The sequence below is a fragment of the Accipiter gentilis genome, chromosome 19, assembly GCF_929443795.1.
Source record: "Accipiter gentilis chromosome 19, bAccGen1.1, whole genome shotgun sequence".
NCBI lineage: Eukaryota > Metazoa > Chordata > Aves > Accipitriformes > Accipitridae > Astur > Astur gentilis.
The window spans coordinates 5,237,263-5,381,441 of NC_064898.1; the positions used below are offsets into that span (position 1 = coordinate 5,237,263).

A 144,179-nucleotide genomic window follows, 5' to 3' on the forward strand; every position below is an offset into this window, starting at 1 on the left:
GATGCTGCTGCTTCTTCAGAGAATCTCCACGTCCCCACCCCATCCATCAGAAGCTGGGGATGCTGCCTCCAGCGATGTTCAGCTGAGTGCTCTCTGCTATACAGCATTTTATCATCTCAGGGGAGCTCCAAGCCACACTGCAGATAAACTACACACAAGAGCTGGAAGGAAGCAGAGATGGAAATTTCTCTGGGGAGGCAGAACGTAACGGGATCGCCTACTGCCGCAGGAGTTGTGGAGCTGTTGCTGCACATTACTAAGAAGGAAACTGGAGACCTGGCAAGTACATCAATCGAGCTTACTGCAGCTTATATAATAAAAATCCTAAATCACTGCAATTTAAGGGATAACGACTCCATGTTAAATGTATGCAGGGAGTATTGACAATTTCTCATATATTGCACAAAATTTCACGTTACTTAAGCGCGGTCAGGATTGGATGGCTACAGGAGATTTTACCCCACCAGTATTATCTCATCTTTGCTGGAAAACAATACAGAAGAAAAATTCTGGGAAATGAAGCTGTCAGGACTCCACATGCAAATTCTCAGAGACATTAATATGCTTTGTTATTGGGCCAAAAAGCTCAATAAACATGAAAGTAAGGGTACTTCAACAGAGTGTTCGAAATTAGGGCTCGTCTAGTAAAGCAGACCTGATCTGTCAGAAGCAGATGGGACTTGGGAGATAAGGAAACGTGTATTCGTACGATTCTAGTCAACAACATCTGTAAGTTCTAGGACATCCGATATACTGTAAGTGGCAAGCACTAAATGCACTTTGTGACTCGTGATTGTTTAAACACTGCATTGCAGACAGAGTGAATACAAAAGAAATATGATAGAAAAGAAATACAATTCCAGCACCAAAGTTGAAATGCCCTGTATCCAACTTCAGAACTTGACATTGTCAAAATAAGGCCACATTATTTCTGGTATTCTTTATTAAAAATACTGCTGTACACATGAAGAATGAAAACAGGATTAAAGATGAGTAACACATATTGGGATCATGACATTAGAACTTAACATACTGGTGCTTTTTAGGGGAAGCAGTTGACACCTGAATTACTGAAACAAGGGCAAATCAAAAATACATAGGTACCCTCAACAAAATATTTACAATATAGTAAATACAGCAACAGAATTTAAAACAGGTACAAAAATTAAAATGACCAACATCAGATGATTTCAAAGGTTGTCCCTTCTGTGCTTTTAGCTGTAAAAAAATAGGAAGGTTAGAATTAAATTTCCCATCTGGGAGGGCACATCCTGGTGGCTCTTCTTTTTAAACACAGATACACAATTCTTCCTATGAATGGACCAAACTACAACTTTAGGACAACCTTCTAAATGGAATTAAAATGGGGTAGAAGGGCTCTCCCCAAAAAAACACCCAAGCTGAACTTCAGACTGTTCAAATCATTCCCAAATACGGACCAAATGAAATAAATAGAAAACAAAGCTCAACTTTTTTTTTTTTTATGTATTACCTGACACCAAATATTTTCTGGCTGACATTATGTATGAAAACTTATTAGCTGTCTACCTTTTTATTTTTAAACCAAGTCCTGAGGTTACTAGGGGCTGAAGCAAACTGACATTATGCAAATACACACAGGTTTGCAATTTAGACATGTCTTGCAGAGGGTGGTTTGCTGGTCTAAAAAGGATGAGAATTCAAGCCCTATTTTACCCCTGCCTTACACTTTCACAAAATATTGGTCCACAAATTAAATTTTCAAAGGTTCCCAAACCCCACAACTGAACAGATGATCCCCTTTCATTTTCAAAGAAAACAATACTGGAAAAAACCTCAGCCCGCTTATAAATTAAGCATTTCATATTTCTTCTAGAATACAAGTACTTCTTTTTTGTACAAAAGAATTACAATATGATTTGTCAAAAAACATATAAAAGACAGCTGCTCTTCCTCAAATACATGAGCTAATGATAAAAGACTGTTTTGCATGTTCACTTTTCAAAGTTCCTGTTCCTTTTATATTAAAAAGAACACTCTGGCAACTGTTATCGTTTGAATATTAAACATTATGTTCCTTTTAAAATTCATTCGATCAAATGCAACAATAATCGTTTTTTAAACTCAACAACTGATGCTACCTAATGTGGATTCAACCACATTTTCTAAAATGTGTAAAGCATGTCCCTAGTCTTCAAAGCTTTCGATGTGAAGAGAGTTGCTTTTTTCTCGATGCAAGTCTCAAGGCGGAGAATCATTTTAAAGCTTATAAAAGTGGACAGAGAAATATTAAAAACTTCTCTGAAAACTACAAATATTGAGAATTATTAAAATTGATGTCAGTAACATCAGTTGCAAGTGCTTAGAGTCTGTCCTGACCTTTTGAGTTTCCACATTTTCTTCATGGTGAGCACCCAGTGCTATTAAAACATTCAGTGCTGGGAAAGGATAGATACAGTCTTCACTACTGCTTTAAGAAAGGAAATTCCTACATATTTGGCAGTCTTCAGTATCAAAGTGTAGGTGTTTAACTAGAAATCCCATGAATACCCAAGTTTGGAGACAACTGCATGTCCAAATATTAGAAAGGTAATTGAGGAGGAAAATTCCAGACTTTTGAGACTGAATTACTTCAGGAATATTCATGTGTTGAGTATTATCAAAAGTAATATTACTTTGGGCTAAGCAGTGACTGCAAAGGCACAGCAGATCATTATCCCTCCAGATTCAGGCTGTAAAACTTGAAAAGCTCTTGATGCCAGACAACTGCTGTGTTTAGTTAATCTTCTTTTAACAGTGTCTTTGTATCTGTATCCAGTGTAGCGTACCATAATAAAGCTGTGGTTCAAAGAACAGAACTTTATACAAAAATTATACTGTAAATAACCTAAAGTAATACACTCCTGAAACTTCAGGCATTTAAACAATTTCTTTAAAAAAAAATCTATTAAAAAAATTGCATAAATGTAAATGCTTCTGACTAGCAGGAAAACGTACAAACAGTTTTTAAAAGGCGCTGGTTGTGTTTAGAGCAAGTTTGATATGCTCCTTAAATTATAGATGTTTCCCATTATGCTATTTTCGTCACTTCGCTTAGACAAGGTTTAAATCAAATGACAGGGGACTTTCTTTCCTTTTTTGTCAATTCACCGATACTTCACTTGACTGGTTTTAAAAAGTTTCCTCTTCTCACATTTCTTTGAGCTAACAGTGGGTGGCATACAGAGCGCATACAACACACTTTTACAGAGGTTACGAACTAAACGGTCATTAATAGAACACAATTTCTATTAAATTATTTACCTGGTCCTTTATGCTATTCTGGGTGCAAATAATATCAAAAATGAATAAATTTTGCTATATCCTCAGTGACAAAAATGTATCCCAGAAATGTCCTTGCAAAGAGTTTCCCTTAAGTATACAATGTGGCAAAACTTCAGAGATCAGAAAAGTCTTAAAAAAATTAAAATTAGTGCATATACAAGTGGAAAAAATAAAAGCAGGAACATCATGCACCTGATGTGTTCCTTAATCTAAAATAAATTCTTCACAGATAAAGCCTCCAATGGCAGCCTTAGCTCTAGGATAAGTGAAACATTCTTCCCTTCAAGTAACAGTGTACCTGACTGAAGTGCAAGCAGCTTTGCTCATCTCCTGTTTGTTTCCCAAATGTGAAATGAGATGACAACAACAATTCAGCTGTAGTGCAATTTGCTATTGGTTAAGTTCCTCAGCAATGTCCTGCATGCTTTCAGCAAATACTACAACTGACCATTTGCGGCTGCAATCAGTTCTTGAAAAGTATTTTCAAAGCAGCGTTTTAAATCGCTGTAAGTTACCACAAGTACACTCTTCTCATCTCTGGAAATGAGGCTTATTTTTTCTGGCACACCAGCATCTAACTGTAACAAGAATGCAAAAGATAAAATAAAAGAAGTGTGAAAGAAATGGCAAAACATTTCCCCAATAACAAAAGCAATCAATTTCTTGGCAAGTACGTTGTTGTGATGCAGTTCAAATCTGCTAACATCACAGAAAGGAAGGATCTGAATCGCGCCACAACACTGGACTTGCCAAAAAATCGAGACATTTTGGTCTTAACCTGACGGACTTTCCAGACCTTTGGACTAGGTTACCATTGTTTTCTTCCCTTTCCACAAAGCTAATAATCCTGCAATACTACCTTCCCCTGTGCAGAAAGCCTAGCAAAATTTCCACAGAGCTCCTGACGAACAAAACCACCTTTGACATGACATTTGCACATAAGATCCACAAGCCTCCACATAGGGTAGGTAAATTACTTCTTGCCCACTCTAAAATGAAATAATGGATGGATCAGCCCCAGGTAGTCTGAAAACCAGTAGAAACCCAAACCTCACATTTTTGGCAGTACTGGAAACAAACTAGTTCCTAAGCTGTATGGTACATTTCATCCCTTATGCTAAAGGAAAAAAAAATTTAAAAAAAAAATTACCTAGTTATAATCCATATATAAATAGATAGTTTGGGTTTAAAGATTAAAGTCTGTTCCACATTCGCTTTCATGTTTTGTTCTGACTTCTCCAATTCAATATAAAAAAAAAAATCGTATGTTATGCTATGTATTTTAGAGATGTACCACTAAATCCTAAATTGTAACAGAGGAATATCCTACTTTACAAGCTGAAGTCCCTTCCAACACTGTGTCTTATGTTCTCCTCACTTTGCAAGAAAAGTTCATCAATGAAGAATTGTCAGATTGTCTTATAATGCAAAACTTTTGTAGCTCTGTTTTAGTCGATAGGTATTTAGGTATTATTTAGGTATTTCCAAATACTTGACACTACAAACTTTCTTATTCCAATACAGAAGGTGGGGCAGAGACAAGTGGGTATGACACTACCGAGACAATCTTTGGAAATACAACCCCAGCAGGATTAAATAAATGTATTATAATATTGTGCTGAATAGCAGAAGAACTGTTAAGTTTGTGACTGAGATGTTCCACTAGCTGCTGTCCGGAGCAACACAGCAAGTTAGCAATTTCTTGCATTTGTCTTCTAAAATAATGTTCTGAGTATAACCTTAAAAGACGGAACCTCCCCAATTTAAAGTTCCTGCTTTGTGAATAGTTTCAGAAGGACAAAAGTAAGCCAATTAGCTTTTAATTATTGTAGATTAGGATAAAACCACCAGTCTCTTCCAACATCCATTACAAACTATTATCGCAGTTAAGGCGTTTGTGAAATATTGTCTACTGTTCCCATTAGCATCATACAGGAAATCAGTGAATTACCTTAATGAAGGCAGGATATGGAAGATCTGTATTAAGAAAGCCACACTGCTAACTAGAAACATTAATATTTTTCTCTCCTCCTGTGGAGGCATAAATCAGTATTGCCAGCTGAAAAGATCCCCAAAACGTCACATTCTCCAATCGAGTAATTTTCATTCAAAAGGAATGCTTTTGGAGTGTACCAGGAAAGCCCAAATAACCGCTTCTAGTGGTACACGCTACAGTTTCAGAAGTGTTTTTTAGAGTGTATTTCCAAAGTAGAGCTCTGTAAGCCTTACATTTTTTGTGTGCTGAGCCCCCAACCACAGAAGAGAAGAGTCTCTGTTTAAAAAGGTAAGCCATGAACATTTATAGAACAAGGCATTCTTTGACACCATCTCTTACCTGACCTACGAATTCAGGACTGTCCCCTCTTGCTACAGTACTGTACGGGTCACTGCTTTCAAATCATGATGGCATTTCACTGCCTATTTGAATATCAACATGCTTTCTTTTTGATTTAGCCTCAATCCCTTTAATGTCCTTTTTAAAGTGATTACAGACACCAACCAGAAAGATAAAAAGGAGGTTAAAGAAATGCACAGCAGTGGTCTAATAGGAGATTAAAAGCCTTGACAATTTAGAAAAAGATTTAACTGTAGTTAAGTCAGTTGTTACATGTCCAAGGACCTGTATAAATTCAATTTCTTCTGGAGCAGAAAGTTGGCTATTCTAATCCTAGAAAATAAAATACTAGCCACTGAAACTGTATATTGTCAGTGTCTGCATCACCACCATTCTCTACAGAGTGAGCGGAATGACCCAGCAGCTACAGGGTAAAAAAAAAAAAAAAAAAAGAAAAAAAAAGAAAAAGGAAGAAGTAGCATCTTAGTCTCCTATGAATTACTGAAGTTTGGCAAAACAATGTAAAATAAGTTGAAAGCTGATCTGCCAATAAAAAAAAAAAAATCAGCTCACGCACGTACTTTTTTAATTTATGGAGCAAGACAGGTTCTACAACTACTGAAGATCCTGTGGTCTCTCACACGTCTCCTGCTATTAATCATGAGAGTGCTCAGCTAAAATTTTGCTAGTGGTGCAGCTCTTGGAAAACTGCAAATAGCTTTGTTAAATCAACCTTGGAAAACAAAGGGCTGGAGAGGCTACTATCAGAAGCGGACTTAACTTTTGAAGTCACAGAAATTTTCCAGCACTGTCCTAGATGGTAAGGATTTTGCACAAATTTCTATCGCAGTTTCCCTCCTGTCTCCTACTCTGGTCAGCACAGTTCAGGAACGGATCCTTTTGCCTTACGACCATCCTCTGTGATAACTATATCAGCAGAAACCTCCCCCAGTTAAAGGGGTTTTATGGATCCTTTATGCTGTGTTGAAAGACCAGAGTAGCATAAAGGGACCAGCATTGCTTATCCACAGTATTCAGTGCATTCTAGGATTAAAAGTTAATACTGTATCTCATGCTATGTTACCAAATTCCAAGTTTTAATATTAATGTACTAAGTTTATTTAAAATATCCATAAATGTTTGAATATTAGCTTAGTGAATACATTGTTTTCATCCAAAACAGGGGGAATATAACCATCAGTTAAATTAACAGAATTAACCCGCCAATGCCAACTTGCTTTGAAGTGGAATATTATTTTAAAGAAAGTTAACCCAAACAAATTTTTAAAAGCTAACCCAAGTACAGTGTACCTTGTTAAGACATGAGATAATGTGACTGAGGTCAATCCAAGGAGTACCCGCTTCTGTCACCTGATGGAAAAGGTGATCTCGAAAGAGCTTTAGTAAATACCTGTCTCCAGTTTCAGACCACGTTGGGTCCTTCTGAAACCTGGTGTAAAACAAAGGCTCATATTAAAGCTCAGAAAGTTAAAAAAATCAAAACCCACAGATACACGTGACTCTTCAAACTAAACTGAGTAATCTTACTGGTCTGCTAAGGTACATGCTACAATTTGCAATTAAATTACAGTCTCCTTCCTGCCACAAACAGAAGATAACATATTCCAAGTTTCTCAGCTGCTGAGGCGCCCGAAGCTAATGCCTACCAAGGGCCACAGAAAATTAATGGAAGAAAGCAAGATTTATCTTCAACACGTTTAACATGTAAATGTTAGAAACCAGCATTACAAACAGAACTCAAGTCTGTTGTATAGGATGGAAAACAAACCATGAACACTTCATTTTTATGTAGCAGTCAATCAAAAAAAGCTGAAAATTAACTAGCTTAAAACCAGGATCTACACCATTTGCTACAGTTAAAGCAAGCTACGGATTTCCTCAAAAACTACTGTCACTCACAAGATACTGCTAAGAGAAACCATACTAAAAAAAATGAAGCAACTTTGGCATATCTATTTGTAGACGTCTCTTGTATTTAAAATTTTCGTCAAAGTTGCTTATCTTATTTTTCTCAAGGCTCTTAAATACTCATTTATTCAGGGGCAAGTATGGGGAAAATGTTTAGCTTAAATTTATGAGGGAAGAAACCTGGCATTGCAAACTGGGTTTTATATACTCTACACCATGAAAACAAGCATTTCTTACTCTGGCCTCTCATTGATTGTTCCCAATTTTGCTAGAAGCCTAAACAACCTTCCATTTTGCACCTCCTAGAAAACAAGAAAAGTTATTAAATTTCTGAAACATAAAATTAAGACGCTTATTTGCAAAAGATATACAGTAGTAACGCCAAAGAAGCACTATTCATTACAATTATTTATTTATTCAAAGAAGAGCGTATAATTTTTTCAGAAAGAGATCGAATGCATTATACTGTGTATCGATAACCCAAAGCACATTTTAGCACTTCATATTCAAATTATAATGTGGAGCACTGGATCAGGCAATCTATTTCTTTGTGGAAACATAAGTTTAGTCTCTTGCCAGCCTATACTTACAAGTATGCTAAAATACAGTAAGTTAAACAAGAAGAATGTGTTAATATATATACACACACTTATCAAGACCTGTAGAAGTATATAGTATAATACCTTATTTCAGGTAAAGATGAGAAAGAACATAATCTACCAGATCTGTTTTTCAGAAATGCTTTGTAGGCCATTATTAGTAAATATTTAGCAACAATAAAATCAGACTAACATTCAAATTACAATTTATTCCAAATATAATTTTGAAACGAGTTTTTCCCCAAAAGCTAGAATTTAAGCCTTAAAACAGTATAAATTCTGAGTCCATCAATGACAGCGATAAAGCAATGAGAACGAGCTCACACAAAAGACAGAAAATTAGAATTATAGATGCTTAGAATACATGCAACTGAAAAACTGATTTCATACATTTTTCTACATCACTTAGGATACAGTAAAAAGTTACATCCTAGCTTACATTACACTGTGGATTAATCTTTTAAGTAAAAGCTGCTCAAGGCTGGCAGGAAAAAGATTCTCTCCTGATATTATTCATATTCTCCAATGGCCCAGCTCTCCAACATTATTCATGCTAAGCTGCACCTCATTCCATGCATGATCATATTGATTTCAAATGAATTCAGTCTGGAGTAGATTACTGTGCACAGCTGAGTGCATAAAGTAGGTCAAGGTGATAATAGCTTGACCTCAGACAACCTATGGGTTGCAAGACTTCTATTACCAGTCTAAAAACACACAGCAGAACACCTTGTACCACAACAGTAGCTACACTTCGGAGTCTGACAGGGAACACTTACCTTGTCCAGCTAGCAGAGGTCTATGCAACCTCCAAATAATTTTTTGGTGTGTGGCCAAATACACAAAAGCCAAAACCAAACCTGTGCAAATGTCACTGCCTTGCAGACTCCCAGTCAATGGTGACACAGATGAGCAACACTGGCACTAAGTCTCCAGGTGGCCTCTCTGCAGGCTTGGTAGCCTGTAAGGCAGGGACCTCTTCTACAGAGTGGATTAGAGGACTTAAAAAACTGAGGCTTTGGATGCTGTGGCATATAGATGATGGGAATATTAAAGTGAGGAAGGAAAGGGATATAACGTATTGGGGTCACTGCTATGTGAAACGTGAGCGTTACAGGAGTAACAAAATATTCACGGCTTCAAGAAAACAAAGTTATTAACTACACACAAACCACTTCCAGCATCAGAAGCCCCTAGGCTACAGATGACTGTGTGCTTGGAGAATACAAGGAAAAATATCATATGTGACAGTCTTGTTCTAATACTCTCCCCTAAGCATCTGCTTTGGGGCAATAATGAAGAGAGGGTACAAGGCTAGACTTAAGGGATACTGTAGCTCCGTTGTTACTGAGGATGAGATAGAACAAACAGGTTATACTATAATAGCTAATTAGCAACTGCTGTTTATCGCTGCCAGGTAAACAGCTATTCCAAATTGCGGGCTATGCAACACCTTGGATTTGTAGTGGCTTTGCTCACCTGCCAGTGATAAGCAACTGACACAACCAACCTGACTGAAAATGTGGACTGCTGAATGCTGACTACAGGACAATCTCCCATCTTTGTTATGGGAAAAGGTCCACCTGCCCAAATTTGCGCAGGCACATTGGGCCACCTTAACAAGAAATGATCTTAAACATCCTCAGAGCAGGAGTAGTGGTTGACTCTGATAGAGTGGGCACCCATCATCCAGAGCTCTGCATCCAAAGCAGATACTGCCTTGCTCTTCTACAGCTCTTTGGGTCTGACAGACTTCAGTATCTTTCACTAAGGAGGGGAAAACTGTTATCCAACAAGCCAACGGTGGAGAAATTAAGAGAACCAGTCCATCAGAATCCCAACCATTGGTCTACTGCCTCTTAAAATAAAAAAATCTCTCAATGAGGGCTTATAATGGAAAGGAGTCACGGGACTTGATTAAATCCTTCAAAACTTAATACCCTATCCCACAACTATCTCCAGCATCATGAAAGCCTTCTGTAACGTATCTCAGTCTTGTTAGAACATCCTGTGGTCAGTGGCTTCTGATGGGCAGACACTCACTCTTTCCTGTTGAAGAAATACACGCTAACATGGGACAAAGTATGTATTTCCTTTGTAGCCAGCACTTGATAGCTTGATTGAACTTGATAGACTAACCAGAGCCCCACAGCAAGAGGTGCACGGTTCAGGGAAACTGAGGATGGCAGCCTTTATCTCCACGATCTAGCATTCATTTGGAAAGGAAAACATATGAGATAAGTAAAGGGACACTGGAATCCCAATCTGTCCAAGAATTTAAATGCAACATTTGTTGCTGTATAACCTCTAGCATGAACTACATGATCTAGTGTGTGATGACATACATAGCCTCATTTACTCAGAACACTACTTTTTAACCATTCTATAAAAACCACCTTTTCCCCAAGACAGCTGGTTGGACCTGAAGATGTTACTTCAGTTAAAGCCCAGCTAAGGACATCCTAAAACTAGTGGTTCTTGGAGCTTTTGGACTTTCAATACCTTGAGCTGAGAGTTCTCAAGTCTGCAGGCAGATTACTTAGGTTGCCAAACAAACAAAAGGAAAAAAAAAGCAGTAGAAAACATTCCCTGTTAAGGTACAGCTGTAGGAATACTGACTATAGGTCTTCCTATAGGAATTACTAAATTATTTACCTTTGCAAGATCTTCCTCTATAACATCATTTCGCATTTGAGCAGCATCCAACTGAGTATAGAATCGTGCACCAATCATAGGCATGATATCATTTACACTGCGAAGCCTGTTTTGGTCGGTCAGCAAATACCTGCCAAAATATCCCCACCCCCAAAAAGATTACTTAAACATGCTGCAAATGCCAGAGAGATCATCCTGTTACGATTTTATAACTATTTGACCCTTATGTCTATTTAATACACAAAGTTGACAATTGCAGTGTTTCTTAAAAAAGACATTAACAAAGAAAACACGTGTTTTAACTTGCATGTATACATCCAGTCAGTTATTTATACAAGATAGGAGTGTACTTTTATGGAACTGCGTAGTTCACCCCACTCAAACAGCAAGAACATACTCTAAAAGAGAGAAGATGTGAAGATTCAGACTGTAATGCAATTGTTTTTCAAATGAGGGAGGGGGCAGAGATTTCTACTTTTACCTCTTAGGCTGCAAGAGGAGAAAGGCTGACTGTACTAAAGAACACCACAAAATAATGTGCAGCCGAGAAAAACTAGCACTTAAAACCCTTTGGTCAAAAAGGCAATGTGCCTATTTCTCAATACCTTCTGAAACTGTAAGATAAGGCTAGCATATCGCTATGGTAGATAATAGGCAATGAAGCCCAGTATTGAAGACAACTTAAAATGCTTGTCTTGTTTAAGTTCCTAATTCTTATTATGAGCTTTAACAGCACTTAGTAAAGAAATATCTGATTTCATTAGATATACCATGAAAATACACATTATACAAACAAATTTTAATGTTTAACAATGCATTGACTTGTGCAGACAACTTAATGACAGTAGTTATAGCCATAATCTTACTCGCATCTAAAAATACCATTTGACATTTTCATTTGCATGTTTAAAAAAAGTAGTCATTTCCTTTGAAAGATTTATTAAGCAAACTTACAAAATCAGATTCTTCAAATCAGAGGAATAGTTGATTGTCACCAGTTCCATTGCTTTCTGCAAATTCTCTCTCTGAATTCCTGATAAAGAATTGCAAGCCAAAGCCAACACAACTTTCCCCAGGGAGATCAGATCTGCTTGCTAACAGGGAAAACACACAGAGATAAGATTCTTAGGATAGATAAACATTACCTACGGTACTAGATGGTGTTTAAAAAGAAACAGTTCTTCACTAACCTTAGAAGAATTTGAGTAACTAAAATAAGCACTATCCCAATCACAGTTCAATAGGACTGTCCAAGTTACAGTAGTTAAAATGTACAGAGGAAAATCTGTCCTGATTTTCTGTCCAGAAACCTAGCAATTTCTAAGTACTATGTTTATCTTTGAATGCTTAAAATTTACCTATTTTTAGCTTAAGGATAGTACCAGAGAGAACTCTTGTGTAGTGAGCAGAAGCTCTGCACGGAGGTTGTCCTAACCACCCACCTGCTCACTTCTGACAAGTCAAGGAGCTGGTCGCAAATAGAGCACGTCTTCTCAATACAAGATGCAGAAATACCCGTCAAGGATGATTTGTTAAAACAGAAACAGTATTTGCTGGACTCATATCTCTTCACACTGGCCATCCACACCAGATTCTAGCAAATGATGTTTCTGTTTTAACAAAGACCTCAAAGATTTTCATCTCTGATAGCCAGTGTGAAAAAGAGATGAAGTGCCTGAAATAACTAGACAGGAACAGGCCTGTATGGCCGGCAAACTGAGCAGCATCACGTTTTGTGAAGACGTCCTTAGTGTTACTAATCACCTCCCTTAAAGTAGAACTGCCCTTAAAAGAGGAATGCTGCATACAGGCTGCTTTGCCACAAAAGAAAATTCTGCCAATTTTAACAGACAGCCACCAGAAATCATTTTGAAAAGCTACACCAGATTTTAAAGCCCACTCCTAAAAACAGGAGTCTAATTTAGCAGCAGACAGTGACATCCATAGCAAAAGCCATGCCGATTCTTTCCATAAAAAGGCTTTCAGCTGCACACAACTTGGCCAAACTTGAAACAACTGCAGCTTTTCATGCTGGATGCCTGCTTCAGACTGAATTTAAGAGTCAGCTAGAGATACGAATTTAGTATTTTTGAGTTTTCTTTTGAGACAGTAAGATATTTTTGCAAAAGTAAAAAAGCAAAGCTAGTAATTATCAAGAACGTCAGCTCCATAGTCTAGAGCAAGGCTGTGGTGTTTAGCAAAGAACGCAGTCATACAAGGAATACACCTTCTGTCATTTCTATAAGAAAGGCCAAAAATTTGACAGCACCGCAACATTAAAAGTTCTGTTTAGAATTTGGCAGCTTTAGAAAAGTGCTGTGATGGTGAATGTGCCACAGTCCCCCCCAGCTCTTCCACCCAGAGGGGTGACCACGTCTGCTGCCTCCAGCTGAGCAGAGCTTTGCCCGCAGCCCCATCTCCCAGGTGGTGAGGGACAGAGCAAAGAAAACCTTTCCAGGTCTCTCAATGTCCCTGGTGTTTCCATATCACGTATGATGAAGCGGCACAATTTAAACATGGATACGCAACATGGCAGAAGTTAAAAAGAATGGTACTCTTGTGCTAATGAAGACAGAAACAGGATGTGGAAAAAGGGACAGAAATAAGGACAAAGTGGTGGAGAAGGAGATGGGACTACCATTTGCTAGAGCCCATTTCCTAAGGCACCTGGAATTCCTGAGTATCAGCGTTCCTTTATATTTTGGTAAAGAGAAGTGAAACAGAGCAACAAACCCCATTTTGGTGGGAACCCACCTGCTTCCACTACCAAGTAGTCCATTTGATCAGCAGAGGACACTACTATAGTACTGAACAGAGGAATCTTTCTCATGCAGTATCTATACAGAGACTTGTGTCACCTGGCACAATGGCATTTTTTTTACTGTTTTTTTTTCTCTAATAGACTTAGAAGAAATACATAAGTATTTGTACGAACCACAATCTTTCTTCTTTCTGCAGTCCCCTATTTTACACTTAACACCTTCCAACTTTTAGTAATTCATAGAGATGTATCCTATATAAAGTCTCTATTATCACACAACCCTGAGACACCAAAAATAAACAACTTCAGGCAAAACCCCGTGAAAAAGCAGTCTTCCTTTACGTAGGTGTTTTCATAATACAGATTGCATTAGATTTTAAGAATGGTTGAGAAAGTGTCTTCCTTAGCCAGGAAATTCTAAATTCAGGCTTCTGGTTTCTTGAGCGTTTGACTCGCAACCTTAATTTTTGTTTATTTTGAAAATTACATCTAATAGAAAAACGGGCAGAAATGATACAACACACCAATGCAGCCTCCCACACACACATTTCAAATTAGTCAATGCTTAACTTGTTTTAGTTGCAAAAGTGACTTGGATTCATCCCACTAATTTTAGGAACTTAAACTTCAAGCAATTCAGTTAAGAGTCTGATCAATGTAAGATATCTGTAATTCTGCAAGACAATTCAGATTTTGAGTGAGCCGAATTGCTCTCTGGAAGTGCCTCACTATTCACTGACAGCTTAAAGCCTGAAAAAAATGTTATTACAATGCCCAATGTTTGAAGTTTTACAAGTGCACAAAGACAGGCAGTAATTTTCCTGTGCGACAGGGGAATCACAGAGTATCTCGAGTTGGAAGGGACCCATAAAGATCAGGATTTATGGAAGTCAGATTCCTATTTTGGAAGGGACAAAACTACCATCCACTGACCAACTCTATCAATGCAGACAGGGTACAGAACTTCCCAGAAGTTTGAGTTTTTCTTCCCAATCCTTTCTATAAGGAAGCAATCCACATATGCCTGTTAAGCCCTAACCTCCCGTCTGAAAACATCAACGGATTCAGCTCTTCCTGCTTTTAGACAGAAAAAGGTTAAAGGAGACACACCAGAACTACTAGACCTCCTTGGAGCAGGGACACCAGAAATAAATGCTGTATTCGTGGAGTAGCCTCGACTAGCGCAAGGTACAGATCACCATTAGGTATGATCCTTTCCCTGTTTATACTCCATATCATGGCTTTGCATATATCTATGGATCACACCAGTTCCTTTTGCCACAGACCTGCCGGAAGACTTCTCCTATGGTAACTATCAACAGTGACTATTAAGTCATACTTTCAAAGAAAAACTTTACATCTTTTAAGTAGAGGCTGCGTTTTGTTCAAAAATGTACCTTGCATGCAACTACTGACCATTTAATTAGGAACTCAATTCCTAACTGTAACCTGTACCAACCTATCTTTTTATCTTCTGAAAGCTTTGCTAGCAAAGATTTTCATCACCATCTAGTTCATTGATAGAAATATTAAATAGCATGAGACTAAAACCCAGCCCCTAGGAAATAAACACAGTAACAGCCCCTCTTCATTAATGTCTCCCTGTTATCAAATGAATTTCAACTATGTCAGTGAGCAATTTAAAAGTTAATTGAACAGGTACCCTTTCCCTTCTGCATAATTTCTTTTTTTAAATATTAAAAAGGTATGTGCTACTACGCCAAATGCCCTGGAGATACCTCAGCATTTTATACACTTGGCTTTATCAGCCAGACATGTAAGCTAGTCAAATAAAAGTTATTTTTGACAAGATCCATTTTCCATAAACTCCTTGAAACTGACATTACTCTTTTGTTTATCCTGTTCTACTGCTTTGCTTGGATCAATATCAGCTCATCCACTCTACAATTCTGTGGATTCACTTACCCTTTTAAGTTCTGGAATTGCCCTTAGAAGTGCCTCCAAGTTCCTAGATTTTTTTTATTATTTCTTTTTTCAAAAGTCAACATTAATACTTCAGATGCCTCTTCAGCTAGTTTCTTTAAATTTGGGGAGGTGCATGTGAAAGTTATTTTGGTTTGCTAAATTAAAAATATTTACTTTGAGAAAATGTAACCTTATAGCCCTTTTTAAATCAATAAAACTTATGTTTTCTCTTCATTTCGTATGGAGAGGACTCACTTTCATTTTATTCCAGATACAGAAATATTTATTAAACCTTTTTACTGTTTTCTACATCACCATTTACAGGTTTCCCATCTGTATCTCGTAGTTGGCTGAGACAGGACTTAAGGATTGGGGGGTGGGAAGTGATGTGCTGGAATTTATATAGGTTTAACATCTTGTTTTTAATGCAAGTGGCCATTCATATTTCATTTACTTCTTTTTAGCTTCCCTTATTGTTGCCTTTATTTAATTCTTAAATGATCATATATATTAAGGTGTTTAACACAAATTGTAAAGAACAATTGCATTCCTTTTACATAAACCCTCACTGTTCTGGCCGAACTCTTTCCTATCTATATTAATAATGGGAAATATAGCCAGAAAGTGACAAACACTAACAAAAACACCTTCCTCCATTGAAGACAGCAACAAGGAAATGCTTATTAGCTGGGCAGCTAACCAAGAGATAACCTACATTTTTAACAGTCACAGGAGTCCCAGGGGAATTCAGGAACTGGGTCATGGATCGAGAGGAAAAAGGACAAGCAGCAGCTGTTATTTTGTAATTTTATCTGGCTAGGGCAAACAAAGGTAGAGGATGATAAATCACTCCTGAATTTCAAGGAATGAACTCAGTCCAGAATCTCTGAAGGAACAAAATGGATAGTGAAAGCCTAGCCCTTCTAGAGGAAGTGACAAAAAAGGCAATACTATATTTTCTAACTCTAGTTTAGAACTTCCAAACTATATATTTAAGAGTACCTTCTTTTCTGGTTTAGCTGTGATACCTCAACAATTTGGCTGTTAACAATGTATAAAACATGCATAAATATCCCCCTAAACAAAACTAGGCATTACCAAGTAAGTTAGTTGCCAAGTGTTGGGCTGCTATGGTGGTAAATGCTTTTGACAGATTCATGTACCTGTGAGTATTTTTAGATTTGTACCTCCAAGTGCATTAAACGTTTTGCTTTAAAATTACTTGAATGTCATAATATCTCAGGAGGATCTCTTTCCCAGCTGCAATTAAAATAAATTTAAAGAAGTATTTAGATTAAAAAAAAAAAAAAATCTCATTACATTTTTATGCATGGAATCTCTCACTTGCATGTATTCCTATCTTCTCTCAGCTGTTTTCCACTAAATTATTACCAAAAGCCCATTGATATGTAGCTGGGGGAGGGGAGCAGGGAATCCTTTGATGTACTACTCAAAGTACACTGAAAATTGCTTTACTATATTGCTCAAAAAAAAAAAAAGTTGCTATGTTCTAGGACATGGTCTCCAATAAGCTAGTTTCTGCCTGGCCAAAGTTCAAACATTTCATTTATTACTGGAAGACTCTGAATGAACAATTTTCTCACATTGAATAAGCTCAATTAATGAAAATAAATTAAATCCAACTCCCTGCTGTAACTCCCAGAACGGACAGGGGATGTGATGAGTGCTGAAGCAATGTACTTTACCCTGAGGGGAAGTAAGGGAAAGCAGCACTCCTTTACACAGTGATGCTCCAGATGACTGTGGAACAGATTTTGTTAAATCTAAAGGGATTCTTCTTAATTCAGGAATTATGCAGAGTCCACACTTCAGAGAACACCAGGAGAGCATGGAAAAACTAGGAGCCTAAAATAAAGATACACTAGAACCTTTTAGGAGCGAGGAGAAGGCCTAAGTGCAGTTATTTAAAAGATCTCTTACTCCTCTGTGAACAGGTATTCAACACTTATTTTTGTTAAAATAACAAAAGAGAAAGCAAAGCAAAACCTGTTACTGAACCATTATGTTTTGATCTCTAACACTAAATGTAAGATTTTTCTTCTTCCTTTGGAAATTCGTATTTCTAACCATTTCTGACTTAAGTTTGTTAAATACTAACAGTTCAAGCTGTTTGGTGAGTTTGCTGCAATTTTAGAGCAGAAGATAGCAAAATGAGCATTCATCTTTCTAAATTACAAGCAAATTTGAATAATGCTTGGCAGAACCAAGATAAAATCGGGAATGAAAAAATACAGTCGTTTAGAGATAGGATATGCTGGACTACAGTTTAATTAAAATATTTGCCTTCCAAAAGGAATCACACTGCTTTTCAATACTCCCCATGCCAAGTCACCAACCTAACTCTGGCGCTGTTGTCTTACCTGAAACTGAGCCATTAATGCCAGTGGATTATTTTGACTGTTGTCAAATGTCAAAACATCAAAGATTCCAACACAATTAACTCGTAACCTTTAGGAACAAGACGAGAAAATGAAGAAGTGCCATTAAATTCTGTTGTTACTCAATTTTTCCTCTAGCATTCACTGGATGCTTTGATATGCAAAAAAAGTCATCGGTACTCAGCAAATTACTATGAAGCAGAAAATACTAATTTTACTATTTGATAAAATGCAACAGTCTTCAGTTTACAAATAAACTGTCTAAATTGTCAGCAGTGGATCTGAACAATGCTTTGAGGATCATGCATAAGTCTTCCCAAAATATGTGTAAAAAGAACTTTAAAAACAATTTACAAGTTTAAGCATGTTTCTCATGCTAGTTAAAAGCAACAGAACTTCCTAGTTAGACTTTGTTATTTCTGTAAAAGGTGCACAGTCAGCAGCTACCACGAATACAGATCACAGTAACAGTGAGAAAAACGCTTTCATTACCTTGTTTTGCCTGTTACTAGAATCTTTGTTGGATCCATCACTCGGCACGCCAGTCCTGCCGTATGAATAGTCCGTAACGCAGAGCTGAGCTGCACAATGTATGCCCATATCAAAGACTCTGGAAGCAATCCAGCATGCTGCCGTGGTAGAGGTCCATCATGCTGACCTAAAAGTAAAACATTGTAAGCATCAGTAGAAGGTTACTGTGCAAAATTTTAACTCACACATTCATTTCATTCAACTCTTAACAGTCCTTGAGAGACATATTTATCGTGCTTTAATGGTTGGTTTGGGGTTGAGGATTTTTTTTTTGTTTGGTTTAGTTTAGGGTTTTTTGGAAGGACACCACATTTTAAAATGCTGACAATTCATTAGGCATTATTATTTGCACCCTCATATCTAGGAAAACCATGCTGATTTTTAAAGTTTAGGATGAATAATCACTACAAAAAGAGCACTGGTTAGAAATTGCTGAAAGTGGGTGGTACATCAAATATGCAGATACTTCACAAGTAAAAATGCCAGTATTCTGAAACAACAGCATCTACCACAACAGCTGCAACAGATCCCATTTTACCTCTTTTACTGTAGGAAGGCTTACAAATTAAACATTCTTTATCATCTGATAAGACAAAGAAAAAAAAATAACAAGCTAGTTTCAAATTACATGGGCAAATCAGACTGTAAGATTTAGAGGCTAAACTTCGCTGAACACCACTTCAGAAGTGTATTCTGCTGTGACCCAGCTCCCTGACAAGTCATCACGGCATGACCCCTGTTCAATGGGCCATCTGAAAGCAATGCATCACTCCCCTTCCAAACGGATTTACAGTCCTCCTTTCAAAAGTAAAACTAATTCTTTGCAAACACACACCCAAATTCTACACTGCAAACAGTTTCTGAGTAATACTGAGCCAGAGATGAAAAAATAAAGATATAGATAACAAACGTTTTTTTAGTAAGATGCATGTAATACAAAGAAGTTGCTACTGTTTGCACGGCACAAAGCTGAAGTAGAAGAAAATACATCCAGAGTAAGACAGGGCACCTCAATTTTACAAAACGTGATAGGCATTTCATGAGGTTGCCTCAGTATTGATTTTGCTAATTTTGAGACCAGTAATATCAACAGTATTCAGTAAAATCACGTAAGCATCCAATTCAGTTGTAAACTGACTGCACTCCTCTCCTGCAAACATTTGTTTCTTTGGTTTTTGTTGAGGTTTCTTTTTTTTTTTTTTTACTCTCCGTACAGGAGCTTCTCAACATTTGTGCCCTTGCTCAAAATAAGTTTGTGTGTGTGTGCTTGCATGTGTACACACAAGTATATGCAAGAGTGAAAAAAATGAAACACGTGCTGAAAATTTCTTACTTAGAAATTTTACTGATTTTGGGGTGATGGGCTGGAAATGTTCCCAGCTTTCATTCCTGAGCTTTTGTTTGTTTGTTTTTAAGCTTTAGTTCATTTTTCAGGTTTAAAGTGCTTTAGTTTAGATTATAAAGACCAAGACACTGACTCCTTTAAATAGCAATAAGTCCGTCATGTCCACTGAAGGCTGAATACAATGAGATATTCTTTGTTTTTTTCTGGCCTCCTGATGAATCATTATGCAAATCACTTCCCACAAACCAGCATACCAGAAGTCTCACGTAGCAAACTTTTTTCTCCTCATGATTATCTCTTCTTCAGCATGACAAAAATTATGATGATATAAAACGACTGAGGAGATATAACCTCCTTTATTAGTCGAGGCTTTCTCTAGTTACTACTTGCTATAGAATACACTTTATATTTGGTAAACAGCAATGTGTGTGATATGTTAACAGGAATGTGTATGGACACTGTAAGATTAAGTTACATCTGTGTGAAATAAATACTTCCAGAACACAAATGTTGCCATAATATCCCAAAGAGAGAGAAAAGCCAAAACTTGGGAGTTATTTTTCTGCACACAACTTCAAAACAACAGCACTTGCCCTTTGATTTCCAGATAAAGGCCATGTAACCAAGAGAATATTCAACATACACTAAAAAGCTGAAAGATCAGAGTTCAACACAGCTTCTCCCCCGCTATCAGAAAAATCTCAACCAAGCAACAACATTATTTTACTACTGGAAAGACTTGCTTGAGGCTACAGCCAAACTAGGCTGCTGCTCTCAGACTGGTTGGCTGCACCCCATGTTCCCATACACTAAAGGTACAAGCTAGAACACTGGAAGAATCAGTTTTGAAATGCCTTCTTACATATCTATCTGTTCAAAACAAGGAAGACTAAAAGCAGTTCAGTTTGCTGCAATGCTGACTATGAAGTACGTCCGATGAGGTCCATCAGGCCTGCCACAGATAGCACTTGAGCAAGGACCCAAGGACACGAGACCCAAAAGCTCGCTCTTCAGGCAAAACACGCCATTAAAAACTCTCTAAATGGTGCTGAACACAGGAATATAAGAAAATGTTACAAAATTTATCAGAATTCCTTTACTCCAAAAAGTGGTATTTTAGAGGTTTCATGGTTGATTCGAAAAAGGCTTCCCACCACAGGTTGAATCCACAGCCACAACGTGCAAAATTTCAGATTACATTCTTCCCACCTACTGCAGGGCAGACTGACCTCGCCCACTACTTTCATCTCTCTGAGATGCAGAACATAGATACTAATGGAGAAGATTAAAAATGTAAGAACCGCCATTTCAAAAACACAGGTTATCCATTATTTTTCCTTGACACATTAAGATAAAAATTGTTGTCAGCATTTTTATTTATTTATTTTTAAGTTGTGTGGTATCACGTTCTTAATGGAACAAAAAGTGTACTCTTTGCACTGGTGCACATGTGGATACTTCTTTTTTGTTTGTTAAAAAAGCATTCAAATGAAATTCAGTACCCCAGAGCAAGAATAAAGCCAGGGATAGTGCTGAGTGGAAGAGCTGGGACCACTGGCAGTAGAACCCGTTTTACATCATCAGGAACACTGTCAGAAAGCATGATAACAAACAGCAATTCTCATCAAACAGTTATGAAAAAAAAAAAAAAAAGTCCAATGAAAGATTTAGCTGCTTACTACATTGAACCTCTCAGGCCTGTAAATCAGTCTCTTACATTGAGAACTGTAAATTGTTCAGTGTTTGCTTGGTGTTCCTGCGTTAAAGTACTCAAAGTAAGATAAATGCAGTAGCCTTCATCTCTCCCCCTTCTCCAGGGAAACCTGGGCTTCAATTTTACATTTCCCAATTTTCAATATACAGAAAGGTTCTGAACTACTAGCGCAGCACTACATTTTGTAAAAAATCTGAAGATATCGAAAACTTGGATTTACGTTGAAAAAGTTGCAGCCTTTGGCAAAGGTATTTTAGGATAATTATTAGTCACATATTTTGACCTTAACAACATCACATTGACTTTCGATATTCGTATATTCTTTCTCCTCATCACAGTCTAAGTACACAACTTACTTCTTTTTCAATGGAAAAGGTATGTTATGAAAAAACATTCAGCAACTGGGGATGCAAAAACTGTAAAGTCAGCACTGAAGTCCACTTTTGTGCATTACATACTACTATTATGTGTCCAAAAGAAAACAAGGTCCAGGAAACTTGCCTATCCTCATTAGAAAGTATTTGTTTGCTGAAAAGCAGAATCTGTGGTGCTGCAAACTACTATTAACAGCATGTACACCAATGTTTAATTACTCAGAGTGTTTTTAATAAACAGACCAAAGGACATATCAAAGGCACGCTTATCTCTGCCAACCACAAAAACCCATCAGGACAAAGAAAAAACCTTACTGGCAGCAGTGGATAGTTACTGTTAATTTGCCAGGACTTTCTAGCCGATAGTTGTAAGGTACGTACATTCAGAATGTGGTTTACCATTTAATTACTGGACTGTTAAGAATATTTCAGTACTTTTGGGTTAACTTGCTAATTTAAAGAGAACATCATTTCTGCAGAGATAAAGGTACTAACATGTACTATAATCTGAAGTTGAGCAGTATCAGGAAGGTGGAATAAAACAAACAAGTTCCAGAATAACAGATTTAATGTTTAGACACTTTTGATAGAAATAAGTGTATTGAGGAAATATAACAAATGAGAACCAAACAAAAAAGGAACTTTTCAAATAAATGTACTCCAAGTAACAATTAACTGAAAAGTCAGACTCCTGATTTTAAAACTTGTGTAAATTCAGTAAAATATGACAGAGCAATGTCAGATTATCACACTGTACCATCTGAAGAAAGAGGATATCTCATTGCATAAAGAACACAAGCAATAAATTCTATAGCATTCAGAAGTAACAAAGCCATTAGTTTACAGTATAAAAATAAATGTAAGCTGTTTTCCCCCCACACACACACCCCCCAAATCTCTTCCAAAGTAGTTCTGTAACAGGGTCTGTAAATAACACGGCAAAAAGAAAAAAATGCAAGACTGACCACACTGCCACCAGTGACATGCAAGACAGCTATGTAAACCATAATCCTCATCTTTTAACTGTCAAAGTCTCACGTTGCCAACTGGAGTGTTCAACATAAATAAGGTTGCATACCTGAAATCAAATTCTCTGAGTTCACTGATCAGGTTCACAGTGTTGTGCCTCCTAAAACCTTTAAAAGCAATTGTACTAATCTGGGCCTCATGCTGCAGAGTACCCAACTTCCATCCATTCCCCTGCTTCTCTTGGGAGTCTCCTCTAGGCAGGCAGACGGCCAAGAAACTCTGTGAGGGGATGGAGAAAGGATCCATGAAGGCAGGCAATTCTGAGAAATCAAGTTATAGGTATGCAATCTTATTTTTCTCGCTTAAGTTGCTCCTTCTACTGAGGACCAGACTAGAAAGCAGCAGTTACCAAAAAAAGAAAGGCCAAAGCAAAGATGTGCAGAAAGATTTGGCAAAATTTGGGAATTTCAGGTGACTTTTTTTCCGATTTATCTAATAAAAAGACTGGAAGAGCAGGTAATGAGAAATGCCATAGACAGGAGAGAGTTATCTTCCTTACAGGTCCCTCTAAGTTCTGCTGCAACAGTTCATTTTAATTAAAGAGTACTTTGGTTTGGCCGAACAGAAATTGATGTCTTATTTCCAATTTCAAAGACCATCCCTGCCTACAGAAGGAAGTAGTAGTTGGTCAAATAAATGGTCCAGATAGCCCACTAGCCTGTTCCAAAGACACATAACACTAAAATTAGAACAGTAGCTTGCAATGGATACCTGACCATACAAATATAAATAAATAGAATATTCTACTAGCCTCCAATGATTTGCAGCTCAGAGAACTCCTGAGCTAGAGATAGTGTCTTTGCAGTTAACAGTCTTCAAGTATTTCTCCTCCATGAGTAAGCCCACTTTCCCCTTGAACCCAGGCAAAAGTCCACAATAATCTGTGATAAAGTTCCATGGCTTAATTGTCTTTATGCAGGTTTTGAATTTGCTAGTTGGCTAGTTTCATTTGTCAGTCCCTAGTTTTAGGCTGGAAGAAATAGCAAACTATTGTCGCTTATTCATTTTTTCTTTATCCCTGATGATTTTTCAGGCACCTGCCATATTGCAGTCATTTTTAATCCTATCATACTCCTGCCCATCTGTAAAAGCATGAAAAGTACTATTCTGTTCTTCATACAGAAGCTGTTCCATGCCTTTGATCATCCCTGTCACCTCTTTCAACTTCTTTGCTGCTCTTCTACACCCTTCAAAATGTGTAAGGAGGACCACAAGTACAGATAGGAGTCTATGATGCACCCACATCTTGAATACAACATCTTCTGTTTCATTGTTTACTTTTTTCTTAATAACCTGCAACAATCCATTTCCTATTTACTGCTATTCAGCAAGAGAACAGTATTTTCCTTAATCTACTTAAGTATAGCCCCAGATCTATTACTGAGTGGTAACAGCCACAACAGAGGCCACCATTTTATGTGTTTAAAGCTAGAGTTCTGTTTTCCCTCAATCACATCAGTTTACATTATATCACCTGCTAGATTACTGCCAAGAGTCCCAGTCTTGTAAGATCCTTCTGCAATCCATCACAATTGGCCTTTGTTTTTAACAACCCAAATAATTTGGTATTATCAGCAAACTTTGACAGACCATTGCTTATCTTCAGTGAAAATAAGTGAATGTGTTAAGAAATAAAACTCCCAGCACATATTCTTATGAGACCCCATCAGTGATCTTCCTTCACTGTGACGATCAACTGCTCACTCTCACTCTGTTTCTCATCTTCTAACCAGTTATTAATCTAACTGAGGACTTTCTCTTTTATCTCATGGTCACTTAAGTTTCTTTCATAGACTCTGATGGACTTCATTGAAAACCAAAGATCTCATCTGCTGGATCTTCCTTCAAAGAACTTGGATAGATTAATGAGACAAGACTGCCCTTTATAAGAGCAAATCTTAATTCTTTTCCAGTGTGACAAAAGAATGTGTCCCCAATAATTTTATTGTAACTTCTATTATTTTATCTAGAACAGACATCATTCTTCTGTAATACTCTAGAGAGGTATAAAAACATAACAAGGACTGATTTACATGGAAATTGAAAACCATGGGTGGCAGACACTCGGAAGTCTAGCCTTGCACGTAACAGTCATTAACCTGACAGTAGGTGTTCCAGGTTTATCCTACCAAATTAGTTTCACATCAGGCTCACTGAATTTGTAATTGCATTCTTCGACTTGCCACAGGATATGACAAGTCAAACTAGGGTTTCCTCTGTCTGAGATATTACCACTAAAACCAGTGGTGGAACTCAAGTTCCAATCTCTCTTATACCAGTCAGCTCAGTGCAAAGCCAGGGGGAATTATTAAGTATATAAGGGATCTGCAAGCCTTTGACTGTATTCACCCACTACCAATCCATTATACTCTGATCTACCAGATAGCCAAGTAAAGTTTTCCATGTCAACCTTCGAAACAGATTGAATTCACAGCTAAAGGCTCTAATTTCAAAAGGCACAAGAACGAACAAACCTTAGCTCCTGCTTCTCTTTATACACTGGCAGCCTAAAGACATTTAGGGAACACCTACTCTAATAAAACAAACGAGGCTGGGTCATAGTCCTCTGGCCGTGGATCTCATTTCAGGGTTGGCCCTGCATCGAGCAGGAACTTGGGCCAAACGAGCTCTGAGGGTACCTTCCTATCCTAAGAATTTCTGGGATTCCATTCAGCTTTCTCAGCACGGCACTGGGCTCTACTAACAGCTTTGGCCTGTTGTGTTCCAGACCACACATGGACGGAGTCTGTGGGACTGCATGGGTCACAAACTGGTCCTAACAGGCAGAATGACTGGCGGTATACTGTTTTTGGAGGGGAGGAGGCTTTAGCCATATGGATATGAGCTTTGCTGGGCAACTTGCTGAATCACAGACCATGCTGTGACAGATTTTATTTATGAATGTAGATGTAGCTTTAGTGACTCCTTTGAAGCCATAGTATAAATCTGAAAAAAATCAGACCATGATGTGAAGTCTGTGTCTGAAAAGAATATATGTTACAGGAAATTTTCAATCCATTTCTTGTCTTAACTAGTACTTCACATTTCAAAACATTAAATAAAACACTGTCTAATTAGTCCCCATAATACTCCAAGAGGAAAAAAAAATTAAAAGTGGAGGGCACCTGAATAGCAAAAGCATCAAATTGACATAACACGTGTCTTTTACAATTTTGGAAACATCTCCATTAAGCGTCAGGTGTCACCCAGTGACAGACCTGCAATTAGGACCCCAGAGTTCTTGGCTTTCATTCATCCCATTCAAACTTATTTCCCTGTCAAAGAACTGTAATTCCCTTACAAACTGATGTCAATTTTGCGTATTAGTCGTAAGTCAAATGTGACCAGAAAAGTAAATTGTTCACTGTTAGACTTCTACCTTAGCTTTTAACTCTAGTTATACTTTTCTGTTATGTCAAAAAAAAATTATGTTCAGAAATTTTACAAATAGGAAGTGAAGAAGAGTTCTCTGATCCCAATCAGCTTATGATATGACAGAACTGACTAGGTAAAAAATTAAGTTGAACGACTATTTCTGACCACCTACTTACTGCTTAAGTATTGGAAACAGTTTATAGAAGTATTGTACGATAACGTATTTTCCTTACCCCATTTCCGTTTTGTGAAATAGGCATCAGCACTAGGGTCGTTGAAGTGTCTGCTCATCATAGTCTCTCCTCCAGCATGAAAATCATATGCAAACACAAGAGCTTAAAAATAGAAACATGTGACAATTACTAACTCAAGCATATTTAGAAAAAAGTCTCAACACATCAGTTGTGAAGAAAAACCAAAAAACTTACAATGTTCTCCAAACGCTTTAGTGGTAAACACTTCACGCAAAGTTACTATATTTGAGTGCTGAATTTTTTTCCACATGTCAACCAATACCATGCACTTGGTGTTAACAAGACGAAAACCTAGAAAAGAACAAAAACCATGGCTTAAAATGTAATGTTTTGGGGGAGAATTTTTTACTTTGACATTTCTTCTGAAACTACTGAAAAGCAACCAGATATTAAAATATCACTAGCATGCTTAGGAATGCTAGTCCTATCGAGACAACTCAATTTTTCTCACCATGTATCCTCCGAAGGCAATACGGCAGGTCATCTTTACTATTTACAGCTTTATAGCATGATGTAATGTACCCAAAGTTGCTTGTTTTCTGTATCCGATTGGGTGGTGGCAGTGGTTCCAAAGGAAAGAGACTGTGGTAGCTGTCCACTTCCGCAGGAACTGCTAAAATCAGTTTATACACAGAAACACAGTAGGTGTCAGCTGACTTTGAGAAAGTTATTACAGTAGCAAAGAAGATTAAAACGACTGCAATATATAAATTCTTTGCACCATCTTTTAGATGCATGTAAAGTTAAAATTCACTATTTTAGCTTTAATACCAATATATAGGTTCCTGGAAGAGATTCCACAAAGCTAAAATAACTGTCTTCAGAGAAACAGTTACACCAAGTAAAATCAACAGAATAGATGCACAGTTCCATCTGCCATTTTTTCATTTGCCTTAAAAATTCACCCTTCTGAATGACCATTCTCTGGTGGTTTTTTCCTGCAGATTCAAAAATAACCAGCAACTTCCATAAAGACTTCATACCACTGTAAGAACCCTGTCTTCATCACAAAAAAGCAAATCTGGATCTTATGTGTTTTAACATACTGGTTTAGAAAACAGAAGGAGAGAGGTGCTGAAAGTTTACAAATCAGATTAAGAGATGACCCTTGCAAGACGAGATACACTTGTACTTCATCTGCATTAGTAAACTAAATTGCATTTTTTTACTGTATCATTATCATGTTAAACACACATTTGAGAAGTAAAGATACTGCAACCAAAAAAAGCAATGTGTTTAAATCAAGTTGAACACAGTCAATTGTAAATTCTCCAAAAGCCAAATTACAATGAATAGTATATGCTTCTCTTGCCTTACAACTAGTATGCCAGCCAATTCACTTTAAAATAAATTAATTTTCTAGTTTATATACAGCCTTTGAAAATATATGCATCCTTTAAAGGAATACCCAATATGTACAAAGTAATACACTACTGTTCTTCATGAGGCTTTATTGCCTTCATGATTTTTCTTTTCTCAGCAATTTTAAGTATTCCCAACCATTAAGGGGTTTTAAAACAGAAGAAATCAGAGAAGAAAGAGAAAATAGAAGCAAGAAACAAATTTCCTATTTCTGAAAAACTTTGTATCTGATTATCCACAGCCCAGGCTGATGATTAAGGCTTCATGAAAAATTAAAAACAGGTGGTGTTCTTTGCAGGATGTTGTTAATATTGTTGAATATGCATGGTTGCAGAACAATATGATCACAGTTTACGTTATAAGAAACACTTACTTACCAGGAATATCAGCCTGATCAATCTGGGCCATAGTTATTAAGTGTCTGTTGATCAGTTCCTGAAGAACAAATTCAGTCAGGTTTTGAACGCTATAATTCAGCTCATCATTTTTGGTAAGTTAACAGTACACTGTCTTTGAAGTTCCAGCTACTTGTACTAAAAAAGGGAGTTGATGCAAGTGTCCAGGGTTAGGGGGGAAAGGGGGTGAAGACCACTAGGCTTGAAAACATTAATGACAAAATATATAAATTCTTGAAGGAAGGAACTGCAGAAGACACATTAGCTAGAGCTAGCATTGGCAGAGGCACCTACTACAGTAAAGCTGAAAAAAGTAACAGTCACAGCCAGCTCTCAGAGAAAGGCTCATCAACTAACACCTGCATACACTTTCATTTCAGTGAAAGACTTTAAAACTGGATAGGATTACAGCTTAAAGGAATGCTACATAAATGAACTCATGCATACCAAAACAATACACAATTAGCTGAACAGTAAATCATGGCATGCAGATTAGATTGCAGTCACATATGTTGTAACCTGCCCCCACCCTCTGTGGTACTCCACCCATTACAGAACTTGATTTTTTAAATTCTCCACAGGGAAAATTGACTGCAAGGACTTTGAGTGACTATTTCTCTTCTACTATTAGTGATTTTCTTGTTTTTGCCAAGATATGAGATTTTTTCCCTTTAAATTCTCTATCATCTTACCTGTCTGAGCTCATCTGCCATGAAGAAGGAAGGTGCATTTGCTTTTGGCTGCATGTAAGCAACGTGAGGTGCAGCTGGATGGTAAATGTGGTAGTTTGGAAATACCTGAAAACAAAACATTTTAACAAGCAGTTTAAAACCCTTCACAATAGGAAAAACAAAGAGTTTTGTCACCCTTTTAGTCTGAGCTACTGAACTACAAAGGCTTCATGCACAAGTACGTGTTACGAATCAATTGCAGATATACTACAATTTCCATATGAGATATTTACTATCAATGATTTCAAGGGGGTGTGTGTATGTATGTACGTAGTTTAACATTTTCCCTGTAACTGCCTTTTCCCCTCCACTGTAAATGGAAGTGTTATTTAACCCATCAGAAAAGAAAAAAAAAACAATCTGAATTTTTCATGTTTTCTCCTTATGTACGTATCCACCGAGATACACATAAAATGCTTTCTTTCTATTGCTGTATAAAAAACCCCAAAACTCTCCACAGAGGTAAATGAAAAATACACATAAAATTCTCTGGTCCTTAAATTTCAGTGATTTTGGAGAACAACTACAACAATTAAAAGGCCAAATCCTCATAGAGAATAAGGGTTTCAGAGTATTTAGAATAATCTCTGTAGCATCAACCAATTCAGCACTTGGCAACTCCATATACTTCTGTATGGAAAGCAAACATACCATTCCTGTGAGAGGTGCTGGAGTTGTATCAGTGTAGAAGTATGTTGTTCCACCCACTGTTTCCTTCTGGATCACCTGGCCGGTAGATGGAGGCTGAGAGACAGCATTACCAACAGAAGCAGAGGCACTAGTAGGCACCATATAGTTTGCTGGGTTAGGAGTATGACTTCTTCTTCGAGGAGCAGGAGACGTATGAGGAGTTATTTTGGGGGAATGAAGAGGAGAAGATCCTGCTGACAGTGACATTCCTTCAAGAAACACAAGAAGATTCTTGAACAAATCTTTGTCATCAAAAAAGAAAAAAATTAGCCATTTGAAAAAAACAACCCAGCCTTCACTACCAGTAATATTCTGAGCAGGTGTGATGCTTAAGGACTGCTACATCTATATGAGCGGTAAGAGGTAAAACATTAAGAGCAAGACTGAACAGATACATTTTCCCCCAAAATCATGCTTAGTTCTGAAAGGGCTTGGGAACTTACGATCTACACAGAGAGAACTGGAATGAAAGACACAGAAGTAACAGAAAGGGGGAGACAAATCAAATTAATGCTCTGTCTAGAAGAGAGTTTATTAAACCACAAAACCATAAAATATTAACAACTGCATGGTAAGTGAATGTTTACATAAGTCACACGAGCAGTCAATGGAGTTTGCCGAGCTGAAACTCACTTCACCTCCTTATGTGTGTATCTTTTACCAGAACCAACTCCACAGCTATGAATGAATATTGCAGTTAGATCTCCAGTAACTACAGCATGCAAATAAGTAATACACAATACGCTACTTTTAATAATTTCAGAGGAGAAATTATTTATTTTCCTATAATTATTGTATTCAAAAATTGTCCTCCAGAAGATCTATTTGGTATGCAAAGACAGGTAGCTTCTCAGAATAGGAAGTCTGTTAGGCATTCATGCTGAGATTTTCAAATTTATTTCAAATTATTTTATTGACTGGTGTTCACCCCCAACATTAGACAGGCAACTCAACTGAAACTTCAGAAGCTCAGCTTCGAAACAAAGTGCATCGGGGGGGGGCGGGGGGGGGGGGGGGCGGAAACAAGGGCAACCTCTGCACACACACTTTTTAGTTACCAAAAATTAGTTTAGTTACTTCAAGAGTCATTGTATGCAGAATCCTCAGACACGCTTATTTATAAAAGTTTAGATGTCAAAGACATGAGGAAGGGATTATCCTTCAGAAAACTAGTATTACTACTAGAAGATCCTAGATATCTACGTATTCAGATTAATACAAAGGAGAGCATCTACGAAACGTACTGTTGCTCAGTTCAGACTGGGATGTACTTTCTCTTCCTTAAATCAGAACTACATTAGCCATACTACATTCTTTTTTTTGAAACGACAGAAGATACACAACTTTTATATTTAATGCTCTATGGGCAGCTGAGAATTCTTCTCTAATTAAGAATTCAGTTAGTTGGTACTCAGATATTTCCTTAAATTACTTCCATTTACAACCTTTAGTTACCACAGCTTATAAATGGAAGTAACTTAAGCAAATATCTGAGTAATAAAAAGAACAACTTTTTTTTTCATACACACTTCTTAGTTACCAAAAACTAGTTTAGTTACTTCCGTCAGGGGTTATTGTATGCAGAGTTCTCAATATGCATCATCAGTAATGTGTAGGAGTTTTTCTTTTTTTTTTTTTTTTTTTAACACTCATGTCCTGTCTCTACAGTAGTCGCAACCCTCCTACATCTACTTTTTTCTTTTTTTTTAAACAAACCACAAAGGCAAATAACAATTTTAGTATTAACAGTTTAATCGGTAGGTGGGGAAAAATTATTTTAAGGCTGTATTATCCTAATGATATTAGAGTATTTGTAACCTTTCGTTTAACTCCAATAATTTACTTTATTGACATCTCAGAAACTATGTGTATTCATTCAGCACAATATTTCTTTTGTTCTTGAAAAGTGAATAGTTCCAACAAAACAAACAAGACTTTTTAATGTAAACCAGAAGAAAATCTTACACCTTTCTCTTTAGTTGTGTCTCTTCAGTCATTTATTCTTTTTATAAAACATAAAAATATAAGAATTTAGGAATATAAGAATGATAAAAAGGTCTAGAATTTTCTGGGCCAGAACTTTTCTTTATATTAATATATGTACATGTATGTGTACATACACCTTACAGAGAAGCAATACTGTGGAATAATTGCTTGCTGACTAGTGTATTAACTTAATAAAATGTAAATTATAATAGGCGCTTCGGAATGTTTAAAGTACTTCTGAATGGTAACATAAGTAGTGTCCTAAAAATCTGCTTACAAATCAACTGTATGACCGTAAAACGTTACGCATTGTGATACCACTGGTTTATGCTACAAAAGAAAGTAAGTTTCCATTAAGGTAAAAGTTGCCTTGAGTGGCTAACACTTAAAATACTTCAATAGCTACTGTATAGATGGTTACATTTTTAACAAAAGACTAAAACATGAATGCGTACTTAATCCACTGTGAGAAAAGAGCAATTTCAAAGGAAACAATATATTGCTATTAAAATTTGAAGGATGGCTAATTAAAATGGCCATAAAACTGGAGCAGCTCTACAGTTTGTGCCTATGATGTTCAAGGGATTCTCTTCACCTAGGGAAAGTTATTGACATGTCCTTTTCACTCTATTCCATTAAAATATAGAATTAACTGAAGTCCTTCCAAGCATGTAATTTCTACCCAGACAGAAGTAACTGGCTTCAAGAAACTTTTTTTTCCAATAAAACATTCAACTGTAGGAACCAGGAAAAAAAAACCAGCAGCCTTCATATATACTAATGAAAAATTAACTGAAGACTTCTCTACTTTTAAAAAAAACCACAACCAACAACTGTACGTACAAGACACAGTATACTGTAAATCTTATCTTAAAATGAAAGTGATGACTTGCAACCTTGCTGAAATTATATTGCGACCTTCTACTGAAAGTTTCTCAGGGAAAAAAAAATAAATCTATCACTTGCAGTTCTTACTGATACAATTTCAAACAATTTCCATGGTGAGATTTACTTTTTAAAAAATTTATTCCTGCCAAAGAATACTTACAAATAGAAATCCTTAATGCCTTTGCTTGGATATTAACACAAGCTTGAAAGAAAAGGAAGACAGTTACACAAATCTTTTCAAACGCCCTTCCAGACTCAGTTAGGTCTGATTTTGGAAAAACATTGAGAGTTCAATGAAAATCATCTGATGGGCAGAACATACAGGCTTCTCATTTGCCAATATACATCGTAAGTTCAAGATATGAAAGAAGCTTGACTACAGTTTGGTTTTATACTAGTAGAACAATATACTACAAGTTGCAAGAAAATTGCTGCTAGTGCTGGGGTAGGTACCAACAGGCTGACGCAGCAAATATTCAAGGTGATAGATTCTTCTGGGAGACCTGCATTAAATTCTGCAGAGTCTAAATAAATAAGTATTAATTATGAGAAGTCCAATATCACATAAAAAAAGAAAAAAATAACTTTTAATACAGTGAAACTCACGCATAGCCAAGTACTTATGGAAGCAAATAATTGCATGCACAAACTCAAGCAGGTCTCACCAACTTCATTAGTATTTCAATCAGTTAAAACCTTACCAATATTAATATTTACCCACAACAAAATAGAATTAGAAGAAAATAAAGGAAAATGGCTGTATGAAAAGGTGAACATTTATTCCTACTGACTCATACTGAAGGAAAAAGATGGTACTGAACATGATAGTAACAATGTGGTGAATATGGAACCATGCCTCTCAGAATTAGACATGCTGTTTGCAATAGCACAATTTATATAAATGCCTATTCACCCGAGGGCCTACGAAAAAATGGGGTTTGAATAATCTAATTACGATTTTTAGCTATCTCTCACACCAGTGATCCTGACAAAAAAAACCCCAAACATTTTTAAGCTTTCCCTATGAGACAGTTTAGTGTTCCCCTATAGTATTCCTGTTGGTATTTTAATAAGACAAACACCAAAAAGCATGCTTCAGATTGTCCTTCCTTAGACCTATCTACCAGTAAATGTGGCTCTCCATTCCTGCCTTGGTGAATCTTAATACCCTTCATGAAGAAGCCAAATACTATCTTGAAAGGTAAGCTGCAAAGAGAAAGAGCTTCTTTCACCTCAAAATTATTTACATCCAAAAAACGGTGTCATAGTATCATCTCAACATGGAAAGGGCTGTGGGATTTGAAGGTCTTTTCACAATATTCACAGTGACTGTACAGGCTCCCTACACATACCTGGAGCTCCTGCTGCTATTCTCATTTTAGGTAGAGAAAGAGGTCATATTTACATATCCCTCTTTATTGTTATATTTTTCACTTCTGGTATTGTTTTTTATTTTTGAAGTTTCATTGCGACTGAGGAAAGGGAAGTGGTAGACTTTGCAATTCATTTGAGACAGCGCTCAAAGATATTTTATGAGATTAACACTTCTAATAAAGCTTTGTAGCATGCAATGTATTTGAATTAAAAGCTAGGTTGTATTTTGAATATAAGAATTCATGCAGATGAACAGGATCAAAGAAAGGGCATCAAGCATGAACTCTCATTAAGGACTCAGCGTCTAGTTTTTTGGATTCAATGGAAGTTTACAACTTAATGAAGCAGGATTTCATTAAGCTCATGTATACAAATCAGCTGGTCTACAACATAAACACTTTAAAAACCAGAGGAAACCAATAAATGTTCTGCACATACTTTCTTACCTTTGCCTACAAATTTACTCATCTATAACCATATATCTATGCCTCTAAGGCTCATAACACATTCAGAGGTCAAAAATTAAGCATTTACCATTTTATTACTATAACTTTTTGTACATTAGAGACACTCTAGACTACTAGGTACACTTTTAGGAATGACTAAACGAAGTAAATAATAAAACCAGACTTTTTTTAATAACTTCTTTCAAGCAGCACCCTTATATATAGGATATTATATACGTCCTATATATTTCTTTCAAGCTATCAGGTCATTAGCATTATAGCTGTATCTTTCCAAATTGATTAGATCTGCTTAATACCCTAAACAACTTTAGAGCCATAAGTTGTTTCTCCTCAATTTTAGTTGGGATAAAACTAATTTTACAATCTCTTTGCCTTCTTCCTCGCTTGTATTATTCTGGCATGACTGTGGAACTTTCTCAGCAGAATGGCTGTACCATACCTGACGCAGGAGGCCAAAACAAGCTCTCGGTGCCTTAGGCCACTCAAACCACCTCAGCTGAAAGTGGTCCATTTCCAGCTGAGGTCCTGAGCTCCAAGAACTACACTCTCGTAGCCCATCGTGAACGGAGATGTGTCAACTGGACACAAGCACATCACCTTCATGCTCCTGGCTCCTAAGCCTGCAGGTTCAGGCTGGCAGCAAAAATGGGAACTTTTACATTCTGCATAAGCTCAGAGCATTTCCATCGATGACAAAGGCATCACTCTTTAGCTATAACCTAGCTTAAGCAAATCCAAGCCAGACAAAGCAATTTTCTCTGCTGGGAGCTATACATCTGTTCTCTCTCAAATTTAACACAGCAATGATGTCTTAACACTTCGATGACATTCATTAATTTCTTTCATATGCTTTGTTGCATATTTTAATGGCGCTATTACTCTGTAACTGCTACACAGACCTGCAAAAGATAAGCTTGTTAGCAGAAGTACTATTTGAAGATTGTCAACAACTCACTAAATTTCCCACACAAATGATAAACAGGATGTGTTTGCTAGCAAAGGAATGGGAGGAGCAAAAATAGGGTATTATCCAAGGGAGCTTAAGGAAATAAGGTTTCGAGGGGGTGAAGGAGATCTGTTCAAAGCTCTTCAACAGGACAATTTTCTCCAGCTATTTGTCTAACTCACATTTTACCTCATTATGTTTCTGTATTCTATTAAACGCTACCAAGATGAAGGTTGACTGTGTTGAGATTATGCTAGAAAGCACTTACCGAAGTAAATACACATGAAAGAGTAACCTTCTTCTATGCTACACCCTAATGGATATGTCAGGTGTGGATACAACAAGTTATTTAGTAAAGTACGTTAGGTTTCAGTTGTCTTTTTTTCCAGTATTTCCACAGTAGTGTTGATAAGACAGGCGGAACAAATATTTTCCAGGGACAATTAATTTTGTGAATGGTTATCTGTGAAATACTAGATGTCAAAAGTGGTTTTGATTTACGCCTACCTTTAGCAAAATCTCAGAAATCAGAGATGTGAAAGAACTTCATTTTTTCCCATCCTCAAGAGGGAAATCAAAGGATTTTTCTCATCATTTACCTACTTTCTTACAGGTGAATTAAACTATGGAACTTCTAACAAATTATTCCTACTACATTTCCTTATTTCTTATGAAATATTGATTTCCTCCAGTACCTTGTAAGCTCCTATAAGCAGCCTTAATATCATGCAAATGCTTAAATCTTACACATTTCCTGAAAGTTATTCTACTAGAGAATATACACCATTTAACTGGAAGGAGACTTACCTTTATTTAAAAGAAAATTCTTATAAACTCTTTAATGGGTTTCATTTGAATTTGCTTCCACTTCTTGAAAGCTAACAGATCCCAAGAATAATTTTTAATTACCATTTCATAACACATTTAAATGTTGGTTTTTTTATTCTGTTATCCAGTATGACCTAAATGGTGACGTTTTCCCACACATAAATACTGCTTTCTTATTTAAGAGCCTAATCTTTTAAAAAGAGCACCTCCTAACTCACCTTGAGTAACAGAAGGTTTTTTTGGATGTATACTATTGATAGCTAAACCATTTAAATAAAAATAAACGTCTATGAGTATTATTAACACAGGACGTTTAGGTTCACAAAATTCACTCAGTGTAGAGAAAGAAGCTTCTAGTGAAATTAAGAGCACCCAACCCAGATTCCTACTCTGAACTATTCTCTTTTTAATTATACAGGAAGAGCAGGGAAACAAGGCAACTTTGCCTGAAGTTAGCTCTTGTGAATTCTCCCCTATGCTTCTCATCCATAAACAACAGTATTTGAACCTAGCTAGTTTTCAGCATTGGCATCTCTATTTCTAGGAGCTCAAATTGTTGTACGAACTTCTTTCATCAACAGAGTTATCCTTTCAAGTATTACTTACAGATAGTAAAGAAATTGGACTGTGAAGGATCCCTCTGAGATCCCACTGGACACTTTCCAAAAGTAGATAATTTTACTGTATTCTATTTACTCCTCTATAAACTTTTCAATCCAGGTGACAAGGCTGAGAGGCATATAAACACAACAGTTTTCCAATAAGACTGTACAGCACAATATAGTATGAGAAGCAGACACAGTACTGCAACATGTTAATTTGGTCAGCAGAAGCATCATTCACTTTCCTAGCCTGTTCCAATAGTTATAACATGTGAGCTAAGTGCTGGCTTCTTTCACATTGACACTGAGATTTATCCCCTGGCATCAGGAGAGAGCAAAGGTCTGTTTAAGAGATGGTAAGTGCCAATACTGGTTTAAAAAACACCAAACAATTACAATATTTGCCCCTCTGCCTTTTGGCAGCTCCCTAATGCTTCTTGTCCATTGCAACAGATTGCCAAAGGTTTAAGTAAACATAGAAACTCACTGAAGGATCTGTGATGTGCAATATCCAGATCTGCCGATGGTTATATCTTAAAACTATTTAATTTTATTTAAAAAAAGGAAATATTAGAATGAAGCTAACTTTTTAAGATCAGAAGTCCAAAAGATGCATGAAGAGCTTGAACTTCTGAAGTGTAAAAAAAAAAAAAAAAAAAATAGAATCTTGTCACTCACTCAGAATTGTATGACTGCATGGAACACATTTCAGTAGGAGTTTTAAACGTGGGAAATATAAAATAGGTCTTAAAAGTGAGATTACATATGACAGACACAATAACAATTAACACTGCTTTGCAAGACAAATTATTTTAGAATATGCTTATCTTCTACTTTTTAAGTCCTCATACACACTCATTAACATTGAAAATAATTACTTCTAGATTAGGTACTCTAGAAACAAATCAAAAGAGCAGATCAATGTGTGATAATCAGAGCACACATTCGCTGCAGACTGCAGTGCCTTTCTAGACTAGGGGTAGTTTAAACGATCTTCAGATACTGCTCTGTCAAGAACCCCATAGAGCACAGTACGTGATAGCTCAGCACCCTTTTTCCCCAAAAAGGGCAGGGTAAGTTAGGGTGAGTTCATTTCAGTGCTGCTGCGGCTGAACAAATTTCACAGCCTGCAGTGTGATTTCTATACTACTGGAAGATAAATCCCAAGTTCCTGCACTTTTATATGCTTGAAGGCTGTCTTAAAATTAAAAGCTAAAGTAGGAGGTGGCTACATTTGTACCCAATAAACCTGATCCCTATCTATACAGGGTTATGTCTGCAATTAAGTTAAAAGAAGCAACTGTACTGCAAATCATTACTCTCAACTTACCTGGTGCTAGCCCAGCAGTAGCAGGACTTCCCATGGAGGGGTGAGAGAACAAGGCTTGAGAGAAGGCAGACATACTTGACTGGGATACATTACTCAGCCTGGAGGTTGATCCTCCTTTAGGAATAAACTCACTTGCAGAAGGATTTGGTGTCTGTTTAAAAACAAACGTAAATTAAATGTTTATTTTAAGTGTGAAGTGATGGACAGTGCCTATTTGGTAGAAATACTTTCTAGGCAAGCCTACCAAGGGCAGAGGATATTTTTAAGATACATATAGCTTGCTGACAAGAACAGCAAGTACTGGAAGCTGGTCTGCACAAACTAACTTAAAGGTTTTTCTAGCTTACATCTGAAGTAGCAGCAGCAGTCTTTCCATATGAACAGCTGATGTATGAGCTCATATAAACGCTTTGCAAAAGGCTTTCCATATGCATTACATTATAAAGTTGGAGAACAGACTTGACACCGAGAAAGCCTTACCGCTGCTGCACAGACTGTTCCTACATGACTTTAGAGACTTCATCTCAAACTAAGGAGTGCTTTCAAATTAAAGCAGTAAAAATGATTCCTACTAAAGAAGTCATCCCTGCCTCCATTTCAAATAGGCTTTTTTCCTGAAGTTAGCTTCTGTTTTAATCACCTATTCCACTTACGTAGCACCTTAATAAAGAGGTTTAGTTTGGTACCACAGAAACAATAGCAGCAGAGTGACCATCAAACACTCATTATCTATTAGTACATAAAACATATCACACAATCAACTTTTAATTTCTATTAAAAATCTGTGCACAGGGTTTTGTAGTTTTGGGTTGGATTTTTTATTTGTTTTGGGGTAGAGAGGGTTAGAAAAAGAAAATCCTAATTAGAGCTCAAAAGGCAAAAAGCTTATTACTGGACAGCCAATAATAAAAGACATTAGTAGAAGAAAAAAGAAATTAAGCCAAGAAATAAAACCAATTATTACATGAACACACTGAAAAGCCTGAAGATTATTAACTGTCAAAGTTAAGTTTATTAAGTAATCTTCAGAGTACCTCTTAAAAGCATCTAAACAAAAGTAGTAAAATGAGAAGATATTAACAACTCCCAACAGACAAAGGATACTGTCAAGATAATCCATAATGGTTTTTTAAAGCAAATTATATTGGATCACTTTGGGTTTAGGCAGTTTTAAAATTACCAAATATATCAACTGTTAGTTAAATTACCAATATTGATTTTTACCAATACGAATGAAGTAGCATCACAGAAGTTAACTTAGTGCCAAATTAGAAAAGTGTGATTACAGAAGACTAATTTAGACTACTTTAGAAGAAAATTATTTGAAAAGTATTCTTTTTTGTGTTGATTTGTTTTTAATATCCTTGTTTGAATACTTCAGCCAAATATTATACTACTCATGTATTTCAAAGCACCGGAAAAGAAAGAGGATTCTAAAAGCTGTAAAATTAAAGAGGATGCTCAGGTTTAAAAGCAAATGGTAAGAATATTCCACCTTTAATCACACAGTAAATTTTACCCACTAACCACCTTATGATGTTATATATTAGTCATGTGCACGAGTCTGAATATTCAAAGAACACCTATAACCAAATATGTACACTGGTGAAGTAAAACACTTAGATTTACAAGGGTAAAAAGCTCATAAGGATCATAAAACTCTACAATCACATTTAGTTAAGGAAAACTTGCTAAGGTATACACTAATGCAGCAAAACAAAAGGTAAGTTGCTTTATACAGACTGAAAACAAATAACTGATATATTTAAACTCAAAAGGTAATATTCTGGACTTATCTGAATTTTAGGTACAGGAATAACAAAGAGAATGGTGTTCCTCTAGATAAAATCTGGCATGCAACAATTCAGCCAAATCTGCACTGAAGATGGAGAAAATAAGGTGGTAAAGACCCAAGTATATTTTGTCCAGGTAGGAATACAGCTGAAAAGTCATCATCAACCAAAACAAGAGCAAGGGACAGAACTTGTAGCATCTTGCTAAAAACACAACATTTCAAAGAACTACATGAATCTAAGTTTTCATACTGCTAAAACCAGTCATGACACATGCACAGCCCTACCACACCTAAATATTGTGTCAACTGGGCACCAAGGGCAGGACATGGCAAAAAAACTTGAAGCATGCAAGCGGAGAGAAAGACACCTTCTAGAAGAGAATCTCAGCATTTCCTAGAGCAACTGAGAGTGTTCCCAAAATCCCATCCACACCATTCTGGCTAAACTCTTGCCACTTTCACCAACGGATTCAAACAATGCCTAGAGAACAGGGCTGCTTTGTATTTCTAAATGCATTCTGCAAGTTTTCATAGACCGGTTTTTTGTCTCTAAAAGTTACTTAAATATCCACCACCATTTTAAAATGAAGTTGCTTGAGGGCTCCACTTTAACTGGTAGGTGTTTTAGTTTATCCAAGTAAGAGAGTCAAACCCAGGAAGCTGCTGGAGCAGTTTGGGTTTATGCTGTAGAATTATGAACAGCAGTGGGTCAAGCCCGATGGAAATTCAGTTTTCATTCCATTTTTTGGTGTCACAATTCAGGATCAGAATCAAAGCCTGATAAGATTCAGTTCTTTCTATATAACTTTGATGAAAGCATTTTATACGAGTAAACAGCTTTGATTTGCATAGCTAGACCCTTTACTATAAAAGCTTGTTTTACTTCTCTGTGATGTTACAAACATGAAGTTGTAACCCAAGACTATCCCCATTGGTAAAAAAGTGACTTAAATTTTTGTTCCAATTTTAAAAGATCTTTCCACTTCCAAGCTGTTTTCTACATACAGAAAAATTCCTGAGCTCCACAGCCACCAGCCAGAATGAACTAACCATAAACTAGTACAACAAAATTCAGTAATTTGTAGCCAAAACTAGTTAATACTTTGTCAGAAAATTTGAAGCTTAAGTCTCACACCACATTTAAATACTTTACATCTATGTGAAGTTGCAGTTCTTAATACGTTTCCAAAAGCACAAAAGTTTTCATCTGAAGTGAAACACTAATTTTTCTGTATACGCTTTGCTTCCAACAAAATAATAAAAAAAATATATCCCAAACACTTTCATGGCATGTGGGCTAGAATAAGTGACTAGACTAGACTAAGCAAGGGAATGGAATATCACAACAGTTCTTTAATGTTTAATCTTTTCATTATTTTTCAAACTTTGTAGACAACCTACTCTGCACCAATGAGCATTCAAACATGCCAAAATGAGGAAGCCACATTCTTAATGGCCAATGATTCAAAAAATTATATTCCCGGCCTGGAAAAACATCCAGCTTTCACTCTGGCAACTCAAAACACAAAGTGTAAATCCCAGTGCTAGTTTTACATTTGGAACAATGGTAAGCTTGGAAATCTCTCTAAAAGGGGACTATGCTTTAAAATACTACAGGGCATTTTTACAGTTTTTCTGCTAGAATCTTACCGAACTTCCCCAAATGAAGTTGAGTACAAAAGTCTTTAATTTTTATAAGAATGAAAATAATCTATAACTGATCAGTGAAAAACATCTTCTTCATTCTGTATTATGTTTAAATTTCCTACAAGCACAGCTTTAAAACAAATTTCACTTAATTAGTCATTAATTCCTCACCTCAGAGTAAAGTAATTTATTCATGCTAGACCGGGCTTAAAATTTTAAATCTGAGTAAATCAGGATTGGTAAAAAAAGGTAGAGAAAACAGGTATTGAAGACTTTTATTAGGCCTTGTGAGTAACTAAAAGAATGGAGATGCAAGAAACACTTAGAGGACATGTAATCAATTATGCAATACTGTGATGTTAAAAAAAAAAAAAAAAAAAAAGGCAGCAAATGCATTTTCTAAAGCCCAAACAAGAAATGCAAAACCAGCTAGCACTGTCAGCACTATGCAACAAACTAAAGACTGCGTTTTCAGTTTCAAATGCAAACATCCTATAAAAAGGCACATACAAAATTATTTCAAAACATTAATTAATGTTTTCAACAAACAGCATTAAACAGAAACAAGTACAGCTTTGTCAGCTGTTAGATTTGCCTAGAAACCCACCTAAAGTAACTTCCAACTCACACATTTACTAAAATAACCACCATTCCTTTTTCCTCTCAACCTGGCCAGTTTAAATCTCCTCCCCCTTCTTCCAGTACATTCATAAAAATACTGTCAAACTAAAGCAGGGAAGCAACTTCCCTAGGCATTATGTGAATTAATACTTGCATCATGCATTCTTACCAGAATGATTCCATGAAGAAATTTCACCAAAATACCCTATTTTCAGGTGCTTTATGTCTGTACTCTCTCAAAGAGAGAAGAGCCTCTTTTCAGTCAGCTTTGCAAAGAAACTTCCGAAGACAGACCCAAAACTGAGTCCATCCAGCTCCACGTACAAAAACAATTTCTACACTTCTGTACATCAGAGAATGCAAGGTGTTATAAAACACATACAAATACAGTCCAAATGAAGGCTGAATTTAGTCATGATGCAATTAGTAAGGATGGAACCACAAGAGAAATAAAAAAAAAGCTGGGGAGGACTATAAAAGAACTCATTTGTGTCACCATTCAGCACAGAGTTTATCTGTCTGGTGGCTTTTATGCTTTTAAAGATACAAAAGGAAATACAATTAAAATACAGTGTGGAGGGGAAGAAACAAATATTTCCTGGGTAGCACTGAAAAGCAATTCAAGGCTCCTTAAAGGAAGGTGCAGATGAAAGTAAAGAGCAAGCCAAGGATCTCAGCTGAAGAGCACTGCTGGGAGGACTACACAGCAGCGTGAGGAGTTGCACATATTTCCGTAAGGCAGAAGTAAAATGAAAAAATCCCTGTTTCATCAGCTCTCAATACGTATGATTTGTTTTTATGCTCCTCAGTGATAAGCTCCTGAGACCCCACTGCTGCACTCATTCATAAATGAATCCTTGAAGTGCCATTAAGTACAGAAGTACGCTGCAATACAGGGATGCATGAGTTATAGAGCCTTTGGAAGGTCATGTAGGGACCCCACAGTAGTATTGGAAACCACCCTTTTCTCTCTCTCTCTCTCATTTCCAGCACCTCACACACCCCCCTGAGAGCTGTACAGCAGCAGCAGAGCCACCACCTCAGTTTGGTGGCTGTACCACTACTTCGTTAGCTCAGTTCTCGTCCCACGTTCGACCAAAGCCAGCTACCTAAAGCAAAAGGTAGGCCAATTTCATTTTATTTTGGAAGAATGTGCTACGTACTTACCATTCTAAGAACTGGATACAAGTCTTTTTGTTCTCTTTTTATGTTCTCCTTCACCTCCAAATTCATGCTGATCTGTTCTGACATCCCAAATTGCATAATCTTGTAATGGTTACAGAAAAGCACTACTAAACTATGCCCATGCTATAAAGCGGGGCAGTCTTCTACCGGTCTATTTTTGGCTCAGTTTTCAGAGTATGTCTTAGGAATCCAAAACCATGCAAAAGCGTTGCTTGGTTTTTTATGTGTAGTTATTTTGTTGTTGGTTTTGGGGGGTTCTTTTTAAATTGACAGATGTCCTATACAGGGAGCTTCATTTTACATAGAGAGCATCGTTGCAACCCCTCCGTTTCCAGGATTCCTTGTTAACTATGACATCAGGGAAGGACACGTTCTGTGATGTCAGAGCAGCCCAGCAGACACTGGAGGTCACCAAGGGCATCAAAGCAAGTCTCTTTCCCTCCCACTACTGAATTTGTGCAACATGCTACCTTCTCACAATTACTGTGACAAGTCATCAACATCACCCGTACAATAATCCCCAACAAATTTCAATTAATCAACATCATTAGCCATATTGTTCCACGGCTCTTGCAGAAGAGTTGGCGACAATTTCATTACAACTCGGTAAAATTTGTTGGCTAAAGATTTATTTCTTTTCAAACCAGAACATAGGCTCAGACAAATAAAACTACTAGCAAAGTTTGTTACATTTGGCAAGCAGAACTCACTAAAAAGTAAACTTTTAAATATTTGGAATATTTCCACATTTTTTATCAAAAATCCTTCAAGGAATTGTAAAAACTCTAAAGTTTTAAAAGTCCATGTTCTTGATGCAAAATATTTGAAAAATTCATTTCCATGTGGTTTTTTTGTTCAAGAAACAAACAAAAAAATTAGTTATTCATGGTGCTTAAGAACTGATCTGTATAACTAAAAGTGTATCTATTCCTACTATTTTAAGGAGAATTACCATTCGCTATTATAGTATGTATCACGTGGTGGTGTAGTAGCTTAGGACATTTCCTAATATAGGGTAGGACATCACTGTAGAACAAACTTTGGTTTGTTTTGTTAGGGTTTTTTTGGTTGGGTTTTTTTCGCTTTTTTAATGTGCAACCCAGAATACAATTCACTCTGTAGACTTAACTTTTAATCATGTAACACAGTATTTAAAGAAAATAGATCTGGATTATAAATTCATAGTCATGCATGAGAAACAGTTGTACTGTTTTAAAGAGCATGTTGTAAACTACCTTGCTTTTTAAAAAAAGCCACTTCTTGGACAAAAATCTCTAAACATTGCACCATGAAATAGTGTATTCCCACATCTTAAAATCGTATATTTGGAAGAGGGGACATTCAAAGAGACACATGAGCTTCCATACCTGCCCAGCACTGCAAGCCCTCAGCAATTCTGAGATGTAATTCTGCTTTCTCATCTTCAAACACAAACAAAAAACCCATACCCTCCAACAGATGTACCTCCATCATAATTTAACCTTTCTACTTTTTGCTTTGCACTCACCATTGGCCAAAATTTAGTTTGTATAACCTATATTCACACCTGCAAAAATTTCTAAACAGCCTGTATTTCAAAATACGGAAGAGCAACGCTATTTGTGGCTCACATACATAATCAAGTAGGAAAAAAAAAGGTCAATCTGAAATCTCAGTATTAAACTACGCATTTTTACGTAGTTTCATGTTCCAAACTTTGCCAGCCATTTTTTGTGCATTTATGATTAACATTTCCTATTTTTAACAATTCTCAAGTTTTGTTTTAATGGTAACTTAGAAAATGTTCACACTACAATATAAAGATTTACAATGATCAGAATGGAAACATCAAGACAACATTTGGTTTCTCATCTGTGTAGAGCTTTATATATCCTCATAACCTCCCCTGCAGCCTGTTTTTACACTTTTCCCCATTCAGTCTTGCCAGACTCGTGTTTCTCTGCAATCCCTCCTTTTTCTCCTCCAATTCTATTTCCAATAGCTGGAACATGCTTCTGTTCTTATTTCCACCACATATGCGCATACATGCTTTCCTTAAGTCCCACATCTCCATGAGAAGCTATGTAATTGTACCATATAATAGAAAATATTACGCTGTACGTACTTTAAATCAATTACATAGCTGAGATTCTGGCACAATAAAGGAGCCTGGAATTGCGCCCTTGAAAAGCCACGTGCTCTGCACCCAATCCCAAGCTATTCCCACTAATCTCAGAAAACCAGGGGACCTTGAGCTTCCCTTTGCCACGCTTCCAACACAACTTTGGAGGGCACAGGTACTGAGAAGACAATTGCTCCTGGCCAGAAGCTCCAAGTCTCAGACTACTGGCTCTCCAGCCTCCAGAAACATTAAGTTGTTCTGCTCTACTCTAAGTGGAGTAGATCAATGACAAACCTTGCAGGGACACTGAACAGCAGAGAAAACAATGCAGGGCATGAGTACAAACGAGGCTTCTCCTGCCCTTTAACATCCACCTGAACTTCAAAGACCAATTCCCTGATTCTCTCTTCTCAGAGCAACTGTCTACTAATTATGGTTTACACTCCCGTTAGATACACATGATAAAGTCAATCTGTCAATCTTCTCTCCCTTGAGAAAAGTAATGCTTCACAGGCTCCAACCACGCCTCTGCAACCTTACCTGGTCCTTCTGCCAATGTTTCTTTTATGCTTCATCTTTTCTCCACCATTGGCTGCGCTGCTGCCCCAGCAGCAAAGGGGCCAAGACAGACTTGAGCCCAAATGCCCCTACACAACGGAGCATCAGTTTGCCTGCATCATGCTGCCCATGACTCCCAATTCCAGTAACACAAAGATGTCCAAATATCAAGTAATCAATACTGGTTTTGCATTTGGCAGGGCTCCCATATTAACTTCATGTTGGCCCCCTTACATGGCAGAAATTTAGCGAACTCAAAGAAACTCTTACGGTGCCACAAATTCTAGTGGTAAGTCCATTGTCAATTTACCCACCTTACTCAGAAAACATCAAAAAGAACACAAACCTTATAGAAAGACTAAAATAATGATCTCTGGAGAATCAAAAGCACTGCACGAGTGCAAAACAGTATGAGCAGCAGTGCTGCAGTTCCCACCACTATAATAATTTCAATCTATACCCCATTTTAAGGGACATGGAGCAGATTCCTCCTAGACTAGAATTATCCTTCATTATCATCCCAGGGATAACCTGCTACCTCTGTACAGAGATTCTCAAATCCAGCTGTACCTCCCCCCCTCTTAAGGAGCTGAAGAAAATTCAGGAATAAAGTAACAATAAAGTTTAACAAACAAGTTGAGCAATATAAACTATCCCAACATAAAAATCAAGAATTTGCACTTTCTGATCATGGTAGCGACATCTTCAAATTCTGTGCTGAGTGAACTTATTTGCAATAAGTGTCAATCATTTTAACAAAGATTACTCATTTTGCCAGTAGAAACTTTCCTCATGTGATAATTAAAATAAAAGGTTGTGTTTGTTTGCTTTTAGAATACATTTAGTGATTACTTTTGCTCCTTCTCTGGAGATTATAACATAATCAAGCAAAGTACATAGCACAGCAATGGGTGAAGAGAATAAAACATCTCCGAGTCACTCTCCTGGAGGACCATTATGCCTACTTTGTGAAATAAATATTTGATCTGATCTCAACCCGTATTTGGAGTAACTGCTTCTAACATTGTCCAAAAATTAAAATAAAGCATCCAAAATACTGAAAAAGTGACTAGTAAAAAATAATTTTACCTGTAAATTGTTTTCTGTGACTCTGTTCCACCAAACCATATTGATGGGTACTCCTGTTTTACACCTGTCAGCCAGACAGCCGATAGGGTTCTTTGATTTTCTTGCTTTTGATCCCACCGGAACTATCCTCTCATCCAGCATCCCCAGTCGATACTTCCTGGGCTACGAAAAAGAAGGAGAGAAACCAGGCCACTCCTAACAACCCTCGTCTAAAGCTACACTAAAATAGGTATTACACTGTGATATGATTTTTGGATTGGTGGAATAGGAAACAATTTGCAAGTAAAATTTATCTGAGACTGTTTCCTTTCAATCCTGACTATTTGGTTATTATAAACAATACTTAAAAAAAATAGAAAATAACCTTCAGGGACTAATTACTTGTAAGCGAAACTGTCCATCACAAGTCAGCCACTGAAATAGGAGTATAAATTGGAGAATTCTGTAAAAAGGAGGAATTGTTTAAAAAAATCCATATTTCTCAAATCGATACCTTCAATCACATCATAATAATGAACACTTCCCTTGAGATTTCTATCAAACAAGAAATTAACATTGGCTTTTGTATGCTTCTTTTTAAATTCAAATTCGCCAAGACTCATATCCTGAAGACTTGCTTTTAAAAATCAGGTAGAACAGAGTAGCCAATTGCAGCAGAACTCAATGAGAAAAACATTTCTGCTCAAGTTAATATTCAAAAGACTAATGTCAGCTACTGTCTTAAGTGAAAACAGACAACAATTACCATGATAAATGCACTGGAAACCGACTTAAAATTGAGAAAATAAAAGATGCTTGAGGAAGTGAACATGCGTGAGGTACTTGCACCTCAATAGAAGTGACATTTCTATTACATTGGCAATGATCTCTACAAATGAAACTATTTATAAAACATGATATGAACATTAAATTTAAAAAGCACACTGTAAAAAAAAAAACCAACCAAACCACAACAATCCGTTAAAGGCTTTCAAACAGCTAAAGTACAGAAGTTCCCCAGGTTGCTCTATGCTTTCAAACCTATGTTTATCTACCTAGATAGCAAATACCACCAAAAGAAATATTTCAGTATCTATGCATATATAGACCATCAACAATTGGACAAAATTGTAGGGGTTGGTCTGTTTTTCTTTTGCTGTGGGGTGGGTTTTTTTGGTTTTGTGGGGTTTTTATTGTGAAAATGCAACTATCATCATCCGGATATAGACCACTTTTTAAGTAATCAAAACTTAACTTACCTTTATTCAGATATCTACTTCATCTGGCACCTTAGAAATCTTAGCAATGTGTACCTTGATATGCATTTTAAAAATTGTTCCTCAGGAAACAAGGTGAGAATCTAATTGGAGAAGATTCCCCACTCACACACAATTGGTAAAACACAGGACAAAGCTACCATAAAATGGCTGCAAAACCAAAACCTAAACAAATTCCCTCCTCTACTTCTAAAAATGAGCAGAGTCACTAGTACCTCATTTGCAAAAAAAAAAAAAAAAAAAAAAAAAAAAGCCAACCCCCACAAACCACCCTAAAACAAAAAAAAATCCCCACACAACAAAAAGTCTCCAAGGATACCAACATTGACTATGAACAACAAAGGCAATAAACTACACAAAGATCAAGTTAACCAACGTTAATAACAACAAACAAGACTGAATTTTGCCATACCAATACGCAAACTGTGTGATCAGTAGTACAAAGTCCTGCTATAGTTCGAATGCAAACCTGATCATGGAAAATCTAAATATTGGTTGTTTATTGGAAGAATCACTCAACTATTGAGCAACTTACCATCTTAGTAATTCAGAAGGACTACTAATATCGTAACTCCAAAGCTGTAAGGTCTGAGAAGCCAGACATACAAATAATGCTGGACCTTAGGGCAGAGTTTGAATGCAGTATGAGTTTTCCTTAGCCTGGCTATTGGAAATAATAACATAATGAAGAGTAATAGTTTCCCTGGCAGCTTCCCCACCTCTCTCCATGTTCTACCAAGTGCAGGGGCACAGAATGCCTCAGACTACTGGACTACAACACAGTATCCAAACACAATTCTATTCATAAAGGGTTCTTTTAATCCTCCATAATAAATGGTGATCTATAAATATTTTGAAAAGGAGAACCAAAACAAAAGAGGAACTGAGCCAATGTGGAGGGAGGCTATTTCGGTTACAATGGGATTCAGATTCCGGGCAACAGAATGAAACTGTATTTTAGGCTTTATGAAGGACCATACTGGGGGGCTGGGGGCGCAAACAATGGTCAATTCTATGCCATAAAGCAACACAGAGACAATATGAGTTCACATACCAATAGTTCTTGGCCTACCCGTATGAAAAATTTAAACTACGAAGTGGGTGAGACTAAATTAAAATTTTACTTTCACTATCTACTATAAAACATCACCAGGGGATTATTAGGCCAGAATTTTACTGTTCAGACAGACATTAGAAGATGGAATACACAATATTAACATTTGGAAATAAACGTCAGCCTATTTGCATCAAAGTAATTCTAAATTACACTTGTTTTCAATGAGCAAAATGGCATCTGATTCAGAAATCCAATCTGAGTTTAGAGGAGACCAGAAAACACAGAAAAAAGTGTCTGCCAAGAAGAGAGGTTCAACAGAAGGGTTTGAAAGATCAAATAGATTGAACAGTTTGAATAAGCATTATCGACTTTGCTACATCCCTGCCCTCTACACAGAGCAGCAAATAAAGCCACAGAAACAGAACAGTTCATCTTGAAACAAGCAGGAACTCCTCAACAACTGATTGTTTCTGAACTAAACTAATACATCTACCTAAAACACAGAGGCATGACAATCCGGACAAACCAACCCAACTTCTTGGCAAGGGGACAATTTCTCTTGGACGATTACTAAAGCAATTGCACTTTTGCCTTCCCTGAAGTCTTTCTATGAGGTAAAAAAAACCTGTTCAGCCATACAGATGAAGGGATACTTCAACATACTGAACTTTTCTTTTGAGGTGAGGGGAAGGTGGCTAAAGCATTTAAATACTTCATAATCCTTTAGCAAGTTATTTCTCAAACTAGGTTGCAACTCCCAATATGGTTACAAGTTCCAAATGAGTTGTGGAAGGTCAAAAACATCACAATTATTTTTAAAAGGAAAAATAAGGTTAAACTACGATAATTAAAATGAAATCTAAGAGAAAGAAAAAAACCCAACAAAACCAAATTATTACAAAGCATTACTGGAAGAGTTCAGTTCCTTCAGGGCAAAGAAGTGTGAAGCAGTAGCAATTACTGGCTGCAAATGTTTACATGAGGCAGGGAACAGCTAACTACCTTTAATTGCTAGTAACAGCTTGGATCCCCAGGGTGAGAAGGGTAAGCATTTTCAACCATAGCTAATAATTATAAGCCTTGCCCTGTAGAACCAAGCTGCTGCCAGCAATTAATGGTAGGAAGCCATTGGTTGGCATGATTAGAGGGAAGGTGTTATATTAGGAAAGATAAACCCCCAAAGTTGAAGAAACATTACACTTGAACGAAAGAAATCCACTCTAAAACCAAACAGGTCCTTCCTGAGTAGCATCTTCACAACAGAACACTACCACAGATGAGTAACTTAATTAGCCCACACTAGAAACTATTCCTCAAGTCAGCTTAATTATTTGCTTCCCCTTCATTCAACAAGTCGTCTGGGAACATGTTTAGCAAGTCTATTTTCTTGCTACTGTTTGCTCTAACAGTGTCTTTGCCCCTAGCTCCTCCTGTTCCATGGACAGTGGGCAATTCCTCCTTCTAATTCAGGGTTGGACCTACTACTGGCAGAAGACATTATAAGGCTATTGGAGAGGAATACATCCAAACAAGAAAAGGTTTACCAAGATTCAAACTGTATAGACTCCTCCTGTGTAATAACTTCCATGTAATATTTAAGTCTGGATAAGCTGGCAAATCAAACTACACAATTCCAAAGTTTTTTTTCCACTGAAGACCTGCAATTGGATTTTTTCAGGACCATCTGTATCCCAAATTACATTTCTGTTCCTTAAAATGCACTTACCTCTGGGGGGGCTTTGAATTTTAGATTTACAAGATATTTTGTGTTCCAAAAAATGCACAATTAAGTTTGACATACAAACACACGAGCAGGCTATTTTGTTTCAAAGTATTGTGAATAATCTGAGCTACGGTAATGCTGTCTATGTACATATACTACTGAAGCAAATAGAAATGATCTTAAGCCTTCCCCATGGCAGGCTAAATTAAGCAGCATTACCTTAAATTGCCATAGCTAAAAGGTATCACAGTAGCATTAGCTAGGGCTCATCTGTTGTACAGTGAGTTGACTGTATCTGCAATGTACAATCAGATTATAATAAATATTACATTGTCAGACAGGAAAGATCAGGTATACAATATCATATCTTCCTTGTACTACTTGCAACAAAATTAAGCAATAGATGCAATTTAAGTTTCAACATTGATTTGTTTTGCAAGACTTCAGTTTTTCAACAGAAGTTAGTGGCAAAGAAACCATTAGAAAAAGGGGTTAAACACTCAGCTAGGATGCTAGTCTACTGAAAAAGAACCAAGTTTTGTTGTATTATGTCTTGAAAACTAAAAGTTAACTACAAGCCGTTGGTATCATCATTGCTATTTTCACCCAACAGCCATAACCGATTAGCTGGAGTAAGACAGTACTTGAAACACGCAGCTAAGCTATGGATATGAACTTCAATACGTTATTGAGGAAAAGCACAGAAGTCCGGGCAGAATCCCTATACAGGCACAATCAGCTAAGAAGCATCTTAATTGTGATTGCAACTGTGTAACTGGATTTAGTAGTGAGTTCTACAAGGTGTTACACCTGAACATTAGGTATAGTCGCCAGGAATATCCTAACAGATTTGCAAGCTGGTAAAATGAAAACGAGAAGTTGTCTTGTTGTTACTTTTTAAGTTTTATGGCCAATAGAGGTACAAATCCCCTTCCTGTGGTTTGGGTCTGTTGCCAACCAAGATACTCTCTCCTCTTCCATTACAACCTCTCACTGGTAGAGAGGCAGACAATACTCGTTTTCTGTATCTCAACTTCTGAGGGTTGAAACCAATTTTTTTACTTTGATGTCCACAAAAAAAGGAATAGGAGCCTGGTCAACAGGGCTTTTGGTGTTTGTTGGTGGGTGGGTTTTTTTTTTTTCTTTTTTATGAAGAAAGGAAGAGTATTGCTAACATTTATAATGTTTATAATTTTTAAGTTTATAATGTTATACACTGAAAATACATGAACTTACAGACTAGCCACCCTTCCATCTAGAACCCTTTTTTTAAATGGTTCATGAAACCCTGGGTTGGGCTGGGGATAAAACTTTCACTAGTTGAAAAGTATCATACAGACACAAACAAAAAAAGATTCTTCTACCCAAAGAAAACTAAAATGTGCAATTTGGCATGGAAATAGGTCTTATTCCAGAGCAACATACATGATCACTGCAAAAAAACCCCACACCCAACCATACATTCTCAATTGAATCAAATTTTAGAACAAAATCTGCAACAGATCAGGCATTACACTATGCATTTTAAACCATAGCTAAGGAAAACATTTCAGGTGTACACACTAAAAGGTGTATTTCATGAGTATGTATGCTGAAGACATGAAAATCTTGAAGGGTTCAGAAGGAGCTAAGGAAAACTGTCATATCTAAGTCAAATCTTTTCTCACCAATTCTGCAGCCTAGCAAGGTTGGATGAGGTATAAATTACCACAACAGCTAAAACCTAGCACAGATGTAGTTATACCAAGTTCTTTACTAAGAAACTAATACCACCTGCTGAACTGAAATAAGCTGGTGAAAAAGCAGGCTTTTTTCCACCATCATTAGAGCAGATCTAACTATGTAGTGAAGACTTGCCAGAGTACCACCACCGCAAGATATACTTTCAAAAACTCCATTGCTAAAGGGGCACCCAGTGAGAAAACTACAGGTTTTTTATGTTTAAAAGTCTCTTTTCTAATAGGCCAGAAGTTTTTATATTACTTATGAAAATAGTGGAACAGTAATGCACAGTTAAGAACCAAAAATACAGGTAAAAGAGGACTAAAGACTGATGCAACTTTTACTCTGGTCCGTACTAAACACATGATTTCTAAAAATTGGTATTATTTTCTACCTGCTTTAAATATTTGCACAGTGTCTTCAACAAGCGTGTGCACAAGCTTAAAAAAAATCTTTCAATTATTTTACTGCAAATCACTCTTAAAGACTACATACACTTTGGCATACAAAGAATCAAATAAAGCTTGTAAATGTAAGCAAAAGCATCTTACACATTGAAGTTACACTTGTAGTTAACTGTTTCAGCTTGTAAGCTGCACCTGACAAAGTATAGGTGGCTAACTGTAAAGTTATGCTTTAAAAATGGGGAGGGAAGGTAGCGTTTAAAGTTTTAGATTTCTGTAGGTCATAAACATATATCCGACCTGCTTAGATACAAAACCAAAACAAGCACAGGTCTTTTTAATACAATTCTAAGGTAAGTGCTGCGCTATGCAGTCATCTTATTCTGCTCTTTTCTTTCAAATACAAAATAGAATGAGGCAACAAAAATATGACAACTCCTCATCAATGTCAAAATGTTACATATTTCTAAAAGGAAGCGCTTTAATAGTTTGATTTCTTACATAACACAATGATCACTAATCCATACACAAAAACGAATGCGAATAATACGTTCTCTCACGTCACTCTTAAAAACGAAAAATACTATGCAGTAATTACTAAGACAGCAAGAGCACAAAACCAAGGAACAATTCCAATAACTAACTATTCTAAAGAAAAATGTAAAATGATATCATACCCTTAAAACACATTTTAGACCAAGGTAAACATCACACTACCTGCAAACATTTATTAGTTTTCTCTAGAAGCATAGTCTATCTTTCTATATTCCTGCAACAACTTGTTTTTGCATCACTTGGAAACTGTAATGTTTAATTATTGCAGTAGGGGTGTATAATCCCAGAAGGAAAATTTCAAGTTTGAAATATAAATTTAGCCCAGGTACATTATAAAGTCTGCGCAGCCATAATTCTGCAGTTTACAACACAGTGACATGACGTGGTGTTTGGTAATGACCCCTCAACTTCTCAGAACACGATTCATGCTTCTGAGATGGTATTCAGGAGGCTACGAAACACAAACCAACTGTCTCGGCACATTTTCATTAACGGTAAATACAGCAAGACCAAACACGGCACACGTGGCTTTTCAATGAACACCACTGAGCAAGATAAAGATCAGGTATCAGAGGTGTCAAGATAGAGCTGGAGATGGAAAGCTGGAGAGAAATACAGCTTCCCAACAAGTAACAAAACTAGACGGAGGGCAGGACACTCAGAAATAAACTAGCAATAGTTTAGGTTTTAGGAATTTGGTTTCCACAGGACCTGAAGTTAGCCTTATTGTTTTCTTTTAACATAAGAGGGGAAATGAAATTCTCCTCGTTAAAAAGCTTGCATTTATGCAGACTAGGCTTACAGGCAGTCTTTTGTTTCAAAATCATTTTCTCTGCACATTTATGACTGCTGATCAAAGTACACAAATTAAAGAAGTCCGCTGTCCAGTCTTACTTGCTGTAGATCTCCATAAAGAGCACTAAACAGCAGCACCCTGTTCTGGGCGACTTTCAGTCCAAATAATCTCTCTTACACTTTCCATTCTAATCTAGTTAAGTCTTTTGGTCCTGGCTTTTACTCACCTAAAACAAATGGAAGGAGTCTAAAAAAAAATAATTCTTCAAAATACATATGAAACAGCATTCAAATTGTATTGAAAGTTGTTTACTACAGCAGTTGGTTCACTCCTTGCAGAGTGTGGACTAACAGTGGTTCTCACCTTAATCGCCCTCCTCTAGGTGTGACTGAACAATTAAAAAGATGAAATGGAAATAAACCAATGCTAGGAACTTTTCAGAAGAGTTCAGTTTTCATGAGGATTGAAGGTATGAAAAAACAAAGTAAAATGTAAAAGCAATGCTTTTCACTATCCTGTAAGGCTGACCAGCGACAAGTAGGGGAACCCTTTAGCCTGGATTGGTGGCAACAGTCTCAGAGCAAATTCAAACAAAAGTTTCATCATATATTTTCTTTTTAGTGCATTAAGCTGTCCTTCCCTTGGCAACAGATTCTGATCAGTTATGTCGCACATGTTTTTATCAGCTGTTTACCAGAACCACCAAAATGAATGCAAGGAGTTTTCCAGCCAGATCGTTTCAGAGCTTAGAGGGGAGCATTCTTCTAGATAATGGCTAAAGCCAATTTAGGAAAAACACCCAAGAAGTTCAAGCGCAAAATGCAACCCTACTTTTAACAAGCATAACATGTATTTGAAAAATGAAGTAAGTGTGACATCATTATTCTCAAGAAAGAGGGTTAGTCTATTACTAACTCTAGCTTTTGTTCCATGCTTCACAAATCCTATTTGTGCATTGTAGATTAATACTTACCTGGAAATCTCTTATAGGAAATTCACTTTAAGGTTGCTTGTCTTACTGCATGTGGAGTTACAACAAGCGGACAGTAAATCCAGAAGGTTTTATAGTTGACAGAACCTCCACCAAGGCTCCATCTACAGAAATACTTAGCTCCTTTGATTTCATTTTAAGTATCCTATAAAAATGTCTTTAAATAGTAATCTTAGCTTTCCTGAAATCTAAAATTGAAATGCAGTTTAATAATTTCTAAACAGAGAAAATAACCTCAAGAATGTTCATAAAAATTCAAAGACTATGTTTACTTTTTAAACAAGAAGTAGAATGTCTTTAAACATCAAAATAATCATAAGCAACTTAAATAGCCCAGTCACACCAGCTAGGTTCAAAAAAGCTGTCTAATTTAAAAGCAAGGATATTCGCAATTATAATCATCAAGTCTTAACTTTAATATTTTATTGATATAAAATATTTATGTCTATATGGCTTGCCCATTGTTAAAGGGCTGCCAGGATAATAAGATCAGCAATACCCAGAGACAATAAAAATTAATAAACTTAACTTCCTTGCTTAACACACTTACATATTACATGCTTTTACAGAAACTATTCACAGTTTTACACAACACAAACATGCAGTTTTTACATAGTTACAAATAACTTAATAGTTCTAAATATTTAAAATATCACAATTATAATTTGTAAACGAAAGCGATCACTCTTTATTCACTTACCAAGACTGTATTATATCTGTCCTCCAAGTCAGTGATAAACGAAGGAAATGCTGGTTTTGCCAGCTAGGTCAGAACAAACAAAACCTTAGCCCTGGGCTTTTAGCAAGAAAACAGAAAGGGTTTTTTTTCTCAAATAATAGATGTTGTAAACATCTACATTTTGAGCTAGTCACCAAGGCTCCCTTCAGAGTCAATGAACAGAAGCACACACTTCTAGAAGGCCATCCATCTTGTGTTACAGCAGGCATCAAGCACCGGCCTGATAAATCACATTGCTCAAGCTCTAAATAAATTCCAGTTACTGGGGTGGGAAGAAATCACACAAGATTTTAAATACCTGGTACTAAAGCATTTAGTGCTTTTGAGGAAATCACTTTATTCAATTTGAATATTGTACTCTAAAAATATTAAGAAACTACATCCATGACTATTTGCAATATATTGTCTGGTAGTAAAAGTCAGTCAGTCACAAAAGTGTGATTGATTTCTCATAACTTTAGCCATCAATTTTTATCCACTTAAAGGAGTCACTGACATCTAGTCTTTCCCAAGATACTATTCTCAGTGTGAGCTGAACGTTCTTTTAAGCTGCTCATCTCTCTCTGCTGACTATAGAGGGAGCCTGGATGCCTAGATTTTAGACAGCTCAAGTGGTATTAGATTAAAACTTCCCCATTCTTAACAACCTTTTATACAAGCATACATTACAAAATAGCAGTCATAAACAATAAATTATTAATATGCAAACTAAAATACAAACCTTGTTTAATTAATGCCAGTTTAGTCTGAGATATTAATTGGAAAAAATCCAAGTCAATCAGTTTCACAGCTAGATCTTTCTCTTGATACTATTTTAGCAGCAAGTGGCTTAATTTGCTGATTTTTTTCTTGGGGATAAAAGGGACCAAGTCAGAAAAGATTCTACATTAGTAATTGAGCTTTTGAGTTATTTGAGCTTTACACTCAAACACTAATTGGTTTGTTTTCATTTTGTACTGTTAATTAACTTTGAAGTAATTTTTAGAGGCAGTGGTCACTCACAATACTTCTGTATGATAGTTCATTTTCTTTGGTGCATGTGGTTTATATACATAAACACACACTCACACACATGCACAGGGGGGTGTGTGTGTATGTATATATTTAGTTCTTGCAGACTGTTAAAAAGGACTGTATGCTTATTTTCATTCTTACTATCCTCAGTAAGTGCATAAAACAACACATTTATAGTTGTTTACATCCAACTTCCAGTGCACTACACTGGCATTAAGGAAAAAGGCAATTCAGAGATTCCATGCAGTTTGGATACATCATAATATTAGGAAATTAACATTCTACAACAGAATTTCATTTCAAGGAACATTAATCTGATGGGCCAGCGATGGTAATTATCTTTAAGCTCAATCTTCACCTGCAGGAATGATACAGAGCTCCCAATTGCCAACACACAAATGAAGCTCTATGAAAAGTCACAAGCATGCTGATGTAGCTTGCTTTCAGGACAATGTATTATCAACTACAGGAAAGTTCAGGATCATGTGGCTAATAGGAAAAGTAGTAAATCATGAAAGTCAGTGAAAGTAAAATTTGATAACTGGTTGGGAGAAGACAATGTCTTTTTTTTGATGAGCCACAGTTCACAAAAATGAGAAAGAACTCTGGTGTAACCAAACTTTTGTCTCTTACTCCAGCCACTGCATTTGTAAGTGCATAATTGGAAAACACCACAACCTGTGTTGGCGCAGGTCAAAGGTGTCTAAAGATGCTGTCTGGCCCTCAGCAAAAGAGAGATTTCTCAATACAAGTTAAGAGGAGGAAAAAAATCCCAAACCCCAGTTTCCCAATAATATCATAGTGTCTTTCAAACTAAATGCCTTTCAAACTGTAAGAATTACTTTCACATTATGTACAAATAAACAAGGTAATGATTCTTAACGTATTCAGAACTTGTTGCCATAAAGGCTTGCAGGTGGCTTGTGCCTCAATACAATAAAAACAATTTGTTTTCAAATTCAATGGGCTATGTCCTAATTTTCATATCCAAAGCATTCTTATAAAGTTCAGTTTACAAGTGCTTGGAATATTTCTTAATAGCAGCAGCAGTCTGATCTGGCATAGCAAAAATGAAGTAGCAACATCTTATTTATAATGGCAGCAACATATTAAAATAAATCTAGTAACATTAGAAGAATCATCCTTATTTCACCTAGCATTTCAAGTTATTCCAGATCTTCCTTCCCTGTCAACTCATATACAAATATGCTACTTAAGATTTAGTTGTTGCCTACCTTCCTCCTTTGAGACACACTGAGGGCAGCAAAGTCATTAAACAAGGATGAATTTGGTGAAGTTAGTGGATCTGTAAAAACAAAGTAAACCAACATGTTATATATCTCTAATATTAAAAAGAAATTTTACATTTTTAAACTTATTTCCGTATGGCAAAAATCCTTTTGATAAAACTAAGTTTAGCAACCACACTGCTAAAAAACACAGCATTTATTAGATTCTGTGCAACTGCTCAACCGAAATGGTGCTCATTAGCAGAATTTAGTAAGTTTAATTGCTGTTGATACTATTTAACATCCATCTAACATTCCAAAGCCTTCATTTCCAGTTACCTGAAATTAGTAATCTTCTGTGTAACATAGTCTCACAACTAATGATACGTATCTTACTTGTCCTGTCACTGTTCTGCACAAATCTAAATCAGAACTAAGGGTAGCAGAAGTCTACATTCTGTTAGTAGCTTGCTGTTGCTTTTTCTTTGTCCCTATGCATCCTTTCCAGAGTTGAAGCACCAAAAACTGAATAACAATCAGAGACGCAACTTAAAACTCCAAACTGCATGGTCAGAGCTGTTAAATTAGCAGAGGACTGCCAGCTGTAAACATCAGTGTTTTGATGAAACACTTTCTTCAAGATTAATCAATACTCCTTAAAAGAGTAATTTTGCAAGTGAAGCACAGCTTGGCAGAGCAGGAGGCAGGGGGAAGAAAAGGACCTGAGACACAACAGAATTTAAACTGGTTTCTCTCCTTCGCATGCATCACCATCGCTATTTGGCCTGTCACAGTCAAACTCCAACTGCATTTAAAACTGGAGATCTCCACTGCCTTGAATAGCTAATTGTTCAGTGGGACAAAAGAAGCAGAATTAATCACAAAACCTACTGGAAATGAACCAGGAGGAAGAAAAAAGAAAAAAACAACCCTACAAATTTCGACTTTCAAGCAAGTTGATTTTATAATAGTTACTACCATGCTTAAAAAATTAAAACCCTAGTAAGTAGACTAGCTGCAGGGTCAGACATGCAAATGGAGTTCTAGAACGTCATTCACACAGCAATTTTCAGAGCAGAAACATATTTTAAATGCATGCCCTTGCCAAAAGGGAGTAGTACCCTCTTTAGTGAGTATGTGGGCCTGCACTATAGAGACATTTTGTTCAGTTGAAAACCATGTTCCCTATTACAGGGAAAAAATTCTAAGAGGTAAAGTACTGCTTACAAGACAAAACTTAATACCTATTAAAAATCATCAGTTATGTGATACATTTCACAAAACCCATATACCCTAAATTAAAGAATAAAAACCTGTACATTCATTCCACACAATAATTTACTTCAAAAGCACAATAAAAAGGGATACTATTGCGGAGCAATGTAACTGCTTAACCTATCAGTGCTTTACGGTGGATAACCAAACTAGCATTTCACTTGAAGTGACAATGATAACGTTAACAGTAATGACTTTTTTTTAGTTTTTCCCCACTGGAGCAAAGAGAAGGCTGGAAATTTATGAGATTTGTATTAAAAGTAATCACACAATATACTACTGTTAAAAAATAAAGCTCTACTGCATCGCACATCAAATCAGGGGAGAAAAAACAACTCCCTTAAACCTCAGTTTTGCAAAACTGAATCTCAAATTTGCAAACATACTTTTATATGTATTACTTTAAAAGTACTTACCATGGCCTGCATACTGCTTGGCACTGTCATTGAGAAGGCTAGGGGAGCTGCTGCTATTTGTCATCCTCTGCAAAAATAAAAGACAAAAGTCTACATGTAAAATTAAGCTATAAAAGACTAAGTGAAGGCATCGGGGTTGACATTTAGAAAGTTTTAAGAACAGACTACAAAACCTATGCTCATTTCCCATTTAGTAAATACTCTAAGCAGACAGTGATTTGCAGTTGACAAACATTTAGTAAAATAAAACATTTCGCAGGAGAGCAATGCAAACCAAAAATGACTGTATATTAAAACAAAACACTATCTTCATTAATTTCTTCTAACTTGGGAGGGTCTACCAAACTTATGGTTCTATTCCTGTACGTTGTCAAAATGTTAGATAAATAATTGGTTATCTCCTTTAAACATTCTTTTGCACTGTTACTCCTGAAACAACTCCTCCCTTTATTATACACTGTCATCACAACATGAAACTTTTCCAAGGAAAAATACTCAAATTAGTATAGCATTTGATAGATTATTTTTAAAAGCAAAAGAACCTTTTGAGACCTTTCAGCAAAATCACGCGATTCTTGTAAGCCAGCAGGACATCTGAAACCCTCTCAGCATTCCTCCTAGGCTCCACCTGCTTCTCCTACATTCCTCTAGAGATATGAGCTAGCAATAAACTGGACTAAGTGAGGCAGTACTGCTCTAAGAGCTACCACTGCTTTGATAGAGAAGTTTAAAAGTGTCTCCTCTTATTCCTGCCTATTATTTTCTTTGACCACTCTCCCAACAGGAAGAAAAAGTGTGAGAAGAAAAGCAAGGCAAGGTCAGGAAGTGTTCTCCATCACCGAGAGAGACAACCAGTAATTTGTTAAAATATTCCCTGGCATGCTTTTGGCCCACATTAACCAGGAGTCTCCCCGCCAATTTCCAGGCACTATTCAGCAGTGAAAAGGTTTGAGATCCCTTCAAATAGACAGTTTGCATGCAGCCTCTGCTTTACTGGGTGAGTTTACACCAGCACAAACAGGCCGTTTTGTGCCAGCTGGCCCTAAGCATCAAGGAAAGTTTCCAGGCATGTTTAATTTAGTAGTCTACACACAGACTAAGACTCAAAACTGGTCACTGGAGTTGCTCTTTATGCTTACGTTTTTCCACGGCCAATCTCAATGTTGGTGGCAGAGGGCAAGAAGCTTACTACATTATACTTCAACGCCATTTCATCTAATTCTTGACTAGAAAGGCCAATATTCTGGAGTAAATTTGGTAAAAACAGAGGAGAACCAACAGAAGCTGGAGAGTTATCCAGTATGGCAGAACTGTAAACCTACTGCAATTCAAGTTTCTCAACATTTTCAGTTTTCATACTACCACTGACTTCACCAGAAGCTGCAGCTTTTAATACTTGCATCTAAAAGAACAAATAGATTGTGTAAAGTCGTTTTTATGGGTAAGTAAGTTGTAAAAAAAAAAAAAAGCCTGCATTATTAGAAAAGTAACTTGAAGGAAGTTTTGGTAAAATTTAGGTACTTCAGCAGATATCTTCAAATGTTACCCTCTCAACATGCTCAATCCCTCAATGCTTTATTCCCCCATGTATTCTTGCCTTTATCTGTGCTACATGGCTACATTAAGCTTTCTACAATCATTCAGGCTTCTCTGATACAACTCTTCATTCAGTACAAGTACGTAGTAGTGTATGAAGCAGAACTATAGCACATGCAGATGTCCTAGGGCAATATGTGTAACATATGTACACATGTAAATACTATGTAAACCTTCAGCTTTTTCAAGACTTAAATGAAGAAAGCTGTTTGCTATATGCTCTTCCCTTATTTTGATGCCACATGTCTCATGTTCCTAAATATACTGCACTGAGGCTGACACAATGTAACTCTCACTAAAAGGTTAGTGATCAACAATTAAATATTTACACAAAATGGATACCTCTAGGGAAACAAAGTTTACTTATTTCTACAAAACAAGAGACACATACTAAGTTAACAATCTTGCCCAAGTTCAAGGATGTTCATCCTACTGTCCGCCATCAAAGTAGCAATAAAAATACATCAAAATAAATAATTTCTGGATTATAGTAGCTCAACTACTCGTATGTCATATTTCCTTCCTGACTAAGCAATGGAACGAAGTTAAATAGTTTTTCACATATATTTGAAAAGCATCCCTATTATGCATCTTTTCTTGGCATTTCATACATCCACACTGATCCTTAAAAGAGAGGGTGGTTTAGGAAGAAATTTCCTAAAGGGAACCTTTCAGATCTGCACAAAATTTGTCCAGGTGTAGATAAAAATAGTTGTTAATGTCCATTTATAACACTCAGATTTTCATAATGATTTTAATGCACAAGGTAATGGTCTGTCAGAATGGGGATAAATATGATATTGAGATCTGGGTTGGTATCAAAGATAGTTAAGCGTATGGCTTAAACGTGGACCCAAGCAGTTTCATGCCATCAATATTCTACCTCTTCAAGTACAGGAGTTAAACATTCAATCAACAGACTTGCAATGTTAATAGGTGACTGTGATGATGAAAATCAGTGCTGATACGATCTCTATAAACATATAGTGCACACAAGACATTGCAATAAAACACGTTGTTCAGAACTCTGAAAGCACAGTACAAACAAAGCCTAGGAACATGAACCGTGCTTTTACAAAGTCAAGTCTTGTTCAAGGTGCAAATGTATTTCACATGAACCAGGATTCTGAAAAATCAAAGCTTCTCTCACCATTCATGGGCAGCTCTTGCTTTAACAACTGCTTGTAAGCTGCACCTTGAATGAGGTTAAAAACCTCCCACTTCACCACTCTTTCATGAATTTTTCATTTTGCTCACTTTTATTACACATGCACAAGCTTCTTACCTTCACATTATTCATAGAAGACCTGCATGTAATCAGGAAAGGATTTTTAAACTGTTTTAATATTAAAAATTCTACCACACCCAAATGCATTTAGTCTTAATGAAGGTTATTCCTGTATCTGATTTTTATCAAGTCAGGCTGACTACGTCTTAAAAGAAAGAAACCCCAAGTACTATTTGTTATTTGTGTTTTCCCTGGGCAACCTGCGTCAGTGCTCACTCACCCCCACAGTGAAAGAGTGTTTCATGACATTCAGGGCGAACCTCCTGTGGTTCAGTTTGTGCACATTGCCTCTGGTCCTGTCCTTGGGCACCACTGAAGAGAGTCTGACTCCATCCTCTTTGCACCTTCCCTTCAGGTATTTATATATGTTGACGAGATCTGCCCTGAGCCTTCTCTTCTCCAGGCTGAACAGTCCCAGCTCTCTCAGACCTTCCTCACCGGAGAGATGCTCCAACCCCCTCATCATCTCCGTGGTCCTTCAATGGACTCTCTCCAGTATGTCCCTGTCTCTCGTGTACTGAGAAGCCCAGCACTCCAGGTGTGACTTCACCAGTGCTGAGCAGAGGGAATCATCTCCTTGGACCTCTTAGCAATGCTTTACCTAACACAGCCCAGGATTGCGTCCTGGTTTGGGCTGGGATAGAGTTAATTTTCTTTCTAGTAGCTGATATAGTGTTATGTTTTGGATGTAGCATGAGAATAATGTTGGTAACACGCTGATGTTTTCAAGTTGTTGCTAAGTAGTGTTTATACCAAGTCAAGGATTTTTCAGCTCCTCATGCCCAGCCAGCAAGGAGGCTGGAGGGGCACAAGAAGTCAGGGGGGGACACAGCCAGGACAGCTGACCCCAACTGGCCAAAGGGATATTCCATACCATGTGATGTCATGCCCAGTATATAAACTGGGGGGAGTTGGCCAGGGGGAGACAATCACTGCTCAGGAACTAACTGGGCATCAGTTGGCGAGTGGGGAGCAATTGCATTGCGCATCACTTGTTTTGTATATTCTAAGCCTTTCATTATTACTGTTATTGACATTTTATTAGTAGTATTACCATTATTATTATTTTCTTCCTTTCTGTCCTATTAAACTGTCCTTATCCCAACCCACAAGTTTTACTTTTTTTTCCGATTCTCTCCCCATCCCACTGGTGGGGTAGGGGAGAAGTGAGAGAGCAGCTGCATGGTGCTTAGTTCCCGACTGGTGTTACACCACGACACACACCATGCACCTTCTTTTCAAGACTTCCTTGGTGCACGCAGTATGCTAGGAAGAGAAGTGCTACAAGAAATATTCCCACCTTCTAAAGGTATATACCACCTTGCCTCCACCCTTCAGTCTTCAGTAGCAAACCTCAGAATTATAGCCACACTTAAGACAAGTTCGCTTTGCTTTCATCTCCCTCCACTAAAGTATATAGTTACAAAGTTCTCATCAAGATAGAGGATGAATAAAGCTTTGCTGCACAAAATTAGATCTAATTTTACATAGCTTATGTTACAAGACTCATGTCAAGTGAGGGTTTTTGCATTCTTCTCCATCATTTCTTCCCCCCAAAATACCTACGAGATGGCATTTGTTCCCTCTGTCTCCATATTCCCCGCCCTAGCCCTGAGAAAATAAGCATTTTTCTCAGGGTCATTCCTGTGCTAAGTGTGTTATCTCGAAGTATTTTGTAGTATGTCACAAGCTATTCTCTCCATCTTCATACTGTTCTATTGGAACCATATTTCAGAATATTTCTTTGTAATTTTTAGAATAATGTTAATTGGACTATAAAAGAAGTCATCCTGCAAAAAAATGAGATTGTCACAACCAAACAAGTCATTGTTTAGTTGTCAGATTCTGTGACCTACAAAGGGTGATACCTTTTGCTTTCGTTTCTAAACAATCCAAAACTTGTCTTTGGCAGTTAGCATATTTGGCACCATCTACAGCATGTCCCACTCAACTGTTTGAACTAAAGCAACTGGATTTCTTCAGAAAGCATTATGTAAACAACTGCATAATTTTATATTTAAAATAGCACGTATGTAGTTCCACTCAGTTCTCAATGGTTAAAAATTGAAGACATTTACAAGCTTCTGTGCTGTAAGGAGAGTTTTATTACTCGACTCTTGGCAGATGCAGCAATGGGAACAAAGGTCTTTGTGTTTATTCAGCTGCAAGGCTTTGAAGTGAGCATGGTCTCTACTTCTCAGGCTTTTCAAGAATGCTTAGTATACCAACATTAGCATGGTGAAAGTAAGCAAGACCAACTCTTCTCCATTGCTTGGCCTTGCCAACTTTATCACTGAAGACTATTACCCCATTTTTTATTTTTATTAGGCTAATTGAAAAGTTGTGATTCTTACTTTCTACATAACCTGCAGTCCAATGGAAGCCACGTACTTATGAATCTCAGCCCATCAAAATAAGGAAAACCTGATTTCTGTGAAGCAATGTGCATGAAGACACCTTCTACTGTTTTATGCTCTTACAATCAAATTACTCAATTCTAATAGGACATCAAGTTATAACACCAAGAAACTCCTCTGCCTCATCCTGCTACAATATCCTTATAACACCCCAACATAATACTACTAAAGCTCCTTCCCACACCACCTGTATCTTTGATCAAGCCACGAGCTAGTCAAGGGGCAGCGCTGATGCCGGAGGAACACAGACACCAGCCAGCCAAGTAGCACACGCAGAGCGACTGAGCAAACAGCCAAGCATCAGAGGCATCCCGGCCAGCCAGCTCCTGACTCCTCTCTGCTGGGAAAGCCAAAAGCAATGAGCTGCTTCTTGAACCACACCTCTGACTGTCTCTTGGCAGTTGCTGCTATGCCAAAAAGAAAAAGAACAGCTTCGAGGACAGCGTGCAGCCTGTGGGCCATGTGTTGTGCAGGCCTGCTCTGTTATAGTTAGAGAAGGGGAAAACAGAAAATACACACTTTGATAAGCGGGAAGCCAATACGGCTAATGTAGTATAGGAAAGCACATGCAGATTCAGGGAAGAAAAAACACATGAAACAAAACTGTATTACAGGGAAACGCAAACCAGTGAGGACCGGAGACTATTAATAGGAAACTAGTTAGTAACAACAGAAGAGGCCAATGGGGGGGCAGTGAAAGGTTGGCTAGCAGCAAAGACCTTTGAGGCTGGAGGAGTGGAAGGATGAGGGAAAGAGGTACTTCTCAGAAAGGAAGAAAAAAGAAGAATTAGAGCCATCGCCACTTCAAAAATCCTGCCGCTTCCGAACTGTACCAAAGATTTTTATGCCTTTTTTCCACTGCAAACTGATAATTACCATTAATTGCATCTTGACCACTAATCTAACCCCAATGAGATGTTCTAGATATCGTAAAATATTCCTCAACACATACAAATTAAATCTCAGAGTCAGAAATGTCGACCACTAGTCACCTACAATATTTATGATCAAAGCAGCACATCCTCTCTGCAATTCATCATGATACAATCCATTTTTACTTTCCTTCCTTTTGCTGCTTACTTAACACTGTAACACAGATTACGCACTGCACACAAAAACATGATAGCAAAATTTGGATATAGCTTTGCTTGAGGCAATTTGGCTCCATTACATATGTGTTATGATAACCCCAATATACACAATCACATACTCTTTTCAACAAACCTCAATTTTATTTGCTGCACATGACAAATACATTCTGGAGATTAATTAGGAATAGTCAAGAAGACTCATCTACTAAATCCCTGGTGATTATGTTGGAAGGTAACTAGTGAATAAAGCATGGACTGCAGAAAGATTATCTCACAGTAAAAGAAAATGAGTGTTACCGAGAAGAGACTGACTCTATTACTATCTTTGCTAGATTGAGGCCCATTAAGCAACTTGAACCAAGCTTTCTACAGGTGGTCATTAACTCCATTCCTCACCTTCCAGCTGTATGTGTTAGTTTCAAAAATTCTGGGGTCTCTAGTCTGCCAGCACTGTTGGGGGCAGGGGGTTTGTTTAATTGACATCCTTTTTCTTCCCATGACTCTATAAAATGCAGACTACTTTCTTCTTTCATAAGGGAAGCGTTCCACAAAGTTGGATGCAATACTCGTAACCTGCACAGGAAAGCACACTGCCAACTAACAGTCTTCACAAGAAGGATGTGAACAGCATGCAGAAGTAAGGCATGGAACTGTAAGACGAACGCTTAGACTATCAAATGGATGCTCATTACACAGGCACCATGCATCTTGTGTCCTGAATAAGCCCCACTTATAATTTTCCCACTGAAAAAATTATACAATGTTATGAGGAATACAACTCAATATATAACCTCAAGGCTGCATTGGCAACTTATCATCTAACTGTATCTCACTAGTGTTTTTCTAGTAGTGTGTTTATTTGCATGTTTGTGCAATTTCCCAGTTTTAAAAAAACAAACTGAAAAAGTTTCCCCATCTTGCATCACGGATGCATCTATTTGTGAACAGCACATATCCACCAGAGATGACTAAGTCACTCATAGATGGAACTGTTGTTTTCAACTGCAAAAGCAAAACCAATGAGATATTTTACAGAAAACTTCTGATGTTTCATCGATGGCAGAACATTAAATTTTCAGTACCGTTAGTTTGATTCAAGGACCTGGAGAGAAATAGGCACATGGATTTGCTTTCTCCACCCTACTTTGCCCCAACTTCGCATTATGCCAACTTGTTTTCTTTGGCCCAATTTCTGTGTATTTCACTTGTGCAATTCCAGTCCCCATTCTGTGAGTGTCCCACTAACGTCTCCTCTCGGCTTCAGCCCCTTTGCTCAGTCTTTCCTAGTGCCTTACTCGCTTATCTTCAGCTCAGTTTCTCTAAGCCCACAGCGTAAGTCTCTTTTCCCTTATATACCCCTCTGTTCCAATTAACACCGATGCAGCTCTCTTTTTCATTAAATACAGATCCACTGCCATGCTGCTTCAGTCTGAAGTGGAAGGAAAGAGGGAAACGAAGCAGATCAGCATTCCTGCTCAGAGTTCAGGCAAGGCCTAGATTAGGCCAGAGCTGTAACTGTGAGAATGTACTCAAGCTGGAACATGCCAATGCAGACTACATCTTTGGGAAATTATCTAACATCAAGGAAGTCTCCAGTGGGTCTATATAAACCAGTTTTGCAAAGGCTTAATCAAGTGACAAAAATCTGGGCAAATTTTCAGAGAGAGTGCAAAAGGTATATCCTTGACACAACTACCAATTTATCAGATTTAAAGTCTCTGTTCCAAACCATAAAGCGTTAGTATTATTTAAAGCAAAAGTCACTAAGTTTTTTCCCTCGCCTTGTTCTCCAAAGGGCTGAATGACATGGAAAACTGCATTCCAAGTGGCTAATCTTTGTCTGTATGGACTTAATTTAGAAGCTGACACACAATCAAAACAGACAGCGTTACCATCTTTACCTATGCAAACAAGACCTTAAATTACATGATTCAAAGGAAAAAAAATCAATATAAGAATGCTTTTTAAACTGTAGTTTAATGCCTGTAAGCACTTTCTCAACACTAATGAAATCTTTCTTCAGTAGTAATTTTCCTTAGCCTCCAATGGGTAAGAGGCACGTCAATTTCTTCTCTTTTCTCAAAGAGAAACACAATGCCTTGACTGTAATCACACAGGCATTAGTAAAGTACTTAAAAATCCTATAAGCGTTCATGTTAGATGCATGCCTTATTGCCTTTCTAGAGGAAACAGTTATAATGAAAGACACCGGTGTTGCTGTAGAATACAGCTTAAGGATACAAAACATAATGACTTTGCGCTAAAAGGATAAAATTATTGATCTCAGTGATACCAAAATTTGCAACTTCCAGCTTCAGTAGTACACTTTGGGGACAGATGTTAAAGTTTTTCTTTTTAAATCATGCATCACTGTCAGTAATAAACATTTTCATACTTTAGCAATTCTGTTGAAGGAGAAAATCCAGGCTTCTTGAAAACATGCAGTAAAAAAAAAAAAAAGGTAACAGACCTAATTATTTCCCACCTTTTGCTAAGTTATTTTTCAATCCATAATACAGCCACAATTGAGATCAAAGTAAGCTCATAAGAAGAGTTTCCTTGATATAAAAGAAGAGAGTCATTGTCAGGACTCAGTGCGAACTGTTTAACTTGTGCTCTCTTTCATTGACCAGAAACTGGTTTGTTAAACCTTTGAGCACAGAGAGAGATCATCTTCTTCTCAGCTTTTAGAAAGCATTAACAATTTGAGGGAAATATTGTAGTACTTCATGTTTTAATTCAGTAGATACTCATTCAGGTTTTAAATAGGACAGCCTTTTGCTGTAAATTTTGCATAATACTAGCTACACAATAAATTCCACCTCATGGGAGCTCCTATGCCAACATCTACAGAACACTATAAATACAAGAACACATTTAAGAATATTTAAATGAGAATTCAACATCACTGAACGCCACCAGAGTGAGTTTACAAATTCTGAATTTTTTGCCTAGTAATTTACAGGTTTGACAGTTTACATTTTGCTTCAGTGGCTTTTGATCTTTGAAATGTTTCAAAATCTAATTTTTATATGTTTAGTAAACGGCTATCAAAATTAGCTATGAGCCTAAAGAGAAATCTAGGAACACGGAGTTAATGTATGTGGCAAAGCCCAATGCAACAGCTCAGGTAAGTACCAATAAAACCAGACTATTTTTAAAGCAATGATACTGTTCCATTTCTATTTGCAAGAATAAAGTGAGTATATACTCTGTATATCCTACCAGATGACACATATCAGAAGGCTCCATTTTTCCTGCCTCTTCAACTGTTTTCCCTTCTTGGTGTTAAGGCCAGCCAGAACTAATAAAACATTATACAATTCACTGCTATTACCTGCATCATGGGATACTTTGTTTCAGCGGGACTTCCAAAGCCATTAACGCCAATGAAGCTGGTGCTAAAGTAGGAATCTGTGAGACTAGCATCAGCTAACCCACCGCCATCTATTCCGGGAACTAAAAGAAGAAAAGAAAAATGTTTCAGAAAAAATTTAGTTTACCATGGGTTTATTTGCTAATATTTCTCACATATATTTTTTGGCAGGGGGTGTAGAATAGGAAAAGGTTGGTAATACTGTATTTCAAACCTATCTTCTCAGCAAAACAACTAAAAACGTATTAGTGCACAGAATGAAAAAGAAACTTTATGAAAGAGATTGCTAAATGGCAGCATATGCAGCGTGAAGTTACAGCACAAATGCAGAAAGAGGCAGAAAACTGAAAAGCTTTGACAGAACCAATGAGGAGTTTGAACTTTAGAAACAAGAATAACAAGGAAAGTAATCATATCAGAAAGAAAACAAAGCAACTAAAAAAACCTAGAAAGCAAGCTTATTTTAAGAAAACCTATATGCTCGCATACCCATCTTGGAAATATATCTGTTGAGTACAGTTTTTAACTGGATGTACTGGGTCTTTTAAAGGGTAACACACAGAAAATGTACATTTAAAAATACCTCAAGTTCTTTCACGCAGAGCACAAACATTTTAAAAGCTTCATTCAGAGCATAAGACTATTTTCATTACCTCATACTTCATGAAGTGGCAACAATTTTGTGAAATGTGGCTGAAAAAATCTTTTAGACTGCAAGCATGAAGGATCTAAGAAATTGATCCTCTCTCTAGAAACAAGGGCCTTGACATACAAGTACAGTACTTTAACCACAAATAAATGAATTCAATACTATGAAACTGCAGAGCACAACAAGAAGCAGTCATAACAAACACAAAACACTCAAGCAGGTATTACTTCGATAACAAAAAAAGCGTTTACAATGGTACACAAGCTGCAGCTCAAATTAAGCTTCTGCAAAAACACCCACACCAAATTATAAAGACAGTAATCAGTATGGCCAGGCCACTGCAAGCCAACAGGCATGAGTAATTGGTAGCTCCAAGGTAAGAAGGCACACATCCAACTCAGAAGAACATCCTGTACCAAACTATCCGACTTGAACTTTGGGAGGACTCGCAGCCAGGCGGTGACACCCGGAAACAACTTCCTGATCCTAATCCTCAAAGGAAATAAAATGCAACTCTGTGGCAGAGCTAAAGGAATGCAGATTATAACCCCTCAAACTTCACCAGAATGGGAATTTTCCCTCCAGAAGAGGCTACATAACCCGGTGAGCCATTTCCATGCTGTTGGCACAGGAAACAGCAAAAGAAGCACAGCCAGATGAAATCATAGGAAGGGCTGGAAGAGGGGAATGACTAACAGCACCCATACTAGACAGATGGAAACACTGCCCAGCTGCGCTCCCTGAGACTGGAGCGGTACGAACCAGCCAACTAGGGGTAACACCAACAGCACCTCAAACAAAGAGCTGGATGTGAGAGAGATCAAGTAAACTGAAATCCGCAGTGGCAATACATACCGGCTTGGCAAGTGGAAAAGATTCTTAAAGTATTGCTGCCAAATCTGCAACATTATTTGTATACTCTGCAGGTTTGAGGAAGACACCTAAGGAACTTTAAAGATGCTAATTACTAATGAATTGCAACTTTGTTTTTCTAAGTTTTAAAAATTAGTTAAGAGAACAGGAAAATAAAACTCCCTCCACTATCCATGCCCTAGATCCTCCTTCATAATTTCAAAGAGCAGCTACATAGAACCTTCAGAAATCCTCTTGTCACAGCCCTAAAAAAGTCAAAGCTTTTTCAATTTGCCTTTTAAGCATCTGTCCCTCTTTTGCCTTCATTTGGGAAATTTATATTCAAAAGCCTAGCAAAAGTATTTTATGGTTGAACTACTGTATCAGGGAAAACACTAAAGTCTGCAGTAACACCAACTACTGTCTCATCCTACCTGCTACAGTCAGTCCCTAACTCACACTGGGAAGGTTAGCATTTTAACACAATCGTTTTCAATGAAAAACACTAGGACTCATTCATACAGGAAAACAAAACAATATCAAATCCATGTTTAATTATGAGTAGTTTCAGTCTAGTTTGCCCATAAATTATTCAGGGTTCACATTGTGGTTCGTTCTTTATTTTAAAAAGGCATTTCCAATATAGCTTTCTCTGCCTGCATTTCAGCCATTATAAAAAACTGCTGCAGTTTTCGTGCTACATCTTGACTGTAAAAGACCAAGAAAAACTGTTTAATTTCCAGGCACAACCATCATTTCAAGGTACACTATATAATTTCAGCAGTATATCTGCTATTTCATCTTATGCTTCTGTCAGAAACTCCAGATTCTATCCAATTTTTAACAAACTAGCAAGCGACTCCCTCAGATTACACCATCAGCTTTACAAATCCTTCAGCCTCTGTTGAAGAATTAAGAAACAGCCAATTCTTTCTGCTTCTCTCGCTGTTCCTCGCTATGCTAGAGTCAACGTGAGAACCCACATACTTTCTTGATTTCTCTGTTGGACACATACAGTTAATGCACAATATCCTAAAAATTAGAAAGAGGCAAGTGAAAGCTTGCAAGTTTTGCCACATTCAGCAGCCAGGCCTATCAAGAGCCCCCCGCGTATGAAGAAACCCCAGAGCTGACCTCCCATAACTCCAGCCAGCTGGTACGGCCGCGGTCACCCACTGTCAAAGCAAGCACTGGAGCCGGTGCAGGTAGCCTTGCTAAGGCACAAATACAGCACGAGATGCTCTGCTCCCAGTCCTGCTGAAGCATCCTCAGCACCAGGCAGCTGTAGCTGCAAGCAGGAGCAGGCTTCGGGCAGCAACGCGAGCTGAGCAAGGCTAAAGACACTGCTGGGAATTACAAAGTTGATCTTTGATGCTGCTGCCTTTCTACTGCTGGTATTTGCTACGCAAGCCTATCCAAACCACTTAAAGCTGCTCAAAGCTACAATTTAGGCTTTCTATTGGCACACTGATATCTAACTGGGCACTCCAGATAGCAAAAGCTACTCCAGAATGTTTTCTTTCATCTAGCTGTATGAAGACCATCTCTCTACTGAAGTGCAATGGTTTGGCCATACCGATCAGCCTCCTTGTGCCGTTACTACAAATTGCCATACTGCAGTGCTGATCCACCTTCATACCGCTCAATTCTACTGGTACCATAGCAATTTCAAGATGGCTTTCAACTATGAGGCTTTCTGTTGTCCTCTTCCAAACAGTCTAGAAACACACCTCTAGCTGAGGGACCAAGACCACAAGAAAACATATTCCGCAGAAACAATCGAAAGAAAACCATCATAAGAAAGCTCAGTGGAGCAGAGGGCAGTTTTCTTGGCAGTAGCTCATATTTAGAACAGAATTCTCTAGAAGTGGTAAGTATAACTATTGCCTTCAAAAGAAAACTCAGCACTAGCTTCCTTAAACCAACTTCCCTATAGTAATAAGCAAGGAAATTAAGACTAACAAAAAAGATGCAGCTTACATAGGTACGAAGAAAAAAAAAAAAAGTAATTCCTGCCTTGCCTTTAGAACCAAAAGAGTGTTCACTACATACTCCATTTCTGCTCAAAGAAGGGACATTCAGCTGTTACAGCGATGAAAGCTCAGCAAATACCTAAACAGCCGAGGCAGTTTTACTGTATTTGGCACCTGTCCTTCTCCATGAGAAGTAGAAGGCTTTTATCTTCCTCTGCCAAACATTTGACAAATCATAAATTCTCACTTGCTTCTGGAAGACCACGGTAGTTCAGAGCATGAAAAGAAAGTGATTTATCATAAGCAATCCATAGGAGAAGATCTTCAGAAGTGGGCACACTTCACCAAACAAGCAGTGTGGTATTAAATAAACAAAAAGTCATCTAAACTGGAAAGAGAAGCTCTTAGTCCTTATGAAGTTTTTATCCTCATGTGTTTACTAACTCACATCAGACCCTGCATTTGATTTGTCTATCCAGATCTTTATAACAATTGTGAGCACACATTTTCAAATACTCTGCCCACAGAGCTCTTAGAATGACAAATAAAAAACTTCTTCTGAGGCTTGTGTCTTTTCTCTTTTAAAGCATTAATTATAACTTTAGGTAAGTAAGTTTAGACAATTTTAAGAAAAGTCTTGAACTGGCTATTTTTGTCAAAGGAACATGCCTTTCTGTTGTGTAACAGCACTATCCATGCATTGAAGATGTACATATTTTCAACAGGCTCTTCCTTGGAGAGAAGCAACAACTTCCTTATAAAAGTAGAACGGTTGACTAGGCAGGTCTGAGAAGAAAAGATGGACGTGCAAGGGAACAACTAGGAATCCAGTGGGGAGAAAAAGGCTAACACGTTATGTAAGCACACACGTAAAAAAAAGAAGAAATTTCTAAATTCCATCAATATTAAAGCCAGAAGTTACATCCTGGCAATCCTGGAAAGAAATGAAATAAAACATCTTGAGAAATTCAGAAGATGTTTCCTACTTTTTATATGCGCATTATCTAATAATTTCTTGCTCGGTGAGTAACACTGCAGCTTAATGTGACAACTGCAATTAAAAATAAATATCTTCTTATATAATTCTTCTCCCACAGAATTTTAGCAGAAAGTAGGCTTCCCGTCAGATGCAGGCACCAAAGAGGAAAAAGAAAACAGATAAGTTATTTTTGCCTTACTTGTTACAAAGGCATTTTTCAGGAACAAAGGATCTCATCACAGCTTAAGTGCTTGAGTACTACTGTGATAAACTCAACACACATGCTGCAACAGAACTGGTGGGGTTTGGTTGGTTTTCTTGTCTAACACTAGCACTATCTGAATACTAATACTAACACTATCTGAAAAGATGGTGTTTCTGCTATTTTCATTCTAACATTTTACTAACCAGTAAACAAACACTGTAATATCCCATAGTGCTTCTTTTATGAACTTAGTATCAGCACTGATCATCTCAGAAACTGTTCTTAATATTAAAAAAGCATTCTTTACAGTAATGTGACATATTGCCCAAAAAATGAATAGGCTAAATAAAGTAAGATCACAACAGATTTTTGTTGACATATTTTTCAAAACAACAATTTAAAGATTTCTGGTGAGGTAATAAAACATGGATTGAAATCATTCATTCTGCTATTATCACTGCTTAAAAATCGTACTACAAGTATTTTTATTCTGGGAAAAACTGTTTATAGAGAGGGTAATCTTGATTTAAACTCCCAGCACTGCAACAGCGCAGGCACTCGTCACCTCAACACAGCCTGGTAAACCGGATCATAGGTCCAATGCATACATGTGCATACAAAGGACAAGGTGTTATCTCAGCTAAATATAAAGCAGTAAAAACTACAGTGCCATATCTCCAGTGGAATTTTACATGGAGATAGCTAACCTAATATTGAGACAAGAACAATAAAACTTTTATACAAAGCCTATCTGTGGCAAGTCATTTAAGACTTGTGTCCTTTCAGTCTCCTAGAAGCACTGAGGTATCAGAGGAGCTTATGCTTGTCCTACTTTGTTTTGTACTGACATGTTTGTATCGGAAAAGAATCACACGCTTGTGGTGCTAGCCTCACTTGTACGCCTCTGTTAACAGTTCATAAGCACTACACATACTAGTATGTGCATCTCAGTGTTACTTTCTCTACAGTCCACTACTGCTGCAACTTGTTAGGGAAAGTGGATTCTCCGGTGGTTTTATGCCTCTCTCATTTAATGCAGTGTTTTTGAAACGCAGGCTAGGAATCACTGAAATAGAGACAACAGACAAAGAAAGTGAACTACACCCCCGGGCAGGAGAGGCAAAAGTAAAAGCACACGCCTGGCTTAGGATGCCGTGACGGAGAGTGCAGTTGGAGGGCAGACAGCACAAACGAACCAAGTTGGCTGAAAGGCAGACAGGAAGCAAAACAGTTTGGGAAACGCTGCCTTATTTACAAACACTCCCACTAGGCGATGAGATATTCATGGGCAAGCAAAGGAAAACAGCAATCTTTACCATAATATTAAATGGCTGGGCTGCCTTTTTTTTTTTTTTTTTTAATTTCTCACATATCATAAAAGCATCTGATAAAGACTGGGGAAAAGGATAGGTGCCATCCTTTTGCTCTGTAAAAATCTCAGTACAGAGTCTAGAGCAGCATGGACCAAGTCCAAAAGCACAGTGATAATACAAATTAAAATTGATACTTTTTCAAAAGAGTCATCAGAACTACTCTGTTATCAGAAACAGCAATTCAAAGTAATGCAATTACTTAATATCATAGCTTTCAGAGCTAACCCTCTCCAAAAGCTTTCACAATTCCTAATATATTGCATCAAATTATTCAATAAACTGCATCAAATTTTTCAAAGCATACATGTTTAAGCTTTTGTTTTTAATAGCCTCCCTATACCTAAAACTCAACTTTTTTATATATAAATAGTTGTATGAAATGTGTGCAGATAACCTGAACAGAGTGTTTTTCACAGTAGTGGGGGAGAACGCATAAAAGAAAGGAAACGTCTTCCTGCCAGTTGCATCAGCATTAGACCAACTGAAGTTGAGGGAGTCTACCCACAGACTACAGAAATTACACATCGCATAACCAACCTGGCAGCAACTTGTACAATGCACGTCTCTACTCTCACTTGCATATACCTGTACTTTGTTCCTAAATCCCTATTCTCAAATTAAAATAAAAAGGTCAGGAGTAAAAAAGGCTGTTAGAAAGCAAATTAAAAAATACAAATAAGTTCTAAGCACAAAACACCTCTGAAGATCAAACAAAACAATCACATAATCGGAACTTTTTTAACTCCTGAAAGACTTATGGAATGAACACAAAGGTGCACACATACATACACACACACACATAGAGTGATCTATTCCAACTCATCTCCAACACACAGGGATTCACCACACCATTTTTCTGGCGGTGTAATGCATGACATGTTTACTAGAAAGCAACAGATCAGGAAAACATCAGCCACATCAGCTTACTATCTAAATCCCTCCACTGACCCCCTTTTCATCAGCTGCCTCACGACCAAGATTATTTTTTCTGCTTTTGAGGTTCCACAGAAGTGCTTCTGCCTGTGTTTATCACCCCACCCTCACTTACCATTTGTCCACTTTTCCCGCAGCAGTCTAAATTTGCTTCTAGGTGGTTCCTTACACATGGAACTCTTTCTGAGCTGGTCCCCAAGGTCACTATTTTCTGGGCACTCAAATCCTTCCTGAAGGCCCACTCCTACAGTGATACCTACAAAAAATCAGTTATCTAACACCTGCTAGATAGAAACTAAATGGGGATGCTCTGTATCTTAAAAAACATTATCAAAACTTCAAATTATTAAGATATAGCATAAGATATCACATAACGTAACTATCCCCCCCACACACTCCTTTTCATCTCTGCCTTTGAAGCAGAAAAACAATTGCAACAGTAATGGTGCTTTTTTTACATTCTTCAATACCCAACACAGGGTGGGTACTACCAGAAACAAATAATCACCAGTACTTGTCAGGTATCTGTAATTCCTGTGGAATATTTGGACTTTGAATGATTTCCCATACAGTAAGGAAAACCCACAAAGTATATAAACAGATATAATCAGTTTCAAAGCCAATTAATAGTGTATTTTTTTTAAAGTTTCATATGCTAAAACTGCCCCTCAAAATCCCATATATAACTTTGCAGATTGAGAAATTTTTCCTTCCCTCCTTTCTTCTTCCTTAGCTCCCCCCAATAATTTTCCTCCCTAATTCATTTCCACATGAAACACATAAAAGTGAAAAGAAAATCCATGTCTATAATTTCCCGATTTCTGGAGCTGACATAGGAGACAAAAAGTGATTAAGTGAAATCAGTAATTTTCATTTTCTCCCACGCATCTCTAACTGGCTACTGCTTTCAGTCTTCAATTCTCAATTGTCTCTAACCATCTCCAAACATCCCAAATGTCTCTTCAATTCTTGGAATTGCCTCCTCATTTCTTAAAAATATTCAGAGCAAAACAAGATGAAAATTGTATCATCTATCAATTCCTGGAAAAGGCATCAGGGAAATTAAACAGGGAAACATCTCTCTAAAAAGAAAAAACAGAGGTATACAACAACTAATACATCATCACTTGCAAGAAGTACAAACAGGTTTGGAAAAAGCATTCTCAACCATACACCTTTACTATAATACCTATTTTCTGTATACAAGTGAAGAAGGAACAAACCCAGGGAAAAGTGACCAGTATGTGACTTACCAGAACCATACTTATATTTAAAAGTTGGAGATGTCTGTATCTAAATACTTCAAGCTGTAAATACTGAAATGCTACCAACAATAAGAAAAATCCATATTTAGAATAATCCTGATCATTGTTTCATTGCATTAAGAAGTGTAATCCAACAGATTACCTTCAGTATCTGTTTTGCTGAATAGCTTATCTTTTTTTTCTGCATCCACTGCTTCATTTTGTTTACAAAGGAATGGACTGGTAAAGACTTAAACACCTTTTAAAAAGCAGAAAATATACGAGTGTATAGGTCTTTCCACTCTAAGCCTAGCGTATTTATGGATTTCACAAAACCTAAGCTGTAATGCTCACTAAGCTAACCGCCCAAGTGACTGCACACAGAGTTGCTACGGCGGTAGCCACTATCCACTACTGCTACTACTGGCCACGTAAACAGACAGGTGGCGGGCTGCGAAAACGGCCACGATGCTTTTAATCAGTTAACCCAACGCAACCCAAGCCTTGACGCCCCTTTCCACCTCCTCACGGACTGGCAAGAAAGTCTACTCAGAGACAGGCTTTCTCAGCAGCCGTGGAGAAACGCAGAGGGAGGCTGCTCAGGGAAGTATTGTGGGCACCTCGTGGAAACACAGGCCTATGTTTCGACTACGGATTTCCTAGGAGGACTTTGAGAAAGGCTTTCTGGTAGAGAACCAGATGAAAACATCTCACGAGGAGAGGGTGAGCTAACCTCTGGCATGGGGATCTCGGGCAGCAGCAGCAGCACTGCTGCGGTGGCCAGCTCCTCCGCCGGCAGCTGGGCGGACAGCAGCACCCACTCACCGCTGCGGGGTCCGCAGAGCACCTGGAGCTCCTTCGCTCAGCACCTCTGTGTTTCGGTCACGTTTATAGGAATCGAAGAGAAGAGGAAAGAACGAGCGCTGTGTATCATGTGCTTTACGGCAAAAAGCGGGGTGGAAGTTAGCAAATGTTTAGAGCCGTACCTCAGCTCATATCTATTAATACGTAACAGGAGGTCTACACACAGAAGAGTATTACACCTGTTAAACTACTCAAAAGCTAACAAATGCAACTTTAACTTGTCCAACTTGCGTACAGACAAGATACACTTTAATACCACAACATTTTTCTCTAGACCCTCCCTCACGCAGAGTCAAGAAGGTTCAGTGCCCTAGGAACTAGCCAGCGGCACGCAGCAAAGCAGGCTGACGGTTTGCTGCTTCCAGAAGTTGAAAAGTGCCAGAGAGAACAGAGAGCAGATACAAGAGGAGAAGTTTTTCATGCTATTATGACCCCTACCCATCTTTCCCTGGGCTGTTCCTTAAAACCCTACTAATCAATCCTATCCTTGCCCCTAAATGCCAAGCAACAGTCATGTCCCCACCTCTTCTCAGATTCGGTACTGCTGCCACCGCGGCTCACTGGGCCGACATGCGGGACATACATCTATTAGAAAAGCACCATGTGCAGATTTTGGCAGCTAACAAATCCAGAGGAAAGCTTTTTTTCTGGTTTTTTCTTCCCTTTTTTTTTTTTTGTCACAGGGGTCCTATGTGAAAAGGATTTTTTATTTTTTTTTAATCAAACTTTAGACAGGTAATACCAACTACATTTCCTAATTTGTAGACAGTCAGCAGGCCACCTTACATACGGAAGGTGAACCATACCAAAGACCGAGCACTCACAGCTCAGGGGGAAAGAAGTAGAAATGGTGCTTTGAACACATGTGCTCCAAATGTCAAGTAGTTGTGGGGTGGGGGCCAGCAGTGCTATCTTCTGAGAGCGAGCAAAGCTCATCGGCATGGTCAGTCTCGTTCCCCAAGAACAGAAAAAGCCACACAGTCAGGCCAAACCCACATTTAGCCCACTACCTCATCACTGAGGCTGGACAGCAGCAGGTTATGTGGACAAAAGCATAAGCGCGAGGCAAGGATAAAGCAGGATTTCCCAGCAGGCTCTCAGCCATATGTAGGGGAAGAAGAATCTGCTTCAGAGATGATTTTTTTCACATTTAATAAGCTCAAGCAGAGTTTGCTTCCAAGAATATCTGATCAGTTTTGGAATCCCCGTCAGATGTTAGTATCCAAAACATCTATGACACACATGGCTTAACCACACATGGTGTGAGAAACTTCTGGTTAGCTCTGCGGAGGTCACCTGCTCATTCCACTTCATACCCTCATACTGAAATACTTCTGCACTGGAGTATTTCTTGTATTTTCACTGTTCATCTTCTCATCACTCCGTGTTCCTATCACCTATGTTGTGAAAATAAGTTCAGCATTTGGGGAGCCTTTGTGATTACCACAGAAAAACCTATAAGTAAATTAATAATCCTGTACTCAAAGCAGGATTAGAGTAACACGCATGTTAGAATGAGGCACTGACCCACTTTTAACAATAAATAGGACTACACAGTTAATTAGTCAATGAGCATTATCTGCTCTGTGCACTGAATGAGGGCTGGGGTCCAGTGAGGAAGGAAGAAGGGAGGGTGGCAACCCCAGCCACATAACTAAAGACCACCAAATACTTTTGAATTAGGTAAGACAGCCGATGAGGCTGTACAGGCAGGTGATTTTTGGCAATTTCCAATTTCATGTTCTTAACCTCAGAACTTTATTATTTAACACAACTTTGTGTATTACTTCCTACATCCATAGAAATAAAACTTTCATTCCTTCCATTTGGAAATCATACTGTTAACACCATGGGTCATCAGCAAGGTAAGGATATTAGATATAAGCTTGTCAGTACCTATACAGACCAACTCCAGATTTTGAACAACTATTCTCCTTATTCATTTCACAGATGCATCCCGAAGAAAAGCAGCTTAGAAGAGAAACTGGGCCCGCTCCCTGGCTCTTCAACTTTAATTTTTTTCTCCTTCCTTTCCTTACTCTTTTTTTTCCTAGTTAGTCTCCTTAAGATCATCTTCTATCAGTCCAAGCTTTTGCCTCCTGTAACTTCAAGTGAGGTGGCTTTCCCAGCAGGCAATGACCGGTAATACCGGAGTGGGTTTGTTCATTCTTGGTGCCCTCACTCCTCACAATGGGTGCAACTGCAGAGAGCTCTACGTAGTTTTAAACCTCTGACACATTCAGTAGAAGCAACTTCTCCAAATCATTTAACTGTTCAGCAGTATCAACCACTGAGTACGCACAAATTCTGAGGGTTTCTTCTTAGATTTAGGGCTTGGGCAAATTTTGGAACTCTTTCTTACAAGAGCAGCCTTCACATAGGAGCTTTTACTGCCAAGCCAAATTATGCACCCTCTCCCCAAGCCTGAATCGCCTAGTTCAATAGATTTTAGTGATTTCATTTTGCATAGGAGAAAAAGCGTATTTCGTGCCTGGCTCTGTCCAAAAGAAAAATGAAAAAAAGATTGACTTATTGCTGCTTAATCTCTCCAAGACATTTCTACCCATTAAAAAAAAAAAAAGAGGCAGGCAAGAAAGACCCCAGCTTGACAACTGAAGTTTGAAAAACTGATCAAAATCTGCAAATAGTGTCTTTTAATAGAAAGCATTAAGCAATTTTATATTATAGGCTTCTCCTGGAATGGTAGACATGAAAGTACTGTGTTAATGTAAGACACTGACAAGCTACCAACTACAGAGATAAAATTGCTCAGTGGCACACCTGGCAAAATAGCAGTTGCAGGTTCCTGAAGCGCATATCGAGCACTAAAAAGCTATATACAGGATGTTCAGCATGGTTGCCTCTCAACTTCAGAAAAAAATATGGTCGTGACCATTTAGTAGTCATTTAATGTAAACAAATGCCAGATTTATAACAGAAATCAATAACGCAACCAAGCTTAATATACCGATTTAAAGGGGCAAGACTTTTCTGAAAGAGCATCTTTTCCTAGCTGCCAAGTGCTGCTTCACCTACAGACGGAACGGTTATTAAAAATCGGTTTGCTGCAAACACCACCTAACTATGGGACCGCACATTAGGAAGACGCACAACCAACCAGTAACAGCAAAGCCGCTCTGCAGGGCATGCGGGCAACCTGAACCCTCACCATTTGAGAAGGGGCTGCGTATGAAGGCTGAAGAAGCCTTGGGGGGGGAAAAAAAAAGAGTTCAGAAGCAATTTCTGCTCACGGTGGCAGACAACGTAGATATATATAGTTAGTTATAAAATTAGGGTTGGGGTGGTTTTTTTAATGTAATCTTTCAGCTGGAAAACTTTAAGCTTCCAAGAGCTGAAAGTCAGCATCCAAGCTGAAACTGAGCCCATCCAAGGGTACTTCTACTCCGGAGAGCGCTGCCTCCCCGCTACCGCCCTCCTCCCGGCCCCACCGCGGCCGGGGAGGGGGGTCGGGTGATCCCGCACCGAGCCTAGCGCTGGAGTCACCCACGGGTGCCCCCCCACAACGCCAGCCTTGTCGGGGTGTGTGTGTGGGGGGGGGGGGGGGGAAATGCCCTTCCCACACACACACACCCCTCTACCCGGCTCCTCCATCCCATCGGTACCGACCGGGGCCCCCCTCTACGTGCCCCGGGGCGGCGGGCACAGCCCCGTCCCTCCCACCCGGCCACCCCCACGGCTCCCAAAACCGGGTGGAAGCCGGGGAAAGGGGAGGCCGGGGGACCCCCCCTCCGCCACCACCACCACCACCACCACCATGGCTCTCGTTATTTGTTTCCGGTAGCACCACAGCGTGTCGGGGAGCAGCAACAACGCGCCGCCCGCCACCCCACCCCACCCCACCCGCGGGGGCCGCCCCGCCGCACTCACTCGCCAGCCGCGGGCCATCCAGCCCCCCGCCGCCGCCGCCGCCGCCGCCACCGCCGCCTCCTCCTCCTCCTCCGCCGCCGCCGCCTCCCGCTCCCAGCTCGGCTTTCTTAGGCCCCACCACCGCCGCCGCCGCCGCCGGGCCCGGGTTGGCCCCGTGAGGCGGGTAGCCAGGCCCGGCGGCGGCGGCGGCGGCGGCGGTGACCGGGGGGATGCCGAGAGGGAGCCCGCCGAGGGGAGCGGCGGGCCCCGGGCCGGTGGGGGGAGCGGCGCCGGGCTCCTCATGCAGGAACTGGCACTCCTCGCCGTAGAAGCAGGTCTTGTCCTTGGCGTAGTAACGGCAGAACTTCAGCTTCACGGCACCACCGCCGGCTCCCGCCCCACCGCTCGCCGGCCCCGCCACACCAACCGGCGGCGGCGGCGGTGGCGGCGGCCCCACCACCGGTGAAGGCGACGAGCAGGGCAGGCCGCTGCTGTTCATGGCAACCGCCCCGCCGCCGCCGCCGGGGTCGGCACCATGGGGAAGGAGGGCGGGAAGGGGGCGCGGGAACCGCCGTCACCCCGGGGCTCCGGCTCCGGAAGAAGAGGAGGAGGAGGAGGAGGAGGAGGAAGGAGATTGGGGGGGGGGGGGGGGGGGGGGGGGAACTACCGCGCCTCTTAAAGGGGCCGCGCGGCCCGCGGCGGGGGCGGCGGCGCCTCCTCAGTGGTCCCGGCGCTCGGGGTTGTTTATGCCATTTTCCTCTTCCTGAGCTGCCGCACCACCGCGCCTGCGCCGGCGCGGGGCACGCTGGGTAGCGCCGCCGGCCGCCTGAGGGGGGGGGGGGGAAAACCCGCCCGTCCGCCCCTTCGGTTGTTCGTTTGTTCGGCGCGATCGGGGCCGGTGGTGAGGGAAGGCGGGGGCCGCGCGGGTTTGGAGCGGGTGGGGGTTAACCGTCGCTTCGACAAACGGCGGTCTGAAGGCGGTACCGCCCCGCTCCCGAGGGGCTAAACGGTGGGGGCGGGTGACCGGCAACCCCCCCCACCCCCGGTTTTCCGCTTGGGCTCCGGTGCGGTCTGTCAGGCTGGGTCTCTTGCCTTTGCCCCCTCAGGGAGGGGGGAGGTCAAAGGACCGGCGGTTCTACCGGCGCCTCAACCGATTCCACCCCCCAAAATAAGTCACGTACCACTTTCCTGCTGAAAAAAAAAAAACAAACCACGGCAGCCCCTTCGCTTTTCCCTGCCCGCCGTGTGAGAACGGAGCCTGAGGGATTCTGCCTCTCCGCGAGTGGAATCGGCATCCTTGCCGGTTTTAAGGGGACGCTTGAAGTGTTTTCCCCCTGAGCGTGGAGAACTCTGTTGCGTGAATTTTAAGTGGCTCGCCGGCAAAGCTGCTCGAGATTTTTATTTTATTTTTTTCTTCTGTTTTTCCTCAATCAAATTCTTGGCGTAGCTGCTTGTGCAGTCACTGAAATAACATATATGTAGTGGAAAAAACGTGATATGTTGAAGTGCACTTGACATTATTTTGGTAAAGAAAACATTTACTGTAGAATTCAGATTACTTTTTGTCTGTCGTAGTCTTCTCTCTAAAAAAAAAACACGAAAAGAAAACCGGGGCCTGTCTCCAAGATGCTTTGACAGTTTGTGCCAAGAGAAATTGGGGGGGAAAAAAGAGTGAGCTTTTAAATGTCACATCGGAACCAGTCAAAGTCTTTCTTCCTCAGATAAAGTCTTTAAAGACTTGAAGAAGTAAGTGTGCCTTAAGCTGAAATCTCAAGATCACTGTTTTTGCAGTCGGAAGCGTGGCTTCAAGCTTGTGAACCAGCTGAGGAAAAAAGGTTTTTGCTCTGCAAAAAAAGGTTGGACAGAAAACTAGAGAAGGGCAAGACTACAAGAGTCAGGGCTCCAGTTCTAGTCTGGTATCCCAAGAAGACAAGGTGAGGGTATCATCTCTCTGTCATTCCCCAACAATTGTCATCCTTTTGCTTCCTTTCAACTCTATAGCAAAGAGCTCACAGCAGCTTCTGTGTTCCTGCGAGTTTAGAAAAGTAGGCAAAAGGGTGGAAAGATCCTGCTGGATTCTCCATTAAAATCTCTGGGTAGGAGCTCAGACAAACTGCAGCAGATTCCACAGGGAAGAGAATCCTCGTACACGCCCCAACCCTGGGAAACGTTTCAGTCCCAACTTGCACCTTCTCAGACCACCGAAATCGGTTTGCTTTAGCACACAGATCAGAGGTGGTCCCGGCTGCTTTAGCTGAGGTGCCCACAGCACTACTTAGTTCTGTATTACTCAGCCCCCTGGCATTAGTATTACACCTCTGAGGAGTGAAACCAAGGGCTTCCTTCCACTGTGAGCTGTTGCAGCTACACACAGGTGCCCACGGGTGACGCTTCCCTCAGCTGCTGCAGTGGGGAAAGGGAGAGCGTGGGAGTGCATTGCTTTGTCTCCCTTTATCCTGCTCATCCGTGCCTTGGGAAGATGCCGGCACAGGGCAGAGGTCTCGGGCAGGTGGGGCCTTTGGGGTGCGTGGGTTCACAGAGGGGAATGGGATGCAGAAGATGTTGTGTTTGAGGTAATTCCAGGTGTGGGGGAAGAGAGGAACCCAGTATTGCCTTCTGCTGAAGTCCAGTTATCAGCAGTCTATTTATCATCCCTTATTCCAGGTATGACGTCCCCTGGAAAAACGTCCCTTCCCTCCAGCAAGGTCAGAGTGAGTGAACAAGTTATACGTGCGTGTGAGTAGGTTGGAAGGAGCCGCAGAAAGCTGTTAATAAAGGGAGAAGAAAAATTTCAGCTTTCACCCAGAGCTTTCCCAAGCTCTGTGGATCTTTTATCCGGAGCTTTAGTACTGTGGATTTAATGGTATCAAGTTATCTTACACGAGATTTCATGATACACATAGGGTAATACCATTTCTGGGTAAACTGGTTGAACATGAAATGAATTCTTCCAAGCAAAGACTTCAATTGTTTAACCACTCCCATCACTGAAGTGTATTCTAACCTGTGTTTTCAACCTTCTGAATCTGCTTTTCCCACAGCTCTTTTGCTGATCTATGCATATGTCTAATATTACATATACACAGTGAGGTTAGGAACAAGGACACAAATGGGCTTGTGTATACACGACCCACATTTTTTCTGTCTGCACGCTGTAGCTCGCGTTGAAAACATTCCCACTGGATGCGGGAAGAGCTGAGATAGCAGACTGGGCAGTAGCACGTGATCCTGCCAGCCGGAGTGCCCAGATAACAATGAGACATGCAGTACGGTGCCAAGGGCGTTTGGGTTCTCCCCCACCCAAGCCGGTGTAAGTGAGCCACTGAGCATCAAACCAGCTTGGAAGTGTCCCTCGTCTTTTCTACGTTCTCTTGACCAGCAGAGCAGAGCCAATAATGGGAAGAGGCTCAAGATGGCATGGGCCTCTTTTCGTGGCTCTGGCAAGCTCTCACCTCTTCTGTCTTTTCATTTCTGTTAACTATATATAAGCACTTGGCCTAAAGACTGACCCGAAGCTACTGAGTGTCCATATGGGAGCCTGACACCTTCTCATTAATCATAGCCACGTGTTCCCCTCCAGAATTTTATTTTTATTGCCTGTTCCTGCTGGTCAGCCAGCACGCTGAGGAGTCCTGCTGGTCATTCGCTATCCATTTGAACTTGCCCCGCTGCCTCGTGCAGTGCACAGAGATTTACTGGGCATTCCTGCAGAGTAGTGATTGATGATGTTATCATATTTTTTTTCACAATACTAGGTCCCCTGTTAATTGAAGCTGGCACCTATATGGAGAGGGCTGCTGTTCCTCTCCTGGGCGCATAACCAGATTTACTTTGCATGAGATCCAGGGAGTAAGACGAAGGAGAAGCAGATAGATACCCCTGGGTCTTGTCCCACTTTGTAGTCAAGTTATAACTGCGGTGTGCTTTTCGACCCAGAAATGGGGAAATACTCCTGTATGCACGCATGCAGCCATAGCCAAGTGACAGAGTTTTTATAAGCTCTGACAGAAAGGCAGAACCAAACATTATGAGATGAAAAATAAGAGAGGAGAAAAAAGGAAATCCTTGGGAAGGAAGGCCCTGCCAAGAGCTCTTTTCTCCAGCCAAATCAGATCGCAAGTGCCAAATAGCTCTCCCCTAACATTCAAACCAGTGTTGAGAAAGCCGTGTCTGCTATTGAGAGTGACAGTTTCTCTTTGTGTCGACCCAAAATTAACATGTTTAATAGATCATGTGGAAACAGATCCTGAAGTGCAAGCTGGCATCTGATAATGTGAATAAATAACATTACTTTTTGAGGGATAGAGTTGTTGTAGCTGTGTTGGGGGTTTTTTAAGGCATAGGAAAGGCAAGTTTTGTAGGTAGGAATCTTGTTAAACCAACCAAGTAGTTGGAAAAAGTAATGCCTGAACACACTTTTTTTTCAACAGTACCAGTTGGCCTATTCAGAGATATTATCTCCACTTACAAAACTGGCCTTGCTTAATACTGTTGAAAGAGATCAAAGGAAATTCTTCTAAAAAAAGTTTTCACATAATCTGAATTTAGCCTTTAAAGTCTATCATTATAGTATATCATTAAGAAAAAAAAAAGTTAGCAAGATTTACAAAAATGCCAGTATGATTTGAGTCCAGAGTCATATTGGATGAGAATTGAGCATTTGTTCATTTATTTTATGGAGGAAGAGTAATAAAGCCTGATAGTTCAGGATATACACCAACTGCTGCCTGAAGTCTAAGGGAGTTGCTGCTCTTGAGGAGATTATTCCACAAAACTAGGGTTTTTTAAATCTTCCATTGAAGTGTTGGGGAATGCCTAAGATGGCAGTCAGGATACTGGATTGAATGGACCAACCTGCTGTGGCAATAACCGTGGGTCTCTAACTAGGCGATTGTCTTTACTAACAGGCTCTGGAAGAAACCAAATGTTGCTCCTAACCAGACTCCCATTCACATGCAAAAAGAAATTCATTCTGACTCAGTGAAATTTTGAATTCAAATCAAGTAGCAAGTCAGGAGTTGACCCTGAAGTGCTCCTGCTAACACCTACATTAATAATGTATGCTAACACCTGTGTTAATAATGTATGGGGGGGAGGTCTAGCCCTAAGCTAGAGTTCGTATTAGTACAAGCACTAAAATGTAAGTCTAGTTTCACTGTGCTGGTAATTCAGTCATACGGCTAGAGAGTTTCTTGGCATGTGGCTACTCCCACTGGAGCTAGCTTTATCTAACTGTTGCAGTGAAGGCCAGCCATGATGTGACGTAACTTGGATAAAATACTTGGTAACTGAAGCCATTCTCCAGTGGGGGAAAAACCCCTACTCAGAAGAATGCTTTACTGTCACATACATGTGTATGACACATTTGTAGAATGCCCTCCACCCCCAGTCCAGCATCTTGAGGAATAAGTTAATATGCCAGATTTTATATATTTATTTTGGCTTCATCCAGTAGATATGAACTGTCCTGGCTGATGGTATCTTTCACAGAAGCTTTTATGCTGAAAACATGACATGTACATTAAGACTTCTGATACCAGATCAGCTGAATCACCAGCGACAGATTCTCATGATGAAGCAAGATAGTGTTAGTTTCTCCTTGTCTGAACCACAAAAAGGCAAAATATTTTCAATGGAATCCCAGCAGCTTCCAGTGCTGAGTGCATCAGGTGGAAGAGAAAACAAAGCACTTTGCTCACTTGCCAATTTTAAAGCAAAGGGCTCAGAGGACAGGCATCCACTGGTTTAGTATATATGTAAGTGTTCGGTCAGGTCATTGCCGTGCCACCTGACTGCCCACGAGCAGTAAGTGTTTGGCATAGATGTCTGGTACTTTCAGAACAGAAGCACAAACTGTCTGCGCCCTGGTTTCTGAGGGCAAAACCTGTATGTAGGTGTGGTGGTGAAAGGGATACAAGAAAGTGCAAGAAAGACGTGGACGTACTGGAGTGAGGCCAGTGAAGAGCCATAATGATAAGGGTATCATAATGATAAGGGTATGACATATGAGGAGGGGGTGAAAGGGCTGGGACTGTTCAGCCTGGAAAAGAGAAGGCCTGCGGGGATCTTACCAATGTGTATAAATATCTGATGGGGGAGCCAGACTCCTTTCTGTGGTACCCAGTGACAGGACCAGAGGCAATGGGCACAAACTGAAACACGGGAAGTTGCCTCTGAACATCAGGAAACACTTTTTTTACTGGGAGGGTGACCGAGCACTGAATAGATTGCCTGGAGAAGTTGTGGAATCTCCATCCTTGGAGATGTGGTCTGGGGCAACCTGTGCTAGCTGGTCGTGCTTTGGACACAGGGCCGGACTAGGCAATCTCCATAGGTGTCTTCCAACCTCATCCATGCCGGGACTGTGTATCAGTGAGGGCTGTGGAAACAAAAAGGCAACCTGCCAGCCAGGAAGGCTTGTTGCCAGCATGGCATTTCCCTGTTTGCAATGATTTCTCTAAGGTCTGTGGAATCCTACGCTTCCTTTCCAGGTTTTTGCATCCTTGCAAATATGTACCTCCCTACTTTTCCTATCATTTCGGCTCCTTCCTTTGCACTGCATCACATACAACCTTGTCTTCAGCACCAGAGGACAATGCTATTGCCTCAGTCTGTATTTCTAAGGCAGTTTTGTGAGAGGTCATGCGCTCATCTTTGCTAACAATGCTGGCCTCAATGCCATTTCCCCCATTGCTCCTGCAATTACCTTTGGGACATTTTCTGTGGCTTCTTTTACCTACGATATGTCTGTCTAGTTCTGCTCCATCTACATGTTATTTAATCTTCCCTAATGCAAAAGAAGCTATTTACCAGGTATCAATAAAAAATTAAAAAATCTAGATATCGTCTCCGGCAGCTTTCTGAGAACACCTCACTGACATTGCATTTTTCTGCTTAGGGATTCTTTTTATCCAGGTTTTGTACAACTGCAGAATGGATGCTTAGTCCCTAGTAAGTAAAAATATAACAGCTGAATGAATAATAAAAATCCCCCAGCATATCCTGGGAGGTCCTGGGGGATACGATCCAGCTTATCCCTTAGAACTGGATCCACTTTTCTGCCTGCAACACACAGCTGTGGAAGCTGGGGAGATCCGTGGAGCCCCTCTGTGGTGTCCTATCCTGGTACAAATCAGGGGACCTCGCTGGGGCAAGCAACTTCAGCCACCGGCCAGCTAGTTCAACCCTTTACACACCAGCGACCGGGAGGCAACAAGGGGGCAGGTGATGGAGTGCCACGCTCCAAGGGAGGCAGCGAGCGAGGACAGGCAGGCGGACCCCTGTCCCTCGAGGCTCACGTTGGAGGGCAAGCTCGGAGGCCTTTATTTTTATCCCCTAGACAACTCATCTGCGAAACGACTTCAGAGCAGCTGTTAGCTCAGTTTAAACCTTCCTGTGGACAGCGCTAGTTCCCTATTCCCCCTTGAATAAACACAGCCCCGTGCTGCAGACCCACTCCCCGACTGGGTGGCAGCCCCCTCTGCTCTCGGAGGTGACCGCAGCAGCTCCTCTGTCACCAGCAAACCAAGCCCAACTCCGGAAACCTCCCTCGGCTCGCCACGACAGATGAGGCAGGGTATTCCCATGGCGCCGCGCAAACTTCATCTGGATTTTTTTTTTGAGCTCTTCAGCTTGGCAGCGCCGCTCGCTCTTCCCCTCGTCGATACTCGGAGAAAATCGTGCGGGCGGCCAGTGTGTGAAAGCAGAAACTGCGACTGCTTCGAAAATAAGAATTGAGGTGAGACAGCAAAAAAGTCAGCTGCGCCGAATTTACCCGAGAAAACATGTTTTTGTAGAAGCGTGAGCGGAGGGCTAAAGAGGCGAGGACCGAGCAGCTGGAGCGGAGGCAGCTGCTGGGCTTGATGGAGGCATCCTCCGACAGAAGGAAGACGCTCCTCGACCCCCAGAGAGGCCCTCTTCTCCCCATCCCGCAGCCGTTTCCTTCAGGCTCAGGTCTCGGGCCCTCGGTTTTGAAGAAGTGGTTGCACTGCGGGCAGTGACGTGCGCCCTTAAGGCAACCACCTGCACGGCTGGGTTTCACTCGCCGGGGCCGGGGGACTGCAGGGCATCACCAGCCATGGCAGCGGGCTGGCTCCTGGTTCGGCTGGCAGGTACGGTCTCCTCACGCCGCCCTCGGACCCTGTCCTCTCCCTTTCCCAGTCTCACTGCATCCCTTCGCATCTTCCCTTCCTTTCTCCTTTGTCTTCTTAACCGTTCGTTTTCTCCCCCACCTTTTATTTTCTGTCCAATCTTTCTTCTCTCTTCTGGGGATGCTCCTCTCCCCCCCCCGTCACCCTCGTCGTTCCCAGCCCAGCCTGGGTCTTGCTCTCGCTGCACCTGATACGTTTCATGCTCAAGGCAAAAAGTATTTAAATATACTGATTTTTTGTTTGTTTTCTTTTTCCTGATGTAAATGTGTTTCCTGGTGTTAATGCTAGCTTGACCTGATCACTTTAAACAATCTATCTGCAATTTCCCAGCTAAATAATCTGTGAATCAGATATCTTGGTAGAGTGAAATATAATGACACATCTGTATCTTACGAGGTTTTGTTGTTGTCGTTCAATGATCTAAATAGAAGAAGGCACGATACTAATATCTAGAAAGTGCCTTTGTTTTGTTAGAGAGAAGAGTTTTGGATTTTAAAGCTTGGTTTCCTCTATTGAAAATCATCCCAACATTTAATCTTAAGAGAAAAGGAAACAACATTTGCTTCCATCTCAAATGCCTGAAACTATTTTTCTCTAGCTCTAAAATAAATGGCTTGCTCCTATCAAACATGATCTTGCTGATTCAAAATCCAGGACCGAAACAAAAAGAGAGTGTGGTTTTTTCTGATTGACGCAGTTCTGATGCATGCCTGGGAAAGTTATTTAACAATATGCAGTCCATTTTCAGCTCTGTATACAGGGATAATAATATTTACTTCAAAGAGCAATTGTTAGACATTATTCATTCATGGTTGAAAGTCTACGCGAACTATTTGAAGAGAAGGTGGAGTGAAAATGAAAATGAGTATTTTATGATCTCCTGCTTTGCATGACTGCTGATACTACTACTAAGCAAACCCTGTCAAAGAGGGATTTCTGTGTTTAACTGAGCTTCGCTAGTCTTGCAGGCTGCATTACAAAGTAAATAATAATGATTAGCATCTGGGACGTGATGGTGCCCAAAGGCCGCTGCAAGGGATAGACTTCAGTGCAGCTAAGAGAGTTCTGCAGAGAGAGAGCAAAAGGTATGAGAGCCCGAAGGTGTGATTATCTTCCAGGAGGACTGGTGTTCTTTCTGTTGAGATACGATTTAGTCAAGGCAAGGTATATAGGGAGGCAGTGTTCCTTCTTGTAAGGCTACCTGTTATAGGGAAAAAAAGCAAATGCTTTTGGACATACAAACCAGCTAGGATTTGAAGGATCAGAGGCAGAGCTGACAGCAGAAATCCTGAGAACTGCTAGCTCCATAAATCTCTCTCTAGCAGATCATGCTTTAAGAGCAATTTTGATGTAAAAAATATTAAGCATTTAATGAATTGTATATAATTTCTTAAAAATGCATGTGTTCACTTTAAGAATCTAGCTGTTGTCTAGAGATAAGACGTAGTAATAAACTGTGCAGACGACAGACGGTATCCATGTGATGAACCAGAATCATCAGGAACTGCAACACTTAACCAGCAAGGAAAAGCTTAACTGTAACAACACCTAGAGGAGAATCTCCACAATATCTGTAGACTGAAGGCACCGGGTCTGTCTTTAAACTATAGGCTTAGAACTGCAAAAGTTGCAGGAAAGAAAAAGCATCTTGCCCCTGTTATTTGCTGGAAATAAATGTTCCCCAGCAGCAAGGAATGTAATCCCAAGAGCTTTAGAAAACAATACATAAAATACAATACAATATATATGTAAATACAGCTCTCTATATATTAAAAGCACTATTCCAGTTCCTCATCTTCTTAACTTTTTCTGGTCATCCCAAGCAAGATCTTGTGGTTAAAGAGAATATTATCTAGCGTACAATTAGCCTTGCATTAGTGGATGAGGTGGGAGGATGGATGGGGCCTGGGAACTTTGGTGCTATCATAGAATCATAGAATCAGAATGGTTTGGGTTGGAGGGGACCTTAAAGACCATCTAGTTCCACCCCCCCTGCCGTGGGCAGGGACACCTTCCACTAGACCAGGTTGCTCCAAGCCCCATGCAGCCTGGCCTTGAATGTTTTCAGTGATGGAGCAGCCACAACTTCTCTGGGCAACCAGTTCCAGTGCCTCACCACCCTCGCAGTGAAGAATCGCTTCCCAATATCTAATCTAAATCTACCCTCTTTCAGTTTCAAGCCATTACCCCTTGTCCTATCACTACATGCCCTTGTATGTAGTGGTTTGGGGTTTTACAAATTGGAGAATTTTGTGATGGAGAGAGACTTTCAGTGATCTTTCTCATCAGGGGAAGTTTTCCATTAACAATTGCTCCTGCTCCCTTTGTTTATGTTGTTTATGTAAGAGCTGTTCATGGCATTACCCACAGGTTCATGGCACCCGAGAGAAATGAAACTGTGAGATGCTGACTGAGATCTCTCTGTGGCTGGCAAATGAGAGGAAATTTTATATGAGCAAGGACTGCAAACTCAGGCCCTAATGAGCTCTGGATTAGATTATGGTGTGTCCGGTTGCACAAAAACTGTAGGACAATACAGTTGAAAAACCCCTCACAGAATACACAGGTGTCCATTACATTCCTGTGTCAGAGACCCAGGAAAACAGGAGATGGGCCAGCACATTTCTGCTTTTTAAGGAGAAGCCCAGAAATGCTTGGGACCCAGCTGCCTGCAGGATCTGTCCATCTCCCAGCAATACACCAATTCCTCTCTGACACACATTCCTCTCTGACAAACAAAGAGCAAGTTCAGGCACTGAGCCCTGCTAGTGGAAGGAAAGTGAAATGGATGAGCACCCCAAGGGGAATCAAGTTTGATCCTGACTACTGTCTCTTTCCCAAAACATGCAAAAGCCTGGGTGCAAGCTGGCTGTGAATGCTAGATAAGGCCAGTACATGGTCTGCTTACTCAGGGAAACAGTCATGCCCAGCAGAACATATTTTCCTGGTCATCCATCACCATGTATTTCATGGATCAGAAGATAAGGTATCGCTTCTGAAGTGAAGATTCCTGAAGGTGGAAGGATTGTGCAGGAAAAGGGTTATTTTCCAATGGAAGCAAATGCAACTTAAAACTATGGGTGTTTTATTTCTTTTGAGGTTTGGCCCCATTTGCTCCCCCCCCCTGCTTTTCTCTAGAAGATTCCTCAGGTTACCCGTATTTCAAGCTACCGAGAAGCTGGAAGATGCCCCGAGCGCAACCTGACTGCCAGGGCCACCCCAAATCTCTGCCCGGCAGTGCGTGGGTGCGCGCTACAGTGGTGCTCAGCGGCAGAAGGTTTGTTCCGCTGCACTGCGGGCATCCTGTCTTTCTGCAGCATCCCCTTTGAGAGCCCTTCCTATAATGACCCCAAAATAATATAGCGTAGAGCGCCTCTTGTTCACGGGTTTCAGAAAATGTGTCTTTCAAAAGATCTGAAACTTCATGGCATAAACTCACCCAGGTTTATGATTCTGCACTGTTAGCTGAGAAGCTGGTTTGGGTCATTGGGTTGAATTAGGTTTTCTGGAAATCTTCATGGGAATGTTCGCTGCGAAAGGCAGGGATGAAAAAGTCCAGCAAACAGCAGTGGGAATAAAATTGGAGAGTAAAACATTTACGAACTAAAAATGTGGAAGAGCAGGAGTGGATGACCGATGAAGGCAGAAAGCAATTTCAGTTTTTTACAGTAACACTAGAAAAGGACCAGGACTGTTTAATCCTGGTGATCACACACTTTTAAAAGGAAAATACAGACCAAAAAAATCAGTCCAGAGCCCACAAACAGCGGCGTTTCTCAAATGGGCAGGAAGACCTTATTTCCCATATGGCTTAACCCTATTGATATTAATGGAAATATGTTTAAGAAGATGCTACAGGACTCTAAACTGAAATACGATGCAAAATGCTTCCTTAAGGAATCCATAAGCCTTCAAACACAGATAATACCCTGAAAATTCCTGGTGTGTTTGAAGGATAGACTCTTCTTCTCTATATTTAATGAGAAATAAGATGATGAGAAAGCTAGACAGATAGCTGGATAAATGTTGTGTGCCTGTTTCCCATCCAAGGGAAGGAATGGCTCCCTAATTTTTCCAAGATGTTTCCTTAAAAACTGCTGGAAATACTGAACAGGGTAAACAGAAAAACTAGCTTATCACCTGGATATTTAGCTCTGTTACTGTTGTAAAAGTAGACATTATTTACTCCTTTCTTTGTAGTCTAGGCTTAATTGCGTAGATAAGATTTCTAATGGGTGAGATACAAGGGCTGGTTTGAAAAGTGTTTTATTGTTACAACATGCTCTTTGAGGAGTACGTTGGATTTTACATTTTTACAACTGCTTGGGAATTGCAATTGTTTTTTAGCCCTAAACTCATAGTGATACAAGTGAGAACAACTAGTATTTCTTTTTTATTCATTTTTATGAAATATGGTGCCAAATACCAACCACCATTTTTATCAGAGACCTTGGATTCCTTTTTGTCTTTTCATATTTTGTAGCAAACCCACTCTCTCCCACTCTCCCTCTTTCTATCCATCCTTCCCCCAAACACAATTCAGGCCTTCTGTGTTCTCTCCCCTCTCCCAGCAAAGGAAGGACAATATACTATAGTTAGTTGTGGAAACTGTTGTTTTCGTTTAAAAGGGAAGTTTTACAATACTAGGATGACAAGTAGTATCATTTCATTATCTCCCATCTTCTGTTTTCATTTCTCTTTCGGGCAAATCCTTTTCTCCTTGTTGATGAGGTGCCAGGAATCTCACACCTTTACCTTTAGGTACTTAAACAAAGCAGCCCTCGCTTGCAAGAAGTTAGTAATTCCACTAATGTCAGTAGAAGTGCTGGAGTGTGTCAGGAAATGAGACTGGACTACTTAAACACAAAGCAGTTTAAAAAAAAAAAGGAGTTAAAGCAAACTTACTTAAGTCATTAGATGAGATGTATCTGTTTGCTCTGCTTCAGGGTTGTCTATCCAACCTTTTAATGGTGCACACGTGCAATTCCCATGAGCAAACATCCTCTAGAGAAAAGTCAAGAACAAGGACAGCCCAATGCCACTTTCTGATTCGTGGGGGACCTCTGTGGTGGCATCGCACCAGCGCTTCTTTGCTCACAGGACTGTCCCTTTGTTCACGGAATCACAGAAAGCTTGAGGTGGGAAGGGACCTCTGGAGGTCAACTGGTCCAACCTCCCTGCCCAAGCGGGGCCACCTAGAGCCAGCTGCTCAGGACCCTGGCCAAGTAGCTTTTGAATATCTCTGAGGGTAGAGACCACCACCTCTCTGGGCAACCTGTGCCACTGCTCGGTCACCCATATGGTGAAAAAAGTTTGCGCCCGTTGCCTCTGGTGCTGTCATTGGGCACCATTGAAAAGAGCCTGGCTCTGTCCTCTCTGCACCGTCCCTCCAGGTTTTCGTACGCATTGATGAGATCTCCCTGAGCCTTCTCTTCTCCAGGCTGAACAGGCCCAGCTCTCTCAGCCTTTCCTCATAGGAGAGATGCTCCGGTCCCTTCATCATCCTTATGGCCCTTTGCTGGACTTTTCTCCAGTACGTCCACGTCTCTCTTACAGTGAGGAGCCCACAACTGGACCCGGGACTCCAGACATGTCCTCGCCAGTGCGGAGTGGAGGGGAAGGACCTCTACCTGCTGGCAAAACACATCCTAACGTGGTCCAGGACAGCATCGTTCACCATAGTTAGTGGGGTGGCAAGGTTTGGGTGATGTGGGAGCCAAGAAGAAGCTCCCTTGAGAGGACAGAAGATGTGGGCAAAAAGCAGAAGAAGAACCAGCCACAATGTAGGCTCTTCCTCACAAAGGGAGGTTGCCATGGTAGCTGAGGTTCGCTGCCTTTTCAGCCACTTTTCAGCCACTTCCCAAAAAGGGGTGTCCTCAGCAGTCCCAGTTATTCTTTGTAAACTGGATCACAAGTGGCTGGAATGGCCCAAACTGTGGGTAGGGCAGCAGGGATTTGGGTGAGCTCCCTGTGAGCACCAGCCCGAGCAGAGATCACACCATGGGATCACAGTCCAGGGGACCTGTGGAAGGGCTGTCATTCATTCAGCTAGCCCCATGCAAAGCAGGCAAAATGAATAATAACAAGCAAAATAACAGTTCAGCTGCTTGAGCAATGCCTTTATCTCAGACTCACAGGGAAGGTAGATGGAGTTATCTTAGTGAAATGAAAGGCAAATAAGGGCTTGAATACAAAATGCAGTCCTTCCTCACCCAAGCCCAGGAAAACAAAAACCAGAAGAGGCAGGACAGAGAGATAAAACGGACTTAAATGCCTTGCTCGATTAAGCCTTCAGCATTTGTTTCGTGCTAAGGAGATAATTATTTTTTTTTTTTCAGATTAAACCCATGAGTTACTGGCACAGACTGAGAACTCAAAAAGGTGATTTCAAAGTAAATCTATAAATTAAGGAGCAATGCGGTACTAGGGCCAGATCATATTTAGCAAAGAAGCCTGCAGCAGCTACAGGGGTTGGGCTGCTCGTAAACACGATCCCTCACCAACAGCAACTCGTAGCTGGAGGAGCTGCAAGTCTCATGTACTCAGGTATATGATTAGGAAGTCTGAAAAAATGATAGAAATCTATAAATAAATCGAACTGGATTGTTATTCATCCTGGCTTAAATGAATGCTGAAATCACAATATGAATCATAGAGCACGATTTGGCTATCAGTCTGCAATAAAGTCGATGCAAAAGTAGTCAATAAGATGGATATTGTAATAGTATCGTGAAGAATGTGCCTGCAGGCTGTGTCATCATTAGCTTATTTTTACTACATGAGGCACTGAAGCAAACATATCTGTAAGTGATCAGTAAAAAAGCAGGAGTAGCTCTGCTGGCCCCCAGCTACCTGTTCTGTTGGAGAAGGTTTTGTTTAGGTCTCTGACAGAGGAGTGTAAAATACATGCCCAGTGTGATTCCCGATTTGAAAGATTCAGCCATCTCATTTATTCTGTCTTAAAATCTCTATGTAATTTATAAGCTGACTGCAACGAGACATAGGCAGAGCTGCTGACTGTCCTCCTCTAAGAAGAAAGGTACTGGCGTTGAAAGGCATCATTTTATCGAAAAGATGAAGTTTGCTAAAATCTGTACCAAAAATGTGTTAGGACATAACCAGACAGAGAACAATTTCTTGGAAATTATGGCCAAGTCATTAGATATACAAAAAAATGTGGAAGAGTAAATTCCTTGCAGCTGTTTTCATCTGGGACCCGAAAATGGAGGTTGAGGAAAAGATGAGGACAATGAAAAATACAGAAAATTAGTTTGCGGACAGTCTTCCCTGCTGCACGTGGCAGACTATGTTGGAGTAGGCAGGTCTTGGCAGTGATGTTCCTGAGGCAGATTGAGCAAACTTCTTCGTTCTTTCTCAGACGTTGAAAGGAGACCTTTTAGATTCGGGCATAGATTAAATTGGGAAGGACTAGGGAAGCGAACACCCGAGGCAGAGGCCGTGTAGTTTTACTACAGAACCCGACATAAAGTGAATAAGTTATCAACCAGCAGAACCCTTTGCTGGCACTTGCAGTGGATGAATTAGAAATGGTTATTCGCTGTGACACCAAGTTCTGGATGAATAGCTCTTCAGAAGAAACACTTTTGAGACCACTATAATAAATAGGGACACAACCCGTTTGAAGATGTTCTACTGAGTAGGAAGTTTTTCCTGTATATGCATGAGCTGTTCTTGTGAAAAAAAAATGCCTTTTTTGAATTTATTTATTTTTTTTCAAAATGACAGAATTTAATTAGAATCCTGTCTGAGCCATGCAAGGATGGCCATGGGATCTTCCTAGAAAGGGTCAGTATTTTTTAAGCTTTCTGTCTTTTTTAATAGAAAATCAGAAAAAAAGTTTGCTGGAGACCCTGCAGAAGAAAAGAAGGAAAAAAATCAGTTATCCATCATCAATGATTTAATTAATGTATGAAAGAATTTACAAGGAATCTTTCTTTCACGTTTCCTTTCCCAAGAAGAAACAAATGCCGGGGCAGCTCCTTCGCAAGCAAACAGGAGACAAACTGGTCGAGTTAGTTCCTGGTGGGGGAACTACCCCTGCACTTCAAAGGGCTGAGTGTGTGTGTGCGCCTGTGTCTGTGTCCGCGCACGTGTGTGCACGTGCACACGTGTCTGCGTGTGTGTCTGTGTCAGTGCATGTCTGTGTGTGCACACACGTCTGCGTGTGTCTGTGTCAGTGTGTCTGTGTGCGTGTGCACACACGTCTGTGTGTGTGTCTGTGTCAGTGTGTCTGTGTGTGTGCACACACGTCTGTGTGTGTGTCTGTGTCAGTGTGTCTGTGTGTGTGTCTCTGTGTGTGTGCACGTGTGTGTATGTCTGTGTCAGTGTGTGTCTGTGTGTGTGTCTGTGTGTCCGTGCGTGCATGTGTGTCTGTCAGTGTGTCAGTGTGTGTGTTTGTGTATGTCAGTGTATGTGTCAGTGTGTACCTGTGTGTCAGTCTGTGTGTGTGTGTGTCTCTATGTGTGTCTGTGTGTGCGTCTGTGTGTGTCTGTGTGTCTGTGTGTGTCTGTGTGTCTGTGTGTGTCAGTGTGTGTCAGTGTGTGTGTCAGTGTGTGTCAGTGTGTGTGTCTGTCAGCGTGTGTGTGTGTGTCTGTGTGTCAGCGTGTCTGTGTGTGTCTGTGTCTGTGTGTCTGTGTGTGCATGTCTGTGTGTGTCTGTGTGTCAGTGTGTCAGCATGTGTGTGTTTCAGCGTGTGTGCGTGTCTCTGTGTGTCTGTGTGTGTGTCTGTGTCAGTGTGTGTGTGTCTGTGTGTCTCTGTGTGTCAGCATGTGTGTCTCTGTGTGTGTCTCTGTGTGCCAGTGTGCGTGTGTCTGTGTCAGTGTGTGTCTCTGTGTGTGTGTCTGTCTCTGTGTGTGTCTGTGTCAGCGTGTGCCAGTGTGTGTGTGTCTGTGTCAGTGTCTCTGTGTGTGTCTGTGTCAGTGTGTGTGTGTCTGTGTGTCTCTGTGTGTCAGCATGTGTGTCTCTGTGTGTGTCTCTGTGTGCCAGTGTGCATGTGCCTGTGTGTCAGCGTGTGTGTCAGTGTGTGTGTGTGTCAGTGTCTGTATGTGTCTGTGTCAGTGTGTGTGTGGGGTGTCAGTGTGTGCACACACGCATGTGTCTGTGTGTGTCTGTGTCTCTCTGTGTGTCAGTGTGTGTGTCAGTGTCCGTGCCTCTGTGTCAGTGTGTGTGTGCACGCACACATGTGTCTGTGTGTGTGTGTCCGTGTCTGTGTGTCTGTCTGTGTCTCTGTGTCTGTATGTCTGTGTCTGTATGTCCGTCTGTGTGTCTGTGTGTCTGTGTGTCTGTGTCTGTCTGTCCGTGCCTGTGTGTCTGTCTGTCTGTGTCTGTGTCTGTGTGTCTGTCTGTGTGTCTGTGTCTGTGTGTCTGTGTCTGTGTCTGTCTGTCCATGCCTGTGTGTCTATCTGTGTGTCTGTGTCTGTGTCTGTCTGTCCGTGCCTGTGTGTCCGTGCCTGTGTGTCTGTGTCTGTCTGTGCCTGTGTGTCTGTCTGTGTGTCTGTGTCTGTGTCTGTCCGTGTCTGTGTGTCTGTGTCTGTCTGTCCGTGCCTGTGTGTCTGTCTGTGTGTCCGTGTCTGTGTGTCCGTGTCTGTGTGTCTGTGTCTGTGTGTCTGTGTCTGTCTGTCCGTGCCTGTGTCTGTCTGTCTGTCCGTGCCTGTCTGTCCGTGTCTGTCTGTCCGTGCCTGTCTGTCCGTGTCTGTGTGTCTGTGTGTGTCAGCGTGTGTGCGCGCGTGTCCGTATGCGCGTGTCTCTGTGTGCGCGCGCGCGCGCGCGCGGGCGGCGCGGGGCGGCAGCGCCCCCTGGCGGCCGCCCGCCCTCCTTCCCTCCCGCCCTCCCGCCGTGCCGGTGCCGGTGCCGGTGCCGGTGCCGGTGCCGGCCGCCGCGGTTCCCCGCCGCCGGGAGGCCGCTCTCTCGGGCAGAAGAGCCCGGGAAGAAACACCGTGTGGTGTCGCAGCCCGAGCGTCTCTCGGGGCGGGGGGGGGGGGAGCCGATCCTGGCGGAAAAATAACTCCCAGCGAGCGCCGAGGAGGGTCGGTGCGACGGCGAACGGGACGGCGGCGTTCCGGCACGCCGCCTTAATGCCACCGGGGTTCCTCGCTATTAGCGTTTGACTCGGCACACAGAGCCTCATGAAGCAGTTTCCGAAAGCGCACGGCCTGCCCTGCTCCCCTCTTCGCACCGCTTTCCTCCTCGGAAGCCCAAATCCGGAGATTCGTGGTTCCCTTCCACTAAACCCTCCTCAAGTGCCGCCGCGCTCTATAGGCTTCTTCTTCCACCCCAAATCTCAATCATGCCTGAACACCACTGGGAACAATTAAACCAGGCCACGTGATGTTTCTTGTAATTAACAGGTAAGACCAGATAAATGGCTGGTCCTGACCGAGACGTACCCCATCCAGCGTTAGAACAACTCCTCACGATTAGCGTGAGCTGCGACAGAGGCAGCTCGTCACCCACCTCGCTCGTGAAACCTTGTTCTAACACGGTTTTTATCCCGCGACACAGAGCAACGCCTCTGGCCCCGTCATCATGTGGGAATGAACTCACAGGTTGCATTTTTTTGGAAGCTGGGAGGTATTTAAGCTGAGAGAGTGAAGACACCGAGGAAGGACAGTGTGCTAAAAGATGGGGAAGGAGAAAAGTTAAGCCTGACGGGAGAGAAATGAGATATGGGTAAAGGGTAGGAATTCATTTAAGATCGGTTCTTTCTACCTATCCTGCCTCCCTCTGATTTTTGTCATATTTATATTGAGTAAAATTCTCACTTCAGAATCTATCGCTTTGGGGGTGATTTGAGAAAAAGGCGGCCACATGCAAAGGCGTGGGGGGTTTTTTAAGAGTTAATGCATGCTTATTAGGCTCATCCATGTCACCTCTTTCAGAGGTTTGTTTCTGGCAGCACATGACTGTGGGAGAACTATAGCTTTCCTGGAAAAAAGGGCCCTTCCCTGATCAGGAAGAAAATTTCAGAAAGTTGATCCAGACAGTCTCACCTAGAGAAACCAGTCAGAAGCCAAATAGGAAGCAAAACATCGTTTGCTTTATGTGAGTCTCCTGAGCTGTAAAGCGGAGTGGAAGATTGTTCTACGTCTAGGAAAGGCCTGACTGCTATGTAAATAAAATACTAAGCACCCTGAGCTGAACACAAACACAAGATGCATCCCTTGGTCCAAAGAGAAAGGTTTTCTCTTCATCCTTCACAGTGCTCTAGTTCCTCGGCTATTCTCTTGCTGATAAACTCAGACTTTCAGCATATTTTGGAGTGGCCTTCCCAGTTTCCCAAAGGCTACTTTAGTCATCCCCATTTGAAAATTACATTTTGTAAGCAGTTCCATTAGGTCAACCATCTGATAGGTGAATTAGCTTAAACATAGCTTCTTGGTTTGATAACTCTTCAGTAGATTCAGGCCTTTCTTCTCAGCGCTGTAACATGGAGCAGGTCCAGAGGAGGGCCATGAAGATGATCAGGGGGCTGGAGTACCTCCTTTATGAGGACAGGCTGAGAGAGTTGGGGTTGTTCAGCCTGGAGAAGAGAAGGCTCCAGGGAGACCTTAGAGCAGCCTTCCAGTACCTAATGGGGGCCTACAGGAAAGATGGGGAGGGACTTTTTACAAGGGCATGTAGTGATGGGACAAGGGGTAATGGGTTGAAACTGAAAGAGGGTAGATTTAGATTAGATGTAAGGAAGAAATTGTTCACTGTGAGGGTGGTGAGGCCCTGGAACTGGTTGCCCAGAGAGGCTGTGGCTGCCCCATCCCTGGCAGTGTTCAAGGCCAGGTTGGATGGGGCTTGGAGCAACCTGGTCTGGTGGAAGGTGTCCCTGCCCATGGCAGGGGGGGTGGAACTAGATGGTCTTTAAGGTCCCTTCCAACCCAAACCATTCTATGATTCTATGTAAGTCCATTTTTTGACTTTTACAGGCATTTCACCATGTATGTGCCTACACATCTTGATGGAATTCTGACTCGGTTTATGGCAACTAGAGGTTTGTCTGACTTCAGTGAGAACAAGTTTTCTCCTACTGCATTTATTTTTGTATAACCTATAAAAAGATAATGAAGATGGAAAGCAGGCATAAACAAAGATTGTTCAGAGGCAGCAATTTATTTCCATTCCAGCTTTGCTACATTTCAGCAATACACAATAAGATTATGCACACTACATATTTGATATTCGTTACCCAGTGCTTTCGGTCTCTGCAGTTCTTACTTTGGGCTTTCAGTAGGATGACTGACATGCACACCATAACAGCAGTCCCTGAACGGGCCAGCTAGAAGCTGAAAGATCAAGGTGGTGAATCAGAGCGTTACCGTTTTCCCAATATTTCTTTTCTTGATTCTGCTTCTTCTGAAAGGCTCATTCATGCTCTCACTTTCTATTTTGTCAATGTAATGTATTTCTCGAAGACCTATGCAAGTTTAGGCCACTCCGTGTCACGTAAATGCTTCTGACTATCACATTACTAATTTTTTCTCACTGTAAGGTGACTGGAATCATCTCAGGTTCAAAATATCCTTCCTTACCCTAAAAACCTTCCTGAGTTCACAGGAATAAAGGCAGAGGACAGCAGTGACAAGCTCTAGAAGTTAACAGGGCAGGGAGTCCCATTTTCTCTTATACCTCAGGGTGTCAGGATGCTCACTACTCCCTCTTCCAGCATATACTCCCATATACCGTCCTTTACAGATGCAGTTCCAGTTCATCAGACAGCTTGTTTGCATGTCTCGCTCACAGTCTGGTTACTAGCTCTGTCTGCTTCTGCCTAACTCAGAGCTGTAAATCTTTTCCCTGTTGGTGTACAAATACATCTTTCCCTTTCCTACTGCGGCATTAGACATCCTGCTAACAAGGCGATGCGACTGAAGTGGAGTAATGCCGGGGATAAATTGGTTCAGCTTGTACAATCAGAAGGTAAAACTATTTGCCGATTGAAAAGCAGAAGCAAGGGAATGCTCAACAGGCCAAACAAGTTGAACTTTTGAGGTTGTATTTTCAGGTGGTTTCAGCTGGAGTGTCTTGGAAATCAGTGGACATAGGTGGGTTTCCATCAGCTAAACCCCTGGCTGTGTGCCTGTCAGATGGCCTCTGGTTTGAAAAGGGTGGAAGATAAAGTGGCCAACAAACCAACAGAAGTGGAGAAAGCTGAGAAGAGAAGGACTTGGCGAAAGTCCTTTCCTGGTCTGGAAACCTGGGTTGCATCGATGGGGAGGAATTCAGCATGCATGGTGTAGATACCTAATGCATACCTGCCTTTCAGCCACGCTCTGGCACTCGCTGTCTGAAGAATTGCCAACATTATCTTTCTAGCAATGGAGGGAGATACACATCTCCACAAAGAAGTCCTATTCACCTTTCTTAGGGACGACAGACAGATGGACGGGATCTTCCTCAGGAGTCTGCAAAGGCAGACCATTTTCTGTGTATACTGTGAAAAGGTGGCACCCAAAATGAAGTGTGTGTTAGGTACCTGAATGAGAAGGACACAGTCTTAATCCAGATTTGCCAAGAGGACTGAGAAGAGGTTGTCAAAGTGTTGCCATCTTAGAGCTTGGGCAGCTCCAGAAGGCACAAACATCAAAGAGGAGATGGCAGCAACTCTTACTCATTTCTTCCTTCTTCCAGTTTTGCTCTTTCCATCACCTGCAGAAACAGTCTCATTATTTTCGCCCTTCAAGCGCTCCTTGATATATTTACCTTTTTTTCTCCTTTCAACTCTGCACCTTGCTTTGTGTCCAACCCTCTCAGCAGGTAAGGGCGGGCGGGGGGGGCAAAAAACCAAGACCCGAGGGCAGAAATATTCCAGGTCACCAGGAGATAAATGTTATTTTATGATTCATTGCTTATTTGTACTGTTGAAGGTTGGCTTTAGGAACTTAATGGAAATCAGACACATTTCACCCCGCCAGTTGTGCAGTCTTACTTCTGTTTTTCTTGTTTATGTGCAATGGTGGGGCTGTGGTTACTATATAGCTCCTTTAAGGCTAAAAGGTGACTTTTCAAGCTGCAGTCCCTGCAGAAGAGCTCATATGAAGCATTCCGGAAAGATGATGCCTTTGAGGCACCAGAAGCTTTCCCACACTGCTCCTTATGCATAAGGAGAAATGACATTTGCTACTCCTGCCAAGGCTGGGAGCTGGCAAGTGAGCTGCCCGGGCTCTATAGGCTATAGAGGGAGGTATGGAGAAAGGAGAAGGCAACAGAAAGCCATGGGCTTACTCTTCCCTGCTCTCTGCTTTCTGCTTTCCTCAAAATAGTGGGAATTGCTGCCTTGTTTGCTTCCCGAAGGGGAAAAACCACAAGGCAGCTCCAGGGAAGAAGCATCTAACCTGGACCTCACTTGCGAGCTGCTGGGGTGCACAAATCCACGCCAGGAAAGCTCAGGAGAGTGTTCGGTCTGTCAGATCACATATAGCCTGTCCTGGAGAGAAGGGAAAGGGACAACTAGATCTTGAGTCCTTGAGTGAGCTGAGCATGGGCTCTTGGAGGCAAGTTGGAGGACTATATTTTTCCATTGCAAGTTGGAGGACTGTATTTTGCCATTGCAAGTTGGAGGACTTTATTTTGCCATTGCAAGTTGGAGGACTTTATTTTGCCATTGCTCTCAGTAGGAGTGAGGCATGCTCAAGGACTTGGACACCTCCGTAGTGCCGATGGGAGGGACGGTGTATGATCATCCTCTGGCTCACAACGGGCAAACGCTGACCTGCAGCTGCAGGGTTTGATCCTGCAGAGCCCCTTCAGACACACTGATGCAGAAGCGATCTGCAAGAGGGACCCTGTGTCTTATAATGTAGTTTCTAAAGGAACCTCCATAACACATAGAGGCTTTTGTCTTTAGGCTTTTTATGCAATATTATGAGACATACTTCTAAAGTGTGATGCATCTGTCCTTTTGAAAGGTTCTCCAAATAGTGCTTCCACTCAGCTTCAGCACACAAATGCACAGTTTGCAAATGCACACGAGATATCTGCATATTCCTTTTGCCTTTTGCTTTTAAAAAGATGTAATCTTTCTACAGGTTTGTTGTATTTTAATTTTACTAAAATTATTATCCCTGAGCAGAGATCTAGACACGATTACATTTGTTTTCTATTTCTGTTTTACAGTTCTTGTTGTGACAGCAGTTACTTTCACTTCTGCAATGATTCAAAACACATCTGAGATTACATGTGTGTTTATCAGCCAGAAGGATGAAGGTTCAGGAACACCAGAGACATTGGTATCTCCTAAGGTAATCTAACAGAGAATGAGCTGCCTATAAAATATTCCTGTCCATTCCAGAAATACCTTCCCAGAAGCTTACAACACCCTAAACCTTTAGGCTGTGAGGATGTCATAGTCAAAATAATCAGGGTTAGGCCAAATATGACTACAAAAGTTAGAGGGAAATACGTACCACAATTCATACTTTGAAACTGTAAATAAATAAGTACCAGTTTTCTCTAAAACCGAATTTTTAATTGTTGCCTTGATGCTGTCTTACATCAGCATGCCTGAATATTGCTGAATGTTGCTGGAAATGTATCAATGTAAAAAACTGTGTGCCCTTAAGAGGGGATTGCCAAGGCCACAGTGTGAACCAGTGGCCTGCCGCGGTGTGTGTTTGCCACAGCTGCTGGGACTGATGAGGAAGCTGTACCGCCTTCTATTCCCACCACCAAAGCCCATAAATCCCTGCCTGGTCTAAACCTTGACTGAGGCACCAAAGCTGGATAGTGAATCAAATATCTTTTTTTTTTTAATTCTCTTCTGACTCAAAATGGCAGAAGGCCAAGAAGAGGTGGTGTGCAAGTAAATCATAAAGCAGCTGAGACCTGCGATTAAAATATTTCCTGAGGATTCTTGTTTCAAATTAGTCTTATGAAATCTTTTTCATTCCTGGACAAATAAATCAATAATTGAGATAACAAATGAAGGTATACCAGTCAAAGCTGTGCTGTCTTTGTGTCAGACAAAGCAGCAGAATATGGCTGTTATCTCTAGACACTTCTCAGATCAAGGGAAGGGACAAAGAAGGAGCAAAGAAGAAGAACCAACTGGCACAGCACAGTGCAGAGCGGAGGTTGCAAGGAGCTCTGTCCTTTCATAAAGTTATACTGGATAAATTTCACCCACCTAAGTAAGGGAGACATTTAGAGCTACTCTTCACATGGACCTATTTACTTGCCACCTCTTGCTGCAGCTAAGCTTAGAGACTCATTAATTCATCGGTGGTTTTCAGAATGACTGTGGAATATTCTCTTTCTGTTTGCGATTCTCCTTTAACCGTATGCAATGTTGAGGAAATGAAAGATGTGAAGGCGCCCAGCCCCAATGTTCCTTGCCTAGTAAAGCCCCCAAGGAATTGAGGACCAGTCTAGCCAGATGATGCAGTGACAAGCAGTGGGATGCTAAAAAAAAATAATATTCTGGCCCTGCCTTTGCATTGAGGTCGCAAACAGAAAGGTTGTATTATAGTTCTATGTCTTCTTGTGGTTCTACACAAAAGGAAACAAAAATGAGAGTAAAGAATAGCCCACATCACTAAGGGAAATTATCAAGTTTCTGGCTAAAATTGTTCTGTGATGTCTGTCTAGAGAACAGAATTAACTAATTCAACAGGAATCCTGTAGTGTTTCCTCCTGCATTAGAATTTGACATATTTATGAATAAATTGGACAGTAGAAATTAAAAAAAAAACAAAAGTAAACAAAATGAAGGTATGATGAAAGTGTTATTTCAGTATAATCTGTGGTCATATTTGGGCATTATGAGGCATTATTAACTTATGAAAACTTTTCCAGAAGAGCATCCTTTAAAAATATTTGAATGCAAAAAAGCAAATAGAGCTAATTGCTAATAAATAAATAACAATCTGTCCTCTTGCATTGCAGATTTCTACCATTTCGGAAGATCTTGGGTGTTACTTGAATTCTCAAGGAGCAGAGAACATCTATGAACCCACTAAAAATGTGGAAGTCAATATGTTTGAAGATATTGAATTAAGAGTGATAATGAATATTTCAGAGATCATTTCATGCTTTTGGTTCTTTAAAGAGAGCAAAGTTTGTAAACCTTCATTGGACCCGGAGAATCGGTAAGTCAGGGGATGTACTGGATCAAAGATCCTTTAAGAGATCATTTGGGTTTGGATGCAAATGGAATATTTTCTGTGACTCTGCTTGTGTTTGATTTCATGTAGTACATTATATTTTTAAAACTTCTAGTCTTCTTTCTTAATTGTTGTCACCTGGCAGCACATTGCTGATTGTCATTTAGACACATAGACACATAAGAATCCTAAAGCCAAAAATAGTTTGAAATAGGCTTGTTCCTTTAAATTGTATAGCATCATGCATGGGGGTCTCCATGGACACTCTGATATTGATCAGTTTGAGCTTTGCAGCGCTCATGTGAGGCAAAATTATGATTTTATAATCAAAAAAACAGAGGCATGAAGAATTATGTGACTTGTTAGGGTCACACTGCAGATCAGAAACAACAGCAGCCACAGCATCCTAATTCTCACAGCCAAACCTGGGCTGGAACCTGAGGCTGGATTATTGCCTCCCCCTGCAAAACATGCAGGATGGCACTATAGGTAAAGCATTTCCCTGTGGACCTCCCCAGCTGTCCTAACGTCAGGAAGACCATCCTTCCCCATGCTCAGCATTGAGCGTGTGGTACCTGTGGCTGCAAGTTCCTGTGTGCTGCTTGTGTAGGATCATACGTGATGAAAACACTTCGGGTTGAAGGGTGCTACGTACATAATGAATACTCTGAAGGGATTTTGCAAGAGCTAAAGAGCTAACGTTTTATTGTCTGTGCTGCGTATTACCTTCTAGATAACAAATACAGCTTTACTTTCTGTTTTATAGATATGTTACGTCTTTGGCTTTCTCCCAAATAAAAGAAGCACAAGCTGGAAAATACACCCTCTCGGTCACAAGTAAAACCAGCAATTACACAATAGTTGTGCCTGTTCTCATCCGAAGTAAGTATATCTATCTCAGATGAAAGGGGTCACTCCGTCAATAGGTTCAAGAGGAGAGGTTCAAGTTCACTCAAAGCAACGAAGCTCCCGCGTGCTGCATTTCAAGCATCTTCCTAGATTTGCATAGGACTTGGAGCTGTCTTCAGAGGCTGAAGTCAAAACCACAGACTGCTTGAGAGTCAGCTTTCACTAGTCAATAAACCATGCAAATGAGCAAATGAAGATGTAAATGCGTGGCAGCTCTCTTCTCCCCTATGAGAGATTTCCCTCTATACCAAAAGGGACAAATTGAGGGCGGCTTTTGTGTGGTCTCAAAGCTCGCAGGAGAGATTTGTTTGTTTGCATCTTAACCTGTTTATCCTCAGTGTTGCCGGCTGGGCTGTTATCTGGACCAGATCAGGACATCCCTTTTATTTTCTGGTCTCTGGCGCTCCGAAGTGATGCTTTGTCCCACTCTGCCTGCCTCCGCCTGTGCCTGCCGCTGGGTCTCTGCTCTTCTCTCATAGCTTTTCCTTTTGCTGTTCTTTGGGCAGCAAGAGGCACCACTGAGGGAGGGGGAAAGGCAAGGTCCCTTTTCCCAGTGCCAGCCTGTACTTGTTTATTGGGTTTTAGGGTAAAATGCATCGGTACTGCAGCTGCTCAGCACAAGGGTGCCGGAGAAGCTGAGATTTTAACTGCTGTTAAATGCTCATGAAAGAGCATGTGGGAGGTGCGACTTTTTGAAAGGCTTGCAGTGGGAGAAGATTTGATTGAATTTTCTCAAGGATCACACAAGAGACATCTCTGATGCAAAGGCAACTGCTGCAACAAAGTTCAAGCTTCTGTTTCTAAGTAGGGGTGTCCAAGAACAGCTTAAAAAAAAAAGATCCACGTTGACATTTTTTTTTAACAAAAGACAAACACTATAGTATTTTGTCTGGAAAGCACCAAATTCAAAGATAAAATTAAAAATTTCAAAAGAAATTTCAAAGAAAAGAAGGGAAAACATCAATCCGAACAGCTAAAAGACTGGCAGACCCTTCTAGAGACAGGTTTAACAGCAAGCATCATTACTTGCCTTGTTTTTAATAAACTGTGACTAATGAACATTTTTTTATTCCCTCTTCATTTGCTTTTAAAGTACTTCTTCTGTTTGACTTTTTTTCTCTCTCAGGTGTCAGAAGTGTCACCTCCAGTCACTCTGTGCTTTATATGAAGGCCTGTTGCATGTCCCAATTATAATTTTAACAGCTTCATCGAGGGGACAGAGTATTAAATCTTTAAAATTACCTTCTCTACTATATCAATTAGGCTTTAGAGGTAAAAAATGTTAGTATATGTGCAAGCAAGAGTAGTTTGAAACAGCCTCGATAAAGTTCTTTACTGTATCGATTGCTTGGATTGCATTCTCTTTGCTCCTGTGAATGTAATATGATAATTACATCTCTCATAAAATCCTCCAGGCTAGATGTGAATCCTTCAACTGAGATGTGACTCTCTATAGGTGAAAAAAAACCTTTTAGGCCCAGCTTACAAAAGATAAATGAAGAAAGAAATTAAAAAGCCAAAAGCATTGGATTCACCTTAGCATGTCACCTTGCAGGCAATGGAAATATGACTCTAAAGAAAAGGTCGCTCTTCTGTGTGGAAGCCGTGATTTCATTGCAAGATGACCTAAAACCAGACTCAATGCTTTTCATTTTGAGTCAAATCTTTCGCAATTTTAATACATTAAATTTTTGTGCTTAGTCCAAGCCTGTGCCTGACAGGTTCAGGGGACTGGGAGTTGTCTAGGAACCTTTTCCCCCTGGGTTACAGATATAGGATAGAGAAGTCTGCTGGTTATCAGAAGTCATTATCACCTGTTGGTTTTCCATCGTGTATCTGATCTGACTGAGTAGTATGCAAGATCCCATTTTGTGTAGGGACTTTGTAATCTCAGCAGATACTCCACCAAAGGCCAGGGGCTTGGGATGTGATTTCGAAAGGTATCTGTGCTCCTGCCCAGTGAAAAGAATAGCAACCACAGCAAATTAACACCTTTCAGTATCAGTCTCAGGATTATCCTCTGGTGTATAGAGGCGGGCCTTTGATATGGGGGAAACTGTGCATTTAGCAATCAAGGCTGAAAAGCTCATGAGGCCAACCCACAATATCCCCAGGGCAGAATCATTTTCTATTCCCTCAGTGGTGAAACCTCCTGAAACAAATCACAGCTCTGTAACTTCATGTACTGCCAAATGAGCAAAATGCTGTTTCAAAATGATTTCAGCATTCTTAAACATTTGCATGATTTTTTAACAGAGAAACCAGGCAAACCCTATTTCAGGAAAAGGGAAAAATCGGATGCTATCGAGTGCATATCTGAGAGCTACCCCCAGCCCTCTGTGGAGTGGATATTTTGCAAAACACCTGAAAAGAGGTACAGTCTATGTTTATATGCATGTTGAATCTCTAGACTGAAAGTTTACCATCTTCTGAAGAAGAAGGGGGAGGCTTTGTACTGCTTAGTGTGCCTAGTGAGCTGTGAGATAACTGAATAAGAGATTTTGGGTCAGAATTTTTTGGAGACAGGCTCTGCTGGATTGCACACCTGCGTGCTAGTTGAAGACCTGTGTCTGCACGATCCACTTCTGGAGTGCTGCAACATATTTTTCTTAGAAATTTTGGCTGTTGTGCTCTTTTGGAAACTTTCAGCTCCTGGATTGAAAAAAGTTATTCCACATTCTAGTATTTTGATGTCACAAGTGCAAATCAAAGATACCTTGTTTCCCCTCCAGTTTTTCATATTTTTTGGAAATGTGAATCATAGAATGGTTTGAGTTGGAAGGGGCCCTTAAAAGTCATCTAGTCCAACCCCCCTGCAATAAGCAGGGACATCTTCAGCTAGATCAGGTTGCTCAGAGCCCCATCCAACCTGATCTTGAACGTTTCCAGGGATGGGGCATCGACCAACTCTCTGGGCAACCTGTTCCGGTGTTTCACCACCCTCATCGAAAAAAATTTCTTCCTTATATCTAGTTTCAATCTACCCTCTTTTAGTTTAAAACCATTACCCCTTGTCTACCGCAACAGGCCTTACTAAAACGTTTGTCCCCATCTTTCTTATAGGCCCCCTTTGAGAACAGAAAGGCTGCAATAAGGTCTCCCTGGAGCCTTCTCTTCTCCAGGCTGAACAACCCCAAGTCTCTCAGCCTTTCTCCATCCCTCTGATCATTCTTGTGGCCCTCCTCTGGATCCACTCCAACAGGTCCATGTCTTTGCTGTGCTGGGGACCCCAGAGCTGAACACAGTACTGCAGGTGGGGTCTCACCAGGGCAGAGCAGAGGAGCAGAATCCCCTCCCTCAACCTGCCAGCACTTCTCTGGATGCAGCCCAGGATACGGGTGGCTTTCTGGGCTGCAAGCGCACATTGCCAGCTCATGTCCAGCTTTTCATCCACCAGTACCCCCAAGTCCTTCTCACAGGGCTGCTCTCAACCTCTTCATCCCCCAGCCTGTATCGATACCAGGGCTTGCTCCAACCCAGGTGCAGGACCCTGCACTTGGCCTTGTTGAACCTCATGAGGTTCACACGGACCCACTTCTTGACCTTGTCCAGGTCCCTCTGGATGGCATCCCTTCCCTCAGGCACGTCAACCGCACCACACAGCGTGGTGTCACCTGCAAACTTGCTGAGGGTGCGCTCAATCCCACTGTCTATGTCATTGATGAAGATAGTAAACAGCACTGGTCCCAGTATGGACCCCTGAGGGACACCACTTGTCACTGATCTCCATTTGGACATCGAGCCGTTGACCACTACCCTCTGGATGTGACCATCCAACCAATTTCTCATCCACCAAACAGTCCACCCATCAAATCCATATCTCTCCAATTTAGAGAGAAGGATGTTGTGGGGGACTGTGTCAAAGGCCTTACAGAAGTCCAGATAGATGACATCCATAGCTCTTCCCTTGTCCACTGATGTAGTCCCTCCATAGAAGATGACTAGGTTGGTCAGGCAGGACTTGCCCTTGGTGAGGCCGTGCTGGCTGTCTCAAATCACCTCCCTGTCCTCCATGTGCCTTAGCACAGCTTCTAGGAGGATCTCTTCCATGATCTTCCCAGGCACAAAGGTGAGGCTAAAATGTCAGTAGTTCCCAGGGTCCTCCTTTCTACCTTTTTTTTTAAAAGGGGTGCAATGTTTCCCTTTTTCCAGTCACCGGAGACTTCACCTGAAGCATTAGAGCTGGGAAGATGTTACAAAGGGTCATCATTTTCTGAGCTAAATGATTTTTTTTCCCATTCTATTAATATATAAAGTTGATTCTATTAACAGTGGGAATAATGCCTTTCTCTGCAGCGCGGCAGTTTAGGATCTGGGTCTTACAACAGCTGCTGGATTTGCACCAAGTCCCACCACTAGCAGTTCAGAGATGTGGTGTGAAAGCTCGGCCTCTAGGATTTCACTCTTGTCCAGACTGTAGTCACAGCATTACCTGCCTATGAGCCAGTTTGAGCATTCAGGTCATTTCAGCTTATACTCCTGCCTAGGCTGTGACATTTTTATTTTCTTATCTTCACCTTTCCTAGTTCCTTTTTATTCAGCTATGTAAGATCCAGTTTTCCCACTATTGTTTGCATATTCTCATGGCTTGGAGATTTATCAGATTTATTTGCTTGAGGTTAAAACCAAATGAGTCAATGAGTAATTGTGCTTGTAATTGCAGTTGCCCTGATAAAATGCATGAAGAAACTGGGGAAATAGATGGCATACAGAAGGTACAACATGAATTATTTCAAACTTATATATGGTGCTGTGCAGTTAATGACCTGGGCAGAGAATGCGCCAGCCTCTTTACAATAGGTAACTTCCCTCTAAGGTTTACTTCCATGTGAGCTGGACCCTGCTGCTGTAGTTGCACTACTCATCTGAGTACTCTTTCTGGGCTAAGCTACTTGTTTGTAATCAGTGGAACAAATCTAGCAGTGACTATGATTGCTTTGTCGGGTGTTTAAAACCTAATTCTAATAGCTATTTGTGGTGTCTGTAAAAAATGCCCTGCCCTTCTACATTTGCTAAACACCTTTTAACTTTTTCTTCATGCTTTTAGGACTGTGTTGCATGGAAATGCTCTTCAAAGTGTTCTCAAATATATACATTTATAAATAATTATAAATTAATAGATAATTTCAAGTTTGTCTGTTTTTTTAAATAAACCTGACCTGAGCTAAGCTCTGTGCTGAGCTGTGCCCTATAGATATCTTGTAAATTATGACAAAATTTGGTCTGAGACATCTAAATCCATCAAATTTACTAATTTCATGATTAATAAGTAATTTTCCCAAATTCTAATTATCATTACAGTGTAATAACGGATGTCTATACAGCATTAACAGAAAAAAATGTTCATCTAACTGAGCATTTTTCCAGGCAATGTGACAGTTGTTTCAGTGACTATGTTTTGATTTTGTAGATTTAAATGAAAGACAAGCAGCACCTTTACCTGAATTACTTCTTAAAGTCGGGGAACCACTGCTGATCAGATGCAGAGCTGTTCACCATAATTATAAATTTGGAATAAAATTAACTTTTGAAAACAAAGAAGTTGAGCAGGTAAGAAGACAGGGCCTGTTTTAAAATGGGTAATATTGGGCACTGTCAACTGATTAAATGGGAATCTCTGTTGAAAACTAGGATCGCCAGTTTGAAGGATTAGAATATCAAACAGATCACTCAGCAGTTCGGATCCAGTATGCCTTTGCTTCAGCGGCAGGAAGAAGTGATAGTGGACATTATACCTGTTCTTCTACCGTTCATCTGAATCAAACTGCTTTGGTTACAGTTTTAGGTAATTCCAACCCCTGCTGTTAATTTTGTCCCTCGGTTGGTTTTTTTCCTTTGTTTTCCATGTGGCAGTTCTTTGTTTGCAGGTATGCAGCCAATGTTTACAGTTCCTTTTCTAAGGAGAAAGTCTATTTGCACTTACTGGCAGTCCAGGAGAGCCAAGAGATTAATCTGAATCAAGTCATTCTGGACCTGAAGATAATCAACCTTTTCTTTATATCGCTTTTCAAATAATTCCCAAAAAAAAGACAGCACTTTTAGAAGTGAAATGAAATGGAGCTGTTTAGAGATCTAGTCTACATGATTGTTTCAATGGTACATCTAGAAACACAGGCTGGGATTCATCTCACGTTATTGTAGGTGACTCAGCCGGCGTGACACAAGGCCATGGTGGCTTTTCGTGGGGACACGAAGCTATAGGGTCCCCAGGGACTATGCCTTGGGCTTTCTGGGCAGTTTAGTTGTTTAGCCCTTCTCTGCGCCACCAACTCAGATGTTGGCAGCTGCAAAGCACTTACAAACAGCTAGAGGTAAAGCACTGCAAAATGTTTCTGGAGCTGGCCAAGAATATGAAATGCATGACCTGCCCTGCATGTTCAGCTGTTAACGCTCCATGTCTTAGTTTGGCCAGAGTCTGGAAGGACCAGTGACTGGTTTCAACTAATGTGAGACAGAAATGTCCTGCTGTGAGTCCAGTATGGGCTTTGAAAAGCTGTAGTCATGGCCTCAGTCTCCACCTTACTACTTGCTCCCACTGCATGTCCCTTTCGGTCACTCACGTACGATACCTCCACCCCGCCTTTGCTGCACCTTCGGAGGTGGGGAGGTAAGGCAGAGGCTCTCGTGGCCTCTGCTCTGCTCTTTCATATGGTCCCTTCAGGTGCTCATTGCTCTGATACGGAAAAAAGCAGATACAAAATCTGTACCAGACCTGACGTGGATCCGACAGGAAGGAATCGAGCAGTTGCAAGTTCTTGGTGGTGGGCTCTCCTGCTCAAAACCCAGAACAAACAAGAAATGACCCTTTCTGCTTATGGTAAGGGAGTGACTGGCAAGTGGCCATTTGAGTTTGCCAATTTTTTTATGGGAAAGTAAATCTGGGGAAGAATTTTAGCTCCAATACTGGTAGCAGAAAAGAAATCAAAACTTTTATGTTAATGGAGAATGCAAGCCCAGAGAGATGATGAATAGCGAGTGCTGCCATACAGAAGTGCTGCTGCAGCTGTGAGGGGATCTGAAGGAAAACCTGAAACTAGAGAGACAACTACTCCAGCGTTGTTGGTTGTTCTGCCTGTCTCCTGCTTTCCAGGCACTGAAGGGAACCATCCTCCTAACACCAAGCTACACAAGGCCTGAAAATTTTAAAAATCAAAAGCATACCAAAGTAAACATCACTTTACTTAAGCAACATGTTGATTTAAAAGCCAGCGGTGTTGAAGTTAGACCAAAAATAGCCCTGACTGCAAACCTTGTTTCTCAAGTGGAAATAATATACCATAGGCATAAGTCTGGAAATAAGGCATAAAAAGGAAAGCTGTAGTTAGGACGGTGCTGCTGGAGTAGGCACTGGGAGTAGTTTTCTGACTGGCGTGCCTGGAGTTGGAGTCTGTAGCCCTGAGAACAAGGCGCTCTGAAGCACTCACCACACATTTGACCTTAGAAGTAGCTGTTCTCAGAGTTTACAACACCTAGGTTAGGAATGGTAGGAAGTGAGAATACTTACCCCAGTCTCTTCAGAAATTACTTTCCCAGTGCAATATCCTCTTTTCAGCTTCTGCCTGCCACTGAGCAGGAAGTTCTCTCATCATTTACAATAACTGAGTACGATACCTGGGCATTTTTTCTACAGACATCTTCGTAGTAAACAGGAAGGTAGGGGTGAGGGGGTAGCATAGACGTAGGGCAAGATCCAGTTCTTTCTCAGCACTGGTGCCCAGTTCAGAAATAGCGGCTTCTTGGATCCATAAACTATCAGGTGTGTGTATGTGTCACAGTAACGGGATATTTGAGCCACTGCCCCCCCGAAGGCTGTATTTCTGAGTGGGGTATTTTTTGACTGAGGTACGCCAAGCCACAATGATTGTCCTTAATACCACTTATGCCAACAAAACTTCTGAGGGCTCATTGGCTTTTCTGATGAAAAAAAATCTGTTTGGTTACTTACATGGTGGATTAAAGTGGGAGGATGTTGTCATACCTAGCTAACAGCCGTGCTTTTCTCTCCGAGGTTACACAGGGACATCCTGTGCTTCTGATCCACCCCAGCTTTTAGCCTAACGTATTAATGACAACCATTGCTGGTGTGAATTTGTGCTAGCATCCCAGGTTCAGTTTCGGCAGTGATACAGATTTCACTCAGTTGTCCATGTCATAGGGTTGCAGTTTCTGGAAGGATCAGTGTCCTACCTTTAAACCATCACTGTGCGTGGGTCAGCCTCTATAGCTACACTGGGAATGGTCATGATGTAACTTCACCAAGAGAAAACTGATTTGTTTGGCACATACTGCATTGCCTGGGGAGCCTGGCTAGCGTAACTACGTTGATGGGTGGTCTTCTGGTCTCTAGTAACGCCTTGCAGCCAGACAGCTCTGGTTTGCTCTTTTCTAATTGATGCTTCAACCAACTTATCCCATCTTGTGTAGCTGGTCAGGTCAGGCAGGGTGGTTAGGCCACTTTAAAGCACAACAGAGATAATGCCAGCAACTGCAGCTGCAAGGCTTTTTGTTTCTGCAGTTCTTATGCTCGATTTCCACCAGTGTTGACTAAAGAATTTTTAGCACTACACAATCTTGATTCAGGAATATGCAAGCTATTTTGCAGCATGTTAGGTTTAAAGCAACAAATAAACGAATACAATAAATACAGAGACTTGAAAGCTTTGATTCCAGTCTCAATAATTTCATGTCACATCTCTGTCATTGCTGAATAATCACGTTCACTGTTTCTCTGGCAGAAATACACTTAAACCTGCCAAAAAAAAGATAAGCCAAGCAATAGTGTGCTATTTTCTTTCTCCTTCAAGAGAGAAACTACTTTTTCTGAGTTGTTTTCCAGAGAAATGGCATACCCTGCTCCAAGGTCCTTGTGCACACTCTGGAGAAAGTCTTTACTCTTGGTTGGTTGTGTTGTTAACAGTACACAAGGAGATGACATTCTGCCTGGAAGGATGAGGTCCAAAAGATCATTCAAATGATGAAGGTCCAATTTATAAAACCAGTAAGCCTTTAATATCAGAAAGTAGGAGAACAGTCATGAAAGGAATTGCTTTTTTTAAAAAAATACTGACATTTTTGTGGTTTATATGGGAGTTTCCAGCTAGCATTTTTTAAACCAGTAAGCTAGGCAGAGATAAAACATGCCAAGCAGAATATAGGGTTATAACCAGAAGAAAAACACTCAAAAGGAAAAACCTAGTCCAGCAATATTTCCACAGGGCAGTTTTTCTCCATGTGGCTGATTAAACACTGGCACAAGTTTCCCAGAGGTTGTAGAGTCCTGCTTCCTCGGAGATACCCCAAACTCAGCTGGACATGGCTCTGGGCAACCTCATCTAGTTGGACCTGCTCGGAGCAGGAGCTGGACTAGACATCTCCAGAGATCTCTTCCAATGTATATGATTCTTTAATTTTACAGAGCTGATCCTAGCCCCACTGCTGCCTCTAGGGCAGCCTCCTCCCACTAGTGTCTGCCGTTCAGTCTCTTTGGGTGGGATTCATTTCATGTCTTGAGACATCTAGCCCCAGCAATGACTTTCGTTCCTTCAGCAGTCAGTGTCAAGAGACAGATATTTCCAGAAGCAGTTCAGTACATCTTTGTTATCTTCGATTTTAGGATGGGATACATCTGGACATGCCTGTCTCATTCTACTGAGTTTATCGGAGGTCCAAACAAGTAGCTTAGGTGGGTCGCTGAACTTCTGACAGCTCCATTAGGTGAAGCTAATCCCACCTTAGCAGGGCAAGTACCAGCAGCTCATGGTTCATGCACATCTTCAAAACACTTTTTCATGTTGCTGTCATCTTGCATCAAATATGTCTAATTTAGATGGAGAGATAAAGGAGCAGCTACAAGACTAATTTGCAAAATCTTCAGCTCATTTCAGGGAAGGAGAACCAACTACTATCAACATCTGATGATGCTGGTGGTGCCACCTGGTTTTGTTCCCTGTTAGAGGAAAGCCAGGAGATGCAGCTGTTAACACCTGGAACACACACCTAAACCAAACCAAATGAATAATGGTGGTGTTAGCCCTGTGGCTCTATAGGGCAGACTGGGGAGAAATGTCGGACCATTTTGGAAGGGCTCTGGTCTGACCAAATATGCAACTTCAGCAGGTTCAGATCATTTGTCTGCAGCTGAACACAGTGACATCATTTCAATACTATTTTGAAGCATTATCATATTTTGATTAACAGGATGCTTTTTGTGATGTAACATGGTGCTTTTTTTTCTTGTGATAACCAAAGTGAAAAACATACAGATGTCAAAATTCCTTCAATAGCAGTCCAGCCTTTGTAATTTTTTTATTTATTTTTTTTTTTCAGAAAAAGGATTTATAAATATAACCAACTCTAAAGACGATTTTGAAATTGGTGAGGAAGAGTTTTGCTTTGAAGTTAACTTTACAGCATATCCACCAGTTAGATGCATGTGGCTATCTTCCCAAAAAATGTTTCCATGTAAACAAAGTTACAGTGTGGATGGACGCAGGTACTTGAATATTTTGGAATAATTTGATATAATAATTTTTCTTCTTTATATCTCATTTAGAATGCTTACTGTCCATGTTTTGTACTGTCTTTGTGTTTTTAAAATGTGGATGGGCCATGCGATAAAGCTGTGTTAACAAAAGGCACTCCAACATTATTTTGGCTTTCAGCAGCAGTTCATGTAGCTAACTTCTAGGATCGCTTTATTCTCCATGTTATGCTGAACCCTTTGGTAAGTTATGCATCTAGAAACCCTCTAGTTAATATGCATTTTGCCATTCCCCTTCTCTCTAATATAATTTCTTAGTTACAGATCTCTTGCAGCTTTCATACTGGATCACAAGTTCTACATGTTCCCCTTTTGTCATCCTGTTCTTGATGATGTTCCCAGTGTCTTTCAAACCGCTCAGATCAAGTCCAGGGCCCCACAGTTTCCCAGGCCGCTGTTAGATCTGTTCAACTGTGCCTGTGCTGCAGAAACATACCGTTCTGCTCATTACCCAGGTCATGTATTCTTCCACTGCTGCAAAACATGTTTTGAATAAACCTGTTAGTTATCTACCTTTTCTGTTATTTCCTAAAATGAAGTTCTGGCATGAATCCTGTTTAAGGCTAATGTTTTCTCCATTCCCTAGGCTTTCTAATTTCTTGATAACATTATCTAATTTCCTTCAGAGTTTCTTTCAGAGTAGTCCCATAGCTTTCAAGGTAACAGCTCTTATTCACCTAAATGAAAATAAAGGCAAGCTGCTCTTTTAAAGTTTTAGCTTTAAACCCAAGCAGGACCTAGGCAGGAGTTAATATGGCTGCACTGATTTCTTCTCATATTCTTAAAACCTCCCTCAGCATCTGCATAAAACTGTGCCACAGCCTTGATTACACTTTTTATCATTTCTTTCCGTAGTATTTTGGTACACTCAATTTTATCTGCTAGCTTGTCGAGTCATCTTTGCAACAGACCAGCCTTTTCATCTGCATCAGATGGTGTATCGCGGTCAGACCTTCACGAGGTTCAGAGACAGCTCAGTTCTGATTAGTAAATTGTCATCTCCTGGCAGTGGCCACAGGAACTCTGTCCCTGCTGATAAAGTGAGGGCCGTCAGCAAACTTTGATAGCGTTGGGTGGGTGTTAGTGACTAATCTGCAATGCCTGACATGGGCCAGGCAGATCTGTTCTTTGTGGTCAAGACTGATTTTGGAAATGATGTCTCAGAGGACGGCCACGAGCGCTTGCTCATCCTTGTCCAGTAGGCACCTCCCTCCAGCTGATAATGCCGAATTAATTTGCTTTGCAGCTGGTACGGACCTCTTCTCACTGCTTCTAAGAGCAGGAGTCAGTTTTGCTTGGATGATTGACAGCTTTTGTAAATTCAATCCAGATAAGAAGAAGGTGCCAGGGACTGGGCCAACAATAACAATTTTGAGAACTCTTGAAATAGCTTAGGCGACCCTCATTAATCGCTAAGGTCGCTGGCAGCCTGGGATTTATGAGTCACTTCAGATAGCCTTTGCAGCACAGCAGCAGCGGTTGCTGAGCGCCGATCCCCATCTGCCGGGCAGGGGAAAGTCCGGCCGCTCTCCCTGGAGCAGCGCGTCCCGGGCTGGCTCAGCCCATCGCCAGCCCTGCACTGGCCACTAGCCACCGGCCACTGGCCACGGCCACCTCACCACCCCGAGCATCGCTGGAGCTCGGCCTGGAGGCTGTTTCAAACAGATAACTCGGCCATCCTTCTGACTGTGCTGTTGATTAAATAAATCTTTTTTTTTTTTTTAATGTTCATTCTAGGTAGTTACACTCTGCATTTGTTTATCAACCTATTTATTTTATGGAAAAATATAATTGAGGGAAGAATATACGAATTTGGCGATTATTTCATCTGACAACTGCATTCTTCTGTACAGACATCCCTCACAGCTATCCAGTTTTGGTTGAATACTAGCATTGGATAGACACGTCCCACCTGAGGAAAAAGAGTAGAGGTAGATATTTCATTCCGTTTGAAGTGACCAGAAGCAGCAAGGGGTAGGGAGGTCAGGAGATTCTGCCTGCCAGCTATAGCACCGCAGATTTCAATGTGATTTTAAAGCAGAAAGTTTCTTGAAACAAAACAAAAAAGGTCATCACACATCTTAATGTATTGTGAGTCTAACTTTGCGTATTTTAGTTGACTTCTGTGTAAACGCATCTCTCAACACTTCTACATTATTCCTTTCATATCCTTTTTCATTTCCTATTTTTCTCTTTTTTTTATTTCTGCCATTTCCTTATCAAATTGTTCCTCCTGATTATAGATCAGATTAAATTTTATTAATTATCTCTGTCTGTTGCTTTAGCTTTTAGTTTCAAGTCCCAGGGATTCATCTCTCCTGTCTCCTCCTAAGCCCTTACACGTTTACAGACATTCCTTCAGAATTTCCATTTTCTATTTGCTTTTGTTGTCTCTCTGTTTTAGCACACTGCTGATTTTCACTTCCCTCCTAAGAGCAAATGAGTTTTCATACACAGAATGACCTCTGTTAAATTTATAATACTTATCTCACATCCCCTTATATTTTCAGGTATCAAAGACACGCTTTTAAAATCATATTCTCATTATTTCATTAGGATTTAATCCTTCAGACCTAGGATTTTGAAAGCAATGAATGATTTGTAGTTTCTCCTGCCTTCAGTATCCATTTTGAGGCAACTTAAAAGGGGTCTGATTTTAAAAAGTCCCTGAGTTCAGGAACATCTTTAAGGCCATTTCAGGTGAAGACATTAAAAAGTCAATAACCGTATGGAGGTGTTGCCTTAGTCAGAAGGCAAAAAAATTGCCAGTGGCTTCCATGTGAGTTCTCCTGCTTTACAACTGTGAGGTGACACTTAGTTCCTTTGCATGTATCTTGCTTAATGAGAAACACCCTGGGTTTAGTTCTCTGGATTTCGAGCTCATTACTGCATTCTCTTACTTTGCAAATTGCTGGTATGGGCTGTCTTTTTTTCTCTCTGCTTCAAACTCCCTGATACGCCTGCTTGCCTTTACCACTAAAACTGAGTTGGGAGTCTTCCACCCGGTGATCCTTGAGCAATCAGCCAAAACATCTGCCCTTAAAATGCCAGCAACCAAACCTAAGAAGAGGTTATCTTAAGTGCTCTTCTAATGTTGATGAACTGCAATAGCTACCATTTAAATCTGACAATCATCCTGACAACAATAACCTAGTCAAAAGGACAGAAATAGGATGCCATCTCTGTAAGATGATATATTCCCTTCGTGCCTCATCCCATGTCTCATAAACCAGTGACTCAATGGGTCAGATGTGCATGAATCTTTAAGTCTCTGCATTCCTCCGTTATTAGCTTCTGCCCAGGGACTTGTTAGAGCCATTCCTCTCCATTTCCGTTGTCACAAGCCATCTCCTGCATGGTTTGGGTCTTGGTTTGCTGCCATTGCCATAGGGGTTAGTAGAAGGCTGGCCTTCCTCCTGCAGAAATATCTTGACGGTTGGCGCTTTGTCTCATTGACAATGGACTTCTGATGATGATCTTATTTCTGAGTTTCCGTCAGATCTTTCCATTTGGAGAGGTTTATCTCATATGACCCTACCTGTCATTGTTATTTCCTAATACTGTTTATCATGACACCTAGAAACTCCCATCAAAATCCTTTGGAGAGTAGAGACTTTGATCCTTTGCTGGTCTTAGCACCTGTGCCAGGGTGTGTTATATACCTTGTCTTCCGATGGACTGGTAACAAAATCACAACCTGACAGACCAGATGCACCCCGTGAACTGTGAGGAAAATTGCAGAATAAAATCAATACTGCAGGAAAAAACCCAAATGTTCTCATCAAGACAGTTACATTCTGGTTTATATTCTCTAAGCAAAACCAGACAGGTTTATATTCTCTAAGCAAAAATAATTTTGTCTGGGTTCCTCGTTAGAAGGTGTTGAATTGTTTCAAATAGATATATATGAGTCCTGACTACATTTCAAATCTTTTTCACATTGGTCTTTTGTCCTTTTCCCCCTTTTCTTTGCTCCACAGCATTTCATCAAAGTTCTGCAACCATCAGCACCAGTCTGGGATATATGTATTTTATGCTGAAAATGATGATACGGTTGTGACAAAAAAATTCACTCTGTACGTGAGAAGTAAGTGAGAAAATAATCCCTGTGAATATTTGGCAAAGTCTGGGATTTTGCCACTGATATAAATGGAGCTGATATGTTGCTTTTCCCTCGGTACTCCCCATTTCATTTGCATAGATTTATTGTTAAAAATGGAGGAACAAAAGGCAAAAACGTGTTTCTCTTCACACTGCGCTCACTACTGAAATCCAGGCACTGGGTCAGAGAAAGATGCCGGCTGCTTGTGGGTCATATTTCTTGTGTTGGTCAGGGATGGAGAACAGAGGAAGGAGGAGGAAGTTATTAATTTTTTTTCTCTTCCCTTTAGCCTGCCATAAACAGAGAGGACAGAATATGAGGAATTAGTCATATACTGAGAAAACTAATACTTCTTAAGAAAACCACAAAGCGTAGGAGCTCTGTAAAATATAGTGACTCCATTCTAACTCTACAGAACTGGAATATATGTGACTGCTGTAGAGACCACATGAGATACACAGCGAGAGGAAAGACTTATCCTCATTAGGTGTTAGCTTTCTATGGTGTGTTTATGTCATTATTTTTTTTCCTAATGGCATTTGTGAGTTAATGCAGTTATTCTGGAGACCCTTTGGCGTATAACACGTATGTTAGGGCTGCAGTGCCTCATGTGATTCACACCCACGCACAATCTTTGCTGATGCTCTCAGTTATCTCAGTTCTGCCACATGACAAGCATCTCAGCCTTGCTCTAGGTCAGGGAGCATTATTTATTATACTTTATTTATACAAGAAGCCTCTGCGCCCATTTTGTGCAAGCCGGACACCTGGAACTGGGGTGCAGGAGAGTCCTAGGGCCAAATGCTTGCTTCTTGCTTCAGAAAAGCAGAAGTCAAGACTTCTAATTTTGGCTTTGCCACTGTTTTGGTCTGGCTGTGCCTGTACAGAGAAGTGGCTGCTCCCCTCGCCTTGCCCATGCTGCCATCCCGCAGAACCGAGGTGCGGGGCTGGAGGAAGGAGGACGGAGGGCTGCACGCAGGTCTCACAGGGACATGCGGGTGGATTATTTTGAAAACACAGAAGCAGATCTTGGTCTTGGCAAACGTAAATGTAAAGGATTTGGTCACTGAAGTGCTGACAGAAATTTGTCTTGTGTTATCTTGCTGCAGGAAAGCCTGAAATAACGATGCGGTGGTTGTTCAAGCAGATCTCCTGCGTCGCTGACAGTTACCCTGCCTCATCCTGGGTTTGGAGGAACTGTCCCAAACTGAACTCATCCACGTAAATAATTTTCCCTCTTTTTGATTCATTGCAAAGACCATATCTGAGCTATCCTTGGTTAAATGAAGACTGGCCTGTAAGAAACTAAGTGTAAAATGCACCCTCGACCATTTGTACAAGGGGATGTGGGCCCACGCCAGGGGAACCAGATCACCAAAACTAGGGGAAGTTTTCAATTTTTTTGTTGGCATCAAATGAAGTCTATAAAGATCTGTATCTCAGACTCTTTACACTGAAATAAACCCCACTGGGTTTATATCAGCAGTTAGGTAGCTGCAAAGTCTAATCTAAGTTTTTTCTCTTGGCCTGTCAAACTTAGAGGGCGTTCAGGGAATGAATTGGTTAATGGGGGCTTGATTAATTGGTTAAGCTTTGGTTAATACAGCTCTTACAGTGACATGTTACCAAAGCCAGTAAAATCAGTGAGAGTGTTTCCAGTAAAGTTAGTGAGAGTGTTTCCATTTCCTCTATTTATTTAGGGCAATGAGTCAGGCCCTAAAATTTCAAGAGATGCTGAAACAGCTTTGAGCTGTTTTATGAACTCTGCATCTTTTATTTTAGATATGCCAAAGAACTAATAATCCCATGGTGCAGAAGAGTACTGGTTCAAATTATCTTTTGGAAGATTGTGGATAAAGCTCTAAGTATTTTAACTAGATATAAAAAAATATCTAGACCATTTTCTCATCCATACCTCTCAAAAGGCTTCCTAACATCAATCTGTGCAGAAATGGAAGAGGAAAGAAAACATCCAGCTAGTGAGTTTAAAATACTCCTTAAAACAGCTTTCTGGAAAGAAAATGCTGTGACATTTCTTTTCTTGGGAACTTCCACATGTAGAAGCTAGTACTATGTGTAGAGCTGAATAAATTTGATTTATTTACTTACTTTCTCATTTATTTATGTGGACAGTAAATTAGGCAGTAAGCTGATGAATGATAGAAAAGCTAAAAGTGCAATTATCTCTGTGTTGGCTTCCTTTCCCTTGAGTATAACGTTCCCTCTTTCTACACATCAGGTCTTAAATAAGTCATTAATACAGGGTGGATGCTCTCCGTCTTGAGTGACAGAAACTTCACGGTTGAAAGCACATACCTTCAGGGAAAGGAGCTAGAACTTTTACTGTGGGTTCATTTTGGAGTTACTGTTTTAGTAGCGGCTCATTTGGAACTACTCAGCGGTTTGAGTGTTTGAGGTGAAGGTGAAACCAGTGGGAATAGCCATGGTGGCGGGGGTCGCGTCGGCTGTGAAATTGGTGGAGGTCCTGGAGGTCGGGGTTGTGGGTGCTCTGCCAAGGCAGTGCTGGAGCGTGGGAGTAAGCCCAGTGTAGGAGGTGGGGAGCCCCGTTCACCCCCTGCTGACTCTGCCATGTCCATCACAAAAAATAAGACTGGTGACTGCTCTGAAGCCTCACTCTAACAGTGACAAATAAAAACCAAACCCATCTATCCCTCCCGCCTTGCCTCCCTTCCAACACAGACGTAAGACGTGTTTTGAAGCATCCCACCTTCTCCCCTGGAAAATGCCACCGTGAGCCAAACACCCAAACTGGTCTGCTTCCTTTTGCAGCTGTACAGAAGAAATCACTGAGGGGATTCACAACTTCTTGCCAGAGAGGAGATCCCTGGGGTCGTGGATTTCAAGCAGTACTTTAGATGTAAAGGAGACAGCAACAACCTTCTCCGTGGAGTGCTGTGCAAACAATTCTGCCGGTTCAGCCTGTGAAAGGAGTTTCATTAACCTGTCAGGTACCATAAGCCAGTGTTTTAGCACAGGTTTTCTCAATTAAAGCTGGCGTGGTACAACTTACGGTATTTTTTTATCTGGCTAAATGGCTGACTGTGCAATGGCATTGCAGGTAAAACACAAGCGTTGTGTGTCTACAGTGTGGGAAATGGTGGGTGAGTGGGAACGTGTCTCTTTTCTCTGGTCCCAAAGCGGGGGGCACCTCATTAAAATGAGCAGAAATTTGACACAAATAGGAAGTGCAGGATGGAGCCATGGCAATGCTGGGGTCTGCTTTTTTATTTCATCTTAGTAATTCCTACCCGAAACCTGGAGGCATCAGCTTTGGGAAGAGCTGAAGCCACTTTGGTAGCTGGTGGCAGATTTTGGCTGTTGTTCCTCTCCTGGAGGTCACTGTGGTGCTGCCAGAAATGCCCGTGGGACCTCTCCTCACCCCAGGGAGGTCATTGCATGCCCAAGCAAGAGCGTGACTGAACCAACAGACCCACTCAAGAGTCAGTCCCTGTCTGGGAAACAGGAGTGAGTACTGGGGGAGAGACCTTCTTCAACTGCTGTAGGCAGGTGGCAGAAGGCTAAGCCCTGGTTTGGGAACTGCTGTGCAGTCTCTCTTCTCGTCAAGGGCATGAGAGATTCTTTCCTTGTTGAACAAGAAAGTCAATTTGATTATTTGCCCGTGCACTTTATACTTGTAACACCATATACGTTCCACAGGGCAAAATATTTCAGGTACAGGGAACATGCTGTGGCATCTGGGAAGTGTTTTGAAGCACCCAGATATCTGCAGTACAGAGATTTCCTTTGTCATGGATAAACAAGCTGTTTGGTGCTTTTGACTACAGCTGGCGGAAGCTGTGACTACTTGATAGAGTTTGAGCATTCACGTTGAAATTACAATAGAAAGTAAGCATAATACTTATGCTCTTAGAAGCTACCAGAATATGAGGGTAGGTCTCACGTAATGCTCACCTACCCACCGGCGCCTTCTCGTATGGTCTTGGCTTGTTAAGATTGCTCCTGGCTGAGCAGCAGAGCCGTGCTCCCAGCAGGTTGTGTTCAGCCCACCCGCTGCAAACTGGTGCTTCGGTACTTATCGTACGTTGCTTGGGGGAAGGCACAGGGGGAGAGGAGGGAGACGCGATGAGAAGAGGAATTGGTTATTCCTGTTTATGCTCACAAAGTCCAATCCGTGGATCACACCAACACCTCTGTTCACTTAGATTTATTAATTGGCGTAGTTTTTTTGTTTTTTTCTTTTTAAATTAAAACAGATGTCAGAATTGCCCTGCACGTAACACCTCCTGCCCAGCTCCTTGCTTTGCATGTGGCTCCATCTCATTCCCGGTGCAGAGGAGGTCAGGCATGAGAGGACTGCAAACTGGCAGAACTGACCAAGCCACCACGAGTTCTCCTTGCACCTTGTATACACAAGCTCTCATTCAGTGGGTAGTAATATGTATCTCTTAAAGTTGCAGGAGCTGTTTCCTCCCCCCCGGACAATGCTGCATTCTATGTCTCTGTTGGATTTTTCCTCCTATTGACCGCTTTTTTGTTTGTATTCATTTTTCATAAATACAAAAAGGTAAAAGCAAACATAAATACTTGCCCCTTCTTCTTTTGTTCTTTCCAGGCTGCTGCTTCTCCTCTAAGATTTATTCCACTGTTTTTTTCTTCCAAAGCAATTCAGATACGAAAGCCAGTTGCAAATGATACAGATGATAGGCCCATCGGATAACGAGTACATCTACATTGACTTCAGACAATTCGAATATGACCTCAAATGGGAATTTCCCAGGGAAAATCTGGAATTCGGTGAGCAGTCTGTAAGGCAAACACCAGTGCTGGAGTAGTAGCCTATGCTGTACCAGCTGCGAATAATATTGGCATATTGTGTCTTGTAGGAGAGGTCCTTGGTTCTGGGGCTTTTGGGAGAGTGATGAATGCGACAGCTTATGGAATTAACAATGCAGGAGATTCAGTCCAGGTTGCAGTCAAAATGCTAAAAGGTATGATAAATTCTGGGTGCCTTTCGCAAGCAGTGATGTATTCTAGCGCCTCCAAAGCAGAAGCAGTGTTGGAAATCCCTTTATATGCAAACTTTTAGCAGTTACACCTCACAAATACTTGGTTTCGAAATCCTTTCAAAATGCTTTCAAAATCCTGTTTCAGTTTGGAAAGGTATTACTAAAGTGCCTTCTTCCTGCAGCATGTTGCATTTTGTCCTACACACCAGAGAAGGTCTGCGTTGTGTGGGGAAGGATGGAGCTGCTCGGCTCTAAAGAGGATGAATGCAAATTCGTAGTGCAGATTAGCCTGCTGGTCACATTGGCGTCTCTGTGGACTTTGGTGTAAAATCCCTTTTTCTCATAGTGCTGTGTAGCTGTTGCACTCCCTTCACCTTCTGTGTCTGAGCTAGCTTGTTTGCAAAACTTCCAGCACATCTTCCTGTAATCTTTTCTTCTTGATGGAACAAAGGAATTTCTTTCCATCCCGCCTTATGGGTCAGGCTTCTTAAACCTCTAATAGTCCTTGCTGCTTTGCTCTGGCCTCTCTCCAAACTGTCTTGACCCCTCATAAAAGCAGTGTCCAGGAGCAAGCCTCCCTGGCAGTAAGCAGAGGAGGAGGGCTGCTCTACTGCATCCCAAGTATCACAACTCTGTTAACAGAATCATAGAATCACAGAATCATTTAGGTTGGAAAAGACCTTTAAGACCATCGAGTCCAACCACTAACCTAACACTGCCAAGTCCACCACTAAACCATGTCCCTAAGCACCACATCTACACGTCTTTTAAATATCTCCAGGGATGGTGACTCCACCACTTCCCTGGGCAGCCTGTTCCAATGCTTGACAGCCCTTTCGGTGAAGAAATTTTTCCTAATATCCAATCTAAACCTCCCCTGGCACAACCTGAGGCCATTTCCTCTCGTCCTATCGCTTGTTACTTGGGAAAAGAGACTGACACCCACCTCACCCACCTGTTGATACGTAATGGGATGAGGTTCACACCAGCACCAGCACCCTCCTCACCTGTTTGCCAGCACAGTCTCTTCCTGCCAGCACTGCCGTCCAGCTCTTCATCCCCTTTTTGCATATGTGCATCAGCTTTACGCTTCCTTGGTCTGCTCCTTTGTGGTTGCCTTTATGGAAATTCAACTCAATTGTTTTGGTTCACATCCCCAGTTCACTGAGATGACGAGGACTAAATGCTTGCTGAAAAACAAGGCTAAAGCTATTACTGAATCACAGCGTGGCCTTCTTAGCTATTGGTTTGCAACTGGTTGCATGCCATATGTCTGTTAAGACTTTTTTTCTTATAGCATTTCTCTCCAACAGGGCTGACTGCCATTTTTTCTGTGCTTGTGAACACCTTACTACACTGCTGTCATTCCTTGCCAGCCCAAGAATGACAAATATTAATACTTTATGACTGCTTTCCCAAGCATTTAAATGATCCACACTCACACACACATTTACTTTCCACCTTTGGCTAAATCTTTTTATGCTGTACAACAATTTTTTAGGATGTTCCCAAATGTACTGTCAGTCCAATAATGAAGACTCACATGTGACAAAGCATCACAACCATTTACATTTTTATTTCTTTGCTGGAGGTTTCCAAATCTGTGTTATTACTTTTACAGAAAAACCTGATGCTTCAGAAGAAGATGCTCTAATGTCTGAGCTGAAAATGATGACTCACATTGGAAGCCATGAAAATATTGTGAACCTATTAGGAGCTTGTACTGTGTCAGGTAACTTGCAATTGTGGAAAGGTACCAATTAAAAACCTCCAGACTAACGAGGACTCCTCAACAGAAGAGAAGTATCAAAAATTGATTCTTGAAAGCAGTATTAAAAACATCCAAGCCATAATTAATCACCTATTCCTCAGGCTGCTGTTTCTCTCTTCACCCCTGAATCCTGTCTTTGCCCAACCAATTTTGCTGTTCTGTGCTGGCCTAAAATAAGATGCACTGAAAGCAAAGTTAAGGCCATGCATGTGTACAGAAATGAGTCCTTTCTAATTGTACTTGCATGAAGTGATATAACAGCCCTTCTATAGAAGAGTTTTTCCTGTTACAGTGGTGATGGCACTGATACGGGCCAGTTTATTAAGTGAAAAGGAAAAACTTACCTGGTGTAAGGTACTTTCGTATCCACATGATTATGTTCAAATAAGAAATCATAATTTATTTATTTTTTCTTAAATCGTGTGCCTTGCCATACAGTGAAGTTGTAGAAAGAAAGGGGAAAATAGCTAAAAGCTAGACAGGAACAAAAAGAAACTGAAAAAGAACAGGGGCAGACAGGAGGGACACCCAAAGAAAGAGGAGAGAAGCGAATAATGAAAAGAGAGAGAACTTTTTAAAGGATTTAATGTAAAAACAAACTGAAGATGTAAAGAACTAAGCAAAGATGGACTAAGATGAAAGTGGCAAGGTATTGTCACTAATTATACACACAAGTTATTGTGTAACTCCTATTATCAATGAGGTGACGTGCACAGATATTCTTGTCCCACAGACTCCTTCTCTGGCCAGTCCAGCAGTGAACCAGAGTAGATGAAGAGAGGCTAAAGAACACATCACCTTGGGGAAAGGGCAAGGGTTTACCCACTGTTTGTCCATATCATGAATTATAACATCTGCCACTGAAAAACTTGACAGATTTTCTGCCACAGATATTTCTTAAGTCAGAAAGACCAAAGAGAACAGTTAACTCTTGTTTCCCCAGTTTGCATCAACAGCAATACTGTCATGCAAAGATATTTGAGGCATAAGAGGAAAGCAGAGAAGTAGATTGGTGGTGGTGGCTTTAGCTGGTTTGAAACTATACACGCTGCCACTGCCTTCTGGAAAATTTGGCAAGATGTGATGGCAGGCAGGAGAGCTGCAGGGAAGACCTGCTTAGTCTGGCAGGGTAGGGCAGGAACACTTCCAGCCTTATCCAAGCCCCGTGTTCAGAAGCATTTACATGGGTCTCGAGACATTCAAATCCATCCTCTGAGAGACTTTACAGGCTTTTCCCAGCATGCCCTGCCTTGCTTGACAGGGGCCTTCTGGCAGAAATGTCCACGAATTCGTAGTCGGTCTTTCTGAGCCAAAAGTGGTGATGACGGTGTAAGACTTTGCAGGGGTGACGTGTGACCGCTCTGAGCTCCTGGGCCATGCGTTCTGCTCCTGCTGGCTTGTCATGGCTGTTCTCTGAGCCTGCCTGGGTCAGGAATTGGATGTGTTTTTCCTTTGCTGAGAAAGTGGCCTGACCAGTGCTCCACTCAGACACATCGCCTTACAAGGTCTTTCCCTCCTATAGGTCATCTCAGCAAGCACACTTGGGTTTCAGGTGGCCTTAGTGGAAAGAAAAGGGTATTTCTAGAGCATGAAGGTAGCGCAGATAAATGAAAGGACATAGGTCAAAGGATACCAATTCACACCATTGAGATAATTAGCAGAAATAAAAATCATCTTTTGCTTTAACCACGTATGGTTTAGACAATATGTTGCACCTTTATAGCCTGTGCTGTCCTCCCCAGTGCCATTGGTATGGGGAAGGATCTTTGTGCCTCGACAGGGATTTGCAGTCCGCTTTGGGAGATGCACCACAGGGATGAATCAGCTACACAGACTTTCCAAAGGGACGTTGCAGTCAGTCAAGATTACCTGCCCATCAGTACAGGTTATCCACCCGGGAAGGAGAGATGCTTGGGATGTTTAATGCAGATTAGTCCTGGGAGAGGATGAGGCATCATCAGGGTTTTAGTGGGGAGATTGCTATAGATAGCAGGTGGCATTTACATTTCCAACTATTTCAGGACCAATCTACTTGATATTTGAATACTGTTGCTATGGTGACCTTCTAAACTACTTAAGGAGCAAGAGAGAAAAGTTTCACTGGACACTGACGGATATTTTTAAACAGCACAACTTCAGCTTTTACCACAATATCCATTTGGACCAAAATTCCAGGTAAAGCACTCGGCAACAGTTTAATACTTTATAAAGCTACTGTCTCTGTCTCTTTTTAAGCTGCATTCTTAGCTGTGCTGTAAACTGGTGAAATGATTGAATTCTTGACAATGATGTGCCTTCACATATTTTGATAAGCAATGGCTTGGGAGGAACTGAGATTTGATTCTTCTTATGATGGAGTCTTCTCACTGGACTGTGAAAGACAAGCAATCTCTTGTTTCTCTTTCCAGTTTTGAGAAGACTCATGTCTGTGCCCAGATTTTTAATAGCAAGAACGGATCATGCTTTTTTCACTGCAAAACAGTTTATGTGTAGAAGATTATGTGATACACTGTGTGTAACCTTTGAAAACGTGTCATCCACTCTAGGAAGGGAACTCACCTGAAGTACAGTGTGAATACGACTCTATACAGAGAGGATGAATTTGAAATCACACAAAGAAGTCAAAACATGAATGTGACACCTGGATCAAATAGGATTGTGCTATATTCTGAGGAAGGTAAGAGATTAACTGCTTTTATCTCTAGTAGTTCTGTTATTACTGTATTTATTACATTATTGATCTAACCAGACTAGATTCGGTGGCACGGGGGTGCCCTTTCTATCATATGTCTCTCTTCCCTCCTGGCAGAAGTTTTGCTGGAGAAGGATTCAACAACACTTAAGACCAGAGCCTTCTGTTTCTGGTCATGCTATACATAGTATTTGAGTATTAAAATACCCTTTCCTTTATTTTGTGTCTGAGCAAAGGATGCAAAAGAAGGATGCTCTTTGTGCTATTGTTCTTGGTAGGAGCACGTGAAAATCCTTATGACAGTCAGTAGAATTAATCAGAGAGTGAGGAAGACCATGGAAAACTCATACTCCTGGCTATTTTTCACAGCTAAAATTAAGCATGCAAGCAGACAGATGGATGAAGAAGAGGATTTCAATGTGCTCACTTTCGAAGACCTTCTTTGCTTCTCTTACCAAGTTGCCAAAGGAATGGAGTTTCTTGGGTCCAAGTCGGTATGGTGAAGGGTAACAAACTGTTTAGATAGAAAAGACGGCAAAAATACATGTGTCTATAAAAGGCAGGCTGAGGAACAGAGCCACACAGTGGCAGGCTTGAACTATACCACCTTCCCCAGCTTTATGGGAAAGTCTGTCTTGCAATATTAGACGTGGCCCTCAGTAAGAAGCGGCTGCACGCTGCTGCCTGCTCTGGTCCTGTCCCTTGTCACGAGCAACCGGGGACTGTCCAGCTTGTTCGTTCTCCGAACTGCTTATGTGGGAAGGGGCAGCAATTCAGAGAGCTCTATGTGAGACCAGGGAATTATGTCTTTCTGATGCAGAGCATTAACCCTTTTTTTCCTTCTAAGTGCATTCACAGAGACCTCGCTGCCCGGAATATACTAGTGACCCATGGAAAAGTGGTGAAAATATGTGACTTTGGCCTTGCCAGAGATGTAGTGAACAACTCCGACTACATTGTCAGGGGCAATGTGAGTTCCTGAGTGCTCTCTATTTTGCATACTGTGGTAAGAATGATAAGGAACCAAGAAAGTAAAGCTTTTCATTTTCAAATTCCTTGTTAGCTTTATAGATATCTGTACAGGCAGTGCAGAAATCTCCCTTTTTCCTACCCTTGGCAAATTCAGATTCTTAGCTTATAATTAACCTAATCAAGCTAGTACTGTAAATGAGATGGTACCCATGTCCTTTCTAAAGCACACTGAAATCCGTCGATGGAAAATGCTGGGAATTGCTTACTGTTATGGACAATAATAGCATAGGGACAGTAGCAGATGTGTGGGGTACACCCGATCCTCCGGCTGTACGATGAAGTACGGAGTGGACATCTCCATCCGAGCTACTCACTCTGGAAGTCAGAGGAGGAAAGGGGGCTGTTTCAGGGCTGAGCTCATCTCCTCCTTCAATAGTCACCTAAAATGGATGAGATGAGTTGGCTCCTGAGAAGTGCCTAATTCTCTCCTTAAGGGAAATTTAAAGGGGCTGCTGAGGGAGGCCCAGCTTTTCACGGTAGCACACGTGAACTGATCCTACTCAAGCAGTGAGAACTAGTGAGACATCTAGAAACCCCGTGTCACAGCATGACCTGGCCTCCTTTCCCCCTGTCTGTACAGGCTCGTTTACCAGTTAAGTGGATGGCTCCTGAAAGCTTATTTGAGAGGACGTACACAATGAAGAGTGATGTCTGGTCTTATGGAATATTACTGTGGGAAATATTCTCTTTGGGTATGTTCTGTAATGCAACAAAAGAGCACTCCTTGGTTTTGGCAACTTCTGAATTAACGTGTATTCCCCAATATTTTCCATAGGTGTAAATCCCTACCCTGGTATTCAAGTTGATACAAAATTCTACAAATTAATACAAAGTGGTTTTAAAATGGACCCACCGTATTATGCTACAAAAGATGTGTAAGTATATTTTCTGAGTGATGCACAGCATGGGCGTTTGTATTTACTAGGTCACGGTTTGTATGACCTGTTATTTATTGTACACTGTACTTTGCTCAAAAAAAATCACACAAGGTGAAATATTCCTCTAGCTCTGAAAAAGGCTGCTTGATCCTGCAGGTTTTGTCCTAAAGCAGAAGTGAGCAACACTAAAGGTTATGTGTGTTTGAAAGGACTAATTTATTATCTTTATTTAATTGGGCCTTCCTTTCCCAGGGAACTTCTCAGATCACAGATTTGTTTTTTCTTTTTTTTTTTTTTTCCTTTGGGGGGGGGGGTGTTGGTTTTTTTTTTTTTTTCATTTTTGCAAAAGCTATGTTATACCATATTAATTTTGGATATTAACGAAATCTTTGGTGATTTTTTTCCTAAACTTTTTTTTTTTTTTTTTAATTGAACTTTAGTGTGTTTAATTCAGTTCCAGGAGGCTAGGGATCCTCTTAGAGAAATACCCTGCTAAGGAAGAGTTGGCAGGAGCTATTCCTGTGCTCTCAGCACATGATTTTCTGGCTGTGCCTGGGTGGACTCTGCCTAGAGGTAGACCCTAGGGGACAAAAGAAGAGAAGGTGATGGGGACCTATGAGACCTGGAGCATGGAGGAAAGGGAAGGACTTTGGGTGGTCTGAGCTCTTCTGGCAGATATTTCATAGATGGTCTAGGGACTCAGTGCCTTGCTATGACACTACACTGTTCTCATCCTCTCCGTGTAAAGAATGTAATGACATTAAAGGTGCAGGTGAATCTGATAGATTGACCCATGAAATGTTGCTGTGGGGCTTATAAACGTCAGGGAACCTATTGACCTAGTAAGTTTGCAAGGAACTCTAGCAGATAGGCACTGCACTGGTCCCTGATGAAACTGCAAAATCTCTAAGGTGGCATTTAAACTTCAGAAAGGTTTTTGTGATGTCACGTTACATAAAAAGACTCACTGTGAAAAGTGTCCTCAAGACTATAGAGTCCACAAGGTGCAGGTTCGGCGCCACAGACAGACAGGAATCGTCTTCCAACCATTTTCTGTATGGAAGCTGGAAAACAAGGTTAGCATGCCAGCATGTGCCAGCCAGGGTGAAATCCCGGCCCCAGACCTATGAGGAGGATTTTACTAATGACTCTGGTAAAGCCATGTTCTTCATTTCACCCTTTGTCCTTATCTTTCTGTATCTTTTCCTCTGATGCAACATGCTAAATCTGGCTTCTTTCTATAAAATCATTCTGGTGATTCCCATCCAAATTCTGCACTTCCAGGTAAGTCACTTACAGAGAGTCCAACAGCTAACATGTTTTCTGTACCACCTCTTTGGTCCTACAGCTATCGTGTGATGCAGTCCTGTTGGGCCCTTGACTCCAGAAAAAGACCCTCTTTTTCTTGGCTGGTTTCCTCTCTTGCCTGTCAGCTGTCTGAGGCAGAAGGAGCAGTAAGTAAACACAGAAAGAAGAAAAATGTTTCTTTTTTTTTTTTTTTTTTTTTTAGTAGCCTATAGATCACAATGAGCTGAGAAATAGCCTGGTTTCTACTCAAGTGCACCACTGTGCTATGGAAACATTTCCCATGGATCTATGTAAGAGTTTGGGGATGGTTTTTTTCTGCCATCAGAAGGAATCCTGACCTCCCTGATGAGGATATCTTTCCTCCCGCTGCCTGCACTGGGACTCTGGCAGGCTGAAATCTCTCAGCCTGTGCTATGGGAATGTGCTTCCCTTGCGCAGGAGCCAGTGCAGTTGGCTTTGGTGGTGCTGATAGCTGCCATTGGAGGGGAGCTGAGCCTGGGCTACCTGCCAGGGATCTCATGGGGGGTCACCAGAAGGACGTGCTGCCACGTCCTCCCAGACGGAAGGCCCTATGTCAATCTCAAAGGTCAGAACAATAAACAGGATCTGAGGAAGTCATAGTCCATCCTTACCAGACGGTGGTCTCTTCCTCGGGGAGGATAAGCAACTCCTTTCTAAACTACCGATTCCTACCTGGGTATCCACTCTGGGCTAGACACACTATTTCCCAGTGCAGCGTCCTTGCGAACCTTTTGGGATGTGGGGAGCTATGAACGACTCTTGCCTTTGCAGCCTTGAGCCTCTCTGCAGGCTGTTAACCTGGCAGAAGCTGTCAAGCATACAGGCAAACTAATGAGCAACTTCAAAGCACTGTACCTGGAAGAAAAATTACTCCTTTGCTGTCCAATGCCCTTCCTCAACCCAGCTCTTTTGGGCTGGATTAGATCCATCTCACTCAGGCAGTTGTCTGGGCTCACTCTGGAGTCAGTGGGAATGAAACGGGCAGATATAAGAGTGTTTCTCCCTCAAGAGGAGGTGAGCTGTACCTTACAAGTGCCTGCTTTACAGGGTGAAAAGCAGTTTTCCAGGTACAGTAAGTAATAACAGAAGATATCTTTTATTTCCTCTTCCCAATTCTAGGTTTACCAGAATACGAAGAAGAATGTTTCTACGCACAATTTCAGCATCAAAACTAAACCACGTGTAAGCAGGGATGAGGAATCTCTGCTATCCCCGACTGTGCTCCAGCGTGAAGACTCTGAGGTAGAAAAATAATCTGGGTTCTGGATTTGATCTCAGTATTTTCATAAACTCTGTGTAGCATAAATGTTTCATATGACCACTAAGAAAAGAAAATATTACCAACTGCTGCTCTATTCACACTTCTTATGGGCCAGTCCGTATTTGTGTTACTTTGAGGAGAAGACACAGTTCATTCCTTTGAATTGAGCAAACACATCTATCGCAAGACAGAAGCAATGGTCTTTTCTCTGTCTCTCTACAACTGGATATCTATTTTCCTGGTTTTATGTAAATAGTGTCTAATCAGTGCATTGAATTCAGACTGTTCTTGCCACACTGCAAGCAAACACAAGAAAATCCTTGGGTTTTTAGTCGATGTTTACAAGCACGGACTATGCATCTGGAGAGAACTGGTGTGATTTCCAGAAGTGCTACTCACGTCTGCATCTCCAGATGTCAGCGAGTGTTGGAAAAAAAGGCCATTGGAGTAGCCAACTTTTAGATGCCCAAATTTGAAAATATCAGCCTTGGTTTAGAAGGAACTATAAATCTGAGTGTGTGTAACTCTCTTATCCTGAACACCTCCATTGCTGTGAAGTTCCCAACAGGTGTCAGGTTCAGGTGAGTTCATTTCATCGAGCTTTAGGTACGCGGGTGGTCTCTAGTCATCCAGGCTACATTCTGCACCTGCTGATGAGGGCTAGGCACCTGCAGTGAGTGATTCCTTTCTACCTAAAATAGGCGTCTAAAACAAGCAGGAGGAGTGATATTTGAAGACGACCTTCTGCCTCTCTGCTCTGGAAAATCCAGATGGCAGACTCCAACTGGAAGTCTCACTTTGAGTTATAGCTAATTCCATTCTTTGGGCTTTGTGTATTTTTATATCAAATAAAAATGTTTAATTTAAAAGAAATTATCTTCTGTAGCAATTTAGGAGTGTCATATCATCACTCCCAATTCCCAGAAGTCAGCCTGGGTGTATGAACCCTGCTGCAATAAAATGTGAGTACATCTCTAACTTTCTCCCAGACTCTCAGGACAATAACCAGAGGCTTGATGAGTTTTTAATATAGATAAAAAGACACGTTATTTTCATGATGGGGTTTGGGGATTTGTAAATACAGCTTTCATAATGATTAACAGGATACCTTTGTGTATATCACAGTGAATCAAGATGAGAATACACAGGTTAATAGTTTTCTTCTCTTTTACATTTTACAAGATGCTAACTCCAGGTAGGATTTACAGTAGCAAGTGTTATAAGTGAATAACTGTTTGGGTAGAATATGCTATGACATAAATTGAGCTGCTCTTTACTAACATTGCCTGAAAATAATTAACATTGTAATACAGCGATTATGATTTGTATATTTTTGTTAACATTGTTGAATTAGCAAGGAAGCATTGATTTTTTTAATCAGATATAAACTGCTGAAGAATAATTTGGAAATATGAAGATAGAAATAAAACTTTAACATTGCATTTTCTGGAAAATGTATATGACTTGTAACATACTCATAAAAAAATTTTCAAAGTGTTCAGCAACGAGATGTCACTGTTCAGCACCGTTAAGACACAGCCTGCACCGGCTGGAAAGTGAGAGTTGAGCGTCTTGTGCAGACAGGAGTTTTCAGCCCTCAGAGCTAGAGGAGCTTAATGCTGAACTGATTGCATCCAAGCCTAGCTGGCCCTGGAAGCTAAGCAGATGTGAATTTGGCTCATAGAGGAGCAGATGGGAATCCCATGTGTTTTAAAACATGCCAGGGAGTTGTGTCAATGTTTTTCCACTGGATTAAAAACAGGAGTGGACAGACATCATCTGGCCCCATCGTCGCTACTGAGCTGAGACTCGGGAATATAGAGGCAAATGGAGAATCTTGGCGGTAACACAAACTCCTCGTGATGCACACGTGAAAAGCAGCTCAGGCAACACTGCACTCTGTGAAAAAGTACGGTCAGGAGAAAGACCCTCCTGTAAGGGCTGGACACGTGGAGTGTTGTGCATCTGCTTCTCCACACAGCGGAGAGGGTTGGAACAAAGCTACAGGAGGTTTTCAGTGAAAAAATAATATCTTTTAGGAGCACATTTCCTTTCCAGGACGCTTCCGACAGAGCTGGTCCATTCCTGAGGTTTGTGCAGAGCCACGGCCAGTGCTGTTTAAGGAGCCATTTCATGATTCTTGAAGGAATATGCCCACATTTCTCTTGTTAGGACCCAGACCCTTGCTCCCTAAACTCTGGAGTAGATTCTCTGGAGAAAGTGCTAAATTCCCCCTGTAGTGAATGGAGAGAGTTAAGCTTATTTGAAGACCTCCAGCAGAGACGCCATTAGTCTAAGCTAGATGCATTAAGTTAGGCAGAGCCTGACAAAGACTCAGTAATCATTAAGCTGGGAAGAAGAGGAACAGAAGGGGTTGAGGTCAGCTACGAGTGCGGAGTGCCGCTCTCCTCGTTAGCACTAACAGCAAGAACGAGAAAGAAACCTTTGACAACCCCCACCGCAAGACAAGGCGCCTTGAGGAATCGGCCTTAATTTTCTTTCCCGTTTTCCCTCCCGAAGAACCCTTCGGAGCCAGCAGCCTCCTCCAGAAGGGACCTCCCCGTGGGATGCCTTCCCACCCAGGACGCCGCGGTCCACGTCCCTCTGCCGCAACCGGCACTAGATGGAGCCCCGTCACCAGTGGAGAGGGGACCGGGGGGTGGACCAGGAACCGGGCAGGGGCTTGGCAGAAGGGCCTGGGCCAGCCCAGAGCTACGGGAACCCCGGGGGAGCAGGGGCTGGGGATGGTGGGGCCGGACACCGGGAATCCATGGCCAAAATCCTTCTCGTAGCGTTGAGGGGATGGGGCAGGCACCTGGCGAGAAGCAGTCAGCTCCCTCCCTCGGTGCGTTCTCCCCTGTGTCACAAGCAGCAGACACCAAAAAAAATAAATAAATAAGAGGCCCTTCTCTGTCTGGTTCAAGAGAAACCAGAGGCTTTGCTCCAATGCATCTCGCCACAGGTTTGGGATAGCTGGGGTGGGCTCTCTGAGGCCCCTCTGGGAGAAGCTGGGGCTAATTGTGTGTTAAATCAGAAAAAGAGAGCTGAAGCGACCCTGTCCCGCAGGCTGGCAGTGGCTGTCGGTCTGCATGTTCATGGAGGGATCTGTGAAAGGGGATGAAGTAATCCAAGGTCATATTTGCTACAGAGCTGTTTGCAGATAGGTTGGTTTCTAGGTGGCCACACTTCTGCCGGAAAATATTTTGGGGGTGTAGAAATCAAAGCAGGCTGAAGATGACTGGATTAGGGCATTCCCCATGCAGCTGGGCACACCAGATCTCAGCCCCCTTCTCCCAGACACCGAACTAGGTGAAGCAGCCAGTGGTACAGGGCTCCCTCTTCCCCACTAAATGCGCTGCTGCGCCAGCGAGTTGCTGCCTCCTTCCCTCCTCCATCAATGACTAATTAATTAGGCCATGCAAAGTAAACCAGCTTTAAAAAGAGGCACAAAAAGACCCACCCAGACTTATGGTTGAGGAGACCACGAATGACTTCAGAAAGAGGTGGGACGCTGGCTGAACATCTCAGGGCTGTGGTGTGGTGGGGAAGGAGTCCCTGCCAGCTGGGCTGTCTGAGACCTGCGCCGAATTTGTGCTTCCTGACATATTTTCCTGTGGATGAGATAAAACAGAGTGGGGGGAGCTGCTCAGATCAGGGATCCTGCCTTACAGGTTACTGCCACATTAAAATTTAGGGTTTTACGGCTGTGCTGGAAAACTGATAGAGCAACACTCCTAGCAGAAGTGTAGGTGCCTTGGGGTACAGTCTGGATCAGGTCTCAGCTGAGAAGGGATTTTGAAGACCCGTGTTCTGGAGAGACGACGAAAAGCGGTGGTGCTCCTGTGGCCGCCTCCACAGAGGCACCTGAAGACTGTGGTAGGATTCAGTTCATTTAGATACCGCTTAGTTCGGATGAAAACCTGTGGGAGATCCTGACAGTGACCCACTCCTCCTGCCACGTGCTACCTACACCTAGTCGTGATCCTTTGCACTGCAGCTAAACTTTGGCACTTACCTGTGGCTGCCCGTATGTGCCCAGAGGTGCCTCTTCCCAGCTGCACGACGGTGGTGGTTCCCGTCCCGCCATGCCCTATGCCGTGGGGACATCACTGTCTTCCAGCTGAAGACAGCCCAGAAGTTACTCCCAATGACAGCCCTCCAGTCCCATGACACCCCCATCCTCAGAAGAGGGTTGGAGGCTTCAGATCCTAAAAAGAGGGAGGTGCCTACCTCTACTTTCCACTTCTCCTGGAGAAGTGACTACCTACCTGATGTGGACTGGGATCTCCTTTGGGAAAGCATCCTGTGCCTGGGGGTGTCCTGGCTACAGGGGGGCTGTGGAGCTAAACCCAAGTGGAGCCGGACTGGTCCCCAGGAGCTGAGCCACGAAGCCAGCGGCCAGAGGATGGCAGTGTGGGCCACAGCCGGGAGCCTGTCCCTGAGATCTGGGCCTGGCCCTCCCTTTCACTCCTTCGGGAGCCTCTTTTCGGAGGAGAAAAAAATGGGGTGAGAGTCCCCTTCCCTCCCAGGAACTAGAAGAAGACAGCTGGGAGCAAATGGGAGGTGGTGGAGAGCAGTCAGGCACCAGGTTCTCCTTGGAGCCAAAAGGACTGAGGTTTGGTTTGGAGGGAACAGGTTTGCCCGCGGAGGAAGAAGAGTCTTCCTCTGCCTTCTTACAGCCCCAGAATAAAGACAAGGTCCCGCGTGGGAGCCTCAGCCTGCTCCCTGCCAGGCCAAGGAAGCGCTTGGCACCTGCCTGCCTTGGACTCCCCCATTGCCTGGCGTGAAATATTATCCACCAAACCCCACGGCCCTGCAGGGATGTGTACAGTTACGGCCTTTGAAACCTTCGGCCTCGCAAACAACAAACCGTCTACGCGGGCCAGAGTCACCCTTGTGCCTCTGCTGACGGAACAGGTTTGCTGGATCGGACCCGCCGTGAAACGCGGGCTGAGCTAGACTGTGGTACGGGGCAGCCAACCAGTGGAGTCTTGCCGTGGAAAGCTCTGGAGTGGGGGGGGGGGGGGGGGGGGGGCGGATAAATCGGCAGGACTGGCCCCCCTGAGACGTGTGGGAGGACATGGCCATGGGACGTGCATCACCTCCCTGCCAAGGTTACATTTCAAAGCTGGGAGATGTAGGAAATGAATCAGGGAGGAAGGCAATGAAGACATCGGCCTTTATATTGCCCTTGGGGCGTGTTGGGGGGGGGGCGGGATAGCCCGGGGGCCTCACTGGTGGCAAACGTGTGCGAACCATTTTGCAGCTGGAATTCCATGTTTTGCTTGGCGTGGGACTCGACACGTGCGTTAGTGGCACCGTCCCGCCAGCTGGACCAGGGCCTGCGGTTTTCCTGGGAGTGCCGTGGTTCTGGGTGAAGACTGGGGGGACCGGAGGGCACCCCGGGGTGGGGTGGGGGGGTGGCTGTCCTTGGGGGGGGGGGGCAAGGGCAATAGTAGACGAGCCCTGGGCTCCCTTCCCGGGCGCGGGAACGCTGCCGCCCCCGCACGCTGCCTGCAGACGGTTGGGGAGTGCACTGCTGCGGCTTTCCTTCCCTTTGCCATTAAAAGAAAAGATTTTTATTTTTTTTAATTAAAAAAATAAAAAAATCCAGCCGGGGTGGATTTCACTGGCTTCCCCCACACTTCTTCCTTCCCAGCAACTCGAATCTGCTCAGGAGAGAGAGTTTAGCATCTAGCCCGCTCCTAGAGGCATGTGCTTAAACAAGCCGAGTATCAACCCCACGATAAAAGTATTGGGTTATTCTGCGACGTAATCTACATCAAAGCCTCGGGGGCTGCCGGCTTGAAAAGATCCAAGATGTTTTCTAAGTCCTTATCATGTCTGTGCTTAGGGGGAGTCATAAATTCCACAGGTCGGACTAACTAACACACGATTCCTCCTTCCCTTCTCTCTCCTCGGCCACCAAAGGGCTTTCAAGCAGGCTTTTTTTTTTTTTTTTTTTTTTTTTTCCAACCTTGCAAACAAAGCTCCCGGTTCCGTGTCGTTAAGGTGGGGGGAGAGGGGAGGATCCCCCCCCCCCCGCCCCGACCTTCTCCTAAGTGACAGAAAAAGAAATTCCTTAAACCAGAAAACGATCAGAAATAAAGAAGAAGTTGAATTCGCATCCCCGGGGATGTGGGGGTCCCGGCAAGCGGGAGCAATGGGTAGAGGAGGGACCACGGGGGCTGCTCGGTCCCTCCCGGGGCTTACGGGGAATTCTCTGGCCCCGGACGGGGATCCCCCGGACCATGTTGCCCTCCCCGTTAACGCCCCAGTCAGCCCCAGTCCCGGGGCTCCAGGAGACGATGGGCGCCGGTTCTCAAGCGAGGTGTCCGCTCCAGACCCGGGGAGCACCGGGCACCGAGCACCGGGGACCGGGGACCGAGCACCGGGGACCGGGCACCGGGC

General features: G+C 41.0%; 2 protein-coding genes across 7 annotated transcripts; one reads left to right on the forward strand and one right to left on the reverse strand.

Moving 5' to 3' along the window:
* Positions 1–930: 930 nt before the first annotated feature.
* Positions 931–83,818, reverse strand: PAN3 (poly(A) specific ribonuclease subunit PAN3). 6 transcript variants are annotated; one of them, XM_049822880.1, is made up of 21 exons: positions 83,030–83,816; positions 77,149–77,289; positions 70,031–70,152; positions 60,302–60,368; positions 58,617–58,687; positions 56,329–56,391; positions 47,125–47,286; positions 38,129–38,279; positions 29,669–29,916; positions 28,979–29,083; positions 28,269–28,326; positions 26,981–27,142; positions 26,704–26,820; positions 26,509–26,610; positions 18,400–18,565; positions 17,890–17,977; positions 11,776–11,915; positions 10,822–10,951; positions 7,805–7,869; positions 6,950–7,088; positions 931–1,218 (listed from the first exon to the last, which is right to left on the reverse strand). In XM_049822880.1, exons 1-21 carry the CDS (start codon positions 83,505–83,507, stop codon positions 1,087–1,089), a joined length of 2,907 nt encoding a protein of 968 aa, XP_049678837.1. In that variant the 5' UTR covers positions 83,508–83,816; the 3' UTR covers positions 931–1,086. The 6 variants fall into 6 exon arrangements, with proteins under 6 accessions (XP_049678837.1, XP_049678836.1, XP_049678835.1 ...); XM_049822879.1 differs by having other exon boundaries at positions 1,106–3,881; positions 26,981–27,139; positions 83,030–83,815; XM_049822878.1 differs by having other exon boundaries at positions 1,106–3,881; positions 83,030–83,814.
* A 7,249-nt stretch (positions 83,819–91,067) lies between these two features.
* Positions 91,068–139,120, forward strand: FLT3 (fms related receptor tyrosine kinase 3). The gene is made up of 24 exons (XM_049822884.1): positions 91,068–91,119; positions 106,282–106,406; positions 108,049–108,251; positions 109,033–109,148; positions 111,432–111,549; positions 113,839–113,975; positions 114,586–114,725; positions 114,807–114,960; positions 119,502–119,667; positions 123,696–123,802; positions 124,927–125,038; positions 126,608–126,786; positions 128,251–128,363; positions 128,461–128,593; positions 128,683–128,787; positions 130,427–130,537; positions 132,598–132,751; positions 133,123–133,253; positions 133,638–133,762; positions 134,116–134,238; positions 134,881–134,992; positions 135,076–135,175; positions 136,527–136,632; positions 137,627–139,120. The coding sequence occupies exons 1-24, from the start codon at positions 91,086–91,088 to the stop codon at positions 137,759–137,761; spliced, it is 3,039 nt and encodes a 1,012-aa protein (XP_049678841.1). The 5' UTR covers positions 91,068–91,085; the 3' UTR covers positions 137,762–139,120.
* Positions 139,121–144,179: the final 5,059 nt, after the last annotated feature.

Coding starts and splice junctions, on each gene's coding strand:
- FLT3 (XM_049822884.1), top strand. CDS start 91,086: ATGGCAGCGGGCTGGCTCCTGGTTCGGCTGGCAG. Junction 91,120..106,281: donor GCTCCTGGTTCGGCTGGCAG/GTACGGTCTCCT, acceptor TCTGTTTTACAG/TTCTTGTTGTGACAGCAGTT. Junction 126,787..128,250: donor GAGTTTCATTAACCTGTCAG/GTACCATAAGCC, acceptor TATCTCTTAAAG/TTGCAGGAGCTGTTTCCTCC.
- PAN3 (XM_049822878.1), bottom strand. CDS start 83,507: ATGAACAGCAGCGGCCTGCCCTGCTCGTCGCCTTCACCGGTGGTGGGG. Junction 10,952..11,775: donor GATTTGAAGAATCTGATTTT/GTAAGTTTGCTT, acceptor ATATTTTGGCAG/GTATTTGCTGACCGACCAAA. Junction 7,089..7,804: donor ACAATCAATGAGAGGCCAGA/GTAAGAAATGCT, acceptor GTTTTACACCAG/GTTTCAGAAGGACCCAACGT.